A 144179-nucleotide genomic window follows, 5' to 3' on the forward strand; every position below is an offset into this window, starting at 1 on the left:
GCATACAGTATAAATATGTGGACAGGAGTGCATACAAAGAAAACATTTGTACATAAATCTATAATTACTATATATAATAGATTTGGGATTTTCCTACAGATGATGACAAGGATTTTGAGTTAGTAAGGGCGACTATACTACCAACATTTACTGACATTACCTGAAACTAACAGCAACATCTAAAATCCACCTATGTACACTTAAATGCTGAAATCTAGAAGTTGTTGGCACTGATTATACACTTCGCCATATAGTGCACTGCAGAAGTTACCCCAGCCTGCATGCAATTAAAAATCACCGAGAACTTCCCCTTTGTCAGGCTGTAACCCCAAAAAGTTACACCTTTCCAATGACACCAGGTTAAAGTCCAACATGTTTGTTTCAAACACTAGCTTTCGGAGCACTGCTCTGAAAGTTAGTGTTTGAAACAAACATGTTGGACTTTAACCTGGTGTTGTAAGACTTCTTACTGAGTTCACCCCAGTCCACGCCGGCATCTCCACATCTTTTCAATGATGTGTAACTGATTCTTTACCAGCATATTAATTCATGATCCTGCTGAATTATCCCTCTGGCCCTGGAAAACTAATTTTATATATGTGTAATGACATTTTTCCCATTTTGATATAAATTCCAAGATTTATTATATATTTTTCCAGTTTATGTTTTTCAGCTTCTAATTTGTATGCTTCAACCCTTTATTTTGCTCTCTGTAAATTTTGTAAAAAGCGAAGGTCAATCGGTGCATTTTACTTCCTTGTTTGCTGTCTATGGAATATTTCAATGTCATTGGTTACTTATCCTGTTGATAAATTACTGTTGTTGCACAGCTGGCGATCCCCGTGACATAGCAGCAGAATCAAAATGACATCAGGAAAGGTGAAATCCACATCACCCAGATTGTTTGATCTTTGTTGACAGCTTCCTTCATGGCCAGTGGTGAGTGTCGCTTGGTCACAGGCCACAAAATCTGAGCCATTATGTTCTGCCTCTTTGCCTGCGAGGACATCAGCAAATTAGTTTTATCAGTTAACAACTTATTAATTTTTCTTTACATGACGTGGTATTTGCCCTGAAATTAATTGCCCCGGCTTATGGAGATGTTGATCTGCTACTTTTCTTCCCTAGCTAAACATGCCTACATTTCACCCTGTGATAATTTTCTGCCTGGTAGATGGCCTCAAGCAATTCTTCTCACTGTCAACACAGTCTCTTTCCTTTGCATAAGACTCATGGTGTCTCTTTACTAGGGATTGACAATTCCCAAACATGTTTCTGGGTTTTGTCATATGGTGTTTACTCAGATGATAATTCCCATACTGGGTAAATGTTATTTGAAGATTGGATCTGTGGTTTAGTGTCTTGTCTGCAGTTCTTCACCAGCAGTTATGGGATGAGAAATTCTGATACTACAAAGTCAGTGAATAAAGTGTGTATGGCCAAACCATAGTAATTAAGATAGAGTGAAAACTACAGTAAAAGGCAAGCTCCTAGCGTACAGAGGATGTCAACAGGAGAAAGAATGGGCCAGTCAATTTCACATCAGCAAAGACAAAATAACTAGAGAATCTGCTTTAGCGATCTTGGTTGAGAGACAAATATTGAGCAGGACATTTGGAAAATTAACCTGCTCTTCTTCAAATTGTGAAATCCGCGAGGGCAGACAGGACCATGGTTTGACCGCTCTCTTAAAAGAGGGCACCTATGATAGTACTGAACTCCCTAAATACTACACTGATAACGAACGTGGGTTTAAGCTCCCTCCATGTCGATTAATCTCTAATTATACCAAAAACAGTCCAGAGGAGATGGTGCCTCCGAGTACCCATAATGCACGGCGCCAATGAAAGCACTATATTAAATCAGCAGAATGGCCACACATGCCCGGGTGCGCTGAGTTTTTTGAAAGCTACAGTCTGCTGTTTGCTGTACAGCAACAGTGCCCGGAATCCGATGGCCAATGCGGAAATGTTGCAAAAAAAACTACCGGAGTGTCGGAAACCTTTTCTTTTGCATTCCACTGCACAAACCATTGCAAACATCACTGCCGTCAATCAATCGTATTTCTCTAATCAATTGCTGCTTTATATATATCACCTTTAATAAATTACTTTGAGCAAAAGTTTTAGATTCAAGAGGAATTGTTATGCAACTTAGCCCAGATTTGATTTCCTCATTTGACTGAAATGTTTAATATGAAATAAAGCTGGTCTCCAAATCAGGATTCCTCAAAGGCAGATGCCCTCCAGCAATCCCTACACCAGTGGTGCATCCCACTGTGGGGGGGATCTTCTGAAGAACATTGTGCACCATTAGAGTCTGACGTAGCAGAAACCAAGATGGTTGTGATTGTTGGAGGCCAATTATCTCAGTCCCAGGCAAACGCTGCAGAAGATCCTAGACCCAACCAGCTGCTTCCTAAGAACGAGGAGTAGGCAATTCAGCCCCTCGAGCCTGCTCTGCCATTCAATATGATTATGGCTGATCTCATCTCCACTTTCCTGCCCATTCGCCATAACCCTTCAACCCATTATCAAAAATCTATCTCCTCCTCAAATTTACCCAATGTCACGGTAGCCACTGCACTGTGGAATAGTGAGTTCCAAATTCAAAACCCTTTGAGAAAAGTAGTTTCTCCTCATCTTTTTTAATCTATTACCCCTTATTGGTAGCACAGTAGGTAGCACTGTTGCCTCACAGCACCAGGGTCTCAGGTTCGATTCCCGCCTAAGTCACTCTGTGCTGAGTCTGCACGTCCTCCCCGTATCTGCGTGGGTTTCCTCCAGGTGCTCCGGTTTCCTCACACAAGTCCCAAAAGGCATTCTGTTAGCTGAATTGGACATTCTCAATTCTCCCTCTGTGTACCAGAACAGGAGCCAGAATGTCGCGACTTGGAGATTTTCACAGTAACTTAATTGCAGTGTCAATGTAAGCCTACACGTGACAATAAATATTATGAAATTATATCTTAAAACTATAAACTCTCATTGTAGATTGCCCCACAAGAGAAAGCATGCGCTCTACGTCTACTTTGTCGATACTTTTTATCATCATATGTACCTCAATTAGATATCCTCTCATTCTTATAAACTTGAGTATGGGTCTAAACTGCTCAATCTCTCTTCATAAGACAAATCCCTCATCTTAAATCAATCTGGTGAACCGGACATCCGGTGGCAGCTGTTTTATCCCTTGTATCTGAATAAAGTTCATAGTCTTTGGGCCTCACGGTAGCATGGTGGTTAGCATCAATGCTTCACAGCTCCAGGGTCCCAGGTTCGATTCCCGGCTGGGTCACTGTCTGTGTGGAGTCTGCACGTCCTCCCCGTGTGTGCGTGGGTTTCCTCCGGGTGCTCCGGTTTCCTCCCACAGTCCAAAGATGTGCGGGTTAGGTGGATTGGCCATGCTAAATTGCCCGTAGTGTAAGGTTAATGGGATTGTTGGGTTACGGGTATACGGGTTACGTGGGATTAAGTGGGGTGATCATTGCTCGGCACAACATCGAGGGCCGAAGGGCCTGTTCTGTGCTGTACTGTTCTAACTAGTCTTACAGCTGAAGTAAATGCTTTATTGTGTGAGTTTGTTCCCTCTCCAGCACTTATACTAGATGTTACATCTGAGCTGCCTGTCTGTGTGCTGCTCACCAGCTGCCATTCCTGTGAAGAGTGCCCCCCTGGCTTCCTGTCTGTCCATTATATACATCTTTGGTGCTCCCTCTAGTGGTTACTTAGTTGTAGTGTATTTACATTAACCCCTTGTGTATATACAGTGATGCATATCACTATAGCAGCCATGGTGTAAGTGGCCACACACAGGGCTGCTCCAACTCGGAGGCAAAGGTTTCAGTACTTCATACAACATTAGCGGGATAACTCACACGGGAAAAGGTGCAGAGGTTGAAGAGGGTAAAGTACTCCCCAGGATTGTTATGCCATTTAGCTACCAGACCCAGCAAAATTTGGCTAAATATTCGACCAAAAAAATGGAGTGCAGTCGTAGTGGAAGGGGAAAGGTCGGTGCCCGCAGGAAATGCTCAAATGGAGTGACTACTGGCCTTTATCAGGGATGAACTCCGGCAGCAGAGAAGAGAGATGCAAGGGGACTGGGCGAGGGCCATTGAGGATGCAATAGCACCTCTGCGAGTATTAATGGACCGTGCAGAAAAGTGCCTTGAGGCACATGGAGCGAAGCTGTGAGACGTGGAGGTGGTGGTCTCCACTCAAAGTGACTGGATTATATCCTTGGAGGGGGAGGTTGGAGCCCTGGGGAACCTGTGTAAATCGCTGAAGGTGAAGGTGGAGGAGCACAAAAACAGGTCCAGACAGCAGAACCTTCGAATCGTTGGGCTGCCGGAAGACGTGGAGGGGACAAGCGCCACAAAACACGTGAGAAAGGTGTTGGCCGGGCTGGTGGAGCAGTGAGTGCTGGATAAGGTCCCAGAAGTGGATAGGGCACACTTAAGGAAAACGTTAAGAACAAGGGAGCCGCCGCGGGTGGCGATTGTGCGGATGCACATATTTTTGGAGAAGGAAAGGACCGTGCAATGGGGCAGAGAGAAGGGAGACTGCGAATGGGAAGGAAACCTGTTTCGCATATACCTGGATATTGGGACAGAACTGGCGAAGAGGTGCGCAGGCTTCAACAAGGCCAAGGCAGTATTATACCAAAAGAAAATTTGTTTGAGGTTTTATACCCAACGAAACTGTGGGTCACATTTGAAGGCAGGGAAGATTACCTTGAAACGCCAGAAGAGGCGAATGATTTTATCAGAGACTATAACTGGGGGAGATTGAGAGTGCAGGTACCATAGGTTGTCGTCTCCAAGGATGCGGAAAGGCATCCGACCTGGATGAGTGGAGATATTTACTTGAAATTTTGGGTAGGTTTGGATTTGGACCGAAGTTTGTGGCACGCGTGCACTTGTTGTATACAGCTCCAGTGGAACATGCAGTCATGAATAGAACAAGCTAACAAAGCTAACTGCCCATGACCCCCTAAATGGCAGAGACCCCACACGAGGACCTGAACGCGCTGCAAGGTATTCCCGAGCCCGCAGAACGCCGGGACCCATCCAGATCGCAAACATGCCCCCCCCCCCCCCCCCCCCCCCCCAGCAACCCCTCTACCTCAACCAGCACCCGGGACCCTGCCAGACGCGACCTCGGAAAAGGAACAAGCGCCCTGGTCCCCACTAGTGCCCTGGACCCCACCAGATGCAACCACCTACCTTCCACAAGGTCAGACTTCTCCCACCGGATCCCAGGACCATCCAGCCGCAGCCGCCAACCGAGGAAATGAGGGAAAAGCGGCAGTCTGCAGGTTAGACTGAAGCAACGTGGTTTCGAGACCCCTCTCTCCAGCATACTCCTGGTAAATGTCCAAGCAATCGAAAACAAGCTGGATGAACTTAATGCTAGACTTACCTCTCAGGAGGGAAGTAAGAGACTGTTGTGTGCTCTCCTTCACAGAGACATAGCTCACCCCCACCTCACTGGGCTGTGCCATACAACATGAAGGCTTCTCAAATCACCAGACGGATTGCACCGCGTCATCAGGCAAAGCAAAGGGTGGAGGGGTTTGCCTCCTCACAACTCCTCCTGGTGCTTAGACATAGCGACCCTGCCGACCTACTGCTCCCCGGACCTGGAATACCTGACCGTGAAGTGCCGCCCATACTATCTTCCACGTGAGTTCACTTCAGCCATTATCACAGCGGTCTACATCTCACCCCAGACAGAAGCGAGGAAGGCGCTGGGCGAACTGTACAGTTATAAACAACTATGAAACAGAACACCCGGAGGCCTTGCTCATCGTGGCCGGAGACTTCAACAAGGCCAACCTCAAGAGTGTACTGCCAAAATTCCACCAGCACATGTCCTGTCCCACCAGGGGCGACAACACTCTTGACCATTGCTACTCAAAAATCAAGGGCGCCTACCGTTCTATCCCCCGACCAACTACTTTGGGAAATCAGACCATAAGATGGTGCTCCTTCTCCCGGCATAAAGTAGAAACTCAAGCGGGAGAATCCAGCTAAGAAGATCGTGCAGTGCTGGTCCGAGGAAACAGAAGAGCTCTTACGTGACTGCTTAGAGACAGTGAACTGGTCTATATTTAAGAACTCAGCGACCAACTTAAATGAGTATGCCACCACCGTCACAGACTTCATCAGCAAATGTATGGACGACTGCGTGCCAAAGAAAGTAGGTTCCCCAACCGGAAACCATGGCTCAATCGCGAGATTGACTCCCTACTGAAGGACAGGTCTGAGGCGTTCAAGTCAGACAACCCTGGCCTGTACAAAAAATCCAGGTACGACCTCCGCAAAGTCATCTGAGATGCCAAGAGAGAATATCAAACCAAGCTAGAATCACAGACTCTCGGCGGTTGTGGCAAGGACTAAACAACATAACGGGCTACAAAGCGAAGCCGAGCAGTAACTCCGGCAGCAACGCACCCCTTCCTGATGAACTCAATGCATTCTATGCTCGGTTCGAGCAGGTAACCAACAATCCGCTGTCGGGTGCCACAGCAGCCCATAATTCACCCATACCCACCATCACAGCTTCCGAAGTCAGATCGGCTTTCCTGAAAGTGAATACTCGGAGTGCGACGGGTCCGGACGGGATCCCTGATCATGCACTCAGAGGCTGCGTGGACCACCTGGCAGAAGTGTTCGCGGACATCCTTAACCTGTCCCTACTCCACTCCGAGGTCCCCATCTGCTTCAAGAAGACCACCATCATACTGGTGCCAAAGAAGAACCAGGCAACGTGCCTCAACGACTACCGTCCGGTGGCCCTGATGTCAGCCGTAATGAAGTGCTTCGAGAGGTTGGTCATGAAGCGCATCACCTCCATACTCCCAGAACGCCTTGATCAACTGTAATTCGCATACCGCCGCAACCGGTCCACAGCAGACACCATTTCCCTGGCTCTACACTCATCCCTAGACCATCTCGACAACAAGGACTCCTACATCAGACTCCTATTTATTGACTACAGCTCCGTCTTCAACACCATAATCCCAGCCCAGTTCATAAGAAAGCTCCAAAAACTAGGATTTGACTCACCACTCTGCAACTGGATCCTCGACTTTCTGACCCATAGACCACAATCAGTAAGAATGAACAATAACACCTCCTCCACAGGAGTCCTCAATACCGGATCCCCACAAGGCTGCGTACTTAGTCCCCTACTCTACTCCTGTACACACGCGACTGCGTGGCAAAACTTGGTTCCAACTCCATCTACAAGTTTGCTGACAATACGACCATAGTGGGCCGGATCTTGAATAACGATGAGTCAGAATACAGGAGGGACATAGAGAACCTAGTGGAGTGGTGCAGCGACAACAATCTCTCCCTCAATGCCAGCAAAACTAAAGAGCTGGTCATTGACTTCAGGAAGCAAAGTACAGTAGTCCCCCGTTTTACCGCGATACCGCGGTTCGCGATATACGGGGGGGGGGGGGTTATGGACCCCAACTGTCAGCTTCCCTCTCCGGATCAAAGTGAGCCGGCCGCTGAAGTTGACACTGCCTGCTGATTGGAGGGAGATTCAGTGAGAGAGGAGCAGCTCACACAGCGTCCGGAAGTGGATAGTGCAGAGCTACAGCTGCCTCAACCCTGCACAGCAGACAGGTTCTTTAAACCGGTGGCAGTCAGAACATATTTTTGAAAGGCAATCCTTTCCTCCAGTTTGGTGAAACCCACCAGAGTTCCTGGTAAGTTTCTGTGGGTTTCCCTCTGGAATAACTCCCAGCCTCATTCTGTGGCAATCAGAGAGCTCGTTTTAATTAGATCCACGATGGGGGTTTTAAATTTATTTAAAAATCTATGCATGCGCTTCCCATTGTGAGTCTACGGGGGTCTGACCTCTCCCCCCGCCCCCCGTAGACTCACAATGGGAAGCGCATGCATAGATTTTAAAATAAATTTAAAACCCCCATCGTGGATATCCGCGGCTCGGATGCAACGCGGGTGGCTGTCTTGGACCCCAATACCCGCGTTATAACGGGGGACTACTGTACTATACACATCCCTTTCAGCATCAACGGGGCCGAGGTGGAGATGGTTAGCAGCTTCAAATTCATAGAGGTGCACATCTCCAAAAATTTGTCCTGGTCCACCCACGTCGACGCTACCACCAAGAAAGCACAACAGCGCCTATACTTCCTCAGGAAACTAAGGAAATTCGGCATGTCCACATTAACCATTCCCAACTTTTACAGATGCACCATAGAAAGCATCCTATCTGGACTTCCAGTTGCGGCTATGCGGAGCTAAGCCGCACGTTCGGCAGCTCCCGCCAGGAACTGACTTTTGGGCTCTTTTTAGGGCCCCCAGCGGTACTTGATCAACGGTTCCCAACGTGGGAAGGTGTCAGCAGCAGATCCCCAGTGTTCTATGGTCTGGACCAGGAGTAGGGCCAGCAAAATAGCGGTGGCAGCACCTAGGAAAAAGCGGAGGAAGAAAAACAAGATGGTGGCCGGCGGAGGCCTCGAGGAATGGAGGCGGTGGGCGCAGGAGCAGCAGGAGACTCTCCAGCGCTGTTTTCGGCAGCTCAAAGTGGAGCTGCTAGAATCGCTGAAGGCAAATACGGACAAGCTGCTGGAGATGCAGACAGCCCAGGGGGTGGCAATCCGGGAGCTCCGACAACAAGCCTCCGAAAGAGAGGATGAGGCCGTGGCCCTCGCGGTAAAGGTGGAGATGCACGAGGCGCTCCATAAGAAGTGGCAGGAGCGGTTCGAGGAGATGGAGAACCGGTTGAGGCGGAAAAATTTGCGGATCCTGGGCCTCACGGAGGGGCTGGAGGGGTCAGACCTGTGGGCCTAGGTGGTCGTCTTGCTGAACTCGCTGATGGGAGCTGGGTCCTTCCAGGGGCCCCTGGAGCTGGAGGGGGGCCCACAGAATACTGGCCAGGAGGCCCAAGCCAAATGAGCCGCCGTGGGCGGTGCTGTTGCGGTTCCACCGGTTCATTGACCAAGAGTGCGTGCTTAGGTGGGCCAAGAAGGAGCGGAGTAGCAAGTGGGAGAACACGGTGGTGCGGATCTACCAGGACTGGAGTGCGGAGGTGGCCATGCGGAGGGCCGGGTACAACCGGACGAAGGCGGTGCTCCACAGAAAGAGTGTGAAGTTTGGCATGTTACAGCCGGCGCGTCTGTGGGTCACTTTCAAGGACCGGCACTTTTATTTTGAGTCCCCGGAAGAGGCGTGGGCCTTTGTGCAGGCCGAGAAGTTCAACTCTAACTGAGGGTCGGGGGCAGGGGTTTCTTTGTATGTAACTGTGTTAATTTTTGGTGGGGGGGGTTCTCTGTTTTATGCTGGTTGTGTGTTGTTTCTAGGGCGGGTGGGGCGCTGTCGTTTTGCGTGGGTTCGGTGGATGGGCTCGAGTCAGGGGGTAGTCTTGGGGTGTGGGGCGCTGGTGGTGGGGGCCGACAATGGGAGCTACCCTAGAAGAGGCGGGGTCGGGCAGGGTGAAAGCGCGGGCTTTTCTTTGGTTCCCCGCGCTGAGGGTGGATGGGGGCGGGGTCGGTGCTGAGAAGCGAACCTGGTGGGAAAAAGGGTGTCGTTTGAGGCGTCAAAGGAGGTGGCTGACAGTGGCGGGAGGTATGTGATGGTGAGCGGCAAGCTGCAGGGGGAGTGGGTGGTGCTGGTGAATGTCTATGCCCCAAACTGGGACGATGCGGGTTTTATGCGGCGCATGTTGGGCCGCATTCCGGATCTGGAGACGGGGGGGCCTGATATTGGGGGGAGGACTTTAATACAGTGCTGGCCATACAGTACAATGGGGGATCCATTGGATCGATCCATGTCCAGGACGGGCAGGAGGCCCGCACGGCTAAGGTATTGAGGGGGTTTATGGACCAGATGGGAGGGGTGGATCCTTGGAGATTCGCGAGGCCGAGGGCCAGGGAGTATTCATTTTCTCCCACGTGCATAAAGCCTATTCCCGGGTCGATTTTTTTGTTCTGAGCAGGGGGCTGATTTCGAGGGTGGAAGATGCCGAGTATTCGGCCATAGTTATTTCGGATCATGCCCCGCACTGGGTGGTCCTTGAGCTGGGGGAGGAGAGGGACCAGCGCCCGCTCTGGTGCCTGGAGGTGGGGCTGCTGGCGGATGAGGAGGTGGGCGGGCGGGTCCGGGGGTGTATCAAGAGGTACCTGGAGGCCAATGATAATGGGGAGGTCCGGGTGGGTACGGTTTGGGAGGCATTGAAGGCGGTGATTAGAGGGGAGTTGATTTCCATCCGAGCCCATAGGGAGAGAGGAGAGCAAAGAGAGAGCGGGAGAGGCTGGTGGGGGAGATGGTGAGGGTGGACAGGAGATACGCAGAGGCTCCGGAGGAGGGACTGTTGGGGAAGCGACGTAACCTTCAGGCCAAGTTCGACTCACTGACTACCAGAAAGGCGGAAGCTCAGTGGAGGAGAGCACAGGGAGCGGTGTACGAATATGGGGAGAAGGCGAGTAGGATGCTGGCGCTTCAGCTCCGTAAGCAGGACACGGCCAAGGAGATGGGTGGAGTGATGGATAGGGGAGGAAATATGGTGCGAAGGGGGGTAGACATTAACGGGATCTTCAGGGACTTTTATGGGGAATTGTACCGGTCTGAACCCCTGGTGGAGGGGGGGGGGGGGGAATGGGGCGCTTTTTGGACAAGCTGAGATTTCCAAAGGTGGAGGAGGGGCAGGTGGAGGGGCTGGGGGCGCCGATTGAGCTGGAGGAGCTGGTCACTGGGTTAGGCAGCATGCAGTCGGGGAAGGCGCCGGGGCCGGATGGATTTCCTGGTCGAATTTTATAAAATGTACGCAGACTTGCTGGGGCCCCTGTTGCTTAGGACCTTTAACGAGGCAAGGGAGGGGGGGGGCGGGCTTTGCCCCCAACTATGTCACGGGCGCTGATTTCCTTGATCCATAAGCGGGACAAGGACCCCCTGCAGTGTGGATCATATAGGCCGATCTCGCTGTTAAATGTGGATGCCAAGTTGTTGGCGAAGATCTTGGCCACAAGTATAGAGGACTGTGTGCCGGGGGTCATTCATGAGGACCAGACAGGGTTTGTGAAGGGAAGACAGCTGAACACCAAGGCTTCTGAATGTTATAATGATGCCAGCGGTAGAAGGGGAGGCAGAGATAGTGGTGGCATTAGACGCGGAGAAGGTCTTTGATAGGGTTGAGTGGGGATACTTGTGGGAGGTTCTGGAAAGGTTTGGGTTCGGGGAGGGGTTTGTCAGCTGGGTGAGGCTGCTATATGAGGCCCCGATGGCGAGCGTAGCCACGAATAGGAGGCGATCGGAGTACTTTCGGTTGCACCGGGGACGAGACAGGGGTGTCCCCTGTCCCCCTTGCTCTTTGCGTTGGCAATTGAGCCCCTGGCCATGGTGTTGAGGGAGTCGGGGAATTGGAGGGGTCTGGTGCGGGGTGGGGATGAGCACCGAGTGTCACTTTACGCAGATGACTTGTTGCTATATGTGGCGGACTCAGTGGGGGGAATGCCGGAGGCGATGAAGATTCCTAGGGAATTTGGGGGCTTTTCAGGGTACAAGCTCAACCTGGGTAAGAGTGAGTTGTTCGTCGTGCACCCGTGGGATCAGGAGGAGGGGATTGGTAGGCTCCCACTGAAAAGGGAAGGGAGGAGCTTTCGGTACCTGGGAGTCCAGGTGGCTGGGAGCTGGGGGGCCCTCCACAAACTTAACCTCACAAGGCTGGTGGAGCAAATGGAGGAGGAGTTTAAAAGATGGGACATGTTGCCGCTGTCGCTGGCGGGCAGGGTGCAGTCAGTCAAGATGACGGTGCTCCCGAGGTTTTTGTTCCTGTTCCAGTTCCTCCCCATCCTTATCCCAAAAGCCTTTTTTAGGAGGGTCAACAGGAGTATTACGGGATTTGTATGGGCGCATGGGACTCCGAGGGTGAGAAAGGTGTTTTTGGAGCAGGGCAGGGATTGGGGGGGGGGGGGGGGGGGGGCTGGCGCTGCCCAACCTCTGTGGGTACTATTGGGCTGCCAACGCAGCGATGGTGCGTAAGTGGGTAATGGATGGGGAAGGGGCAGCATGGAAGAGGATGGAGATGGCGTCCTGTGTGGACACAAGCCTGGAGACGCTGGTAACGGCGCCGTTGCCGCTCCCTCCAACGAGGTATACCACGAGCCCGGTGGTGGCGGCTACCCTTAAAATTTGGGGGCAATGGAGACGGCATAGGGGGGAGGTGGGGGTCTCGATGGAGTCCCCGATACGGGGGAACCACCGGTTTGTTCCAGGGAGCATTGATGGTGGGTTTCTTAGCTGGCACAGGGTAGGTATTAGGAGGTTGGGGGACCTGTTTGTAGATGGGAGGTTTGCGAGCTTGGGTGAGTTAGAGGGGAAGTTTGGGCTCCCCCCACGGAGCATGTTTAGGTACATGCAGGTTAGGGCGTTTGCCAGGCGGCAAGTAGAGGGGTTCCCTCTGTTGCCCCCACGTGGGGTACGGGACAGGGTGCACTCGGGGGTGTGGGTTGGAGGAGGGAGGATTTCGGACATATACCAGGTAATGCAGGAGGTAGACGAGGCCTCGGTGGAGGAGCTGAAGGGTAAATGGGAAGAGGAGCTGGGTGAGGAGATTGAGGAGGGGACATGGGCGGATGCCCTGGAAAGGGTGAATTCCTCCTCTTCTTGTGCGAGGCTTAGCCTCATACAGTTCAAGGTGGTGCATAGGGCTCATATGACCGGGACGAGGATGAGTAGGTTCTTCGGGGGCGAAGACAGGTGTGCTAGGTGCTCGGGGAGCCCAGCGAACCATGCTCATATGTTCTGGGCATGCCCAGCGCTGGGGGAATTCTGGAAGCGGGTGGCAAGGACGGTGTCAAGGGTGGTAGGATCCAGGGTCGAGCCAGGCTAGGGGCTCGCGATATTTGGTGTAGCAGAGGAGCCGGGAGTGCAGGAGGCGAATGAGGCCGGTGTTCTGGCCTTTGCGTCCCTAGTAGCCCGGCGGAGGATTTTGCTTCAGTGGAAGGATGCGAGGCCCCCAAGCGTGGATGCCTGGATCAATGATATGGCGAGGTTATCAAATTGGAGAGGGTGAAATTTGCCCTGAGGGGATCAGGGGATCAGTACAGGGGTTTTTTAGACGGTGGCAGCCTTTCCTTGACTTCCTGGCAGAATGGTAGGGAAATAGGCCGGCAGCAGCGCAACCCGGGGTGGGGGGGTGGGGGGGGGGGGGGGGGGAGAGGGAGGGAGGGGAGGGGGGGGATTGTTTTGGTGGAGGGTAGAAATGTGTACATGTGTTTGTTGAATATGCCAGGTGCTAAATCTATTCCCGTACCAGCCTCCCCGGACAGGCGCCGGAATGTGGCGACTAGGGGCTTTTCACAGTAACTTCATTGAAGCCTACTCGTGACAATAAGCGATTTTCATTTCGTTGTTAATGTTGTTTTCTTGTTGATATTTCTGTTTTTGATATTTTGTGAAAATCTCAATAAAAATTATTTAAAAAAAAAAGAAAGCATCCTATCTGGCTGCATTGCAGCCTGAAATGGCAACTGCTCGGCCCAGGACCGCAAGAAACTTCAGAGTCGTGAACACAGCCCAGTCCATCACACGAATCTGCCTCCCATCCATTGACTCCATCTACACCTCCCAATGCCTGGGGAAAGCAGGCAGCATAATCAAAGACCACTCCCACCCGGCTGACTCACTGTTCCAACTTCTTCCATCGGGCAGGAGATACAGAAGTCTGAAAACACGCACAAACAGACTCAAAAACAACTTCTTCCTCGCTGTTACCAGACTCCTAAATTACCCTCTTATGGGCTGACCTCATTAACACTACACTTCTGTATGCTTCATCCGATGTCGGTGCTTATGTAGTTACATTGTATACCTGGTGTTGCCCTTTTATGAATTTTCTTTTATTCCCTTTTCTTTCAATGAACTTAATGATCTGCTCGCAGAAAAATACTTTTCACTGTACCTCGGTACACCTGACAATAAACCCAATCCAAGTTCCGGGCTGTACAGAGGTACCAGACAGGGATGGCCACTGTCGCCATTGCTATTTGCACTAGCGATTGAATCCTTGGCGATGTCCCTTACAGGGTCAGCGGAATGGTGAGGGATTGAGGGGGAGTAGAGAACATTGGGTATCGCTATACATGGACGACCGTGACATTGTTGTGTCAGGTCTTAGTGTCAGAATTCAGACCTAGTGCAAGGCTTGAATGCTACGCGCAGATGAGCCAGATCCAGTTTAAGACTGTGCACAGAGTGCACATGATGAGCAGGTTCTTTTGTGGGGTGGCATATGTGTGTGAAAAGTGCGGGCGAGGGCCGGCAAACCACGTGCACATGTTCTAGGGATGTGAGCAGACCACTGGAGGGACAAAGGTTGAAAGTTGGGAAGAGCGAGATATTTCCGGTGAATGTGGCGGGGCTGAAGGCCACCTTCAGGGTGCTACCATTTAAGGTGGCTAGGGAAGGGTTTCGGCATTTAGGAATTCAGGCAAGGGAATAGGCTACGGTGCACAAGTGGAATTTGATAACGTTGGTGGAGGAGATTAATGGGGACTTTAAGAGATGGGACACACTGCATCTGACATTGGCAGGGAGGGAGCAGATCGTAAAAATAAATGTGCCACTAAGCTTCTTGTTTGTTTTCCAGGCCCTCCCAGTCTTTCTCCCGAAGGCTTTCTTTCGGAAATTGGAGGCAATAATCTCAGAGTTTATGTGGGCGGAGAAGGTGCTGAAGGTAAAGAGGGTCCTACTACAGAGGCAGAGACAGAACGGGGGATTGGCACTCCCAAACCTGCTACATTATTACTGGGCAGTAAACGTGGAGAAGATGAGTGGGGGGAGGAAGGAGCAGAGTGAGTTAGGATGGAGTCCTGCAGGGGATACAGCCTTAGAGCCATGGTGACGGCCCCTCTACCGTTTGCCCCAGGGAAGTACACAGAGAGCCCGGTGGGACAATCGATGGTCAAGGTGTGGAATCAACTGAGGAGGCACTTTATATTGGAGGGGTTGTCAGTGTTGGCAGCATTGTGCGGGAACCATAGGTTTAAGCCAGGGGAGATGGATGGGATGCATAGGAGGTGAAAGAGGTTGGGCTGAGGAAGGTAAGGGACTTGACCCTGGAAGGGCAATTTGTGGATTTGGATGAGTTACGGGAGAGGTTCGAGCTGCCAAGGGGGAGCACGTTTAGGTACATACAGGGGTGGAGGGCGTTTTCCAAGTTGCCACAGTATACTCTGCTGGAGCAATTGCTGCTTCCAGATGAGTCCAGAAAGGGTAGGATTTGAGATATGTACCGGTTGCTTGGGGAGTAAAGGGGGGGGGGGGGGGGGGGGGCACAAGTGATGAGGATTAAGTGTAAGTGGGAGGAGGAGATTGGGGGGAAAATAGATTGGGGTCTGTAGTGCAAGGCTTGAATGCTAATACTTCCTACGCGCAGATGAGCCAGATCCAGTTTAAGACTGTGCACAGAGTGCACATGATGAGCAGGTTCTTTTGTGGGGTGGCTTATGTGTGTGAAAAGTGCGGGCGAGGGCCGGCAAACCACGTGCACATGTTCTAGGGATGTGAGAAGCTGGTACGGTACTGGGAAGCGGTGTTTGGGATGTTATACAAAATTATAGGGGTAGAGGTCAGGCCAGCCCCAATGGTGGCGATCTTTGGGGTCTTGGAGGTGCCGGAGCTGGTGTCAGGAAGAGAAGCTGACGTTGTGGCCTTCGCCTCTCTAATTGCCCGGCGGAGGGTTTTGTTAAATTAGAGGGCGGTTACGCCACCGATGGTGGCAACCTGGCTGGGGGAACCGTATGATTTTCAACGATTGGAAAAGATCAAATTTGAGTTAAGAGGGTCGGAGGAGGGGTTCGAGGCACGGTGGGGGTTGTTCATGACAATATTTGAGGAATTGTTCATTCCGGGTGGGGGGAGAGTTAGGAGTAAAACGGGGAAAACTGTACAAACTGTAGGTTGTTGAATATGTTGTGTTTGTCACTGTTCTTGTTTATACATGTTTGTAATAAAATACATTTTTTTTTAAAAATCAATCTGGTGAACCTCCTCTGAACTGCCTCTAATGCAACTACATCCCTGCTCAAATCATGGCACCAAAACTGTACACAGTACTCCAGGTGACGGATCAACAGTGCTTTGTACAGTTGCAGCAACACTTCCCTACTTTTATACTCTATTCTTTTAGTTATAAAGGCCAAAATTCCATTTGCCTTCCTTCGTACCTGCTGCACCTGCATGCTAGTTTTCTGCGATTCATGCACCAGGACACCCAAATCAGGAGCAGAGAATTCCTACAGTGCAGAAGGAAGCCATTCGGCCCATCGAGTCTGCACCAACCCACTGAAAGAACACCCTATCTAGGCCCACTCCCCCGCTGTATCCCCGTAACCCCTCCTCACCTGCACATCTTTGGATAATAAGGGGAACTTTTAGCATGACCAATCTACCTAACCCGCACACCTTTGGGACAGTGGGAGGAAACCCACGTAGACGCGGAGAGAACATGCAAACTCAACAAGACAGTTACCCAAGGCAGGAATTGAACCCGGCTCCCTGGCACTGAGGCAGCAGTGCTAATCACTGCAACCCCAGAAATACCTCTGCACCGAAGCACGCTAAAGCCTCTCTCCATTTAAATAATAAATGGCCTTTCCGTTTCTCTGCCCAAAATAGATAACCTCACACTTATCCATGTTAAACTCCATGTGGTAAATTTTGGCCACTCACCTAATCTATCTATATCCATTTGTAAACTTATTTCCTCATTGCAACTTACTATCCCACCTATTTTAGTGTAATCTGCAAATTTGGCTATAGTACCTTCTATCCCTGCATCCAAGTAATATATTGAAAATAGTTGGGGCCCAAGGACCGAACCCTGTGGCACCCCATTAGTTACATCTTGCCAACAGGGAAAGACCCATTTATCCCAGCTCTCTCCCGTCTGTCGGTTAGCCAGTCTTCTATTCAAGCAAATAAATTACCCCAAATCCCATGTGTGATCTTACCTTGTGTATTAATCTTTTGTGTGGCACCTTGTCAAATGCCTTCTGGAAGTTTAGATATACTACATCTACAGGATCCCCATTATCAGTTTATTATATCGTCAAAGAACTCTAGCAGATTAATGAAACACAATTTACCCTCATTAAATCATGCTGACTCTGATGGGTTGCGTTTTGACTTTCCAAATATCCTGTTATTATTTCCTTAATAATGGAGTCCCACTGTCCGTGTGGAGTTTGCACATTCTCCCCATGTCTGCGTGGGTTTCGCCCCCACAACCCAAAAAATGTGCAGAGTAGGTGGATTGGTCACACTAAATTGCCCCTTAATTGGAAAAAAATAATTGGGTACTCTAAAATTAAATAAATAAATAAAATAATGGAGTCCAACAATTTCCCAACGACAGATGGTAAACGAACTAATCTATCGGTTCCTACATTCTGCCTCTCTCCCTTTTTGAATAAGGGCTTTACTTTAATAATTCAATCAAGGACCTTCCTTCCAACATAAGTCAGATGTGGGGATGTTTGCTAATGATTGTACGAGATTCAGCACCATTTGTGACTCCTTAGACACTGAAGCAGTCCATACACAAATACTGCAAGACCCGGACAATATCCAGGCTTTGGCTGACAAGTGGCAATTAACATTTGTGCCACATAAGTGTCAGGAAATGACCATCTCCAATAAGAGAGAATCAAACCATCGGCCCTTGACATTCAATGACATTACCATCACTGAATCCCCCAATATCAACCTCCTGGGGCTTACCATTTATCAGAAACTGAACTAGCCATATAAATACTGTGGCTACAAGAGCAGGTCAGAGGCTAGGAATCCTGTAGAGAGTATCTCACCTGACTCCCCAAAGCCTGCACACCATCTACAAGGCACAAGTCAGGAGTGTGATGGAATATTCTCCACTTGCATGGATGAGTGCAGCTCCAACAACACTCAAGAAGCTCGACACTATCCAGGACAAACAGCCCATTTGACTGACATCCCTTGCAGAAACATTCACTCCAATTAAGGGGCAATTGAGCACGGCCAATCCACCTACTCTGCACATTTTTGGGTTGTGGGACCGAAACCAATGCAAACACGGGGAGAATGTGCAAACTCCACACGGACAGTGACCCAGAGCTGGGATCGAACCTGGGACCTTGCAGTGAGGCTGCAGTGCTACCCACTGCGCCACCATGCTACCCCACATTCTGGATCTTAACCACTCAGTGCATGAAAATGTTTCTCCTTATGTCTCCATTGTTTCTTTTGCCAATTACCTTAAATCTGTGCCCTCTCTTTCTCAAACTACGTTTATCCCTATCTACTCTGTTCAGAAGATCAGAAATTGGAATTTTCACTGATGATTGCACACATTCACTAATCCTCAGTTACTGAAGCAGACAGCCTATGCCCACATGCAGACTTGGACTGATAAGCAGGGAGTGACATTCATGCCACAGAACTGTCAGACAATGACCATCTCCAACAAGAGACAATCTAACCATCTATACTGGACATTCAGTGGTATTATCTTCACTAAAGCCCCAATTATCAACATCCTGGGAGTTACCATTCAGCCAAACAAATACTGTGGCTACAAGAGCAGGTCATAGGCTGGGAATTGTACGGCAAGTAACTCACCTCCCGACTCCCCAAAGCTTGCCCACCAATTATAAGGTAGAAGTGAGGGGTGCAATCCAGTGCGTTCAACTTTCCTGGATGAGTGCAGTTCCAACAACACTCAAGCAGCTGATATTCAGGGCATCCATTTAAATAATGGCTGGCTGTAAGGAAGCTCCTTTGTTCCAGCTAATCTCCGATTTTAAACAATCTTTCAATCCATTTACCTCCTCCCTTCTCACCGTTCTGGACCCCAAACACTGCTTCCAAATGGATCAATGATTTTCTTGTACTTATTTCAATTTAGCATTTTTAATGTGTTCACTGCTGATGTAGTTTTCTCTTATGATGTGGGGGGGGGGGGGGGACCAAGCGCAGACTGACTGACAGCTTTGCTGAACTCCGCCATTCAGTTCACATGCAGCAACCCAAGCCCCCAGTCGCCTGCCATTCCAATTCTCAACCTTGCTCCCAACTCTGACCGTTCTGTCCTCACCCAACTACAGTGTTCCAATGAAGGTCAACACCAGCTTGAGGGACAGCATTGCATCTTTCAATATGGTACTTTACAGCCTTCCCAATTTTAGGTTGTGACCTCTGCCCCCATTTTCTTCACGTTTCTTTACTGCTTTGTTTTTTTCCCTTTCTTCTCTAGTTCCTTTACTGCGCTTCAGACAGCTGCTACCCTGCCATTTACATCTCCTCCAGAATACATGTTTTGCGTCTTTACTTGTCTCATTCCCTCTACCTTTGGCTTTTGCTCCATAAAATATTTTGTTATTTAAGCCCTCCTGCCCTCCACACTATCACAGACCCTCCCTTTTGTTCTTCTTCCTACCCACTCCCTTCCACTTGTTAAAACATTACATTTTTAGCTTTATCCAGTTCTGATGAAAGGTCACAGGCCTGAAGCCTCAATTCTGTTAATTCTGCCAGACCTGCGGAGTATTTCCAGCATTTTCTGTTTTGATTTCATGTATCCAGCATCCATTTGCTTTTGTTTCAGTTCCCGAATCTGGTTTTGCTGCATCTCATGATTGCTTCCTTCCCCAGCACTTTCCTGTTCTCCCACTTTCTGCTTAAGAACACCCCTTGGGCAGCATCCAGTTCATCAGTTTTACTTTGGAACTGATCTATACACCAGTTCCATTATCCCAGCTCTCACACCTATCAACTTTCTGATTTATCAATATTCTCAGCCTGCAAATCAGATATTGATTTTTTTTAAAAGACTCGCACAGCTGTTTTGTGTCCTCTGACTTATACTCAATATCACGCAGCCTACTCTTACTCATCTCTACCACATCCTCCCTCCCTCTCCAGTTCCTGTTTTAATTTCGTTATTTTCTCTGCTGGCCACAGAATAATCAAGGATTTCCATTCAGACTGTGCTAAATCGCTGGCTTTTAAAGCAGACCAAGCAGGCCAGCAACACGGTTCAATTCCCGTACCAGCCTCCCCGGACAGGCGCCGGAATGTGGCGACTAGGGGCTTTTCACAGTAACTTCATTGAAGCCTATTCGTGACAATAAGCGATTTTCATTTCATTTCATTTAAAATTTGCTTTTATCTTCTGAATCAATTATGTAATTCCGGTATCGCTGAATAAAAAAAGAGACCTTGTTGAAATCTTCCACCTTGCACGTGAGGGCAGACACAAAAATGTCAAATTTCAAATGGAGCAACAATTTTTACTACATGAGGAAAGGGTGCTGATTTGTTGGCAAGTTGACTTTGATTGGCTGAGGCAACGCCGTGAAGAATGCACCAGGAAAATATTGTTCCCCCGAGTTTTAGTTTATTTTAAAAAAGGCACAATGCTTGGACATAATCTGTGGTCGCGAGCGAGACTCCCGGAAGGTATGTGGCCTCCCGGGTGCCAGGGCCAGGGATGTCTCGGATCGTGTCTTCAGGATCCTGAAGGGGGAGGGTGAGCAGCCAGAAGTCGTGGTGCACATTGGTACCAACGACATAGGTAGGAAAAGGGGTGTGGATGTAATAAATAAGTTTAGGGAGTTAGGCTGGAAGTTAAAAGCCAGGGCAGACAGAGTTGTCATCTCTGGTTTGTTGCTGGTGCCACGTGATAGCGAGGCTAGGAATAGGGAGAGAGTGCAGTTGAACACGTGGCTGCAGGAATGGTGTAGGAGGGAGGGCTTCAGGTATTTGGATAATTGGAGCGCATTCTGGGGACGGTGGGACCTGTACAAGCAGGACAGGTTGCATCTGAACCAGAGGGGCACCAATATCCTGGGAGGGAGGTTTTCTAGTACTCTTCGGGAGGGTTCAAACTAATTTGGCAGGGGAATGGGAACCGGATTTGTAGTCCAGCAACTAAGGAAGCCGATATTCAGGACGCCAAAGCACGTAGTGACGCAGTGGGGAAGGTAACACTGACAAAGGAGAGTACTTGCAGGCACGGAGATGGGTTGAAGTGTGTATACTTCAACGCAAGAAGCATCAGGAATAAGGTGGGTGAACTTAAGGCATGGATCGGTACTTGGGACTACGATGTGGTGGCCATCACGAAAACTTGGATAGAAGAGGGGCAGAAATGGTTGTTGGAGGTCCCTGGTTCTAGATGTTTCAACAAGAATAGGGAGGATGGTAAACGAGGTGGGGGGTGGCATTGTTAATTAGAGATAGTATAACAGCTGCAGAAAGGCAGTTCGAGGAGGATCTGCCTACTGAGGTAGTATGGGTTGAAGTCAGAAATAGGAAAGGAGCAGTCACCTTGTTGGGAGTTTTCTATAGGCCCCCCAATAGCAGCAGAGATGTGGAGGAACAGATTGGGAAACAGATTTTGGAAAGGTGCAGAAGTCACAGGGTAGTAGTCATGGGTGACTTCAACTTCCCAAACATTGAGTGGAAACTATTTAGATCAAATAGTTTGGATGGGGTGGTGTTTGTGCAGTGTGTCCAGGAAGCTTTTCTAACACAGTATGTAGATTGTCCGACCAGAGGGGAGGCCGTATTGGATTTGATACTTGGTAATGAACCAGGGCAAGTGATAGATTTGTTAGTGGGGGAGCATTTTGGAGGTAGTGACCAGAATTCTGTGACTTTCATTTTAGTAATGGAGAGGGATAGGTGCGTGCAACAGGGCAAGGTTTATAATTGGGGGAAGGGTAAATACAATGCTGTCAGACAAGCATTGAAGTGCATAAGTTGGGAACATAGGCTGTCAGGGAAGGATACAAGTGAAACGTGGAACTTGTTCAAGGAACAGGTACTACGTGTCTTTGATATGTATGTCCCTGTCAGACAGGGAGAGATGGTCAAGTGAGGGAACCATGGTTGACGAGAGGTTGAATGTCTTGTTAAGAGGAAGGAGACGACTTATGTAAGACTGAGGAAACAAGGTTCAGACAGGGCGCTGGAGGGATACAAGATAGCCAGGAGGGAACTGAAGAAAGGGATTAGGAGAGCTAAGAGAGGGTATGAAAAATCTTTGGCGGGTAGGATCAAGGAAAACCCCAAGGCCTTTTACACATACGTAAGAAATATGAGAACGACTAGAGCGAGGGTAGGTCCGATCAAGGACAGTAGCGGGAGATTGTGTATTGAGTCTGAAGAGATAGGAGAGGTCTTGAACGAGTACTTTTCTTCAGTATTTACAAACGAGAGGGGCCATATTGTTGGAGAGGACAGTGTGAAACAGACTGGTAAGCTCGAGGAGATACTTGTTAGGAAGGAAGATGTGTTGGGCATTTTGAAAAACTTGAGGATAGACAAGTCCCCCGGGCCTGACGGGATATATCCAAGGATTCTCTGGGAAGCAAGAAATGAAATTGCAGAGCCATTGGCAATGATCTTTTTGTCCTCACTGTCAACAGGGGTGGTACCAGGGGATGGGAGAGTGGCGAATGTCGTGCCCCTGTTCGAAAAAGGGAATAGGGATAACCCAGGGAATTACAGGCCAGTTAGTCTTACTTCGGTGGTAGGCAAAGTAATGGCAAAGGTACTGAGGGATAGGATTTCTGAGCATCTGGAATAACACTGCTTGATTAGGGATAGTCAGCGCGGATTTGTGAGGGGTAGGTCTTGCCGTACAAGTCTTATTGAATTATTTGAGGAGGTGACCAAGCATGTGGATGAAGGTAAAGCAGTGGATGTAGTGTACATGGATTTTAGTAAGGCATTTGATACGGTTCCCCATGGTAGGCTTATGCAGAAAGTAAGGAGGCATGGGATAGTGAGAAATTTGGCCAGTTGGATAACGAACTGGCTAACCAATAGAAGTCAGAGAGTGGTGGTGGATGGCAAATATTCAGCCTGGAACCCAGTTACCAGTGGCGTACTGCACGGATCAGTTCTGGGTCCTCTGCTGTTTGTGATTTTCATTAATGACTTGGATGAGGGAGTTGAAGGGTGGGTCAGTAAATTTGCAGATGATACGAAGATTGATGGAGTTGTGGATAGTGAGGAGGGCTGTTGTCGGCTGCAAAGAGACATAGATAGGATGCAGAGCCGGGCTGAAAAGTGGCAGATGGAGTTTAACCCTGACAAGTGTGAGGTTGTCCATTTTGGAAGGACAAATATGAATGCGGAATACAGGGTTAACGGTAGGGTTCTTGGCAATGTGGTGGAGCAGAGAGATCTTGGGGTCTATGTTCATAGATCTTTGAAAGTTGCCACTCAAGTGGATAGAGCTGTGAAGAAGGCCTATGGTGTGCTAGCGTTCATTAGCAGAGGGATTGAATTTAAGAGCCGTGAGGTGATGATGCAGCTGTACAAAACCTTGGTACTGTGCAGTTCTGGTCACCTCATTTTAGGAAGGATGTGGAAGCTTTGGAAAAGGTGCAAAGGAGATTTACCAGGATGTAGCCTGGAATGGAGAGTAGGTCTTACGAGGAAAGGTTGAGGGTGCTAGGCCTTTTCTCATTAGAACGGAGAAGGATGAGGGGCGACTTGATAGAGATTTATAAGATGATCAGGGGAATAGATAGAGTAGACAGTCAGAGACTTTTTCCCTGGGTGGAACAAACCACTACAAAGGGACATAAATTTAAGGTGAATGGTGGAAGATATAGGGGAGGATGTCAGAGGTAGGTTCTTTACCCAGAAAGTAGTGGGGGCATGGAATGCACTGCCTGTGGAAGTAGTTGAGTCGGAAACATTAGGGACCCTCAAGCGGCTATTGGATAGGTACATGGATTATGGTAGAATAATGCAGTGTTGATTAATTTGTTCTTAAGGGCAGCATGGTAGCATTGTGGATAGCACAATTGCTTCACAGCTCCAGGGTCCCCAAGTTCGATTCCGGCTTGGGTCACTGTCTGTGCGGAGTCTGCACATCCTCCCCGTGTGTGCGTGGGTTTCCTCCGGGTGCTCCGGTTTCCTCCCACAGTCCAAAGGTGTGCAGGTTAGGTGGATTAGCCATGATAAATTGCCCTTAGTGTCCAAAATTGCCCTTAGTGTTGGGTGGGGTTACTGGGTTATTGGGATAAGGTGGAGGTGTTGACCTCGGGTTGGGTGCTCTTTCCAAGAGCCGGTGCAGACTCGATGGGCCGAGTGGCCTCCTTCTGCACTGTAAATTCTATGATTAATCTCGGACAACGGTTCGGCACAACATCGTGGGCCGAAGGGCCTGTTCTGGGCTGTATTTTCTATGTTCTATGTTCCTTTTGTCTGTAAAGGACTCCTGCATATGAATATATGTGCAATGGATGCTCGTGAAGAAGTTGGGGTCACTTTTGCATTCTAGGATGATCTTGGAGTACGGTGAGAGTGGCACTCAACACATTATTTCAGAAATAATAGACTTTATTTTCAACAAATATAGTTACTTTCTTGGTCAGTTGAGTGTCTAACACATCAATGAAGATCACCCAGCAAGAACATCCATCAAGATACTGAGGATTATGTAAGAATATATCCCATTTACTGAAGTCCATTGTTGCGGTGCAGGTTGACAAAAGCCAATACTTGTTCATCGTGGTCTTAACATCCAAATAAGGCAGCTAGCTGCTCGACAAATTGAAGTGTTCTGCAACAATGAAATGTTGCCTTTAAAATTGCAGGTAAGTGTGCTTTCAGCTGATCAAGAAAACATGAACATTGGGAAATGCATGGAGCTGGTCACAGAATCACACACCTGGCCTTCCTCTCTCTGTCTGCGTGCAGTGCACAGATGCGTTCACGGAGATGCTAGTTGCACTGTGGGTGTATCAAGTTAGAAGTCCATTGAGCTGTGAGCCAGATAGTCCTTGCGCCCAATGTTGCTGACCTGCTTCGTCTGCATGGCCTCCAGTTTTGGACAGTCTGTGATACGATGGCCCAAACCACCACAAAAGGTGCAGCCTCTTTCACCTGAACAAAGAACAAGAATTACATTAAATAGCAAATACATTTCCACCAGGGCTCATGCAGCCTCAATGTCTACAGTGCCTACACCACAAAGGAGGCGGGGATTTCACTCCTTTGTTGATAGCCTTCTGAAAGCCCAAATAAACCACATCCACTGGCTCCCTCTCATGAACTCCACATCCTCGAATAATTCCTTTTGTAAATCTATGCTGACTCAGTCCGATTCTGCCACTATTTTCCAAGTGCTCCGCTATTAAATCTTTTGTAATGGACTCTCGAATTTTCCCTACTATCGTTATCAGGCTGGCTGGTCTATGATTCCCTGTTTTCTCTCTACCTCATTTTTTAAATAGCAGGGTTACATTAGCTACCCTCCAATCTGTGGAACTATTCCAGAGTTCATAGAGTCCTGGAAGATGACGACCAATGCATCCACTATTTTGAGGGCCACTTCTTGAAGTACTCTGGGCTGTAGATTATCTGGCCCTGGAGATTTATCGGCCTTCAATCCCATCAATTTCCCACTTGCACATGTCTCCTTCGGTTCTCCCTCTCATGAAAACCCTGTGCTCCCTAATATCTCTGATATGTCATTTGTGTCTTCCTTTGTGAAGACAGAACCAAAGTATGTATTTAACTGGTCAGCCAACTCTTTATTCCCCACTATAATTCCCCTATTTCTGATTGTTAGAGACCTTCATTTGTCTTTAACAATCCTTTTCTCTTCCCATACCTATAGAAAATTTTAGTCAGTTTTTATGTGCCCCATAAACCTACACTCGTACTCTATTTTCCCCTTCTTTCTTTTACATTTAGAGTATCCAATTAGTTTTTTCCAATTAAGGGGCAATTTTAGAGTGGCCAATCCACCTACGCTGCACATCTTTGGGTTGTGAGGGTGAAACCCACGCAAACACGGGGAGAATGTGCAAACTCCACACGGACAGTGACCCAGAGCCAGGATCGAACCTGGGACCTCGGCATCGTGAGGCAGCTGTGTTAACCACTGCACCACCGTGCTGCCCTTCTATTTTCCCCTTCTTAATCAATCCCTTGGTCCTAATTTGCTGAATTCTAAACTGCTCCCAACCCTCAGGTCTGTTATTTTTCTGGCTAATTTGTATGCCTCTTCCTTAGATCTAATACTATCTCTAATTTCTCTTGTAAGCCATAGTTTGGCCACCTTTCCCATTTTACTTATGCGCCAAATAGGAATAAACAATTGTTGCTGTTCACCCAATTATCCACTGTCATTCCTTTAAGTAATGTTTCCCAATCCATCATAGCGGCACGGTGACACAGAGGTTAGCACTGCTGCATCACAGCTCCAGGGTCCCGGGTTCAATTCGGGCCTCGGGTCACTGGCTGTGTGGAGTTTGCACTTTCTTCCCGTGTCTGCGTAGGTTTCCTCCGGGTGCTCAGGTTTCCTCCCACAGTCAAAAGATGTGCAGGTTAGATGGATTGGCCAAGCTAAATTGCCCCTTCATGTCCAAAAGATTAGGTGGGGTTACTGGGTTACGCAGACAGGGTGGAGACATGGGCTTAAGTAGGGTGCTCTTTCCAAGGGCTGGCAGTGTAAATTCTATAACCACCTCACCTCATACCATCATAATTTCCTTTATTAAGATTTAGGTTCCCAGTCTTAGCATCAACTATGCCACTCTCCCTCGTTTTAAAAATAAATTTAAAGTACCCATTCATTTTTATCCAATTAAGGAGCAATTTAGCGTGGCCATACCACCTACCCTGCACATCTTTGGGTTGTGGAGGTGAGACCCACGCAGACATGGGGAGAATGTGAAAACTCCACACACACAGTGACCCGATGCCAGGATCGAACCCAGGTCCTCGGTGCCATGAGGTAACAGTGCTAACCACTGCATCACCATGTCACCCTTCACTCTCCACCTTAATGAAGAATTCTATCATATTATGGTCACTCATCTCCAAGGGGCATAGCACAACTAGATTCCCAATTGTTCCTTTCTCATTACACAATAAATTAATATTTTTTATTTGTTCATGGGATGTGAGCATCACTGGCTGGGTGAGCAGTTATTGCCAATCCTTAATTGCCTTTGAAGGACAGATAAGAGTCAGCCACATTGCTCTGGATCTGGAGTTGCATGTAGGCCAGACCAGGACATTAGTGAACCAGATAATCAGCAATGGTTTCATGGTCATCATTAGAATTTCAACTGCAGATTTTATTAGATTAAAATTTCACCATCTGCAGTAGCGGGATTCGAATGTGGGTCCCTAGACAACTAATCCAGTGACAATACCAGTATGCCACCAACCCCCCTTTCTACAGGAGGGAGAGGGAAAAACAAAAGAAACAAGCAACTTTCCATTGCTGCCTTCACTGACAATAACACAAACCAGGCAGTCATCTGTACACCTCACTGTCTGGTGTGTGGAGTGCTGATATCAGGAAGAAATTTAATTTTGAAAAGTTCAGTGACCTTCTCAAGAGTAAAACAATAATGTTACATGTCATCCGGAAATAAGCTGGTCTCAGTACAGCCCAAAGCTGCATCGCCCAAAGCCTAGCCCCTCTTGGAATCTCGCTTTGCACAAAATGACTGCTGTATTTCCCTGACAGACGTGATTGTGGCATGTCACAAGACTTTCTATTCAGCTGGCGCTGCCGAATTTCAGCAATTATTACTGGACGGCTAATATAGCCCTGGTGAGGAGGTGGCTGGTGGGGGATGCACTGGCGTGGGTGCGCATGGAGGCAGCTTCTTGTAAGGGCACAAGTTTGGGGGCATTGGTAACGGCGCCCCTGCCGTTCCACTGGTGCGGTACTCCACCAGTCCGGCGGTGGTGGCGGCCCTGAGAGTCTGGGGGCAGTGGAGGAGGCATGTAGGTGTATTGGTCTCCAATCTGCGATAAACATCGGTTTGCCCGGGGAGGATGGACAGGGGGAGTTCCGAATTTGGCGGAGAGCGGGGATTGAGAGGATGGGGGACTTGTTCTTGGAAGGAAGCTTCCCGAGCTGGAGGAGAAGTTTGCATTGGCTGGGGGAAATGAATTCCAATATTTAAAGATACGGGACTTTCTGCGGAAGCAGGTACCAACCTTCCCACTCCTGCCGCTAAGGGTGGTCTCTAGAGGATGGATAGGAGAGGGGAGTGTCTCGGACATATATAAAGAGCTTATGGGTTCGGAGGAGACGCAGACCGAGGAGCTGAAGCGAAAGTGGGAGGAGCAGCTGGGGGGAGAGATAGAGGATGGTCTATGGGCGGATGCTTTGGGTAGGGTCAATGCTACCGCAACATGTGCCAGGCTCAGCCTGATCCAATTTAAGGTTGTTCACCTGGCTCACATGACAGTGGCCTGGATGAGCAGGTTCTTTGGGGTGAAGGATAGGTGTGCGAAGTGTGCGGGGGTGGGGGGCCAGCGAACCATGTCCACATGTTCTGGTCATATCCAACGCTGAGGGGATTTTGGCAGGGGTTTGCTGACGCCATGTCCACAGTATTAAATATGAGGGTGGCAATGAGTCCGGTGGTGGCGATTCTTGGGCTATCGCAGGACCGGGGAATCCAGGAGGATAAAGAGGCAGATGTTCTGGCCTTTGCTTCCCTGGTAGCCCGGTGGCACATATTGCTGGCACAGAGGGACTCAAAGCCCCCGAATTCGGAGACCTGGCTTTCAGACATGGCAAGCTTCCTCTACCGGGAGAAAATTAAGTTCGCCATGAGAGGGTCTCTGCTGGGGTTCGCCCGGAGATGGCAACCATTCGTCGACTTCCTCGCAGAGAACTAATCGTCAGCAGAAAGGGGGGGGGGGGGGGGGGGGGGGGGGTTAGGTTAGCGTAGGTTAGGGGGGTAAGTAATGGCAAGACCTGTGGGAGAGGGAGGTGGAATTTGCACTATGTTTATATTTTCCTTCTTATGTGTTGATTTTGTTGCTGTTAAAATGCCAAAGAAATACCTCAATAAACCGTTTATTTAAAAAAAAGGACTTTCTATTCAGCTTTCCAAAGTTGGCCATCTGCAAAGAGAAGGGTTAGGCTAAAGGCCATTTACAGCCAACAGGCCAACGTACCTCCAATATCTAGCATAGTCTCATCTCCGGTCTGAAGGACTTGTAGAACAGGTGGGACTTTTTGCTTTGCTTCCAGTAACAGAGCCTTCAGATCCATTAACACCGACTCATCTGTAAGGAAAACATGCTTTAGCAAATCTTGCAAACACTAAAATGCACTGCAACAATTTATTTCTTGTAGTTTACATTTAGAGTATCAAATATAGATACAAGTCTGTCCAACATAACAAGCCTCACAGTAATTGAACACAGCCACAGTACATATACCCACAGATTTTTACATATTTGCACAGCCACTCCTGAAAATGGTTACTCTTGGCCAGGGTACAGCTCCACAGAAACTGCCTGTCATCCAGCAACGTGCATTTTTCACAAGTGATCATTCTTCCCATCAATCTGGATACGAGTGCCTGCAGGCTACATGTTTCTGGCAGACTGGCACCACAACCAAAATTGATTCTGTCCACACCTAGTACTCACACACACATGCACTCTGCAATGTGAGACACGACACAGGGAGTCAAAGTAAAAACCTTTGCCCTCCCAAGCCACGGAAACTCAGCTCAGAGTGGAAATCCAGCGAGAACCACAATTAAATGACGCAAGGACAAAATACACAATTGAGCACTTCATGAGATAAGTTAAGTATCTTCAATGATTTCCAAGAGTTGTGTTCAACCATTAGCTGTATAGCATAGTGGATGTGTTTGTTGTCCAGAGTAACGCTGAAACTCAAGACATTCACAGAAATAGAGATGGGGAACAGGACAAAGGAAACTCCCAATTAACATCACCTTGATTTGTAGTTGTTGCCAAATACAGCTTCTCTAACACTGTTTCAGTTATTAACTAAAAGGCACAGTCACTATAACATCCACTGTAAATTCGAACACCAGTTCTTGCCCCAAACCACAGTCTTCCAGTTCCCAATAATTGTAGTCAGTTCTGAAATGCAGCAAGACCAGGACAGCATTCAGGCTTGAGTTGATAAGTGGCTAGTAACATTCATGCACACAAGTGTCAGGCAATGTGCACCTCCAAAATAGAAAATCTAACCATCTCCTCATGACATTCAATGGCATTACCACTGCTGAATCCTCCACTATCGACATCCTGGAGTTTATCATTGATCAGAAACTGAACTGAACCGGTCACATAAATATGGCGGCTGCAAGATCAGGTCAGAGGCTGGGAATCCTGAGGCGAGTAACTCACCTCCTGACTCTCAAAAGCCTGTCCACCGCCTACAAGGCACAAGTCAGGAGTGTAATGGAATTATCTCCGCTTGCCTGGATGAATGCAGCTCCAACAACATTCAAGGTCACCCAATCTGCTGGATACCATCTAGAACAAAGCAGTCTGCTTGATCAGCATCCCATCCATTAATTTAAACATTCACTCCTCTCCACAACTGATTCCTCAACTATATACAATCTACATCAATGATTTGGATGAAGGGGGTAAATGTATATTTGATGATGACACCAAGGTAAGTAGGAAAGTAAGTTGTCAAGGGGAGACAGAGACTGTGCAAAGGGATATGGATGTGTTAAATGAGTGAGCAAAAATATGGCAGATGGAGAATAATGTGGGAAAATGTAAACTTGTCCACTTTGGCAGGAAGAATAGAAAATGGAGAGATTGCAGAAACTGGTGATACCGAGGGATCTAGTACATGATGGTACATGAATCACATAATGTTAGTATGCAGGTCCAGCAAGGATTAGATAGACAAATGGAATGTTGGTATTTATTGCAAGGGGAATGGAATATAAAAGTAGGGAAGTTTTGCTGTCGCTGTACAGGGTCTTGGTGAAACATATAGAATACTGTGAAGCCAGTGTCCAGTGGCATACCACAGAGATCTGTGCTGGGTCCCTTATTATTTGTCATTTATATAAATGACACAGCTGACTATGCCAGGGGTAGAATCTGTAAGTTTGCAGATGTCACAAAGATTGGCCGGGTAGTTAACAGTTATGTTGAGTGTCTTGGGTTAGAACATAGAACATAGAACAGTACAGCACAGAACAGGCCCTTCGGCCCTCAATGTTGTGCCGAGCCATGATCACCCTACTCAAACCCACGTATCCACCCGATACCCGTAACCCAACAACCCCCCCCCTTAACCTTACTTTTTTTTTTTATTAGGACACTACGGACAATTTAGCATGGCCAATCCACCTAACCCGCACATCTTTGGACTGTGGGAGGAAACCGGAGCACCCGGAGGAAACCCACGCACACAGGGGGAGGATGTGCAGACTCCACACAGACAGTGACCCAGCCGGGAATTGAACCTGGGACCCTGGAGCTGTGAAGCATTTATGCTAACCACCATGCTACCCTGCTTACAGGAAGATATAGACGGGATGGTCAAATGGACAGAAAGGCGGCAGATGGAATTTAACCCTGAAAAGTGAGAGGTGATACACTTTGGAAGGAGTAATTGACAAGTATTCAATGAATGGCCTGACACTGGGAAGTTCCAAGGAACCTTGGTGTGTTTGTCCATAGAACTCTGAAGGCAGAAGGGCAGGTTATTTGGGTGGTGAAAAAGGCATATGGGACATTTCCCTTTATCATTCGAGGCATAGATTACAAAAGCAGGGAGGTCATGTTGGAGTTGTATTGAACTTTGTCGAGGCCACAGCTGGAGTACTGTGTGCAATTCTGGTCTCCACATTATAAGAAGGATGTGATTGCACTGGAAAGGGTGCAGAGGCGATTCACCGGGATGTTGCCTGGGATGGAATATTTAAGTTATGAAGAGAGTTTGGATAGCCTAGGGTTGATTTCGTGGTAGAGGTGGGTGGTCTCACACCTTTAAAAAGTACCTGGATGAGCACTTGGCATATCATTCAAGGCTATGGGCCACATGCTGGCAAATGGGATTAGACAGGCAGGTCATATGTCTTTCATGTGTCGGTGCAGACCCGATGGGCCAACGGTTTTGTGACTGTGTACAGTTTTGGTCTCTTTATTTGGGAAAAAAGATATGTGTTGGAATTCTCCACTTAGAAAATTATGTTCTCCCGTCAGAGATGAATCGTCTCTAATTTGCACTTGCACTGGAAGCGAAAATCCAGAGGCGATTCCCTATCCTATGACATGGAAATTTAAGCATGGAGGAGATTGCGAGGGATTACCTCGGCAATTCCGCAATTGGGCTGCTGTTTTGAGCATATGGCCCAATAGCGAGGTTTGGCGGCTGGGCTCCCTCCGGTAACGCAATTGCTCCCCCTCCCACCACAGTACGTGGGTGACCCGTTCCCGCCCCACGATCCCCCACCAAAGACGCCCCCATAAAAGCCCCGACTTGAGTTCTACCATTACAGAGGCCCCTACTAGAGACCCCCCCCATAAGGGAGGCCCCCATCAGGAAGCCCTCCCATAAGAGAGACCACACACCCTCCCCCCCCAACCAGAGCCTCTCTCCCCATAAGAGAGATCCCCACCAAAGATCTCCCGTAAGAGAGACTCTCACCCCCCTCCGGCATTGAGAGATCCCTGCCTGGAAGCCCCCCATAAGAGCGACCACTGCCTGGAAACCCCCTCCCCCCCCCCATTACAGAGACCCCTACATTTGTGAGGGCCTCTCGTATTGGGGGGATTCCAGAAACCCACCTCAGCATTCACCTGAGGAAAGAGCTGCGCTCCAAAAGGTAATGATTCAAAACAAACCTGTTGGACTCTAACCTGGTGTTGTAAGACTTCTTCCGGTTCCTGTGAAACACAGCGGCAGCAGTGTGTACCATCTGCACAATGCACTGCTGGAACTCACCAAAGCTCCTTCAACGACATCTTCCAACCCTACAACCTCTACCTCATGGAAGTACAGGGGCAGTAGATGTATGGGAACACCAACACCTGTCAGTTCCCCTCCAAGCTACACATCGTCCTGACTTGGAATTACATCACTGTTCCTTCACTGTTGAGGGATCATAATCCTGGAACTCCCTCCATAGCAGCAGTATGGGTGTACATGCATCATATTGACCTCAGCAGCTTAAGAAGGCAGCTCATCACCACCACCTCAAGGACAATTAGGAATGGGCCTTGCCAGAGAAATCCACATTTCATGAATTTTTAAAAAAAAATCTTACCACAAGCCTTGTTGATGAATGTTGTGGCTATCCCTGTTTTCCCTGATCGACCAGTACGTCCAATTCTGTGAACTGAACATAGAGAAAGTGCTGAGATTTAAGGGACTTTCAAAAACAGAATCACGCTGACAGTAGCCAAATTCATCAGCCACACAAAGACCAGGCGTCCTACTGGGCAAGTGAACTGAGCAAAGAAAATTATTTACATGGGTTTGACTTCTCAGGCTGGAATCTAAAGCATTATATTTTGAATTTTACCCATTAATCCAGTGATCGGTTGAGCTGTAGCCCCATGGAGTTGTGCATCAAGCTCTACTTACACTAGTACACACACTGATCTCCAGCAGGACAATTTTCCATTGTCCCTGAACAAAACCAGAGGTGACTGTATTTGATACTGGGTTTGAATAGGAAAAGCATGAAAACAAAGATTTTAAATTCAAGCACAACAAACTTCGAGGATATGAGAAACAAATTGCTGACAGTAAACTGGGTTGAGCAGTTAACGTATAATCATTGAGACTTTGGAAAGTATTTGAGGAAGTAACTCACATAATACAAAACTAGAACACGTGGATAAGCAACCATAAGAGTCAGTTTCAAGCCAAAAGCTTTCTGCTAATACAAGCAAAAAATGAAATTTAGGAGATTCAAAGTGTTATAAATACAAAAAGGGTTAAAAATAAGGTAAGAAGAGATGCAGAAAGTGAATTTTAAGAAAGGGATAGCAAAGCTAACATTGAAGTTTTTATTTTTTTAATTTTTTAAAATAAATTTAGGAGTACCCAATTCATTATTTCCAATTATGGGGCAATATAGCGTGGCCAATCCACCTACCCTGCACATCTTTGGGTTGCGGGAGCGAAACCCACGCAAACACGGGGAGAATGCGCAAACTGCACGGACAGGGACCCAGAGTCGGGATCAAACCTGGGACCTCGGCGCCGTGAGGCAAGAGGGCTAACCCTCTGCGCCACTGTGCTGCCCCACATTGAAGTTTTCATAATTATTAAGAAAAAAGATTAGGTAGTACAAGAGAATCTAAAATTAAGTCAAGGAAAGAACTTACTGATTTTAATGCACGTGTGAAAAATGTTCATGGAGAAAATAATGGGATTTAAGATAGACAAAACCCCAGAACCCAAGAACATAGGAAATGGGAGCACTATTAAATAGGACTGTGGCTGATCATCAACCACAAATCCACTTTCCCACCCATTGTCTAAAAATATCTTTCTCAGCCATCAATATGCTCAAAGATACTCAATGACTCATCACCCATGGTTCTCTTGGATAGAGAATTACAAAGACCATAAGAAGAAATTTCTCATCTTAATCCTAATTCACGCCTTTCCCTGAGATTGTGACTCCATGATCTAGATTTCCCAACCAGGTGAAACAGTCGCATAATGGCTATCCCATTAAGCCATCTTAAGAATTTTATATGTTTTTATGAGATCAGCTTTCATAATTTTAGGAGTTCAGAAGAAGACGCCCATTCTACTCAATCTTCCCTCATTGGACAGCCCTCTAAACACAGGAATCAACCTGGTGAACCTTCATCGCAACTCCTCTCAGGCAAGTATACCCTTCCTATAATAGAGCCAAAACTATATATGATGCTCCATATGTGGTCTCACCAAAGCCCTATATAGTTAGAGCAAGATATCCTTACTCTTGGAACAGTCCAAAGAAGAGTCAAATTCAACTTGAAATGTCAAGTCCGTTTCTCTCAGAGCGGCACGTGGCACAGTGGTTAGCATTGCTGCTTCCAAAGCTGAGGACCCGGGTTCGAATCCCGGCTCTGGGTCACTGTCCATGTGGAGTTTGCACATTCTCCCCGTGTCTGCGTGGGTTTCACCCCCCCACAACCCAAAGATGTGCAGGTTAGGTGGATTGGCCACACTAAAATTGCCCCTTAATTGGAAGACTATTTTTTTTAAAAGTCTGTTTTTCTCTCTCCACAGATGCTGCCAGATCTGAGTTCCCCAGCACTTTCTGTTCTTATTTCAGATTTCATGGGATCATAGAATTCCTACAGTGCAGAAAGAGGCCATTCGGCCCATCGAGAGTCTGTACTGACCCTTGGAAAGAGCACTCTACTTAAGCCCTAGCATGGCCAATCCACCTAACCTGCACATCTCTGGACTGTGGGAGGAAATTGGAGCATCCGGAGGAAACCCATGCAGACATGGGGAGAAAGTGCAAACTCCACACAGACAGTCACCCGAGGCAGGGATTGAATCCGGGTCCCTGCAGCTGTGAGGCAGCAGTGCTAACCACTGTGCTGTCTCGGATGGAATATGGCAGACCGGCAGTACAGCAAGACCGTGTGGCAGGTTCCCCCAGCTAGGTGATCATGTCACATGACCATCACCACTTTTGTCTTTGAGGCAGCAGTACTAACCACTGTGCCACCATTTCAGGCATCCACATTATTTTCCTTTTATTTATATGAATATACTCAGAATTCTCCATATTATACTCCATCTGTGACCTTCTTGTCTGCTCACTTAACCCATCTATAACCCTTTGAAACTATTTGTGTCCTCCTCATTGCTTTCAACCGTTATATCATCAGACTTTAAATTGTTGAGGACCAAGCCTGTGACACTCTGCTAGTTACACCCTATCTTCCTAAAAGTTACTTGTTAATTTCTACTCTTGTTTTAAGACATTAAGCAAATCGTGAATTCATGCCTAAATATTAACCCCAATCCCACGAGTATGACAAACCTCTTGCATGGCAGCTTACTTAATGCCTTCAGAATGTCCAAATATACCACATCCACTTCTTTCCCTATATCCACCCCGCTAGTTATAATTTCAAAATACGGTGACAGACATTTTAAACATGATTTCGCTTTCATAAACTATGTTAACCATATTGTGATTTTCCAACTGCTCTATTACCATTTCCTTACGAACAGATTCGGTCATTTTTCCCTACTTCTGATATCAAGTTTCCTGTTTTCTCTCTCCCTCCATTCTTGAACAGTGGGCTTAGCCTTGATATCTCCTAATCCACATGAGCCTTTCTAGGTTCACAGGGCAGTTCTGGAAGATCAATACATCTCCCCAGCCACCTTTTTTAAAAAGCAAAAGAGACTTGCATTCATGTAGCACCTGTTGTGACTCGCAAGGCCCAAAGCATTTTACAGCCAATTAAGTACTTTTTCCAAGTATATTCATTGTTGTAAGAAAGAGGGCAGCTAATTTGAAAGGGTGTAGTTTTAGACATTATATTAGAATTTGTTTTAAAACTCTAGCTATCCACTAAATGCTGAAGGGGTTTAAATTCTTCTGTTCCATCTGTGCTGACGTTGTTAGCTGGAGGAAACCCCAAGGACACATTGTTCTGGTGATGGGGCCCCAGGAAAGACACAACAAATGGTCATTATCAAGGATGGAAATGAACAATGTGGGATCGTTCACCATTTTGCTCTGGTGGCAGATTGTCTGGAAGTAGACAGAAAGGGAGGCATAATCACAAAGGACTTTGACCAAGAGCCATCCAGACTCGAAACATTAGCTCCCTTCTCTCTCCACTGACACTGTCAGACCTGCTGTGATTTCCAGCATTTTCTGTTTTTGTTTCAGATTCCAGCATCCGCAGTAATTTTCTTTTATCACAAAGAACTGCTAAGTTTTACCTTGGGAAACAAGTATTATAAGTTAGAGGAATCAGGGAGGTTATTGATACCCACAGGGCTGATAGCAAGAAGCCAAATTTAAATATTAGAGGACAACATGCATGTGTCTTTGTATGAATTGGATTTAATTAAGTAGAAGTGTCTATGTTACATAGAATTTACAGTGCAGAAGGAGGCCACTCGGCCCATCGAGTCTGCACCGGCTCTTGGAAAGAGCACCCTAACCGCGGTCAACACTTCCACCCTATCCCCATAACCCAGTAACCCCACCCAACACTAAGGGCAATTTTGGACGCTAAGGGCAATTTAGCATGGCCAATCCACCTAACCTGCACATCTTTGGACTGTGGGAGGAAACCGGAGCACCCGGAGGAAACCCACGCACACACGGGGAGGATGTGCAGACTCCGCACAGACAGTGACCCAAGCCGGGAATCGAACCTGGGACCCTGGAGCTGTGAAGCGATTGTGCTATTCACAATGCTACCGTGCTGGATGCATGATATAAACCAAATTGATATTTGTGATTAGATATAGATAACTGGTAACAACTGATTGGCATATGCTAATTTCGTATAATTAAATCTTGAGTATAACCTCAATGTTATTCTTGAATCAGGGCTCTCCGACATGCCTACTTGGAACATGAGCAGCCTGTGCTATTGCTCGCAATAAAGGCCTCATTTGTAACACCAAGAATCTTTGTCTTGTTTTTTGTGAGTGGGAGAATGAAGTTCACTTGGCTGAATAGCTGTATTTTTCTCCACTACAGACAGCAGTGTGATATGACTGGAAATTTTTTTTTTTGTGACATTGACTGAGGGACACTAACTTCCCTGTTCTTCTTTGGAACAGCGAATTTTCTGTGCCTATGAGAGAGCAGACAAGCCTTGTCATAAAGTTTCACCTGAAGGTGGCTACTCCAACTGTGTTAGCGTGGAAATTTTGCTCACATCTTTAAAAACGGTCCATGGAATTTGTCAGCTTTTACTCCAAATAGCTCACTAATATTAACTGTTTTAAATTCTCCGCTCCCGGGAAAAATCAGGAGGGCCGTCGTGAACTCGGCCGAGTTTCACTGATGGCCTCAGAGGCCGCTCCTCGCCCCCTATTCTCCCCTCCCGCTGGGGCTAGGAGCGGCGCTCTGTAAATCTCGGCCGCGGGGGCGTTGCGCCGAGAATGACGTGGCCGGCGCGCCTAATGACGTCAGCTGCGCATGCGCAGGTTGGCCGGCTCCAACCCGCGCATGCGCGGCTGACGTCATGACGCTGACGGCACGAACCCGCGCATGCGCGGTGGCCGTCTTTCCCCTCAGCCGCCCTGCAAGACGTGGCGGCTTGATCTTGCGGGGCGGCGGAGGGGAAATAATGCGTCCGATTTGGACGCCGGCCCGACGATCGGTGGGCACTGATTGCGGGCCTGTCCCCTCCCGAGCACAATCGTGGTGCTCTTTCCTTTCTAGCCCCAAATGGGCTTCTCACTCCCGTTTCACGACGGCAGCGACCAGGTGTGTTCGCCGCCGTCGTGAAACAACAATGGCAGGCCCCTCGGCCCATCCGGGTCGGAGAACCGCCGTTCGCCGTGAAAAAAGGCGAGCGGCGATTCTTCCGAGCGCGGGGGGGGGGGGGGGGAGAATTTTGTCGGGGGGGGGCCCTCCCGTGATTCTTCCATGCCGCGTGGGGAGCGGAGAATGGCGCCCCTAGTTCCCCACTACTTCTTTGTGCCTCCTGCACTGTGCAGACAGATGCAAAATATTTGCTTAATCGCCTGCCATTTTCTTATTTCCCATTACAGCTTCTCCTGTCTCTGCCTCTAAGGGACACACATTTTCTTTTGCTCATCTCTTCCTTTTTAACCTAGACAAGCTCTTACGATCTGTTTCTACATTTGTAGCTAGTTTACTCTCAGTTTCCATTTTCTTCCTCTACTGACTTCTTACTGGGATGATTGAAACTTTCAGACTGAGCTCGATAGATTTTGTTTGGTCAGACTATCAAGAGATATGGAGCAACGGCAGGAAAATGGCCTCCTTCTCTTCCCAGGGTGCAATTGAACTGTAGATCATTCATCGGTGCGATCAACTCGATCAATACCAGGTACAAAGGAGCCTGTAACTCATGTCCACTGGTGCATCTACCGATTAAGGAACCTTTCTTACCATAATTCTCAATCTCCTCAGGCATATCATAGTTAATAACATGCTGAATATTTGGGAAGTCCAAGCCTTTCGATGCTACATCGGTTGCCACAAGTACATCCTTATTTCCTTCTCGGAACGCCTCAATGGCTTTAGTCCGCTCCTCCTGGTCTGCGAAGAACCAGAACATGAACAAATCATATTAAACTGTTCAATCAGCTGGTATAAAGCTATGCTTTAGAATCCACACATACTAAACAGTAGTACATTTTACCCTACAAAAGCCAAACTCCTTGAACAAGAGCAAAAATATATCAAATCTTGAGCTCTACTGAGTGAGAAAGGAAAGATTTTCACACTCAGAATCAACAACTTTCATTTGTATCATAGAAAAACATTAGGAACAGACAATAAATGCTGTCCAGGCAGAAACACCCACAATCCATGATTTTTTTAAAAATCCCAAACAACATTCAACACTCAGTCACAAATGATTGGTCAAAGAGGTACACTTTTAAGGAGTGTCTTAAAGGAGGAGAGAGGAATAGAGAAAGGAAGAGATTTATGGAGGGCATTGCAGAGCAACGGGCCTCAGTCGCTGAAGACGCAGCCACCAATTATAATAGCAATTAAAATCGGAGATGCTGAATTGGCAAGAATTGGAGGAGTGCAGATACCTTGCATGGTTGTGGGCCTGTAGAAGATTACGGAGGAGGGGTGTGGTCAAGGAGGGATTTGAAACAAAGATGAAAATGTAAAATCTGTGTTGTGTTTAAATCTGGGAGAAAATGTAATTAAGCGAGCACAGGAGTGATGGGTGAACAGAATTTGATGCAAGTTAGGATACAGGTAGCAGGATTCTTTACAACTTAAGTAGAGAGGGTAGATGATGGGAGTCAGGCCAAAAGAGCATGTAATAATCAAGTCAAGAGGTAAACAAAGGCATGGATGAGGGTTTCAGCAGCAGAAAGCTGAGACAGGAGTCGCAATGGGTGATTATACAGAAGTGGAAGTAGGTGGCCTTAGAGATTGAGAGAATATGGGTTTAAAGACCAGCTGTTGCAAACAGTATGGTTCAGACTCGGACAGTGGTCAGGGAGAAGAAAAATAATATAATAAAATGCTTTCCACGAAACCCCAGATAGACGTGTGAATGGAATTTCCAACAATCTTCTGAAGATACAACTGTTCTCGATAGCGTAACTACAATTTTCATAATATAAATGTACATTATTTATTATGTAACTGTACATTATAACATAGTCATCTATAGCACAACTGTACAATATCTACAACCAGGGATGAGGCGTGCCGAAGACAAAAAATTCTGACAAATGTTTATTACGATGTACTAAATAACAGAAGTAGGCCATTCAGCCCCTCCAGCCTGCTCCGCCATTCAATACGATTACGACTAATCTGTCTCTGTTTTGAATTCCACATTCCCATTTATCCTCAAAAACTTTTGATTTCTTTGCCTAACTGGAATCTATTTGCCTCCGACTTGAAAATATTCAAGTACCCCACCTCCACCTGAGACAGAAAATTCCAGAGTGCACACCCGTCTGAGAGAAAACGTTTCTCCTCAACACTGTCCTAAAAGAGCGACCCTTAATTTTAAAACAGTGCCCCTGAGTCCTGGACTCACCCACAAGAGGAAACATTCTTTCCACATCCACCTTGTTGAGACTACCCAGGGTCTTATATACTTCGATCAAGTCACCCCCTCACTCTTCTAAACGCCTGTAGAAACAAGCCCACTCTGTCCAACCACCCCTCATAAGAAAACATGTTAATTCCTCTGAGCCACCTACTACACATTTTGACCCTTCCTTAAATAAGACGACCAAAACTGCACACAGAATTCAAGATGCGATCTCACCAATATCCTGTATAACTGAAGCATAACATAACAATTTTTATGTTCAATTCTTCTCATAATAAAGCATTTCATTAGCCTTAACTACTTGCTGCATCTGCATGCTAACATTTTGTGACTCAAATACAAGAACACCTAGATCGCTATGCACCTCAAAAGTCTGCAGTCATTCTTCCTGTGAGTAATACTCTGCTTTTTTATTCTTCCTGCCAAAGTGAACATCTTCACATTTTCCCAGATTATACTCCATCTGCCAGATTTGTGCCCATGCACTCAACCTATCTATATCCATCTGCAACCTCCTTATGTCCTCTTCACAACATACTTTCCTACCTTTGTGTCATCTGCAAATTTACAGGTCGCTGGCCTAAGTTATTAATAAATATTGTAAAAAGTTGACAGACACCCTAGCACAAACCCCTGCGGGACTCCACTCGGTACATCATGACAATCAGAAAAAGACCTATTTATGCATACTCCCTGAAGAGGGCATTTTTAGGTAGCAGGCATTTTTTTAAAACTCTAGTTCCATTATTTATTGGAGACGTTAAAATCTTCAGTTCTGACTGTGAGAGACAAGCTGCCAATTTGTAAAAATACACCACAAGGACATAACCTGTCAGTGGGGCCAGCTCTAAGGCAGGAACTAGCTAGGTGTAAACTCTCAAGGTCTGTCTAACAATGTGGGACAATCTGCCATTTGTTCTGGCTCCAGGATATCTGCCGATCACAACAGGGAGGGGTGACTGATAGTCACACCAGATATCGGACCACCAATATCAATAATTGAAAAGTAACATACTGCCTTTGTACTGATTGAATAGTTTAATTAAGCATGCAAGAACGGCATGTGGCACAGTGGTTAGCACTGGGACTGCGGCGCTAAGGACCCAGGTTCAAATCCTGACCCTGGGTCACTGTCTGTGTGGAGTTTGTACTCTCCCCATGTCTGCGTGGGTTTCAACCCCACAATCCAAAGATGTGCAGGTTAGGTGGATTGGCCACGCTAAATTGCCCCTTAATTGGAGAAAAAATAATTGGGTACGAAAAGAAAGCATGCGTACCTTTGATTGGTTAATTATTCTCATATACTATGCACGATGTAACCTTAATTGAGTTATGATTGGACATAGATAACCAGTAACAAATGATTGGTATATGCTAATTTATTGTAACTAAATCTCAAAGTATATACAATTCTTGAATCTGTGCTCTCCGGCTTCCCAATGAGGAATGCCACGGGCCCCTGCTATAGCTTGCAATAAAGGCTGAGTTTTAACTCCAAGATGTTTGGTTTCTCGTGAGTGGAAGTGAAGTACACTGAAATCGAATAGCTGTACTTTTCCCCCCAAAACTGTTTTTTTGCCAATCTACTATCCATGCTACTATGTTACCCTCTAAACCATAAGCTTTTATTTTCTACAATAATCTTTGATGTAACACTTTATCAAATGCCTTCTGGAAATCCAAGCACAGTACGTCTAAAGGCTCCCCTATATCCACAGTGCATGTTACTCCCTCAACGGCCAATAAATTGAGTAAACATGATTTCTCTGTCACAAAACCCTGGCTGACTCTTCCCGATTACCTTGGTCTTTTTTCTAAGTGCCCCGCTATAACTTACTTGATACTTGACTAGAATACCTTTCCCACAACAGCTGGCAAGCTAACAAGACGGTAGCTTTCTGTTTTCTGCCAGCCTCCCTTCTTGAATAGCAGGGTTATATTTGGTACTTTTTAGTCTGATGGAACCTTTGCAGAATCTAGGAAGTTCTGGAAGATCAACACTAACGCATCTACTATCACATTAAACACCTCATTTATGACCCGAGGATGAAGTCCATCAGGATCCAGAGACTCGTCACCTGCAACTTCATTAGTTTGCTCAGTACAGCTTCCCTGGTGATTGTAATTTCACCAAGTTCCATTCTCTCCTCCACCATCCAATTAACAGCTATTACTAGAACTTTTAAAAATCTTCTACAGTGAAAACAGAAGCAAAATGTGTTCATTTCATCTGCAATTTCCTCATTATCCACTATTAACTCTCTAGAAGACCAACACTCACTTTATTTAATCTTTTCCTTTTTAAATACCTGCAGAAACACGTGTTATCCGTTTTTATATTTCTAGCTAGCTTCCTCTCATACTCTTAATTTCTTTCTTCGGATTACCCTTTTAGTCATTCCCTGTCGTTCTTTAGACTCTGACCTGTCATTCATCTTTGCACAGTTGTACGCTTTTTCCTTAAGTTTAATGCTTTCCTTAACTTCTTTATTTAACCAAGGGTGGTAGGTCCTCCACTTAGAATTTTTCTTTTATAGGGCAGCACGGTAGCATTGTGGATAGCACAATCGCTTCACAGCTCCAGGGTCCCAGGTTCGATTCTGGCTTGGGTCACTGTCTGTGCGAAGTCTGCACATCCTCCCCGTGTGTGCGGGGTTTCCTTCGGGTGCTCCGGTTTCCTCCCACAGTCCAAAGATGTGCAGGTTAGGTGGATTGGACATGATAAATTGCCCTTAGTATCCAAAATTGCCCTTAGTGTTGGGTGGGGTTACTGGGTTATGGGGATAGGGTGGAGGTGTTAACTTTGGGTAGGGTGCTCTTTCCAGGAGCCGTTGCAGACTCAATGGGCCGAATGGCCTCCTTCTGCACTGTAAATTCTATGATCTATGATAGTAGGAATATACTGAAATATCCCCTGAAATGATTTTATAAATTGCTTCTCTGTTGATCTACCCTAGTATCCCATTTCACTTCAGTTAGCGCAGCTTTCACGTATAATATATTTTTGTTTGTTGTCACTAGGCTTAATCACATAGTAACCCTTAATTACTTTCAAAATACTAGTGTTGGACCCATTCTTCTCCCTTTAAAACTGGATGTAAAATTAAATGATATTGTGGGCGCTGCTGTCTCGAGGTGCCTCTACTCTGAGGTCATTAATTAATTGGGCCTCGTTGGAGACTGTGGCCAAGGAAAGACAGAGGTTGGAAAAAAAATTAAAGGGGAAAAATTCCATTATCCAAAAGTCAGAGTTTTGCCACACGGTGGAAACTTTTCATCCTTGTATAACATACAGCCATAAAAGACCAAACACACACACACATTAAAATATCTAAGAGACTAGAAATCACTTTTATTTCAGTAAGATGTCACTCCCAATCAAGAGTTTTCTTATTTGCAAGTAGGGTGCCGGGGTACAGATGTGAGGACAGACAGTTTGTGTTTGAGCTTACCTTTCCCCCCGTGAATGGCAACAGCCTCCACACCCTTCAAGAGCAGGTATTCATGGATCGCATCTACATCAGCTTTCTTCTCCGCAAATATTAACACCTGAAATGTATATTAAGGTTGGCCACTTATCAAATCTAACACAACGCACAATATTTTAATGAATATATATTTGATAAACATGTCTACTTCCTAAAATTTAAAAAAAACTTGACAAAGTCTTTAATAAAGCTGAAGCTACGTCTACCTGTAAGCCAGAACAAAAGAATGTTTCTGGCAATATCAGAGAAGTTGGAACCGGATCAACTCTGCAGATATGCTCATGACCCCTGTGGCTGCAAGGATCAAAGTAAATTCTACAAAGGCCATCTACAGGAACTTTCATAAACCATAAGTCTACCAGTATGCTAGGATAAAGGACCCTGAAAACTCCTTTGAAATTCTTAATGGCTGGACCATTAACAATCTCCAGAATCCAGACAAAGGAACATACATCCTTTGTCAAAGCCAAAGTGGTGGGAGCCATGTGACTTGATCCCCTACCTGGAAGAATCTGCGACACTGTCTTGTTGTACTGCCAGTCTACCATCTTCCATCCAGCTGACACAGTGGTTAGCACTGCTGCCTCACAGTTCCAGGGACCCCGGTTCAACTCCTGGCTCGGGTGACTGTCGGTGTGGAGTTTGCCCTTTCTCCTCATGTCTGTGTGGGTTTCATCTGGGTACTCCGGTTTCCTCCCACAGTCTAAAGATGTGCAGATTAGGTGGATTGGCCGTGCAAAATTGCTCCTTAGTGTTCAAACGAATAGGTGGGCTTACTGGGTTACGGGGATAGACTGGAGGCGTGGGCTTAATTAGGGTGCTCTTTCCAAGGGCCGATGTAGATCCAACAAGCCGAATGGCCTCCGTCTGCACTGCAAATTCTATGATTCTATGATCTACCAAGCAGCAGCTCAAAACAAGGACTCAGTCCAGATGAATACCTGAACCCACCTACCACCACCCCAATCCATGCTGTTTCTGTTAGAACGTTTGTACCAGTGCCTACAAGATTAATTCATCTCTATGTGCCTATCATGTCATGGAACTCATTGCTATTGGAAAAGTTAATTTTCCAGCATCAGTCTTCAGTCTGCCAACCTCTGTGAAGGAATACACCATTGGAATTTGAGTCTGGACTTACGTGAAACAATCATTTTTTATTCTGTGGTCTTTGCCCTGCAAATTTTTATTTCTCTGTGTCCCCTCTTTTATTGTCCGAGTGAAAATAGGAGGCTACATGGCGACTTTCCTCTTGTGTTAGCGAATAAACTACCCCTCTGAGCTTACCCTATCTTGAGATTGCTATGGGGCTATTCATAGAAATTGGATCACACCAAATCTACGGGGTTGGGAAATACACCATCGTTTATAAAGGGGGGAATTCAAAATTAAAACACCTCTGTTTATGGACAGGGGTTGAAAGGAGAAATCAGGGTTATTTAAATTAAACCCTCTCCTGTCCGTAACATGTAAGATACCAAGCTTGCAGTTGAGTTTCACTGCTTGCAAAGTTCCTCAATTTGGCACTGTTTCTTTGTAATTCTCTGCTAAAAGCAAAAGAGATATTTACTAACCAGAGGCTTTGCATACTCCCTCTGCCATTTTGAGAGAAACGGTAGACTATCGTTTAAGGCATATGTACCGGTCACTATCTGAAACCTTGTCCAGTCCTCTCCCAGAAGGCAATGGTCACAGCTCATATGGGTCAGAACCTTGCACACACAAATGCACATACACATCCATGCACATTTTCACAAACACATGCACATGGGACACAGAAACCATGTGCACACGCATAAACACTGAAGGATCAGATGAACATGTTGTGATGAATGTAAGACATTGTTATATATTATATAATATATTTGTAGCAGTAATGTTATCGAAAACCCTGGTTTAAAATACATAAAGGCAGTGTGTCAACTTAAGCTGTGATTAGAAAGTCGTAAAATTGAGGTAACCATTGCTTCTAACCATTTACTTGTTTACAGAGAGATGGTTGACGGAACATTGTTTCGATTTCTGGCGATTCCCTGGGGTGTAGATAGTTTGAGGGATTGTGTTCAGTCTGAGTTAAGCAGGTCATGGGATAAGTTAGTGGGAGTCAGGTCTGTCTGTAGTTTTGCAGTCTGCTAGATTTTATGTTGAACAGCAGTTTGCCATAGGATTTGAGTCTGACAAGATAGAGGGAAGGAGCAGTGCTCCGAAACCTAGTGATTTAAAACAAACCTGTTGGACCTGGTGTTCTAACACTTCTTACTGTGCTTACCCCAGTCCAATGCCAGCATCTCCACATCAAAGATAGAAGGATTTTCAGGTTATTCCTGAAAGGGTCTCTCTCCAACAGAGAACTCCAAGTAAACCTGATTGGTAACTTTATTTATAAGTGGATTTTTAACTGTGTTGAGTTGCATGTTGGAACTCACACAAAGAAGTACACAAATGCATAAGCGTGCATACAAACATGCACGCGAGTATAAGCTCATATGCATGAACACATGTGCACATAGGAATGCACGTAGACCAGACTAACACATACATTTACACAAACACATGCATTCACATTTTCCATTGTAAAACAACACAAGGGGCTTCAGTCATGTTATGAAACAAAATGTAGGTGTTTGGGTTAAAACTTAACTAATTCAATGGGATACGATACCCACACAAGAGCAATACCCAGAAAGTCCAGGTCCAGGAAGCCGGCAAGTAAAGCTTCGTCAACGGATTTCGAAGCCTCTTAAGGCTCTTCTGCTGAGAAAATGGCGGAGGCTGCTGCCGAAACTCTAGCCATTCCACTGATGGCTGAGATGCTTTCAGGCACCTTGGCAGTGGAATTTCAGAAACAGTGGCGGACTGTCCCTGAGGAGCTCCATAACTCAATAGAAGTGGCCCGAATTCCCATTCAGTCGGCGTCGGCGAAGTCTGATGAGATGGTAAAGGCGCATGATGGAACGTTAAGAGTATGTAGAGGCAGTATCTGGGAGCAAAGCAATCAGATTGTCTCCTTGGAGGCTGAAATGGCAACGTTGGTCAGTGATAATAGAGCACTGAGGGTCAAAGTGGACAATCTGGTGAATCTCCGGGGGGTTTTGGGGGGGGGGGGTGGGGATAGAGAGAGAGAGAGAGAGAGAGAGGAGATCCCAGACAAACATTGTGAGGCTCCATGCGGAGCCAATCAGAAGGAATGAGTCCTGAGGTGGACAAATGACGACCGAGACTACAATTGGGAGGAGCAAGCCAGCAGGCTCTATCAAGATGTGGGTGCGTAACTTGCAAAAAGGCAGGCAGTGTTTAACAAGGCCAAGGCCCCAATGTGCCAGAGGAGGCTGATGCTTTTGTTAAGAAGAATGGGCTGGAGCCGAGTTAATTGTAATTTTATGAGGTCGTTGTATTATTGGTCAGGGCATGTGGTTATGGGAACTTGTTGGGGTTTCTTGCACAAGTTTGTATTTTCTTGTTCTTGTGTGGGATGGGTGTATTTTCTTTGATTATTAAAGTTGGATGTGGGCGGGTTGTCATGGCTATTTATTTGTTTTGACTCCAGGCAGGGGCCATCCTGCCAGCTGAGGAGGTAGCCAACGGGAACAAAGTAGTGGGGGTAACTGCAACTCATTATTTTATTGTAATTTTAGATAATGAGTTTAGGGTTTTTGTTTAGTTTAGTGTTAGAGATAGTTGAGGGAGGAGCTAGGGTTTTTTTTTGTCATTTGGCTGTTTGATTGGTCATTTAGGTATGGCGTCGTGGGGAGGCGGTGATGCGGATGGGGAGTAAAGCTCCCTCTGCACTTTCCCATCAGACAATCCAAAGACAGATACAACATAGGATAGATGTATCGTCTCATCAAACACTCTTCGGACAGGTAAAGCACAGGTTGGACACTGAACACCATGGATCAGCAAGATACTTCTCACATTACTGAGAGATGACCAACAGTTCTCAAAGGAGACATTGGGCATGAACTAACGAGAAAAAAACAGTGTGCGTTCTGGATTAACGGGGTCCTTCTCGGCGCTTGTAGATGCCAATATCTAACGACACTCTGGGGTGTTAGGGTGCCTCAGCGGGGAACGCCCCGTTGAGGCAGCGCTCAGTCATATTCCCTGCACTGAGGAGCACCACTTGTCAATGCAGGAAGAAATCGGGGTGTCATTTGTAAATGCCGCCCTGATCTTTCAACCCACTGATGTGACCCCAGTAACCCCCCCCCCCACGCACCCATTGGGGGTCCTCGGACCCCGGGCACCCCACCTCATATAGGCAAGGCACCCCCTGGCCCAATCCACGGCACAGGCAAAATGCTCCCAAGGCACCTTTGCACTGCCAGCCTGGCAGTGCCCCTGTCGGCCTGGCAGTGCCACCTAACACCCTGGTGGTGCCGAGCTAGCACCTGGATGGCACTGCCATGGTGCCAGGTTGGCAGTGCCCAGATGGCATCAGCAGTCCCAGGGTACCACCCTGCCTAGAGGCCACTCACCTGGGGGCTCCAACCGCATGGAAGACCCCCTTCAAGTGCCGTTCTGCCTGGTCTGTTTGTGGGGACCAGCGCTAAACGGCACCCGGCTGGGGTCTCCTCGGCGAGGCCATTAGATCCCGGGTAGCAGTTAGAACCGGTTTCAGCAAAGTTAAGCGAGTGTTCGATCTCATGAGGCGCAACAACCATTGGGTATCCTGGAAGAGGCCTCGCGCGGGATGTACCGCGTCCAATCCCGATTTCGCCGGGAGGCAGCCGGTAATATCGCGTCCATTGTGTGTGGTGCTACAATGTCCGTCAATTATTGGGTGTAATATCTCATCACACTAAGAGGCAAAACAATGAAACTGGACTAGACTGAAGTGAAGTCCTTTACCGGAGGTGGAGTCTTCTGCAGACATTCCAGCAAGTACACCATCTTAGCTTCTTCCTTCACGTATTCCACCTCCTAAACATAAGAGGACATTCACATTTCATTCATGTTGATCAGCACTAATTCTCTGAAGGAAGGGGTAACATGTTGGAATTTAAAGTTCTCAGCATGAACATGAAACCAGCCAACTCATTCATAATCTGAGCCTCACCATCAACTTGAAAAGGAGAAACAGTTAACACTGACCTGTACTACATACAACATTTCAGGACGACTAGTTACTTAAAGAATTCACATACAACACCATAAATCCTTTGAACAGTCTCTTGGAGTGAATGCGAGTAATCACAATGGCTTCCAGGGAGATATACAGCTTTGAAACAAATGATTAGCCCGAGGTAAGAAATGGAACAGGGTCACCATCAGGAACTGGTTACAGAGCCACAGCGTGAAAGGATGCATATAACTATACTGATTCTGGTTCAGCTCAGTGGGCTAGATAATTGGCTCCCTTGAGGAGGCCGCCATATGCGGGTTTAATACCCACACCAGCTGAGGGTTATAATAATAATAATGGCAGCACTGGTGGCGCAGTGGTTAGCACTGCCGCCTCATGGCGCCGAGGTCCCAAGTTCGATCCCGACTCTGGCTCACTGTCCATGTGGAGTTTGCACATTCGCCCCGTGTTTGCGTGGGTTTCACCCCCACAAACCAAAGCTGTGCAAAGTACGTGGATTGGCCAAGCTAAATTGCCTCTTAATTGGAAAAAATGAATTGGATACTCTCAATTTATTTTTATTAATAATAATAATAATCTTTATTGTCACAAGTCGACTTACATTGCAATGAAGTTACTGTGAAAAGCCCCTAGTCACCACATTCCGGCACCTGTTCGGGTACACAGGGGGAGAATTTAGAATGTCCAAATTACCTACAGCACTTCTTTCGGAGGAAACTGGAGCACTGGAAACTCACACAGATACGAGGAGAACGTGCAGACTCCGCATAGACAGTGATCCAGCCGGGAATCGAACTTGGGATCCTGGTGCTGTGAAGCCACAGTGCTAATCACTGTGCTACCGTGCTGCCTGGGGTTTCCTGCTTGCTGTGTATAAAGGCTTATTGCACTCTGATTTTGTCCCACAAAAGTCCCGAATGACGTGCTTGTTAGGTGAATTGGATATTCTGAATTCTCCCCGTGTACTCGAACAGGTGCCGTAGTGTGGCGAGTAGGGGATTTTCACAATAACTTCATTGCAGTGTTAATGTAAGCCCACCTGTAACATTAATAAAGATTATATTTGAGGAAATGACCAGAGAAAGACATGGTCTTTAAAAACAATGACCTATGGCAGGCATAGTCATAGACATAGGATGGATTTTCAGAAAAAGATGGCTGAGGAATGACCAGACATTACAATCATAGGATAAAAGCAAATTACTGCGGATGCTGGAATCTGAAACGAAAGGGAAAATGCTGGAAAATCTCAGCAAGTCTGGCTTCCGGTTAGGCACACTACAGCCTTCCGGCCTGAACATCGAATTCAACAACTTCAGATGATCAGCCCCACATCGACCCATTTGTTTTCCTTTCATTTTAACTGTCTTTTACCATTTCTTTCTTTCTTAATATACATTTAATTTCCCCCCCCCCCCCCCCCAATCTTATCCACCTTTCCTGCACCTTTCTCCTCTTTGCTTCCCCCTTCCCTACCCCCCACACCTACAGTTCATCCTCTGATGTTAGTTTCCCTGCTGTTTGACCTTTCACATCTTTTGTCCTCTCTGGGGATTGCCATTAACACTCTTTCCCCTTGGTTTCTGTGGCCATTAGCACCCAGTTTCCCTGGGTTTCTGTGGCTATGACTCATCTTTCATTCTCACTCCACAGTATAAATATTTCCCACTCTCTCTGTCTGTTAGCTTTGACAGTCATCGGACTCGAAACGTTAGCTCTTTTCTCTCCCTACAGATGCTGCCAGACTTGCTGAGATTTCCCAGCATTTTCCCTTTCATTACAATCATAGGGTATAGCAAGTAGAGGGCAGGGAAGAAAGAAATTAAAAAAGACAAAGATGATGGGACTCGGGGGAGGAGAGAGGATGAGCATGCAGGATCTTGGAGGACGAAAGGGTCAGGGGAGCAATGCATCAGACAATGAAGAGCGTGCAGGCAGGGGAAGGTAATGGGACAACGGAAAATGTGAGATGGAGAGGGAAAGGATGTGGAAAGGACAAGAGAGAATGAATGAAAGAAAAAAGAATGGAAAAGAAAAATGTAGTTGCTCTTATTTTGTAAAAGAATGCAATAAGCCAATTTATACACAGCAAACAGATATTTGACAATCTATTACAGTGATGTTGAGTGCGGAATAAAGTTTGGCCTGGACTCCTCTTTGAAATAGTCCTATCGGAACTTTCATGGTCACCTTAGAGAAGATAGCCCTTGAGAATGCAGCATTCCCTGATACTCGGAGTGGCAGTCTAGGCTTTGTGCTCAAGTCTCTGGAATGTACCTTCTGACTCAAGAGTGAGTATAAAATAACATGGAATTGCACTTCCTCCACTAAGTCACAACTAAGGCTCGATAAATATACTTTTTTTTTTCAAGATACTGTGGGACAAAAACAGGTGGACTTTCTGGAATGAAAACAAAAAATACTGGAAACACTCAGCAATAAGGCAGCATCTATGGAGATAAAAACAGAGTTAACATTTCAAGTCAAGGAACTTTAAGCAGATTCTGAATATTTCCAGCATTTTCTGTTTTTATTTTGGATTTACAGCTTCTGCAGTATTCTACTTTAGGGACTCTGGAACTTTCTTTGCACAGTACATGTACAATTTGGAGTTATGCAGAAGGCAATAAGGGGCTACGTTAGTGTTGGTAAAATCAAAAAGTTTCAGATGGAGCTCTAAACAAAGCGATTTTCTAATCTGACGTTGAAAAATTCCTTTGAAGCCCTCCTCTTTACACAGGTTAACTATATCACACAGTATCTAGATGAATTTTACTCTTTCCATCTCACCTGGATCACATCGAGGCTGGCAGCTCCTGCTCGGCCCACATTAATGGTGATGGGCTTCACCAGGGCACTCTTGGCAAAGTTCTGAATCTTTTTCGGCATGGTGGCACTGAAAAGTAGAGTTTGGCGTTGGCCCTGTGGGAAGGTGTAAAGTGACATGAACATGAGCCTAAAAAAGCATCAGACTGGACAAATCCCTCCTACGGAGACAAATGGAAAGTCAAAGCTTTCCATTTCTGGCCACAGTTCGGAACTCTCCTCCTGTTTCAACTGAATATCAACATCTCCTTGCGGGGGTGTGCCTTGTAATTGAGCAGCAAATGGCCCTTATCCATTATTGTTAGGGCCGTAAGGCCCTTTTTGGGAAGACAAAGGAGAGGTATCCCCTCTAATTTCCTCTTTCCCAGCCAAAAGATGACTATCCTGGACTAGGTCATTAAATCTCACTCACATAACCATTCTGGTAGGGGAACAACAGAGGTCAGGACTAGAAGCAATACCCAAGCAATGGCAGGGATGAGGAGGAGCGCACGCCCTGGGTAATGGAAGACATAATAACTGAGAAGGATAATAATTAGAGATGCCATTCCTGATGACTAATGAAAGCATCAAGTGAGAAGAGCCGGGTCAAATACTGGGCAGCACGGTAGCACAAGTGGATAGCACTGTGGCTTCACAGCGCCAGGGTCCCAGGTTCGATTCCTCACTGGGTCACTGTCTGTGCGGAGTCTGCACATTCTCCCCGTGTGCGCATGGGTTTCCCCCGGGTGCTCCGGTTTACTCCCACAGTCCAAATACGTGCAGCTTAGGTGGATTGGCCATGGTAAATTACCCTTAGTGACCGAAAAGGTTAGGTGGGGTTATTGGGTTACGGTGGAAGTGAGCGCTTAAGTGGGTCGGTGCAGACTCGATGGGCCGAATGGCTTTCTTCTGCACTGTATGTTCTATGCTATGGTTCCCTCATCCAGTCAAATATTCTGCCGACACCATCCACCTAGACTCAGTCAACAGTTGTCCAGAAAACTGTAACCAGCATTAGAGAGTGTAGGGCGAAAGGAGGGGAGAGCAAACAAAGGGAAATGGTGGTGCGGACAGAAACAATACAGTCTGGTCTGGACATACGTCACTGACACCGGGGGAGGAGTGAGGAACAGACTAGGGATTTTGAAGAGCTGGGAGGGTAGGTATAACTCAGTGCACCTGGTTTGAATCCAACTACAATGTTTACAGGTTCTGCCTGTCCACTTCATTAAGCCAGACACTTCACCTGAACTAATCTCAGTGCCGCAGCTATCCTTCACAAAGATAAAGATAGTCAGAGAAATGGTCACCTTAAAGTAGGAGAAGATGGTGCGAATGTCTTCCTCAAAACCCATGTCAATCATCCTGTCTGCTTCATCCAATGCCAGATACCTACAGATGTCCAAACCAACCATTTTTTTCTGTAGAAGATCCATCAGACGACCAGGAGTGGCGACCATCATGTGCACACCTCTGCAGAGTGACAGAGGATTGGCTTTTAATCATTACATCTGTAGATATTTGTACTGAAACATTTGTTCTTCCAATGGACAAAATCAAAGTCAGCTTCCTGCAACTATCCCTGCAGGAAGTGTATTTGGTCCTAAACGCGAGATAGGTGATATCCCCGATGCAATCAATTTCACTCTTGCCCAGAATCACTAGCTGAGACTGAGGATCCCTCACCCTCTTACCCCAACCAACATAGGCAGCAGCTTTGATGAAAACACAGGGGATAATTTATTTGAAAAGTCCTACAAAACTCCTTTGCCTTTGAATTAGTAATACCAAGCCAAGTTACAATCAAGGAGGCCATTCAGCCCACTGGGGCTGTACCAGCGAGAGCAATTTTTCCCTGCTTCAATTATTTATTATATTTATCCTGATGCAATAGTCCTGGTGCATCCGCTCCATGACAAATCATTCCAGCCAAAACAACCCTCCATGTAAAGACCTCCCTCGCGACTCCAATAGTGACAACCTTAAATTGACGATTCCACATCACTGACCTCGCAAACAAAGGAAATTAACTCTCCCGCTGTCAAGAAACAGAGGTAGTTTTAAGTGGACTATATTCGTATTGTTAAATATACGGGCGGCGGGGTGGCACAGTGGTTAGCACTGCTGCCTCACAGCTCCAGGGTCCCAGGTTCAATTCCCGCCTCGGGTGACTGTTTGTGTGGAGTTTACACTTTCGCCCCGTGTGTGCGTGGGTTTCCTCCGGGTGCTCCGATTTTCTCCCACAGTCCAAAGACGTGCAGGTTAGGTGGATTGGCCATGCTAAATTGCCCGAGTGTCCAAAAGGTTAGGTGGGTTATGCGGATCGGGTCGAGGTGTAGTGTGCTCTTTACAAGGGCCGATGCGGACACGATGGACCGACTGGCCTCCTTCTGCACTGTAAATTCTATGATTCTATGATTAGAAATAAGATATAGATTTAAGTGGGTTTAAATTAGAGTTTTTGTGTAGGAAGGGTAAAACTCTAGTTAGATTAATGTTAAACAAAGGTGTTAGCACGTATGCGGGTTTTGGTTTCAAATCAATCGGTGTTTCTATTCTGCTGAGAGAGAGTTTATGATGGGAAAAGTAAACATGTGTTTGGAGAAAGAATGAGATGGTGCTTCGCAACCAGGGACCACTTTCAGATCAAAGACCTTTTGAGATTTAGTGTTTCATTGGATTCCAGCAGTTGGAGATAGGAAGCTAGAGAGGGAACAGCTATCAACTCTGCTAGAAGTAGAAAAGTTATACAATGAAATAACGGTAAAGCCAGACATCTGAAGCAATTGTAAGTTTGGAATCCTTATTTCTAGCCTTTGGAAACAATAGTATTCAATTGGGCACTGAGTATCAGAGTTTTGCTTGGACCTCTGGAAGCTTGGGCAATTCAAAACAGAGGAATACTGACGGGAGAGTTGGCAAACCTGGAGGTTGATCCTTGCTAAAACATCTGAGAAAAAGCCTTGTTTGAAAGGACAGATGGAAAAACTGGAGGTGAATCCTTGATGAAAACAGCTGAGGGAAAGCATTGTTTGAAAGAAGATTTTAAAGAATGTCTTTTTGAGAGCGGAGTTTGGAAACACTCGCATGACAATCATCTGGGGGAAATTTGAAGAGAAACCCACAGAAGACGGATTGAGTGGCATCTGCCACTGGGTTTGTCTGACCACAGGTAGCCTATTGGGTTACAGGGACTGTGTGTTTATTGAGAACATTATAGCATAAGATACATCACGTAACTTGTATTATCCTTGAAATCTGGGTACAGTTGTGAAGATATGGGGGTAAAGGAATATTGTATTATAGTCAAACATTTCACGTTTATTAAATTTTTTTGTTGTTAAAAGCTAATTGGCAGCCCTGATACTCTGTACTCAACGTTTTTTTTTAAAATTAAACGTTACTGTCTTTTTAGCCAGGTTTCTATTCTAGGATCTACTCGTACTGTTTTTTTAAATATAAATTTAGAGTACCCAATTCATGTTTTCCAATTAATGGGCAATTTAGCGTGGCCAATCCACCTATCCTACACATCATTGGATTGTGAGGGTGAACCCACGCACTGGGAGAATGAGCAAACTCGGACAGTGATCCAGCGCTGGGATCGAACTTGGCACCTCGGGTCCATGAAACGGCGGTGCTGACCACTGCGCCACCGTGCTGCCCCCGTCCAATTATTTTTATTTATCTTTTTATAAATTTAGAGTACCCAATTTATTTTTTCCAATTGAGGGGCAATTTAGTGTGGCCAATCCACCAACGCCACATATCTTTGGGTTGTTGGGGGCGAAACCCACGCAAACACGGGGAGAATGTGCAAACTCCACACAGACAGTGACCCAGAGCCGGGATCGAACCTGGTAGCTCAGCATCGTGAGGCGGCAATGCTAACCACTCCGCCACCATGCTGCCCACCCCCGCCCAGTTATAACATCAACTGAGATCGCAACACTACTCATTCTATCAACGCCCTTCATCATTTAAAAAACCTCCCTCATCTAAATTGACTCTTATCCATTACTGCTCTAATGGAAACAGTTCTAGCATCTCAAGTATTTCCACATAACTGTTGGTTCCCAACTCTGGCATTATCCTGATGAATGTACACTCTCTCTGGACTTAATGTCGTGTTTATAAGGTGACACCCAAAACCATACACAATACTCTCAATGTGCCCTCATCAATCTTTTCTACATCTTGATCCATGTTTTGACTCTAGCACCCAATTACTCTATTAAAAGCTCCAAAATTCCACGACCATTTTTGATTGAAATGATTTGGTTGAAATGCTATTATCCTCATAATTATTTTGGGCTGACTTCCGGTGGCGGCTATGAGGGAGTAGGTCGCACATTTGGTGGTTCCCGTTTCGGTTGGACTTTTGGACCTTTTCCCCGACTTTTTTGCGCTTTTGAGCACAGAACTGGAAAGCAATAGTACTCAGACACAGGACCCATAGAGAATTATATGGACCTAAGAAGCCGGAGGGACCGTAAAAGGCAGAAGAAGTGGTCGAGTAAGGGCACAGTGGAGGCTGTGAGAGAGACCAGCATGGCTGGTGTTCACAGCAAGGAGCTGACAGCCCAGAATGGAGCAGCTGCTGCAGGCTAAGCAGGAGGGCTTTTTGGCTTTGAAGCGTGACAACTTGGAGCCGCTTCAGAAGTCGATTGATCGGATGGGAAAAAGGCTGGATGATCAGGCTGAGAAGCTCCAGCAGTTGGAGAAGTCAGTGGAGGAGCAGGCTGACTTTCAAATGGTGGCGGATGTGGAGATTCGGAGGCTGAGGGACCAGCAAAAAGTGCTTCTGGAAAGGCTGGAGGACCTGGACAACAGATCACGCCGGCAGAACATGAGAATCGTGGGCCTCCCGGAGGGGGCAGAGGGGCTAGACGCTGCCGCATTTGTGGAGGGTATGTTTCAGAAGTTGCAGAGGAACGAGGTGTTCCTGCGCCCACTGGTGGTGGACAGGGCACACAGAGTGCAGGTGAGGCAGCCGCGACAAGGGGGTCCCCCATGAGCGATGGCGGTACGCTTTCACAGGTACCTAGACAAGGTGCTGCAATGGGCAAAGAGCACACAAACCTGTATTTGGGACAATACCACCCTGTGTGTACCAAGATTTGAGCGCGGAGGTGGCCAGGAGGGGAGGCTACGGGCAGGTGAAGGAAATACTATATAAAAACAAGGTGAAATTCGGGTTGCTTTTTCCGGCGCGACTGTGGGTTACGTATAAGTGTCAGCACCACTATTTCAAGGAACCCGAAGAGGCGATGGACTTCGTTAAGAAGCAAGGGCTGGCCCTGAGCTGAGGACATTTGGACTCATGTTAGAGCTTTTAAGTATATGTGGTGCCTATCCCGTTTTGGGATGTATCTTTTTTTCTTCTTGTTTTTGCATGGTTTTCCTGAATGTTTCCTGTTTGGGCTCTTTGCTTAGTTAGAGTTTGGCTGGGGGGGAATTAATAAAAAAAGTTAAAAGGGTTGGGTTCAAATGGATGCTTCAGGGGAACTTTGTGCTTTTTTTTGTGTCTGCATGACTAAGCCTCTTATTTCTTATCGCTTTTTTTTCTTGTTTAACTTGAATTGTGCTATTGTAGGGGTTGTTTATGACTTGTATAGAGTGTTTGCTTAAGTAGGGCTGATCTGGGGAAGTGGTGTGGGGGGGGGGGGGGGGGTGACTGGGAACAATGGATGGGAGACGGGCTGGTGCCGAGGCTGGGAGCCCCAGGCTAGCTGAGTGCAGCTAGTCAACGGAAGCCGAGGAGGTCATGGATGGAGCCGGCCAGGAGGCGGGCCAGAGGAAGCACGACACATGGCTGGGGGGCTGACCAAGGAAAGGGGATGGCTGATCGGCATGGGGGGGGGTGCGAAGTGCCCCCAACCAGGCTGATCACCTAGAATGTTAGAGGGTTAAACAGGCCAGTGAAGAGGGCGCGTGTGTTTGCGCATCTGCGAGTTCTGAAGGCGGACATAGTCATGCTGCAGGAGACGCACCTGAAAGTGGCAGACCAGGTTAGGTTAAGGAAGGGCTGGGTCAGTCAGGTCTTTCATTCGGGGCTTGATTCTAAGACGAGGGGGGTTGCGATCCTGATTAATAAACGGGTACAATTTGAGGCGTGGATGGGTGTGGCAGGTTCGTTATGGTGAGGGGTAAGCTCGAAGGGGTGAGAATAGTCCTGGTCAGTGTGTATGCCCCTAATTGGGACGATGTGGATTTTATGAAGAGGATGCTAGGGAAGATTCCCGACTTGGACTCGCGTAAGTTGATCATGGGCAGGGACTTTTTTTTTTTATAAATTTAGATTAGCCAATTATTTTTTTCCAATTAAGGGGCAATTTAGCGTGGCCAATCCACCTACTTTGCACATCTTTGGGTTGTGGGGGTGAAACCCACGCAAACACGGGGAGAACGTGCAAACTCCACACGGACAGTGACCCAGAGCCGGGATCGAACCTGGGACCTCAGCGCCGTGAGGCGGTTGTGCTAACCACTAGGCCACCGTGCTGCCCATGGGCAGGGACTTTAATACAGTCCTGGACCCGAGCCTGGACTGGTCATGCTCAAGAACGGGCAGGTTGCCAGCGATGATAAAGGAACCGAGAGGGTTCATGGAGCAAATGGGGGGAGCAGATCCGTGGAGATTTAACCAGCCGACGGTGAGGGAGTTCTCGTATTTCTCTAACATCCACAAGGTGTATTCCCGAATTGACTACTTTGTGCTGCGTAGGGACCTGCTGGCCAGAATGGTGGGGGCAGAATATTCGCCAATTGCCATATCGGACCATGCTCCGCACTGGGTAGACCTGCAATTTTGTAAGGACAGCTTTCAGCGCCCACCATGGAGGCTGGAAGCTGGACTACTCGCGGACAAGGCGGTGTGTGGGAGGCTGAGGAAATGCATGCAGAATTACCTGCAGGTGAATGATACTGGAGAAGTCTCGGCAGCGGTGCTCTGGGAGGCACTGAAGGCAGTGGTGAGAGGGGAGCTAATTTCAATCCGGGCGTACAGGGACAGGACGGAGAGGGCAAAGACGGACCGACCGATTAAGAAAATTCTACGGACAGACAGGAGTTACGCGGAATCCCCGAGGCCAGAGTTACTCAGGAAACGACAGAGGCTGCAGGCCGAGTTTGGTGTGCTGACTACAGGCAAGACTGTAGAGCAGCTTAGAAAGGTAAAAGGCGCGATTTATAAGCATGGGGAGAAGGTTAGTAGAATGCTCGCGCAGCAACTGAGGAAGAGGGAAGTGGCTAGGACAAAAGGGAGGGTAGTGGATGGGGAAGGTAATCTAGTGGGTGATCCAGCAGGGCTGAACAAGGTCTTTAGGGACTTTTATAGGAAGCTGTACACTTCGGAACCACCCACGGGTCCGGGGGAGATAAGGTGATTCCTGGACGGACTGACCTTCCCAAGAGTGGGGAGGGGGTTGGTGGACGGACTGGGGGACCCTGGTCCGGATCAAAGAGGTATTGGGGGCCCTGAAGGTCATGCAGTCGGGTAAAGCCCTGGGGCCGGACGGGTATCCAGTGGAGTTTTACAAAACAATTGCTGGAATAGTGGGGCCGGTGCTGGTCAGGGTCTTTAACGAGGCAAGAGACAGAGGGAGTTTACCCCCGGCGATGTCGTAGGCCACCATCTTGCTCATTCTGAAACAGGATAAGGACCCGGAGGCCTGTAGGTCATACAGGCCGATCTCCTTGATCAACATAGACGCCAAGTTACTGGCCAAGATTTTGGCGACCAGAATTGAGGACTGTGTAATTGTGGAGGACCAAACCAGGTTTGTAAAGGGGAGGCAGCTGGTGGCCAACATAAGAAGGCTGCGCAACGTGATTATGATGCCCCCGGAGAGTAGGGAGGTAGAGATAGTGGTAGCCATGGATGCTGAAAAGGCTTTTGACCGGGTCGAGTGGGATTATCTGTGGGAGGTACTAGTACGGTTTGGTTCGGGGCGGGGTTCAACGACTGGGTTAGGCTATTGTATCAGGCCCCGGAGGCGAGTGTAAGGACGAACAGGACGACATCGGACTACTTTAGACTGCACCGTGGGACAAGACAGGGCTGCCCTCTCTCCCCACTGCTGTTTGCGCTGGCAATAGCGCCGCTGGCAATTGCACTGAGAGCTTCTAGGGGCTGGAGAGGGCTGGTCCGGGGGAGAAGTGGAACATAGAGTCTCGTTATACACGGATGATCTGCTGTCATATGTATCGGAACCAATGGTGGGGATGGACGGTATTATGGCAACCCTGAGGGAATTTGCCGGTTCTCCGGATACAAACTGAACATGGCTAAGAGAGTTATTTGTAATTCAGGCGAGGGGGCAGGAGAGTAGGCTGAAGGGGTTGCTGTTCAGGCTAGTGGGGGAGAGTTTCCGATATTTGGAGATTCAGGTGGCACGGGACTGGGGCAGGTTGCATAAGCTCAACCTGTCCCGACTGGTGGAACGAGCGAGGGAGGAGGTCCGGAGGTGGGATGCACTCCCGCTGTCATTGGCGGGGAGGGTGCACTGTTAAGATGAAGATTCTCCCGCGGTTCTTGTATGTTTTTCAGTGTCTCCCCATCTTTATCCCGCGGTCCTTCTTTAAGAGGCTGAATAAAATTATCCTGGGATTTGTATGGGTGAAGAGGGTGATGCTTGAAATGAGCAGAGGAGGTGAGGAGCTGGCATTGCTGAACTTCAGCAACTATTACTGGGCGGCCAACATAGCGATGATAAGGAAATGGATGGTGGGTGCGGGGTCGATTTGGGAGCGGATGGAGGCTGTTTCGTGCAGGGGCACTAGCTTAGCAGCCCTGGTCACGGTGCCTCTGCCGCTTCCGCAGGCACAGTACTCCACCAACCTGATAGTGGTGACGGCTCTTCGCATCTGGGGCCAATGGAGGAGTCATGTAGGGGAGGTAAGAGCATTGGTGTGGACCCCAATCTGCGGCAATCGCCGATTTGCCCCGGGGAACATGGATCAGGGTTATCGACTGTGGAGGAGGGTGGGGATTGTGAGGATGGGGGATCTGTTCCTGGAAGGGAACTTTCCGAGCATGAGGGCGCTGGAGGAGAAGTTTGGGCTGGTGAGAGGGAACAACTTTAGATACTTGCAGGTGAGGGATTTTGTACCTAGGCTGGTGCCGTCCTTCCCACGCCTCCCGTGGGTGAGGGTAGAGTTTCAGACGTCTACACGGAGCTAATGAGAGCTGAGGATAGGCAGACCGAGGATCTGAAGCTTAAGTGGGAGAAGGATCACGGGGAGGAGCTGGAGGACGGTATTTGGGCAGAAGCTCTGAACAGAGTAAACACGACCGCAACATGCGCCAGGCTCAGTCTGATCCAGTTTAAGGTCATGCACCGGGCCCACATGACGGTGGCCTGGATGAGCAGATTCTTCGGGCTGGAGGACAAATGTGCTAGATGCGCCGGAGGGCCGGCTAACCATGTACACATGTTCTGGTCGTGCCTAAAACTCAGGGGGTATTGGCAGGGATTCGCAGATGTCATGTCCCGGGTATTGAAAACCGGGGTGGTAATGAGCCCGGAGGTGGCAATCTTTCGGGTTTCGGAGGACCCAGGAGTCCAGGAAGAGAGAGAGGCCGACGTTTTGGCCTTTGCTTCCCTGGTAGCCCAGCGACGAATACTGTTAGCAAGGAGGGACTCAAAGCCCCCGAGGGCTGAGGTATGGCTATCGGACATGGCAAGCTTTCTTGGCCTAGAGAAAGTCAAGTTCACCTTCAGAGGTTCACCCGAAGGTGGCAGCCATTTATTGACTTCTTCGCAGAGGTGTAAGCTTCAGCAGGCGGCGAGGGTACAGTAGAGTAGAGATGGGGGATATTGAGGCAGATTCCTGCGTGAACAGAGCCGTGGTTTGCACTATGTTTATTTTGTCATTTGTGTCTTGACTTTTATTGTTGGCCCAAGATGTCACCAATCCTCCACGATTTTCAGTCTCTTTACATTCAATCTATACTCCCATTATTCAGTTTTTCCCTTCCAGAAGATACTTTTCCGAACACTCCGGCATTGTTTGCAACATGTTTATTACACTCATTCATGGCCTTGAAAATTAACAAAATTCACACTATACTGAAGTGTTCAGAAAGGAAAGGACAGCAAATATAGAGAAACAAAAATATTCTCCTTCAACTGTGATTGAGAATTTCTGAGTAAGAGCAGAGAAGGTTGCCCAATCTTCTGGCCAATATTCATTCCCTCAACTAACATCACTGAAAACATGTTATCTAGCCATTTATCTCAGTGCTCTCTGTGGGATCCTGCTGTGTGCAAATTAGCTGCCAGGTTTCCCTTGGAGGCAGTTTACAAAATACATAGCTGAGTTCCACTGTGGAACTCTTTCACAGGGATCTATCAATTTACCTTTCCACATCGGTTCACAGTGGAGAATGGCCATGGGTCACAAGGCAGTTATCCAGTGATGTTCTCTTTCTGTGAGGGCAGGAACAAAGGGCAATTCAAATTCTGCACGTACCGTTTGACAACCTCCATTTGCTCCTTGATGGACATGCCACCAATGCAGAGTGCGCAGCGAAGCTGGGGAAAGCCATCCTCTTCTAGCAGGCGGCAGTAATAGTCGATAATCCCGTGGGTCTGTCTTGCCAATTCTCTCTGAATGGAAAGGAAGACAATGTTTTCTTCAGCCCATACACACGCACAAGTAACATTTGTATCACAATATCTCTAGTCACAAAAAAATACAGCAATTTCACATCAGTAATGTCAGTATAAACACTGCTGAGCAACACAAAATTACAATCATGTGTGCTGATCTTCACAGCCCAGGCTGCTGTGGGAAGGTGCAAACCATGAGATGGATTCACTGTCAACACAGATGAGACCTGTGAGGCCTTTGGCTCTGGTTTGAATTTAAGCTGCACCTAATGGAGACAGAAGTCTCTTCTTTCAATTGCTGTGCAGGTTCTCATTCAGCTCTTGGTGGTGATGGTCATTGTTTAACCATCCTCAAGCCAGTAGTTTCACTTACAATGGCTGATATGGAAAACAAACAAATATCACACAAAGAACCGGAGTGCTGGCTACAGTTGAAACTAATATGTAATATTGAAGTGAATCACACTGCCCTGGGAGTCTTTGATGAGAGAGAATAGAGGGAGCTTTACATCGCATCTAACCTAGTGCTGTATCTGCCCTGGGAGATTTGATAGATCAGTTTTAAAGGAGCTTTACTCCATATCTAACCCCGTGCTATACCTGTACTGGAGTTTTTGATGGGACGATGTTGAAAGAGCTTTACGCCATATCTAACCCTTTGCTCTATCTGCCCAGGGATATTTGAAGGGGACCAGTGTAGAGAGAGTGTTACTCTGTATCTAACCCATGTTGTACCTTCCCTGGGAGCATTTGATGGGCCAGTGTACAGTGGCAAGTTCCTGGGGGGTTTTGACAGTGTGGATGTGAAAAGGATGTTTCCTCTTGTGGAAGAATCTAGGACTCGGGATCACAGTTTAAAATAAGGGGTCGCTTATTTAAGACAGAGATGAGGAGAAATTTATTCTGGCAGCAGGCTATGAGTATTTGGAACTCTTCTTCAAAAGGCAGTGAAAGCAGAGTCTTTGAATATTTTTAAGGCAAAGGTAGAAAGATTCATAAACATAGAAAATTAGAGGAGTGGATCATTTGGTTTTTCGAGCCTGCTCCACCATTCCATATGATCATGGCTGATCCTCCATCTCAACGCCATACTCCATGGTGTATTTAGTGTGCAGAAAACAATCTATTTCCTTTTTAATATATTCAGTGACTTGGTCTCCACAGCCTTCTGTAATAGGGAATTCCGCAGGTTCACCACCCTCTCAGTGAAGAAATTTCTCCTCATTTCAGACCTAAATGGACACCTCCATGTCCTGAGGCTGTGATCCCTTGTCTGGACCCCCAGCCAGGGGAAACATCATCCCTGCATCCAGTCTGCCCAGCTCTGTCAGAATTTTATATGTTTCAATGAGATCTCCTCTCATCCTTCCAAACACCAGCAAATACAGGCCTCATCTTTCCTCATGCGACAATCCTGCCATCAGACTGGTGAACTTTCGCTGCAGTCCCTCTGTGGCAAGTATATCCTTTCTTAGGCAAGGAGACCAAAACTGCTCACAATACTCCAGGGTTTGGTCTCACCAAGGCCCCGGACAGCTGCAGAGAGACATTCTTGCTCCTATACTCAAATCCCCTTGCACTGAAGGCCAACATACCATTTGCCTTCTTAACTGCTTGGTACACCATGTAAAAGTAAAAATGGGAAAATGTGTCATTTGAAACGTGGAAGTCTGGCAATACCTGACATAAGAGCACATGAGAAAATGTAGGGAAAAATCTGGGGTTAACAGAAGCTGGAAAAGAAGGGTTTGAAATGCAGCTAGCCTTTATCAGACAGGCGTTAAGAAAACAGCTTGTGACTATTCAAGCTGTAAAACTGACGTATGTCTTTTAGGTCACAGCAGATTGAACTTTTAGTTATATGGAAAAAAACAATATTTTGCACCTTCTTTGAAGTTAATTATTTTAGTAAGCAGCTAAAAAAGAATTGCTAGGATCTTCAGTTGAATTTGGTGACACATGTTTAGGTGTGAAATTGTGCTGACACCAGGTGAATATGGGAAGCTGGAGACAACGGGAACACACATTAGCCCCAAATCGGAGTCAGAGTTATGAGCTGGGGCACTATTTGGTAATAAAGCAACTTTGGAAATGACAGAAACCAGATGTAACACCCCTCTGGGATCAAAGCACTTTTGAACATCACAAGGGAAACAATGTAATCAAAAGTTCGATGAGCTGAAGTCATGCTCAATATGAATACATAGTCGTGTTAGAAATAATTCAGATTAACGGTAACTTATACAATCAAGAGTAAAATAAAGTTACTTTGCAATAATGCCATATAAACTTAATAACTGCTAGAAGGGGGAATATAAACCCTAAAAAAGGGGCCAGCCAGCAGAGTCAGCTCTCAAAGCTCGGTCATGGGAAGAATAGAACATAGAAACCGAGCAGAACAGTGAATCCATCTGAGGAAGACCAAAAGCTAAAGAGAGATTGTCAAGGTGGACCTGAAGGTCTTGTCAACCAACCAAGAGAATCCAGAAGCAAGATCTTTTTATTTTTCTGTAAAGACAGTGATTGCATCTTTTAAAAGAAAAAATATAATCATAAAATAACTTAAAGTTTTAGCCTGAAACAGTAGTTATTACAAAGTCTACTTTACTTACTTAGCAATGCAGGACCCAGGATCGATGCTGCTAAATGGTAAGTAGATAAAATTCTTCTGTGAAGATATGGGTGATACCGGGGGATAACTTGAAAATATAGTTTGACCCAAATAGCACCCACTGAAGTCTGCATAGGAGTTAGGGAGTGAGAATCCATCCCTGTTCACCATTTAGAATGTCTTATTGACCCTTTTTGGTATAGGGGGAATTCTAAGAATAGTGGTGAGATTTTTACTTCAACCTGCACACTTGCTTTCAGCGACTGGTGTACAAGGACACCCAGGTCGGTTTGTACATCAACCAATCTATCACCATTTAAATAATATTCTGCCATTCTGTATTTTCTACCGATATGGATATCTTCACACTTATCACATTATAATGCATCTGCCATCTGCCCATTCACTCAACTGGTCCGAATCGCCTTGAAACCCCTTCACATCCTCCTTACCACTCACAATCCTACCTAATTTTATATCATCAACAAACTTGGTTTAAGAATAGCTGGGGCCCCAAGAACTGATCCCTGTGGTACCCCACAAATCACCACCTGCCATTCTGAAAAAGTGTTCCTACTTTCTTGTTTCCTGTCTGCTAACCAATCCTGAATCCTAACCAATATTACCCACAATCGCATGAGCACTAATTTTGCACAATAACCTTTTATGTAGGATTCTATGAAAGTTTTCTGAAACTCCAAATATATCACATCCACAGGTTTTCCCTTATCTATTTTGCCACTTATGGCCTCAAAAACGTCCTCTCATGTTTATTAAACATGATTTCCTTTCATGAATCCATGTTGATTTTGTCTAATATTAATAGTTTCTAAGTGTCCTACTGTTTACAATAAAAATTCCCTGCTACTGATAAGGGTTAGAATATGGAGGTTAGGTTACAATCATAGCAGCCATGATCATACTGAATGGCGGAGCGGGCACAAGGGGCAAAGTGGCCTACTCCTGCTCCGAATTTGTATGTGCAGTTTTGCTCACTATAGTATAAAGGAAAACAAAGGAGCACTGGAGAAAGTACTAAAGAGACTTACAAGAACTCAAAAAGGTATAGCTATCAACAGAGACTGAGCATGCTTTTGGAGAAGAGAAGACTGAGAGGAGACATAAGAACATAGGAGACGGAAGAGGCTATTTGGCCCTTCTAGCCTGTTTGACCACTCAAGAAGAACATGGCAAATCTAGTTGTGGCCTCAGCTCCACTTTCCTGTCTGTCCCCCATAACCATTGACTCCCGTGAATGACAAAAATCGGTCAAAATCTGTTTAAATAAATTCAAACACCCAGTCTCCACTGGTTTCAGAAGAAAATGTCACACACCAATTTGGGAGAAGACGTTTCTCCTAATTTCTGTCTTAAAAGTGAGACCTCTTGTTTTTAAACTGTGTTCTTGGAGGTCATGTGATGTGAGCACCAGGAGCGGCTGCATTTTCACAAGCATTGGCTTTGCTCATCTTGGAATAATTTATTTTATCCTGGTGCACATTCCGTATGTGTCTTTCCTTGAGATACATGTCTTGTGCTATGTCCCTGGAGGATCCTGATTGGTGTTTTGCGAAGAGGATAAATTGAAAAAAAATCCTTGTTTGACTGCAACAGTCGAAGTGGGCAGGGGTGGGCCCAGCTTACAGTGGTGCTTTTGTTGGTGAGTGGGCTTGTGCTTCAGTGGTGCTGTGTGTCATTGCGAATGGCCGCCATTGAGAATGTTGGTGGTGCAGGTCTTTAGAGCTCCCTTTTAAGATTTGCAAGCTAACCTAGGGAGAATGGTGGAGGCGCATGAGAGAGTTCTTCCATTCGGAAGCACTTTCCCTGATAAGGGCCTGCCTTCAAGATGCTGAGATCCTTTTATCTAGTCTTTTAGCTGATGAATTTGGGTGGGCAAGATGTGTCTCTGAGCCCGGTCCCTGGCGAGAAGTGGGAGGCAAGTTCCCGATTGAGTTTGAAGTTTGGCTGCTGTGCTTTATTAATCTTGATTTGGAGGCCGGGTGCATCAGGTTCGACGGAGAACAGAGTACCTGACCTTCAAGCCTGGGATCGGATGCCCCCCCCCCCCACCCATATTATCCCACCTTCGATATTCGTCGTGAGAGGTTGGTGGTTGCCGAGCAGGTTGAGGCATTCCCAGCCGGGGCTTCGTCTGTGGGCTACTTGGGTGCCAGCATAGTGGAGGTGAAGGTGCTTCATTCGTTGGAATGCTTGAGAGATCCTGAGAAGTATTCCTTTATCTGTCTTGGTGACGGCCTTCTCGAGCAACATAAATGGTGTCATTATCCTGCAATTCTTCAGTAATCCTCGACGTTAATTCCTTGTGATTACTTTGCTGTTTATTGTTGCCTATTCTGCAAGGACATGCGAGATGTGAACATGAGAATGAGTGTCGTCTGTTATCCTGTTCTGGCAAAAGTCATATTGAGTCAATGATGTGAAATGTGATCTGTGCACAGTTTTACTCCCTTTTGTTATTATATGTTATAATCCTTGTGGTTATGGGAGGGAGGGGTGCTTTTTTGACACCCCGTATCTCGTTTATAGTGAAAATGAGTGGAGCCAGGGAGGGGTGATGGGTGGATGATGGTGGTGGTGTCAAGTGATCGGATTTGTTAAATCCTCACTGAGATTGAGGATAGCCCCCCCAGTTACAGCTAACTGCATCAAGTTTTTATTTTGTCTTTTTGTTATTTTGGACTTAAAAATCCGTGCCTTTCTTCTTCGATAGCAGAGGACTGGATTCCTTGTGATTCTTCCTTGAGGTTGGAGTTTTCCCTCTGGGTCCCTTTTTTTATATTTACAGCTACTAAAATGGGAGGATACTTGCGGTGCACGTTGAGCCAGGTTTGGTTGATCCTTGGTTGATCTGTTAAAGAGTGAGATTGTTCTTAGTATTCTTTCTGAGGTTTCTTCGGCATAGATGGTGGCGGTGCACTGCCCTGAATGTGGTTGGAGAGATGCGAGTCTGACCGGGGTGTGGATGTCGGGGTGTACTGGAGGTCCTGGGGTTACTGATTCCTGTGTGTCAGGAGGTGCTAGGCTAGGCTAGATCTGGTGCTGTGGCTGATATCCTGTTGTCCCCTGGAGCTTGGAATGTCCCTTCTTGAAGATGTCTATTATGGATGTCTTAAGAGTTTGGATATTGCTTCCTCAGTGCGCCGAGACCTAGGATTGAGCAGAGTCCTATATTTTGGTTGACAACCTTTTAACCCCCCTGTGGGGTGGGCCGCCTTCTTGGTTGAACAAGCAGCTTGTTCTCTCTCTTCCTCTTTGTTGGATGGTTGGCAGGAGTCAGGGAAATAAGGAACCAGTTGTGTCCTGACCCTTTGTTATCCTGTAGCTTACTTTTGGTAAGTCTAGCTCCTTTTCCTCTTTGGAAGGCCCTGAAGGCTTGATCGTAATCCAAACATGTTGTTGCTGTCCTCTCTGTACTAATGTATGGAATGATGTTGCTTCTGTACTGGCCCCGATATTCGGGTCACGTTGCATTGTGTGGCATATGTAACTTCCCTTTAGATCTAGGGTTTTCCCATATTTTCTTTGTTTTGTGTTCTTTTTTAAAGGTGGGTGTGAAGAATCCCTGATTGGCTCCTGCATGGGCGCACACGGGGTTAGTATCCGAGGAAATTAAGTTGTGGTGTGTCATTGGTGCCTTTGGTACTGCTGGAGTTGAGGGAGATATGTATTGGTGTGTCTCCAAACATGGCATTGAAAGTTTATCCTGAATTCTCGTGGTAATTGCAAGCAAACGCATCGTGGACCATTTTACCATGTTTTCTTGGCTTCATCATGTTTCTCCAGTGGGGCTTATAGAGACATCTAGCTATATCTAATAATTGTATCAAGCCAGTTATAAAGTTGCTCTTGCTCCCCTCTGTATTCATGTATGTTGAGCTGTTTTGCTCCTTGCTTACTGCGCTGTATTTATTTTGTACTTTTGTTGCACTGTTTGCAAACTATGTCCCCCTAGCATTAGTCCCCCTCCAAAAGAGGAAACATGCTCCGGATATCCACCCTATCAAGTACCCTGTGGATCTTATATATTACAATAAAATTATCCCTTGTTCTTCTAATCTCCAATGGGTATAATCCCTCCTTCATCCCAGGAATTAGTCCAGTGAACCTTTTCTGAACTGCTTCTAAAGCAATGGTATATTTTTAAAAATAGAGACCAAAACTGCACACAGTATTCCAGGTGTGGTCTCAGCAAGACCCTGTACAGATGTAGTAACATTTTCCTCCCTTTATATTCAATTCCGCTTGTATTAAACGGCAAAATCCAATTTGCCTTCCTAATCACTTGCTGTACCTATACTAACATTTGTTACAATACCCTGGATTAGTTCAGTCAATTCCAGCCAACTTAACCCAGAGTCGCAACACAATTGAAATTTGTCTTTGGTTGCCCAATAACTCCAGTAACCAGCATTGTCAATTTAAACACAATCAACTTTTATTATTTTTTTTTAAAATTCCAATTAAGGGGCAATTTAGTGTGACCAATCCACCTACCCTGCACATCTTTGGGTGATCTGCTTCAGATGGACGTCTTCCAGTTAGATTTTCCTTCAGTTTGGGCCTCTAGTTGGATGGTTCGGCTTTCCGTCTGCAATAGTTTTCACTGCAGATTCATTAGGGGCTCGGGACATCTCTGCGGACTCAGAAATAGTTGTGAGAGAGAGAAAAACACACAACCTCTCCTCTCAACATCCAGGAGCTTTCTCCTGCTGGGTCCTCTGAAAACTCCCAACTAGCAGAACCCAATCATTGCCTGTTGCCAGGCAGGATATGGTCCTTGGCCAATCCATTGGCAAACAGCCAACCAATGGAACTAAATCCCTCCGATCCCTCCGGTGCCACAAAGTCCGAGTTCTTCTGATCAAAAGCTATAACTTCATAGCAGAGTATACTATTTGGTAACTTATCAGTTCTGAACTTCCCCTGCTCGACTTAAAGATCCATGGATCAAAAATGATTTTTAAAAAAATTTAAAGTACCCAATTATTTTTCTCTAATAAAGGGGCAATTTAGCGTGACCTATCCACCTGACCTGCACATCTTTGGGTTGTCGGGGCGAAACCCACGCAGACATGGGGAGAATGTGCAAACTCCACACGGACAGTGACCCGGGGCCAAGATCGGACCCGGGTCCTCGGCGCCATGAGGCAGCAGTGCTAACCACTGCGCCACCCACCGATGGATCAAAAATGATAACAACAAAATAAAAGAAATAAGGGAATCAACAGGAAGGGCCCTTTCGCTTTATATGATTCATGTACCAGGCCACCTGGATCCCTCCATATCGCAGAGTTCTGTAATCTCTCTCCATTTAAAAAAGAAAATTTTTATTGAAATTGTTTGAAAAATATATATCAACAAAACAATACAATAATAACACTAACAATAATAATAATAAACATCCCCCGGCACCCGTAACAACGCATATAACAAACCCCCCACCCCCCCCAACCCCAGTAACCAACAGAATAAATTAACAATAAGCAAATTAACTTAAAACGCTATCCCCCTAAACCACCCCCCCCTCCCCGGGTTGCTGCTACTGTTTATCGTTGAGCCAGAAAGCCGAGGAAAGGCTGCCACCTCCTAAAGAACCCTTGTATCGACCCCCTCAGGGCGAACTTGACCCTTTCCAACTTAATGAATCCCGCCATGTCATTAATCCAGGTCTCCACACTCGGAGGTCTCGCATCTTTCCACTGCAGCAAGATGCTCCGCCGGGCTACTAGGGATGCAAAGGCCAAGACATCGGCCTCTTTCGCCTCCTGCACTCCCGGCTCCGCTCCAACCACAAATATCACGAGTCCCCAGCCTGGCTTGACCCTGGATCCCACCACCCTCGACACCGTCCTCGCCACCCCCTTCCAGAACTCCTCCAGTGCCGGGTATGCCCAGAACATATGGGCATGGTTCGCTGGACTCCCCAAACACCTGACGCACCTGTCTTCGCCCCCAAAGAACCTACTCATCCTAGATCCGGACATGTGTGCCCGGTGCAGCACCTTGAACTGGATGAGACTAAGCCTCGCACATGAAGAGGAGGAGTTCACCCTCTCCAGGGCGTCCGCCTATGTCCCCTCCTCAATCTGCTCCCCCAGCTCCACCTCCACCGTAGCCTTCAGCTCCTCTACCGACGCCTCCCCCACCTCCTGCATTACCTGATAGATGTCAGACACTTTCCCATCCCCGACCCACACCCCCGAAAGCACCCCGCGGGGGCAGCGAAGGGAACCCCCTCCACCTGTCGCCTAGCAAACGCCTTGACCTGAAGGTACCTGAACATATTCCTCGGGGGGAGCTCAAACTTCTCCTCCAGTTCACCAAGGCTCGCGAACCTCACGTCAATAAACAGGTCTCCCAACTTCCTAATGCCCGCTCTGTGCCACCCCAGGAACCCGCCATCCATGTTCCCTGGGACAAACCGGTGGTTCCCACACAGCGGGGCCTCCACTGAGCCCCCCACTTCCCCCCTGTGTCGCCTCCACTGCCCCCAAATTTTGAGGGTGGCCGCCACCACCGGGCACGTGATGTACCTCGTTGGAGGGAGCGGCAGCGGCGCCGTTACCAGTGCTTTCAGGCTCGTGCCTCCGCAGGACGCCATCTCCATCCTTTTCCATGCTGCCCCCTCCCCCTCCATTACCCACTTGCGTACCATCGAGATATTAGCCGCCCAATAGTACCCAGAGAGTTTGGGCAGCGACAGCCCCCCTCCATCTCTGCCCCGCTCCAAAAAGACCCTCCTTACCCTCGAAGTCCCATGCGCCCAAACAAATCCCAGAATGCTGCTGTTCACCCTCCTAAAAAAGGCCCCCGGAACGAAAATGGGGAGGCACTGAAACAAAAACAAAAACCTCGGGAGCACCGTCATTTTAACGGACTGTACTCTACCCTCCAACGACAATGGCAGCATGTCCCACCGTTTAAATTCCTCCTCCATCTGCTCCACCAGCCTAGTAAAATTGAGCTTGTGCAGAGTCCCCCAGCTCCTAGCCACCTGAATCCCCAGGTACCTAAAACTCCTCACTGCCCTCTTTAGCGGGAGCCTACCAATCCCCTCCTCCTGATCTCCCGGGTGCACGACAAACAGCTCACTCTTGCCCAGGTTCAATTTATATCCCGAGAAACTCCCGAACTCAGTAAGAATCTCCATCACCTCCGGCATTCGCCCCACCGGGTCTGCTACATACAACAGCAAGTCGTCTGCATACAGCGACACTCGGTGCTTCCCCCCCCCCCCAACCCTCGCACCAAACCCCCCCACCTCCTCGACTCCCTGAGAGCCATGGCAAGAGGCTCTATTGCCGGCGCAAAAAGCAAGGGGGACAGGGGGCACCCCTGCCTTGTCCCACGGTGGAGCCTGAAGTACTCGGACCTCCTCCCAATTGTCGCTAACTCGCCATCGGGGCCTCGTACAGCAACCTCATCCATTTAATCCCCACCCCAAACCCGAACCTTTCCAACACCTCCCACAAGTACCCCCACTCAACCCTGTCAAAGGCATTCTCCGCATCCAATGCCACCACAATCTCCGCCTCTCCTTCTGCTCATCTCTCTCCATTTAAACAGCATGCCGCTTTTCTATTCTTCCTCCCAAAGTGGACAAGTTATATTTTACCACGTTATGCTTCATCTGTCAGATTTTTGCGCACTCGCTTAGCCTGTCTATATTCCTTTGCAGATTCTCTACCTCCTCTTTATAACTTACTTCCCTCCCCATTTTGGTGTTGCTGGCAAATTTAGCGGCCATATATTCACCCCCTTCATCCAAGTCATTCATATAGATCGTAAATAGTCGAGGAACCAGCCCTGATACCTGTGGCAATCATTAGTTACAGTTTGCTAATCCAAATAAGACACACTTATCCCTATTCACTGCTTCTTGTTAGCCAACTAATCCTTTATCATGCTAATACCCTGCACCATGTGTTCTTGTCTTGTTTAGTAAGCTTTGATCCTCATCAAATGCGGTTTAGAAATCCAAGTATACCACATTTACCAGTTACCTGTTATCACCTTGAATGTTATTTTATCAAAAACTTAGTTCTAAACACGAAGACCTGCTGAGAGCTTGAAAAGCATGAATGGGTTGGATAGGATAAAAGGGAGAGAATGTTTCCACTTGTGGAGAATCCAAAATAAGGGAGCATAGTTACAAGATAGTCCCAAATAAGTCCAGTACAGAATTAAGGAGTAATTTATTTACGTAGAGAGTGGTTAGAATATACAACCTACCACGAAAGGAAGATGTTGAGGCAAATCGGTCTGAGTACATGAGAAAAAAGATAAACGGAAATGCTGAGCTGAGGGAGACAGAAGGGAAGGAGACCCTCGCAGTGTTATAAATACCAACGCAGATTAGTTGGGCTCAACAGCCTATTTATATGCAGTATATTCTATGTAATTCTGTGCAGTCAGCCCCGACTCCTTCCACACATTCACTGTCCTTCGCATAGAGAAGTTACTTCTAAATTCATCTCATTTCTGGTCATATACTCCTGGTGACAATGTTAAATATATCCCATTGTGAACTAACCTCCATTTAACAATCCTCCAAAAAAATTCCCAGTAGAGGAGTTAAGGTGCTCTCAGGAAGAGCAGAGCGGTACTTACAGATGGACAAATGATGAGGCCATAGGGACCTTCTCTTTTGGAAAACGGCAGCCTTTTCTCCTGCTCCTGGCAGAACATGATCATTGGCAAAGTGAATACTAGTGTCTTGCCAGAGCCAGTGAATGCAATCCCAATCATATCCCTGCCGGCCAAGCTGAAACAGAGAGGCAGGTATGAGAACATCCAACACTGCAGAGCAAGGGAACTCCAGGACAATTGCAGCATTCATTATGCCAGCCAAGACCATGGCAATATCCTTGCAATTGACCCTTTACTAATCACAAATAACACCCTATAGCCAGTATTGTTCATTAGACACCCCTGAGTACCTCAGAGAACTGATTACCACCATAAGCATTAAGCACAAAAGCTAACAAAAGTACAGAAGGCAAGGTGGGTTTTGTTACATGCTTACCCTGTATTCCAAACAGCAGAGGGTTGGTCTCACACAGCGTACAGAGAATATGACTGAGATCATATGCTGACAAAACAACATATAAGTGTGCAGAATTTTATATCTTCAAATACTAATTATTTTGCTTTTAATTTACATATCACATACTGAAATTAGGCATTGGTCAGTGCCCTCTACATCGAATATTTATGAATGCTTTCTAAGAGGAGCTGCTGGAGTGCACTCAGGATCTGCCTCCAGTATCTATCCCAAGACTGTGGAAGCATTAACAATTAAAACATTTACCAAGATAGCTCACTTCATCACTGAGCAGACTCCCAATAGAAGACTCCCTCTGCTGAGGTTTACAGGTTCAGAACCAAGTTAACAGCATAAATTTAACTTTCCAATCCAGTACCTTCACTCAGATGACATCATGTATACAGTACTAGCAAATGACCAGCAATAATACAAAATACAGTAGGGGCTCCAATGTTCCATCTGCTGGAATCCCTTGGATCTGAATAGGTGTCTAGTGTGTGGCAAATGCAGGATTTTAGACATATTTTTCATAGAATTATAGAATTTACAGGATTATAAACATTTGGAAATTTAAGGGTTAATAACTTGGGTTAGAATGTGTTTGACTGCTGCAGTCATGTTTTAAAATAATCTTGTTTTGAAAGACCAGAAAGCTTTTAGGAACCAGAGGTGAAGTAAAAAGCCTGGGCTAATGCACTGTTGTTTGATTAGGGAGAATCCCTGGGAAGTTAATATGTTTTCGACCTGGAGAGTTAATTTGTTTCGGCTTGGGGAGACAATGTCATTGCTGGGTGGAGCTAAGGCATTCAGACATTTGGAGAAAGCTTTTGAGTTGAGTTCTGATCTGGCTCACCGTTAGATCACAAGTAAAATATTTTGCTCTCACTGTAGGATACTTTAAAAAGATTAGTAGTATTTAAAGCAGCGCAGACTTATCTAAGGGCAAGGGGGAAGCTGAAACAAACCAGTTGAAACACTGTTTTGAAGACATGCAGCCAAGCAGGGGTTCTAACATGAGCCAAATCTGTACTGGAAAGCAAGTATTGTTTTGTGCCATTGGATGTAGGATGGATTGAAAGCTGTGTGTTTTCTTTTCTATCTTGTTGTTTAATTGTGAATAGAGATAGTAATTAAGGGTATTGTATTTACTGTATTCAGTAGTATTGTTTAAGAGGTCATTGTAAGCTATTTTTGGGTGTGTTAAAAAGTTTAATAATGTATTAACAATAATAATAAAATCCCTATTTCTTCGTGCAATCATTCCTGGAGATCAGTATTCTTTCCGCACAATCTTACAAGATAAACTAAAATATTGGGGTTTCGATCCAGTATCCTAGCCACAGTTGGGGTCTGGCCCGGGATCGTAATAGGTGTAAAATTCCAGTACTCACACAGTTGGAATTCCTTGGATCTGAATAGGCGTTGGATGCAATATCCCCTTCTTCTTCAAGCCTTTCAAAATTGCTGCAAAGAAAGGAGCGAAAATTTTACCATGAATACACAGTTGGCATGCAGGAGATGTCATAGTTAGGATCACACATTCCCTGATTCATAGCTGGGAGCTACAGGAGTGTCACTGCATCACTGCAAATGAAATTTGGTGCAGAGATGGAAGAAATTATACATTTTGGTTCGAAGAACAGTGAGAGACAATATAAACTAAAGGGTTCAATTCCAAAGAAGCTGCAGGAACAAAAGGACCTGGGGATATTTGTGCACAAATCATTGGAGAGTGTCAGGGCACATTGAGGTTAAAAAAGTATACAGGGGGCAGCACGGTGTCACAGTGGTTAGCATTGCTGCCTCGCGGCACTGAGGTCCCAGGTTCGATCCTGGCTCTGGGTCACTGTCCATGTGGAGTTTGCACATTCTCCCCGTGTTTGCACGGGTTTTTCCCCCACAACCCAAAGATGTGCAGGGTAGCTGGATTGGCTACTCTAAATTGCCCCTTAATTGGAAAAAGTGAATTGGTACGCTAAATTTATTTTAAAACAGGTATACAGGATTTTATGCTTTATAAAGAAAGCCATGGAGCAAGGAAGTTACTCTGGGGAAGCACAGTGGTTAGCAGTGGCGTTTCACAGCCAGGGTCCCAGGTTCGATTCCCGGCTTGGGTCACTGCCTGTGCGGAGTCTGCATGTTCTCCCAGTGTCTGCGTGGGTTTCCTCTGGGTGCTCCGGTTTCCTCCCACAAGTCCCGAATTACAGCTGTTAGGTAAATTGGACATTCTGAATTCTCCTCTGTGTACCCGAACAGGCCTGGAGTGTCGCAACTAGGGGCTTTTCACAGTAACTTCATTGGAGTGTGAATGTAAGCCGACTTGTGACACGAATAAAGGTTATCATTATGTTGAATCTTTACAAAACACTGCTGCAGACTTAAATGGAATATTGTGTCCAATTCTGGGCATGTTAGGAAGGATGTAAAGGTTTTAGAAAGTGTGCAGAAAAGATTGGTACCAGTGATGAGAGACTTTAGTTACGTGGATAGATTGGAAAAGCAGGAGTTTTTCTCCTTAGAGAAAGTTACGGTGAGATTTAATAGAGGTGTTCAAAACTGTGAGGGGTCTTGACAGAGTAGATTGAGAGAAAAACTGTTCCCATTGGTGGAAGGGTCAAGAACCAGAGGACCTCGATTTAAAGTGATTGGCAAAAGCAAGGCAGCATGAGGAAAAATCTTTTGTATGCAGTTAGTGGTTAGGATCTGAGAGTGTGGTGGTGGCAGATTCAATTGTGGCTTTCAAAACAATTGGATAAGCACCTCAAAGGAAAAGACTGCATAGCCACAGGTCAGGGGAGTGGGACGAGCTAAATTGCTCTTGCCGATGGTCAGCATAGGCTTGATTAGTTGAATGGCCAGCTTCTGTGCTATGACCATTCAATAAAAAGTTCAATTTTTAAAAATTTCTTAACAATACAATGTGTGCATCTGCCCAACAGATCTCCAGTACCTCAGCACACATTTCAAAACACATTGAACGTTTTTTCAAACTTCACTTATTGGTTTTTACAAAAAGGTCCATCGCAAAATACAGACAAAGGAAAGGTCAAAAGAAAAGGGGATGAAAAAAAAGGGGCGAAAAAAAAGAGGAATAGACAGAATTATTTAGCCCAGAGGAAATACGGTAGGTTGTTAAAATAACAAATAAAAGGATTAATTTAATTTAATTTAATTTAATTTAATTTAATTTAATTAATTTAATTTAATAGCACGGTGGCTCAGTGGGTTAGCCCTGTAGCCTCACGGCGCCGAGGTCCCAGGTTCGATCCTGGCTCTGGGTCACTGTCCGTGTAGAGTTTGCACATTCTCCCCGTGTTTGCGTGGGTTTCGCCCCCACAACCCAAAGATGTGCAGGCTAGGTGGATTGGCCACGCTAAATTGCCCCTTAATTGGAAAAAATGAATTGGGTACTCTAAATTTTTTTTTAAATTTAATAATTTAATTTAATTTAATTTAATAATCTTTATTGTCACAAGTAGGCTTACATTACACTGCAATGAAGTTACTGTGAAAAGCCCCTAGTTACCACATTCCAGCGCCTGTTCATGTACACTGAGGAAGAATTCAGAATGTCCAATTCACCTAACAGCAGGTCTTCCGGGACTTGTGGGAGGAAACCGGAGCACCCGGAGGAAACCCACACAGACACAGGAGAACGTGCCGACTCCACATTAGACAGTGACCCAAGCCGGGAATCGAACCTGGCACCATGGAGCTGTGAAGCCACCCACTGTGCTACCGTGCCGCCCCTGTAAAGAAAGTTGCAAGGGCAGCTTTTTGAGTAACGATATGAATGCGTGAAACAGAGACCTTTAAAATGGGATTAGCATTTAAACAAAGATCAATTGTACTGTCAGGAGATAGAGAAGGAAAGGGGAACTACAGGGAGAAGCAACGGGGGAGGGGTGGGGAGAATAGGAGGGAGGGAACAGAACGCCCTGAACGAAAGAGGGGAATGCCAGGGAGGGGCCAGGGAGAGGGGGAGTGGAGGAAGGGAGGAGAAAACACCAAAACCGAGCCTACATACATAAGAACCGCACATGCTATAAATATTGAACGTAAAGTTTTACTATGTATAATTGAAAATGCCAATTAAAATATATTTTTTAAAAGGTTTATGATGGTCAGCGGATCTTTGGCAAGCACGATGGTGGTATTGATAAACGTCTACCGCGTAGGTTGGATGTATTGCTGCCAACAGATAGGGGGTTTTGTGGGCACATAGTTATCGCCATTGATTGTTACATTAGGGTCAACAAAAATCAGTCTGTCTCACCATCCCGTGTGGGAAGCCCTTAAAGCAGTTATCAGAGGGAAAAGAATCTCCTGCAAGGTACAGACGGATAGGGCAGCTAGGATGAAGCAGCAGAGGCATGTGGATGTTATCCTTGAGGTAGACTATCAGTATTCGCATGACCCTATCGTGGAGTTGCTGGCAAGCAGGAAGAAGCTGCAGATGCAGTTAGATCTGCTGTCCAGGGGCAAGGAGGTAAGATAGCTGCGGTGTTCGAGGGGAGTATTTTATGATTATGGGGAGCAGGCCAGGCATAGTTTGGCCCACGAGCTGAGGTAGCAGACAGCTTTCCGGGAGATCGTACAGGTTAGGGATTCGAGCAGCAGTTTGGTCTCCGCACTGGACAAAGTGAATGCGGCTTTTGAAGCATTCTTCAAGATTCTTTAGAGGTCGCAGCACCCGGAGGAGATTTCGCACAGATTGAGGTTCTAGGATGGGTTAGCCTTTCCGGTGGCTGATGGAGAGAGTTGGAGGCCCCATTAAGCCCGGAGATACTAAAAGGTATTGGATTGATGCAAACCAGCAAAGCACCCGGACCTGATGGGTTTCCCATCGAGTTTTATAAGATGTTTGCGGATCAACTGATTCCATTGATGGTGGACATGTTTGATGAATCCTTGTCCCGGGGGTTTCAGCCCGCCACACTTTTGCAGGTCTCTATTTCTCTTATATTAAAGAAGGATAAGGAGCCCATGGGTCATATTGGCACATATCCTTATTGAATGCCGACATCAAATTACTTGCTAGTGTTGGCTTTGCGTTTAGAGCCCCGTTTTCAGGAGGTGATTGATTAAAAGCAAATTATTGCAAATGCTGACTCTGAAACCAAAAAAGAAAATGCTGGAAAATCTCAGCAGGTCTGACAACATCTGTAAGGAGAGAAAAGAGCTAACGTTCCGCGTCCAGTTGACCCTTTGTCAAAGCCAGTCTTTGCAGTTTTGACAATGGGTCATCTGGACTGGAGACATTAGCTTTTTATGTAGTGTATTGTAGCCCTTTTTTTCTTTTAATTAATAAATGTTCTTTATTATTTGTTCACACAACACGCAGCACAGTGGTTAGCACTGCTGCCGCACGACGCCAGGGTCCCAGGTTCGATCCCGGCTCTGGGTCACTGTCCGTGTGGAGTTTGCACATTCTCCCCGTGTTTGCGTGAGTTCAACCCCCACAACACAAAGATGTGCAGAGTAGGTGGATTGGCCATGCTAAATTGCCCCATAATTGGAAAAAATGAATTGGGTACTCTAAATTTATTTTTTTTAATTAATTGTTCACACAGTGACTGGACTATTACTCCCTGGTTCCCGTATTTTTCCTCACAGTATACACGGCACAAAGAACCCGTGTTCCAAGTTACCCTTCTGAGTTTTGGGATACTCTCGCGTTCAACAGCAGCGGGGTTTTTAATGCTATATGTGAGGAGACAAATGGAATATTTTTACAACATAGAACATAACAGCGCAGTACAGGCCCTTCGGCCCTCGATGTTGCACCAACCTGTGAAACCCCTCTAAACCCCATCTACACTATTCCCTTATCGTCCATATGCCTATCCAATGACCATTTGAATGCCATTAGTGTTGGCGAGTCCACTACTGTTGCAGGCAGGACATTCCACGCCCTTACTACTCTTTGAGTAAAGAACCTACCTCTAACATCTGTCCTATATCTATCTCCCCTCAGTTTAAAGCTATGTCCCCTCGTGCTAGCCATCACCATCCAAGGTAAAAGGCTCTCAATGTCCACCCTATCTAATCCTCTGATCATCTTGTATGCCTCAATTAAGTCACCTCTTAACCTTCTTCTAACGAAAGCAGCCTCAAGTCCTTCAGCCTTTCCTCATAAGATCTTCCCTCCATACCAGGCAACATCCTTGTAAATCTCCTCTGTACCCTTTCCAATGCTTACACAACCTTCCTGTAATGCGACGACCAGAACTGCACGCAATACTCCAAATGCGGCCTGACCAGAGTTTTGTACAACTGCAACATGACCTCATGGCTCCGAAACTCAATTCCCCTACCAATAAAAGCAAACACACCGTATGCCTTCTTAACAACCCTCTCAACCTGGGTGGCAACTTTCAGGGATCTATGGACATGGACACCGAGATCTCTCTGCTCGACCACACTACCAAGAATCTTACCATTAGCCCAGTACTCTGTCTTCCTATTATCCCTTCCAAATGAATCACCTCACACTTTTCTGCATTAAACTCCATTTGCCACCTGTCAGCCCAGCTCTGCAGCTTATCTATGTCCCTCTGTAACTTGTAACATCCTTCTGCACTGTCCACAACTCCACCGACTTTAGTGTCATCTGCAAATTTACTCACCCATCCTTCTACGCCCTCCTCCAGGTCATTTATAAAATGACAAACAGCAGCGGTCCCAAAACAGATCCTTGTGGTACACCACTAGTAACTGGACACCAGTCTGAACATTTCCCATCAACCACCACCCTTTGTTTTCTATCAGCTAGCCAATTTCTGATCCAAACTGCTAAATCACTCTGAATCCCATGCCTCTGTATTTTCTGCAATAGCCTACCGTGGGGAACCTTATCAAACGCTTTACTGAAATCCATATACACCACATCAACTGCTTTACCCTCATCCACCTGTTTGGTCACCTTCTCGAAGAACTCAATAAGGTTTGTAAGGCACGACCTACCCTTCACAAAACCATGTTGACATTCTCTAATCAAATTATTCCTTTCTAGATGATTATACATCCTATCTCTTATAAACCTTTCCAAGACTTTTCCCACAACAGAAGTAAGGCTCACTGGTCTATAGTTACCGGGGTTATCTCTACTCCCCTTCTTGAACAAGGGGACAACATTTGCTATCCTCCAGTCTTCTGGCACTATTCCTGTAGACAAAGATGATTTAAAGATCAAAGCCAAAGGCTCAGCAATCTCCTCCCTAGCTTCCCAGAGAATCCTAGGATAAATCCCTTCCGGCCCAGGGGACTTATCTATTTTCACACTTTCCAGAATCGCTAACACCTCCTCCTTATGAATCTCAAGCCCTTGTAGTCTAGTAGCCTGTATCTCAGTATTCTCCTCGACAACATTGTCTTTTTCCTGTGTGAATACGGACAAAAAATACTCATTTAGCACCTCTCCTATCTCTTCGGACTCCACGCACAACTTCCCACTACTGTCCTTGACTGGCCCTACTCTTACCCTAGTCATTCTTTTATTCCTGACATATCTATAGAAAGCTTTAGGGTTATCCTTGATCCTACCTGCCAAAGACTTCTCATGTCCTCTCCTGGCTCTTCTTAGGGCTCTCTTTAGAGCCTTCCTAGTTAACTTGTAACTCTCAAGTGCCCTAACTGAACCATCACGTCTCATCTTTACATAAGCCTCCTTCTTCTGGCATCTGGATAGAAATTGTCCCATTGGGCAGACGCAGCATGGGTTCATAAAGGGCAGGTCATGCCTAACTAATTTAGTGGAATTTTTTGAGGACATTACCAGTGCAGTAGATAACGGGGAGCCGATGGATGTGGTATATCTGGATTTCCGAAAGCCTTTGACAAGGTGCCACACAAAAGGTTGCTGCATAAGATAAAGATGCATGGCATTAAGGGTAAAGTAGTAGCATGGATAGAGGATTGGTTAATTAATAGAAAGCAAAGAGTGGGGATTAATGGGTGTTTCTCTGGTTGGCAATCAGTAGCTGTGGTGTCCCTCAGGGATCCGTGTTGGGCCCACAATTGTTCACAATTTACATAGATGATTTGGAGTTGGGGACCAAGGGCAATGTGTCCAAGTTTGCAGATGACACTAAGATGAGTGGTAAAGCAAAAAGTGCAGAGAATACTGGAAGTCTGCAGAGGGATTTGGATAGGTTAAGTGAATGGGCTAGGGTCTGGCAGATGGAATACAATGTTGACAAATGTGAGGTTATCCATTTTGGTAGGAATAACAGCAAACGGGATTATTATTTAAACGATAAAATATAAAGCATGCCGCTGTGCAGATGAGACTTGGGTGTGCTAGTGCATGAGTCACAGAAGGTTGGTTTACAGGTGCAACAGGTGATTAAGAAGGCAAATGGAATTTTGTCCTTCATTGCTAGAGGGATGGAGTTTAAGACTAGGGAGGTTATGTTGCAATTGTATAAGGTGTTAGTGAGGCCACACCTGGAGTATTGTGTTCAGTTTTGGTCTCCTTACTTGAGAAAGGACGTAGTGGCACTGGAGGGTGTGCAGAGGAGATTCACTAGGTTAATCCCAGAGCTGAAGGGGTTGGATTATGAGGAGGTTGAGTAGACTGGGACTGTACTCGTTGGAATTTAGAAGGATGAGGGGGGATCTTATAGAAACATTTAAAATTATGAAGGGAATAGATAGGATAGATGCAGGCAGGTTGTTTCCACTGGCGGGTGAAAGCAGAACTAGGGGACATAGCCTCAAAATAAGGGGAAGTAGATTTAGGACTGAGTTTAGGAGGAACTTCTTCACCCAAAGGGTTGTGAATCTATGGAATTCCTTGCCCAGTGATGCAGTTGAGGCTCCTTCATTACATGTTTTTAAGGTAAAGATAGATAGTTTTTTGAAGAATAAAGGGATTAAGGGTTATGGTGTTCGGGCCGGAAAGTGGAGCTGAGTCCACAAAAGATCAGCCATGATCTCATTGAATGGCGGAGCAGGGCTCGAGGGGCCAGATGGCCTACTCCTGGTTCTTATGTTCTTCCTCTTGACAAGTGTTTCATCTGCTTTAGTAAACCATGGTTCCCTCGCTCGACCACTTCCTCCCTGCCTAACAGGTACATACTTATCAAGGACACGCTGTAGCTGTTCCTTGAACATGCTCCACATTTCTATTGTGCCCATCCCCTGCAGTTTTCCTCTCTAGCCGATGCATCCTAAGTCTTGCCTCATCGCATCATAATTGCCTTTCCCCCAGATATGACTCTTGCCTTGCGGTATATACCTATCCCTTTCCATCACTAAAGTAAACGTAATCAAATTGAGGTCACTATCACCAAAGTGCTCACCTACCTCCAAATCTGACACCTGTCCTGGTTCATTTCCCAGTACCAAATCCAATACGGCCTCGCCTCTCGTTGGCCTATCTACATACTGCATCAGGAAACCCCTCCTGCACACCATTGGACAAAAACGGACCCATCTAAAGTACTCGAACTATAGTGTTTCCTGTCAATATTTGGAAAGTTAAAGTCCCCCATAACAACTACCCTGTTATTTTCGCTCCTACCCAGAATCATCTTTGCAATCCTTTCCTCTACATCTCTGGAACTTTTCGGAGGCCTATAGAAAACTCCCAACAGGGTGACCTCTCCTTTCCTGTTTCTTAACTCAGCTCATACTACCTCAGTATTCGAGTCCTCATTAAATGTCTTCTCAGCCACAGTAATACTGTCCTTGACTAACAATGCCACCCCTCCCCCTCTCTTACCACCTCCCCTGACCTTACTGAAATATCTAAACCGCGGCACCTGCAACAACCATTCCTCGCCCTGCTCTATCCATGTCTCCGAAATGGCCACAACATCGAAGTCCCAGGTACCAACCCATGCTGCAAGCTCACCCACCTTATTCAGGATGCTCCTGGCATTGAGGTAGACGCACTTTAGACCACCTTCCTTCCTGCCGGTACACTCCTGCAACTTTGAAACCTTACTCATGACCTCACTACTCTCAACTTCTTGTGTACTGGAGCTACAATTCAGGTTCCCAATTCCCTGCTGAACTAGTTTAACCCTCCCGAAGAGCATTAGCAAACCTCGTCCCCAGGATATTAGTACAACCCCTCTGGTTCAGGTGTTAGACCATCCGTTTGTAGAGGTCCCACTACCCCAGAATGAGCCCCATTTTTCCAGGAATCTGAAACCTCCCTCCTGCACCATCCCTGCAGCCACGTGTTCAACTGCTCTCGACTCGCTAGCACGTGGCACGCGGTAACAACCCAGAGATATAACTCTGTTTGTCCTGGATCTAAGTTTCACCCTAGCTCCTGAATTCCTGCCTTACATCCCTATCCCTTTTCCTACCTATGTCGTTGGTATCTATGTGGACCACGACTTGGGGCTGCTCCCCCCCCCTTAAGGATCCGAAAACACGATCCGAGACATCGCGGACCCTGGCACCTGGGAGGCAACACACCAACCGCGAGTCTCTCTCGTTCCCACATAATCTCCTATCTATCCCCCTAACTATGAGGTCTCCAATCACTAATGTTTCTTCTCCTCTCCCCCCTTCCCTTCTGAGCAACAGGGACAGACCTCTGTTCCAGAGACCTGTACCCCATGGCTGACCCCTGGTAAGTCCCCCCTCCCCCCCCCCCAAACAGTATCCAAATCGGTATACATGTTACTAAGGGCATCCCTGTTCAAACTGCTTCCCCCCAGCCCCTCTCACCATCACCCATCTATCTTTATTCTTTGGCGTACCTCCCTGAAGCTTCTATCTATGACCACCTCTGCCTCCCGAATGAATCGTTAGGAATCAAAATTGCAGCACCCTGTGATTTAGAGTGAAATTTGGAATGGAAGGCCTGTTCCACCCATCCTTCCTGAGTCTGAAATGATCGAAAGCAGGCATTGTCAAACTCGGGGGCGCGACCCGCATTTGGGTCGTGGGTGGGTGTTGGGAGGGCCGCGGAGCTGTCTGTTGCGGCGCTCCCGATCGCACAAATCTGCGCGCAATAGCCGCAGCAGCCAACTGTTAATAACGCCGGCTGCAAGCGGCCTTTAAATGGCCGCGAACATGTAAAAAAAAATGCGGCCGCACTGCGCATGCATGCCAGATCATTGGCCGCAAGCGCAAAACTATGCGCATGCGCCCCGATGATTGGGCACGCATGCGCAGTGCGGCCACTTTTTTTCTAAACAGTCGCAGCTTTTTGTTTTACAAGTCCGGGGGGGTTATTAATTTTATTCATTTATTTTATTCATTTAATTTTTATTTTTTTTATTTATTTTAATCATTTTTTTTTTATAAGTTCGGGGGGGGTCTATTTGATAAAATTTTACAGGAGAAACATTCAGAACTTTGGAGATTCCATACTTTCCGACACCGGAAGTGTTCCCCTTCATCCAACAGGTTCCATTGGAGGAGCTTGTACGAGGGCCAAAGAAACCCAAAACCATTTCCTCCATTTTTCTCCGCAGCAACAAGGTAAGAGAAAATGGTGGGTTGCGCAGGACAGCCGGCGGTGGGTTGCGAAGGAGTAGCGATGGTAAAAATGGGTCCCCGAAAAAAAGTTTGAAGAACACAGATCTAAAGTACGCAACTGGGTCTCTTGAAGAAAAACAAACTTATAAAGCATTTTTTTCTGTGCTTTTCAAAGTGGACAATTGGTGAGCTGACAGAATATCTCCAGTTGGTCACCTGATGCCTTTCAGCAGTTTCAAAAGTAACAATGGCTACTTGGGACGGGTGTGTCTGCGACAGGCAACTTCAACAAAACAGCCAGTTTGGTCTCCTTCTCTGAGGAAGAATGTTCTTGCTCTTGAGGGAGTGCAGCGAAGGTTTACCAGACTGATTCCAGGGATGGTGGGACTGTCATATGAGGAGAGATTGATTAGGTTGGGATTGTTCTCCCTGGAGTTCAGAAGAATGAGGGGGGGATCTCATAGAGACTTATAAAATTCTAACAGGACTAGACAGGGCAGATGCAGAAAAGATGTTACCAATGATGGGTGTGTCCAGAACCAGGGGTCACTGCCTGAGGATTCAGGGAAAACCATTTCAGACAGAGATAAGGAGACACTTCTTCACACAGAGTGGTGAGCCTGTGGAATTCATTCCCACAGGAAGTAGTTGATGCCAAAACTTTGAATATATTCAAGAGGCGGTTGGATATAGCACTTGGGGAGAAAGCAACTTGAGTTGGTTTGATCAGCCATGTCGTGATGAATGTGCGGAGCCGGCTCGAAGGCCAAAAGGCCTCCTCCTGCTCCTATCTTCTATGTATCTATTTTTTTAAATTTAGATTACCAATTATTTTTTCCTAATCAAGGTGCAATTTAGCGTGGCCAATCCACTTCCTCTGCACATTTTTAGGTTGTGGGGGCAAATCCATGCAGACACGGGGAAAAGGTGCAAATTCCACACGGCCAGTGACCCAGGGCCGGATTCGAACCTGGGACCCACCTCAGCGCCTGAGGCAGCTTTGCTAACCACTATGCCACCGTGCTGCCCTTCTTCTATGTATCTATGTATCAACCTGCCAACTGCTGGAACCTTCGAACTCGGGCCTCCAGACAAACTTACTCTATGTGCCTTCTCCCGTTGTGGAAGTTTCACTCTGGAAAGACGGAGCATTCCACAATCAGTCAACCTCCCCTCGGAAGGAACATTATCGTTAACTTCTGATTCTGAACTCTGGACACATGTAAAGCCCAATCTAGTATTTTATTGTGTAGCCATCTAAGATGGCCACCTGCAAAGGACCATGGGAATTATGTCCAACCCAGGACTCAGGCAGATACACAGCCTATGTGTATCTAAAACACAGGTAACCAGACCTGACCAAAACCCCCGCTCGTTTACATTTTAATGGCCCATTTTCCCAGGACAATAGAACTCCAATCAAGCAACCAGTACAGCCGCAGACTGATTGGTGCCACTCCCCTTACTCAGAAAGCACAACTGCCAAGGTCAATAACTGCTAAGGACCCGCCCAGCTACCAAGCTATCCTTTATTGGCCAAAATCGAAGAGTGATCAGAGCCCTGTCGAACTATTAGGTCCAAGGTTAAGGACCGCTCCAAAGAGCGCAAAATCCCAGGGGGATAAAAGAGAGCGCAGCCAAGTATTCTGTCTCTCTTGGGTCCGGCCTGTGCCTAACCCATTTGCAGCAGGAACAGCCAGCTAAGTTCAAGACCAACGATCGCTACCTGACTGATGAGCCCAGCAGAGACAGAGCCACTTTCTTCGAACCGGCCAAGTGAAATCCAGATAAAGGCCTTTATTCATTTGCACAGTGCCGGTCACCCTGAAGTTAAGTATAGGTTATTGTAGCTGATAAGTGTAGTTTAACTCGTAGCAGATACTGTGTTTGCATTTCGAGATAACTCTTGTGTATGTAAATAAACCATCTTTTGAACTAACTAACTGGTTGTGTGGTCATTTGATCGATATACGGGAAAGGCTTGCGGTTCACCGAGATAAATAAATAGAGCAACAATTGTGGTCACCCAACACCTTTCTGTTTGTGGACAAGTAGACAGTGAGGACATCCGGTCAGTGTAAATTGACCCCTCTCCTGTAGATGACACAGTCTTCAACCTCTTCAGGTGAGAAAACATGTTACTACCTTTTACAGGGTAATTCAGCCCTTTTACGTTCTAACAGACAAAATTTATACAAACTTTGGACACGTGAGATACAACATTCTTATGTGGCATTACACAAAAAATAAGTGACAAACTGACACTATCAACTTAAAGAGCAGTCATAAAAAGCAAAAACAAAGGACAGAAAAATAAACAAAAACACAGAAAAGTCCCCAAAGCCGGCCTTTCCCTCACCCCACTTATAAAGCTAGGTGTGAACATAGCCACCTTCAGGATAACCCAAAAGAACTTGGTTCAAAACCCCACCCAGAGCAAAATGAAGCACAAATATAATCCCCATATAACGTGCAGACTCCGCACAGTGACCCAAGCCGGGAATCAAGCCTGGGACCCTGGAGCTGTGAAGCAACTGTGCTAACCACTGTGCTACCGTCCCTCCCTAATACCGTGATGCACTTTTGAATCCAAGTGTGAGCTTCCACCGACATTCCGGCATGGTGAACGTTTCAGTCTCTAGCTATTTTTTCTCTCTCTCCCCATACATTACGCATCTCAAAGCCCATCACCAGGGCAACGCATAGGCCTTGTACCCCAGTGGAGAGGCTGAATAAAATATTCCTGAGAGCCCAATTCCCTTTCATCTTCGAACAAAATGGACAGTTGAAAACAAATATGCTCATTACCCAACATTCTCAACACTTTTATGGGACTTTTGAGACTGAAAGTCGACACAATATCAGCACACAGGCTGCTGCCATTCTCACCAAGCGTAAACACTTTGCAGCATTTCTCAGTAAAACAATCTGGGCCTCTGTTAATTACGAACAATCAAACAGGCAAATTTCAGAACAGGCCACATGACAACCTTAATTAAACCCTCAATTAAACACAGTCCCAAAGCATAACAATGTTATCAACTTTATAACTGTAATAGTCTGTATATTTGTATATGTCATTTGTACATGAGCTGCATTACAACCGTGACTACACTACAAGTACTTAATTTTCTGCAGAATTACAAAACATGCTGAGATCATCAAAGTCCTTGTTCCCCACCTCAGGCTCAGCCCCTATCCAATGCCCCAACTCAGGTTCGACACCTACTTGCCCGCAGCAAGGGCCTGGAGACTTTGCCCATCCCCACCCCGGTGCTCCACCCACCCTTCTGCCAGCATCCAAGCCCTGTGCCCCATCCCATATGTTTCAATCCCTCTTGCCTGCTGGAAACTTCATTTCCTTGAAATGTTTGACGGGACACGGCAAGCCCTCTCCCTCCACAAGGATGTGGTATTTCCTCCGCACACGCTCATTGCGAGCTTCGGGCATGCTGCGTATATATCGCGGTGGATTCCAGCTGCAAGGAAACACCCACATTAGTGGTTACACAGTTTCAGTTGGGCAATTTCATCATCCAAACTCTCACTCCCTCACAAAAATGCAATGATGTGTGTCTGCTTTGCGTCTGCCTTCACTGCAGTGGATCCAAAAACATTCCAGAAATAATTGTGAATCGGTGGTGAAAGAGCGGGAGGAACTTAAAACAATTACAATCATCAGGGACAGAGTACTAATAAAATTATTGGAACGAAAAGCAGACAAGACCCTGATGGACTTTGTCCTAGAGTCCTTAAAAGAAGTGGCTGCTCTCTTAAAAAAGGTATTAGAAAGCAGGAAACTACAAAGCTCTTCTCTATTTTTCAATCTGATGTGACCTTTCCAGAATCCAGGGAATTTTGGAAAATTAAACCAAATGCATCGACCATTTCTGTAGCCACTTCATTGGGAAATTCTCAAAGCAATCAAATAGTCAACATGGTTTTGTGAAAAGGAAATCATAGAATCCCTGCAGTGCAGAAGGAAGCCATTCAGTCCACTGGGTCTGCACTGATCACTCCGCCCTATACCCGTAATCCCATACCTAACCTGCACATCCCTGGACACTAAGGGGCCATTTATCATGGCCAATTCACCTAATCTGCACAGTCTTGGAGTGTGGGGAGGAACTGAGAGCACCCGGAGAAAATCCACACAAAGAATGGAGAATGTGACATGACTTCAGGCCGGATTGAACCCAGATCCCTGCGCTGGTGAGGCAGCAGTGCTATCCACTGTGCCACCCATGTTTAACTAATTTAGTGGAGTTCTTTGACGAGGCAACAAGCAATGTGGATGAAAGGGAATCTGTGGATGTAATGTACTTAGAAGCATTTGATAAGGCATTTGATAAGGTGCCACAAACAAAGGTTACTCCGTAAAATAAGAGCTCATGGTCCATGGGTAACATATTAGCATGGAGAGAGGATTGTTAATCAACAGGAAACTGAGAGTCATCTTAAATTAGACATTTCGGTTGACAAGCTGTTATGAGTGGAGTGCCACAGGGATCATCAACTGGGAACTCCTATTTAGAAATTATGTCAATAACTTGGAGGGACCCAATGTATGCCTGCCAAATTTGCTGACAGGCACAAAGAAAGATAGGAAAGCAAATTATAAAGAGAACATAGGAGTCTGCAAAGGGCCATTAGTTTAGTGAGTGGGCAAAAATCTAGCAGATGGAGTGTAATGTGTAAAAAGATGAACTTGTCCATTTCGGCACCAAGAATAGAAAAGTTAAATAGACAGAGTTACAGAACTCTGAGGAACAGAGGGATCTAGGTGTCTTGATACATAAATCATTAGTATGCAGGCAGAGCAAGTGGTTTCAAAGGCAAAGTTGAATATATATCTGGGAATACATTCCTGCCGTTATGCATCACGTGATGTATAGTGACGTCAGGCAGCGTGTTTGCGTGGTTTTTGAGCAGATCAACATCTTGATGTATGACCCTTAATAAACCTCTCATTGTTTTAACAGGAATCCAGAGCATGGGCAACTCCATACTTTTCCCTTTGTGGCAACAAAGAAATATAACAGGAGAGAAAACTGGCAATGAGGATTGAGGCAGAAAAATCGCTGAAAAGATGATTTTGTCGACTAACTGTGGGATGGCATTGGGACCAACAAAAGATCCTTGGAACCAGACTTCCGCCTCTGCACAGACCACTATTCCTCCAAAAAGGTTCAAAATACTAAGGCAAAAAGGAAAATATTTCCTTGTTGCTTGTTCAAGGGATTTTGTACGCCATACTTTCCAACACAGATGGGAGAAATGGAGACCCAAGGAGATGGCATCCAAAAACAGTGGGGAAAACGGGCACCATGGACACATTTGATGAGAATTATGAAACGTAGAATTCTATCAGGAAGATTCCAATTGTTTTAATAGCAAATCAGACACCGGAGATCCTAAAGGTCGCAACATTTCTCCGTTCAGTTGGCCGTAAAACATTTAGGTGTTACAGAATCTTGTTCAACCCGCTAAACCAGGAGATAGATCCTACAGTGAATTAAGATATTAGAGGCACATTTCTCTCCTTAACTGTTATTGTTTGCAGAAAGGTTCAGTTCTACTTCCGTAGTCTGGAAGATTAAACATTGTAGTTTTCCAGCGTCTTTAAGAAAATTAGCTAGATATTGTGAATTTAGTACACCACTTGATGATACTCTTCGAGACAGGTTGGTTTGTGGACTCCACAGTGAAGCTATCCAGAGAAAGCTGCTTACTGCAAGTGATTTAACTGAAAAAACTGCTGTGGGAATTGCCATCTCTATGAAGATCCACAAAATCGATACCTCAAGGAACAAGGCTGCAACGGTGCGAACATGTCACTGTTGTACACAGGATGGATACTCAGTGGGGGAATGCTGGAATAAAACAAATGTATGCAACAACTGCGGCAAGAAGGCCACATTGCCACGGCATGTCGGGTTCAGTAAATGTCTTCTACAACCAAGAAGGTGCAAGAAGAAGGCAGGACAGCCAAACAATCTAGTTGTGTCTACAAATTAGTGAATGAAGCTCAAGATCACCTTAAAGAAAAACAAAACCGAGCTACTGCAAAAGCTAAAGCTGAATGATTTTGCCAATGCAGGACGGTCAACAACGTTTTCGGACATATCCAAAACTTGAAGGTCATGAAATTAAAATACAAATTTATATGGGGCAGCAGTATCGTTGATGCCTGCGACAATTTATCATTAAAAGCTAAAGCATCTGTCTTTAAAACTGTCAAATGTGATCCCAAGGACGTACAGTGAAGAGGTTGTACCATTAAAAGGATACTTTATGGTGAAAGTAGAAACAAATTCACAGACAGTGAAGTTGCCTCTTCATATTGTACTGTGTATTTGACAGGGTATGGTTGCCTAAGATTAGGCTTAACTGGGAAAATGGTTGATCAATTAGTGGATTCAAAGAAGTACGAGAAGGAGTTCGAAGATTTGCTCGGTTCTGTGACTGGCAACAGTACCCTCCAGAAACATGTCCCTGAACCTCTCTAATGCCTACTCTCCCATGCCCTAGACAGCATAAACCTATGGTGCCTGCAAATCAGAGCCAGCAGTGATATGGAACCCAGTTTAAAGTGCTGCCTAAACGGATTCCAAATTCTCAAAGTGGCTATCACCACCAGGCTTGTAGAGAGTCTAGCAGGGTAAAACAGGAGTGGGGCAGTAACCAGGGCCCTCAGACCCAACCCTATGCACAAAACCTCTTTCATCCATCCCAGATCCTTGAACTACCCTGCACCTTATCAATATTTGCCGTTCAGTAATAACATAACAGATTAGGTAGTCCCAACTGCCCATCCTTTACAGAAAAGTCCTACGAACCTGAGGAGTCTTACCACCCAAACAAAAGCAGATATCAACTTGTTAACCCTGGAAAAGAAAGCCTTGGAAAAAAGACTGGGAGACTCTGGAACAAAAACTCAAACCTTGTGAGAATAGTAATCTTCACCGTCTGTACCTTTCCCGCCAAGGTCAGTGGGAGGGGCATCCCACCTTTTCAAATCAGCCTACACCCCATCCACTAATTAGAAAAGTTAAGTTTTGGAGTGAGGCCCAGCCTGGGCCCCGGTACCAGATACCGGAAGCTAGTCCTGGCCAGACAAAATAGTAACCTCCCCAGATCAGCTGTTCTCCCGGGGTGTTCGCCGGAAAATATCCGATCTTGCCTAGATTCAGCTTGAACCTGAAAGGAGCCAAACATCCTGAGCAACTGCAAGATCCCCCAACATTGGGAGAGTGGGTCCCTGATATGTAGTACAAATCGTCCACATAAGAAGACCTTATGCTCCCCCCCCCCCCCCCATGCTCTAACCCCTCCATCTGTTAGATGACATAAACGCAACGGCTTGCGGCTCGATTGCTATGGCAAACAAAAACGGAGACAGCGGGCACACCTGTTCAGTCGGAAATAACCCGAGCTCAGGCATTAGTAACGTACACTCGCAGTGGGAGCCCTGTACAAAAGCCTAATCCATTAAATAAATTTTGGCCTGAAGCCAAACCGCCCCAGGATCTAAAAGAGAGGGTGCCCCCACTCAACTTATTGAATGCTTCTCCGCATCCATTGAAATAATTACCTCTGGCTCGGTCCCTATGGAGGGTGACAATACAACATTGAAGAATTCCTAATATTGGCTGACAACTGCTGACCGTGAACAAATCCGTCTGCTCCTCCAAAATCACCCCAGGTAGGCAGGGCTCCAAACGCATTGCCAATGCCTTAAACAACTTAGCGTTTAACAACAAATGAAGCCGAAATGAGCCACATTCCATAGGATCCTTGTCCTTCTTCAACATCAAGAGTCGCTGCTTGCGCCAGCATGGCCAGCAACACCCCCGGGACATGGAATCATTAAACATATCCAGCATAAGAGGGACCAACTCACAGGCAAACGTTTTGTAAAATTCAATGGGGAACCCATCTGGACCGGTGCTTTGCCCGCCTGCATTAACCAGGTACAGCTCATGATCTCCTCTGGCCCTATCGGCGTCTCCAGCTCCTGCCTTCTTTCCTGCTCCACCTCCAGAAAGTTCAACCCATCCAAAAATTGTTTCATTGATGAAACCTCCTCCGGGGGCTCTGACTCATACAACCCACATTAGAATGCCTCAACCACCTCATTAGTCTTCTCTGCGGCAGAAACCACCTCATTAGTCTTCTCTGCGGCAGAAACCTAACCTACACTGTCTCTCGGGAGGCAGGCTGCTGTCTCAGCTGGTGAGCCGACAGACAGGACTGGGTCACAGCTGGCTCACGGCCTTACCCATTCTCAGCAACGTCAAATCCATTTGCAATTTCTTTCTTTCCGCCAATAACTCCGGTGTCGGGGCGATTGAGTATGGCACCACCTCACGAATGGAGTCCACCCAGCCTCTGCCTCTCCATTTTATCCTATTTATCCCTATGCGCTTTATAAGAAGATACTATCTCCCCATCTAATAACCACCTTCAGGGCTTCCCAGAGCATGGAAGGCGAGACTGCCTCATTCCTGTTGAACTCAATGTACTCCCCAATGGCAGAGGCTACACGCTCACAAAAACTCTTTTGTCTGTGAGCAACACCGTGTCCAGTCTCCACAGAAGTCGCTGAGAGCTGCCCGACTCCAACATCAGGTCCACAAAATGAGGATCATGATCCAATATAATCACCGACCCCCCCCCCCCCCCTCAACACACACCACACACATACACAACCCAGTGGTAAGCATATCCACCTCGTGAGGCACCCAACCTGCACAAGCTCCAGCACAGCCAAGATGGCCTCCAGTTCCCCCATCAGCCAGCCCAACGACAAAGGAACCGTCCCCACCCCAACCTGAAACCAAAGAAACCGCCAACAAAAGCTCCCCTCCCCTTCCCTGTCACCAACCCAAACAGAGCAGAACAAAAAGCTCATTACCTTAAAAAATCAAAAAAAAACAACCAATGGTAAGAAACTGCCGACATCTTTCCTTCTCTGCTCTCGTTAACTAACTATACTGCTTGCAGGGTGCACCCGCACAGGGTAGAAATCAATGTCAACTAAACAGTACATCAACAATCAAAATCCCGTCCATACCAAACAAAATAATGCAGAAAAAATGGAGGAAAATCAATATCCACACCCCTCCTCCAAAAAAACCCCCAACAGTACAACGTACAAACCCCAACTTGGCCCAGAAAAAAACACCCAATAAGACCTGTCACAATCCCAAGCCCCCACAAAAATCCCACAAAAAATACAAATACAGATGAACTTAACAATGAACAAACAGACTCCATAGTCTTTAAGCTTTTTATTTCAACCCCGTCCGTGCTTCTTGACAAACTAATTCACATCCTCCGGCTCATCGCAGTAATAGACTCTTGACCGTGAAAGTCACCCGAAGAGCCGGGTCACATCACACCAAACCTCACCTTGTTCTTGCACAGCGCCTTGGCTTTATTAAACGCCACATGCCTTCTCATCAGCTCTGCCCCAACATCTTGGCCCTCCCGTCTACAGTCCCGAGGGTCCTTCACCCACCTCAGGACCCGTTTCTTATCAAGGTATTGAGGAAATCTGACTATGATCACCCATGGTGGCTCCCCAGATCTGGTCTTCTGTCTCAGCGACCGATGGACCGGGTCCAACTCAGGAGTTCAACCCCTCCCCAGAAATTTCTGAACATCTTGGACATATAGTCCATGGGGTTTGAGCCCTCCAGGACCTCCGGCGGCCCAACATTCATACGTTTTGGTATCTGGGGCAATTCTCCAGATCGTCAACCATGGCACGCTACACTCCTCAGCCAACCATGCCATCTCTGCCTCTAGGAAGACAATCCGATCATTATGGTCAGAGAGTGCCACCTCCATCTTCTTTATCTGTCGCCACTTGTACCTCTATCTGCTGATCCATCTTGTCCATGGCCACCCAAATTGGGGCCGAAGCTCACTCTGTTGCCTTCTCCATATCATCAGCAACCGCCTGCTACTACTTCTTCTATTCATCGGTCAAGAAGCTAACCAACGTCTCAGTCGACCACTGAGGGCCAATGACACAACAGAAGCCTCCGCCATGTCGTCGTCCCCCCCCCCCCCCCCCCCCCAACCCGAGGCTCGAGGGACGGGTCTGACGACAAACCCTTGCCCAACTTTCTGCCTTGTGTTATATTTGCCGGACATTACTCGTACAAGGAGATCTTATTCCATCAAATAACACTAATTCCCTCCAAGAATTGCCCATAAACCAGACTAAAAGGGCCAGAAACAATGTACCCTGTCGGGGGCCACCACGTGTGTAATTGCTCACCGCATAGCCACTCCCAGAAGTTCACGGTTTGATTTATTAACTCCACCTGATACCTCAGAGATTGTCAAATGACAAGGACAAATTGCAAGGAGGGAGAAAATCCTCTAAAAAAGCAAGTATTCAAACCAAGGAGAGAGTGTTAGCTAGGAGCTACACAACAAACAAGAAATGGGTACCAGCTATGATCCTGGCAAAGACAGGTCCAATATCATACACCAAATAGGCGGATGATCAAGAGTTTGACGATATCATGCTGACCAGTTACTTGCTGCACAAAGCAAGTTCACAGAAACTTCTCAAGAGGTTCTACCTCTGGAAGATCGAGAGAGCTATACTTTGGACAGAGACCAGAGACAGTGACGAGTTCAAATTCTGTTTCTTTGGACTTTCCAATGCCTTTAGTGACAGATGCTGAAAGTACTATCTACAGAAAGGAATGAGGTTGCAAGTAGCCATGTTCAAGAACACTGAATTCCACCAAAAAGCAATAGACGTCCACCACAGAGACTGTCTTACTGAATTGTATACACGTATAGAAATAATGTATATGGGGATGTATTGTATAAATAGTAATTGTTGTCATTGCACTAATTAAGTGTTATGTACCTTGGAATAGATTCCTGCTGATTATGCATCATATGATGTGTAGTGACGTCAGCAGAGTGTTTGCAAGGGTACGCCCCTCTCATTGTGTTTTAACAAGAATCCAGAAAGTGAGCACTTCCATACCTTTTCTCTTTGCGGCAACAAAGAAATATAACACAAATGAAATTTGACATTTATTGCAAGGGGAATGGAATATATAAAGAGGAATGTTTTAACCAGATGGTGGTTGGAGATCACATCTGCAGTGCTATGTACAGTTTTTGGTCTCCTTATTTAAAAATTGATATAAATGCCTCAGAAGCAGTTCTGAGAAGATTCACTTGACTGATACCTGGGATGGGGTTGTTATCTTAGGTGGAAAGTATCGACAGGCTGGGCCTGTATTCATTGGAGTTTAGAAGAATGACAGGCGATCTTATTGAAACATAGAAGACCTGGAGGAGACTTGATAGGTTGGGTGCTGAAAGGATGTCTCCCTATGCGAAGAGACGACAACTTGGGGATACAGTGGGCCCCAAAATTGGGAGATTAAATTATCTTTTCTCCTCGGAGCGTCTGAAATCTTTGGAACTCTCTCTACTCTGGAGACAGCTGGAGGCACGTTAAAGAATATTTTTAAGGCTGAATTAGATAGGTTCTTGACTAACAAGGGAGTCAAAGGTTAACGGGGATAGGCGAATGTGGAGTTGAGCAACAATCCGATCAGCCATGATGTTATTAAATGGCAGAGTAGGCTCGAGGAGCTGAATGGCCTACTCTTGCTCCTAATTCGCATGTTCATGAGCAACTATTCAATTTATCAGTTTACTAGGGATAGTTTGAAACACTCACAAACTATTTAAAGCTCTGAGGACAATAATGTGTTGTAAAGCCATACAACAATGAACGTTCACAGCATAAAAGGTTCTGTGTTAGGAATATAAAACATCTGCATCAATTTCTCCCCATAGCTTGATATATTCCTCTCCTTTAAATGTGATTCCAATTTTCATTTTAGAGTTGCAGTAACATCTTATTTTTTATAATGCCTTTAGAAAAGAAAAACAAACATCTCAAGATATTTCATTAACAGATGCTGAATCAAGGAATAGTAAGAAGTTTTACAACACCAGGTTAAAGTCCAACAGGTTTGTTTGGAATCACTAGCTTTCGGAGCACAGCGCCGTCATCAGGTAAGTGAAGAGGTGGGTTCCACAAACACATATATAGACAAAGTCAATAATGCAAGATGATACTTTGACTGCAGGTCTTCACAGGTAATTAAGACTTTACAGGTCCAGACAGTGCGACTGGAGAGAGGGCTAATCACAAGTTAAAGAAGTGTGAATTGTCTCAAGCCAGGACGGTTGGTAGGATTTCGCAAGCCCAGGCCAGATGGTTGGGGGTGAATGCAGTGAGACATGAATCCAAGGTCCCAGTTGAGGTCGCACTCATGCGTGCAGAACTTGGCTATCAGTTTCTGCTCGGCGATTCTGCGTTGTCGGGCATCCTGAAGGCCGCCTTGGAGACCCACAGCGAAGATCACTGAAACGACTACATAATGACATCAATAAGTTCCATCCCACCATCAGACTCACCATGGACTACTCTCCAAAATCGGTTGCATTCTTGGACACACACATCTCCATCAAGGACAATCACCTCAGCATTTCACTTTACCGCAAGCCCACGCAACACCTCATGATGCTCCACTTATCCAGCTTCCATCCTCAACACATTAAAGAAGCCGTCCCCAATGGACAAGCCCACTGTATACACAGGATCTGCTCAAACGAGGAGGAATGTAACAGACATCTACAGACACTGAAAGACACCCTCGTACGAACGGGATATGGCGCTCGACTCATCGATCGACATTTCCAACGCGCCACAACAAAACAAACGCACCAACCTCCTCAGAAGACAAACATGGGACACAACCGAAAGAGTACCCTTCGTCGTCCAGTACTTCCCCGAAGCGGAGAAAGTGCGACATTTTCTTCGCAGCCTTCAACACATTATCGATGAAGCCGAACATCTTGCCAAGACCATCCACACTACTTGCCTTCAAACAACCGCGAAACCTCAACAAACCATTGTTGCAGCAAACTACCCAGCCTTCAGGAGAAACGGCGACCACAACACCACACAACCCTGCCATAGCAACTTCTGCAAGACGTGCCAGATCATTGACATGGTTACCACCATTACAAGTGAGAATGCCACCCACCAGAAATGCGGTACATACTTGTGCTACTACTCGCCAACGTTGTCTACCTCATGCGCTGGAGGAAAGGATGTCCCGAGGCGTGGTACATGGCAAGACCATGAAGATGCTGCAACAATGGATGAACGGACATTGCGCGACAATCACCAGGCAGGAATGTTCCCTTCCAGTCAGGGAACACTTCAGCAGTCAAGAGCATTTAGCCCCCGATCTTTGGGTAAGCGTTCTCCAAGGCGGCCTACAGGATGCGCGACAAGGCAGAATCATCAAGCAGAAACTGATAGCCAAGTTCCGCGCGCATGGGTACGGCCTCAACTGGGACCTTGGGTTCATGTCTCACTACATTCACCCCCCCACTATCAAGTCTGGGCCTGTGAAATCCTACCAACCGTCGTGGCTTGAGACAATTCACATCACTTTAACCTGTGATTCGCCCTCTCTCCAGTCGCAAAGTCTGGATCCGTAAAGACTTAATTACCTGTAAAGACTCGCATTCAAAGTATCATCTTGCATCATTGACTTTGTCCATCTATATGTGTGTTTGTGGAACCTACTTCTTCACTCACCTGATGGAGGAGTTGTGCTCTGAAAGCAAGTGATTCCAAACAAACCTGTCGGTCTTTAATTTGGTGTTGTAAGACTTCTTACTGTGCCCACCCCAGTCCATCTCCGAATCAAGGAAGGATTTTTGGTGTTGCTACTCTTTATTAACTACTAAAACTATTTTCACGTGTACAGCAAAGGGTACAGGCTTGGAGCTGTCTCCATGCTTAGGTCTACATGTGCCTCTGCTCAACAGCACACTGACTGGTGCAACTTACTCCCTGTGGACAGTGTCATCTAGTTGCATTTTCAGTATTCCAACAACACGGGGCACATACATTCATGTTAACATAGGGCGAGTGGATGGACTGCAGCAATTGTGTCAAGTCCTGTCCTTGGTTTGACAGCAAAGTGCTGCAACTGGGACAACTGAATACTGCCCACATAGGGGTGGAGTGGGAGTGCCCACATGGATGAGGTGTAGGACATACACACTCAGGAAGGCAGGGACCAAACCAATGGAGTGGGGATTAACCCATCGAGGTGGTGGTTAGTGGGCAGCGCTGCAGGGATTTAGCGAGCTGGGGTGGGCATAGGGGACCTGCTGAATAGGGTGGGGGCTGAGAGACCAACTGGGGTAGGAGCAAAGCAGCAGAGGTAGTTTGCAACAAGTGCCCTCTGAAACATATTGGCAGCACTTTCTGAAAATCCATGTGCACACTGACTGCACTCCCAGTAAATTTGTCAAACTGGCTTTTCTTTTAAATCATTTTTGCTGGTCTTCATCATCTGATGTTGACTATTATGATTTGTCTCCGAGGGCAGCACGGTGGCACAGCGGTTAGCACTGCTGCCTAAGGCGCTGGGGACCCTGGTTCGAATCCAGGCCCTGAGTCACTGTCTGTGTGGAGTTTGTCCGTGTCTGTGTGGGTTTCACCCCCACAACCCAACGATGTGCAGGGTAGGTGGATTGGCCATGCTAAATTGCCCCTTAATTGGAAAATAATAATTAGGTACTCCAAATTTATTTATTTTTTAAATGATTTGTCTCCGCTCTTTGTTTAGTGGCACAGTCTCCTCATGGTTTATAATCACATCAATCTTACTTCCACAATTTCAATATATTCTATTTATAATTTAAACAGTAGTTTGCACTGGAACTTCAACATTTTCTTAAATCTTTGACAACACAGGAAATACGGAATAATTAAATCGGGAAGCTAACCTGGTTTTGATTGGGTCATCATAGGTTATGCCTTTCGCCATTTCCTTCACAGACATCAGAGCTACAAAAGAAATCAAAGCAATGTTTGACCACAGCTTGCCAATGTCTTACTCTCAGCAGTATGAGCCCATGATTTGCTCTGGTAGGATTATAACAAGGATTGTTTTTCTTTTAATCAATGGTCGCCAAGCGAGCTCTCCAGAAATCAAAGTATAGGAATGGCTGTGAATGTTCAGTATATTCACAGTAACTGGACTGAGCAGAGGTGGGAAAAATCTGCCTGCAATGCAGGATGGCAAAAGAACCAACAGGCAGCTTGCCCTCCTTGCAGGGAAGGCAATGGACGATTTATAAGAAACGTTCAAAGTTTTAATAGACTAGCCAGGGAGAAATAAACTCGCAGGTAGAAGGCGCAGTAAGCAGGGGACACAGATTTATTATTTAAAATAAATTTAGAGTACCCAATTCTTTCCTTTTCCAATTAAGGAACAATTTAGTATGGCCATCTACCTACCTGCATATCTTTGGGTTGTCCTCAGCGCTGTGAGACAGCAGTGCTAACCACTGCGCCACCATGCCGCCCAGGGGACACAGATTTAAGGAAATTGGCAAAAGAATCAAAGATAAGAGGAGTAGAAATGTCTTTACACTTAGTTATAATCTGGAATACACTGCCTTAAAAGGACGATGGAAGTGGATTCCAAAATAATTTGCGAAAGAGAACCGTATATAAATTTGGAAACAAAAATTTGCAGGGCTATAGGGAGAGAGCAGGGGAGGGAGACTAACTGGATAGTTCTTTAAAATATTTGGCATGGGCATGATGGGCTGAATAGCATCCTCATGTGCGACATGATTATATGACTCCACACACAGCAATATCTCGGAGGCCTTGGCCAAGCAACTTGGCAGTGAACGAAGCCAGTATCAGCATCACTGTCACTGGTAGGAAGAACATGGAGAGATGAAAACAAAATAAAGGATGCAATTCTAAAGAAGCAGACAGATCTCGGTGTATACCTGCATAGATCATTGAAGGTGGCGAGAGCAGTTAATAAAGCATACAATATTTTGGGTTTCATCAAGAGGGGCATAGAGTACAAGAGCAAGGAGGTTATGCTGAACTTATCCAAGACACTCGTTAGATCTCAGCTGGAATACTATGTTCAGCTCTGGGCGTCACACGTTAAAAAGGATGCGAACATATTGGACAGAGTGCAGGAGAGATTCACGAAAATGGTTCCATGGATAGGAAACTTCAGCCAAGGTGGCATCGTGGTTAACACTGCTGTCTCACAGCACCAGGGACCTGGGTTCAATTCCAGCCTTGAGTGACTGTCTGTGGAGTTTGCACATTCTCCTTTTATCTGCGTGGTTTCCTCCCACAATCCAAAAATGGGCAGATTAGGTGGATTTGTCATGCTAAATTCAATAACAATAATCTTTATTATTGTCACATTAGGTTCACATTAAGACTGCAATGAAGTTACTGTGAAAAGCCTCTAGTTGCCACATTTCGGCGTCTGTTCGGGTACACGGAGGGAGAATTCAGAATGTCCAATTCACTTAACAGCACGTCTTTCTGGACTTGTGGGAGGAAACTGGAGCACACGGAGGAAACCCAGGCTTAGACAGGGAGAACGTGCCGACTCCGCACAGACAGTGACCCAAGCCGGGAATCAAACCAGGGACCCTGGTGCTGTAAAGCAACAGTGTTAACCACTGTGCTACCATGCCGTTTCTACTTAGTGTCCAAAGATGTGCAGGTTAGGTGGATTGGTCATGTATAATGCGCGGGGTTATGGGGATAGGGCAGGGGAATGGACATAAGCAGAGTGTTCTTTCGGAGAGTCGGTGCAGACTCGATGGGCCGAACGTCCTCCTTCTACACTGTAGGGATTCTATGAATTCTGTTCTAAAATAGATTAAAGAAGTTGGGACTGTTCTTCTGGGAGAGAAGAACACTAAGAGGAGATTCAACTGAGGTGTTCAAAATCAGGGGGGTGGAGCTGGACAGAGTGGATACAGAGAACTGTTTCTGCTTGTGGAAGGATTGAGAACGAGACGGCACAGATTTAAAGTAAAAATAAAAAATGCTGGATAAACTCAGCAGATCTGGCTGCATCTGTGGAGAGGATCAGAGTTAACCGTTTCAGATCTAAATGATCCTTCCACAGAACTCTGTGTGATTCAAGCCAGAGAATATGGACACCTCACTGGGCTCTCCATTCTTCTGACTGATGATCTGTCAGTCACATGCAGTCTGGCCTCACTGGAATTGCTGGGCATCATGGTGTCAGTGAGGTGAGCTTCAAGGGAATCCAAAGATCTTTAGTTTTCTATTCTGTTGAAACATAGTGGAATGGAGGGCAGAATTTAAATAAAGAGATATGGAGGGTAAGGTGGGAGGAGAGAGAGAGAGCTGAGAATGGGTATTTCAAATGGAAGGAAGGTGGTGTAGATTATAAACTGCAGCACACAGACCAACTATGCTGTGCATTCAATGTAATATTCTCTAGCTAATAGTTACAACAGTTAAACTGACCTCTGCCTTCAGCAACACTTTCCAGAATTTTCTCCTCTTCTTTCAGACGCTTTTCTTTAGCAGATTCTTTACGTGCTGCAAAACGCAAATCAAAATGTGAGCACCCAGTAACAAATCCAGATTAAAAGTCAGGGACATGAGCATAATACTGAATTGAACAGTCAGCCTGATATGATCCAAATCAAAGCCCCCCCACTCCACCCTGTATTACACGGACAATTGCAAACTGCCCTGCATCGCATAGCAAGTGTCGCACTGCTCAGTATCCCATGGCGAGTATCCCACACAATGCCACATATCCCAACCTGGTTCAAGTTTCCCAAATCCCTGTGTCAGGCTGACCCCATCCCACACTGAGTGTTGAACCAACCCCAATTTCATGGCGAGACTTGGTCTGAGGGCCCACAATCACTCAATGAATGTCAGTCTGCTCCATATCCCACACAATGTCAGACTGCCCAAAACCCCACACTGAACGTCAGACTGCTCCATATCCCACACCGAATATCAGACAGCTCCATATCGCACACCGAATATCAGACAGCTCCATATCCCACACCGAATATCAGACAGCTCCATATCGCACACCGAATATCAGACAGCTCCATATCTCACACCGAATATCAGACAGCTCCATATCGCACACCGAATATCAGACAGCTCCATATCACACACTGAGTGTCTGACTGCTCCATATCCCACACCGAATATCAGACAGCTCCATATCGCACACCGAATATCAAACAGCTCCATATCCCACACCGAATATCAGACAGCTCCATATCCCACACTGAGTGTCTGACTGCTCCATATCCCACACCGAATATCAGACAGCTCCATATCCCACACAATGTCAGACTGCCCAAAACCCCACACTGAGTGTGACTGCTCCATATCCCACACCGAATATCAGACAGCTCCATATCCCACACCGAATATCAGACAGCTCCATATCCCACACCGAATATCAGACAGCTCCATATCGCACACTGAGTGTCTGACTGCTCCATATCCCACACCGAATATCAGACAGCTCCATATCCCACACAATGTCAGACTGCCCAAAGCCCCACACTGAGTGTGACTGCTCCATATCCCACACCGAATATCAGACAGCTCCATATCCCACACCGAATATCAGACAGCTCCATATCCCACACCGAATATCAGACAGCTCCATATCGCACACTGAGTGTCTGACTGCTCCATATCCCACACCGAATATCAGACAGCTCCATATCCCACACCGAATATCAAACAGCTCCATATCCCACACCGAATATCAGACAGCTCCATATCCCACACCGGATATCAGACAGCTCCATATCGCACACTGAGTGTCTGACTGCTCCATATCCCACACAATGTCAGTCTGCTCCATATCCCACACAATGTCAGACTGCCCAAAACCCCACACTGAATGTCTGACTGCTCCATATCCCACACCGAATATCAGACAGCTCCATATCCCACACCGAATATCAGACAGCTCCATATTGCACACGGAATGTCAGACAGCTCCATATCCCACACCGAATCTGACAGCTCCATATCCCACACCGAATATGACAGCTCCATATCGCACATCGAGTGTCTGACAGCTCCATATCCCACACCGAATATCAGACAGCTCCATATCCCACACAATGTCAGTCTGCTCCATATCCCACACAATGTCAGACTGCCCAAAACCCCACACTGAGTGTGACTGCTCCATATCCCACACCGAATATCAGACAGCTCCATATCCCACACCGAATATCAGACAGCTCCATATCGCACACTGAGTGTCTGACTGCTCCATATCCCACACCGAATATCAGACAGCTCCATATCCCACACAATGTCAGACTGCCCAAAGCCCCACACTGAGTGTGATTGCTCCATATCCCACACCGAATATCAGACAGCTCCATATCGCACACTGAGTGTGATTGCTCCATATCCCACACCGAATATCAGACAGCTCCATATCGCAAACTGAGTGTTTGACTGCTCCATATCCCACACCGAATATCAGACAGCTCCATATCCCACACCGAATATCAGACAGCTCCATATTGCACACTGAATGTCAGACAGCTCCATATCCCACACCGAATATCAGACAGCTCCATATCCCACACCAAATATCAGACAGCTCTATATCCCACACCGAATGTCAGACAGCTCCATATCCCACACTGAATGTCAGACAGCTCCATATCCCACACCGAATATCAGACAGCTCCATATCCCACACCGAATATCAGACAGCTCCATATCACACACTGAGTGTCTGACTGCTCCATATCCCACACCGAATATCAGACAGCTCCATATCCCACACCCAATATCAGACAGCTCTATATCCCACACCGAATGTCAGACAGCTCCATATCCCACACCGAATATCAGACAGCTCCATATCCCACACCCAATATCAGACAGCTCCATATCGCACACCGAATATCAGACAGCTCCATATCCCACACCGAATATCAGACAGCTCCATATCTCACACCGAATATCAGACAGCTCCATATCCCACACCAAATATCAAACAGCTCCATATCCCACACCGAATATCAGGCAGCTCCATATCGCACACTGAGTGCCGGACTTTTCTATATCCAACATGGAGTGGAGAATCGTACATTTCTGCATCACATTTTGTCAAAGGGCTACTTTGATTGGACAGTCCTCAATGTTGAGTCATTTACTGAATCAAAGCTAGCCCCTCCCTCTGACAGAATAGCCTGTTCCCGAACTCTGCCTGACATGGTTACAGAAATGCTGCACCTTCCGCCTTCTCCTTCAGCTGCTGGTGTTGGTCTAACAGGCTGATATTGGACCGTGGCCCCAGGGGACCATCCCCATCATCCTCTCGGAGGTCGCTGTCACTGTCCTGATCATCATCCAAGGCAACTTTCCTGCGTATCCGCACCAGCTTCTCCATCTGGTCACACAAAGAAAACAATCAGTTTCCAAGCAGCAGCAATGATTCAGAGTTAAACCATCGCATGATCTTGTTACAGGCGTTATTTTACCAGCATTCATTTCAGATGCACACATTATTAGGCCCACACTGTGGCCTTCAAAATCCAGTCTGAAAAAAACAACACTTACTGAACACTTGGGGAACATGCAGTGACAGTCAAAGCACCGGCTCTTTAAAATATCTAAGTTTCACTCGATACACCACACACTGAACCAAACCCAAGAATACAACAAAGTAAGAAATAGGTGCATGAAAAAAAATCATATAGTGAAATGAAATAAAATTCGCTTATTTTCACAAGTAGGCTTCAAATGAAGTTACTGTGAAAAGCCCCTAGTTGCCACATTCCGGCGTCTGCTCAGGCAGGCTGGTACGGGAATTGAACCGTACTGCTGGCCTGCCTTAGTCTGCTTTAAAAGCCAGCTCTTTAGCCCTGCGCTAAACCAGTCCCTTTAGATATCATCCCTTTACATTTGAATATACTCAACAACTGAGCATCTAACACCCACTGGGGTAGAGAATTCCAAAAATTCACAATCCTTTGAGTGAAGAAATTTCTCCTGGATATCAGTCCTAAATGATCGCTCCCCTTATCCCAAGGCTGCGCCCCCATTTTCTAGATTCCCCGGCCAGGGGACATAACCTGGGGGATAGGGGGCGGAGGCCACCCATCTGGAGCTTGTTATAGATTATATATAAAAGCCGGCCCAAAGCAGGGCCTGGTATGGTTAGTTCTCCCAGCAAGGACAGGAGTGGGAGCAAGTTACAGCCGTGAACAGAAAATTGTGATTGTATATAGTTAAATAACTCTCTGTTCTGCTACCGCTGGCTTCCTCAAGTTGCTAAAGTATCAAAACAATCAGAACCATGTGATCGTAGCATAGAGTCAAGCTTAGTGAAAGCATTCTGCTCAAACTCAACAAACATAAGTCCAGTCAACACTCACCAGCTGTTGCTTCCTCTGCTGAACAGGAACATATGGAACGTAGTCCTCGTCTTCCTCCTCATCATCCGAGAGTGTGCGCTGTAATACAAGATCGCACTTTACTGTACAGAACACACAATTACTGCTGCACCAGAAAATGGCAGCAATGAAGTCTCATGAGGGGTGGGATAAGACTATTACTTCTGTTTCACCTGAACTGTGAGGGACACTCAACAGTCAGGTAAGGCTCTGGGTACGGACAGGTTCCCGATAGAATTTTACAAGAAATTTGCGGGTCAGCTTATCCCATTGTTGTTAGATATGCTTAATGATTCCTTGTCCCAGGGGGTATTGCCAGCTACATTATCGCAGGCATCGATCTCTTTGATTTTGACAGAAGGTGAGGATCCGACCAAGTCCTATTTCACTATTAAACAGCTAAACTGTTGCCAAAAGGTTTGGCAAGGTGCTTGGAGCTCTGCCTTCTGCGGGTGATTTCGGAGGAACAGACTGGATTTAAGGGCAGGCAGCTTTCTGCCAACGTACAACTGTTTAATATTATTTTGTCCGGGGCAGCACAGTGGCACAGTGGTTAACCCTGCTGCCTCACGGCGCCAAGTTCCCAGGTTTGATCCCGGCTCTGGGTCACTGTCCGTCTGGAGTTTACACATTCTCCCCGTGTCTGCGTGGGTTTCACCCCCAATTCAATTTAAGGTGGTGCATAGGATGCATCTGACTAGGGCGCGGATGAGTGTTTTTTTTTCCACGAATAGAAGGTAAGTACGAGCGTTGTTCACAAGGTCTGGTGAATCACACAGACATGTTCTGGTTATGTCCTAAATGTGTGAGCTTTTGGGTCTCCTTCGTCAACACCATGTCAGGGATTCTTGGGATTGAGTTGGAGCCTTGCCCGCTTGTGGCTATTTTTGGGGTCCCAGACTCTCCGGAGCTGCAGACGGAGGCTCGCCTCCCCTACTTAATAACCCAAAGGCATCAGGGTGTCGGACCAGCCGGAGTTGGAAACGGATGTAGAGGCAGATGTTGTAGCTTTCGCCTCATTAATTCAAAGGCATGTTCTGCTTGGGTGGAGGACTCCGGTTCCACCACTTCTCGAAAGTCATTCGTCGTGAGTGACCTGATGGAGTTTATATACTTAGAGAAGGTCAAGTATATCATGAGGGGGTCGGCAGAAGCGTTCTACTCAAGGTGGCAACCTTTCATTTCCTTTTTCAGGGAGTTGGTCACCATCAGATGTTAGGGAAGTTGGGGGATGTTGTCTGGTTTCGATTTGTTTACTTTTTGAGCAGTGTAGGGAGGGTACGTTTGGGATTGTATTTGTTTTGTGTTTCTACGTGTTATAATGAAACTTTTTTTTTTAATAAACAATTTTATTGAGGTAGTTTTTGGCTTTGTAAATAGTTACAGACATCAACATCAACAGAAAGAAAGCAAAAAAGGCAAAAATGTGCAAACATCCACGTACATTCAATACTTCAATCGTAACATACTGCACAAGCCCGCTCCTCTCCCACCGGTACTACCCGCCATTTTATCCGTCCTACTCTACTCTTCCCCCCCCCCCCCCCCCCCCCCCCCCCGCCTGCTGACGCTCACTCTCCTGCAAAGAAGTCAATAAATGGTTGCCACCTCCGGGCGAAGCCCTGTACAGATCCGCTCAGGGCGAACTTAATTTTTTCCATACCCAGGAAACTCGACATGTCCGCAAGCCAGAACTCAGTCTTCGGGGGCTTTGAGTCCCTCCACGCCAATAGTATTCGTTGCCGGGCAATCAGGGAAGCAAAGGCCAAAACATCGGCCTCTTTCTCCCCCTGGTCTTCCGAAACCCCAAAAATTGCCACCCCTGGACCCATCGCCACCCTTGTTTTTAGCACCCGGGACATGACGCCCGCAAATCCCTCCCAGTACCCCCTAAGCTTAGGGCATGCCCAAAACATGTGAAAGTGGTTCGCTGGTCCTCCCGCGCACCTAGCGCATTTGTCCTCTATCCCAAAGAATTTGCTCATCCGAACCACCGTCATGTGGGCCCGGTGAATGACCTTAAATTGAATCAGCCCGAGCCTGGCACATGTCGCGGTCGAATTTACCCTACTCAGGGCCTCTGCCCACAGCCCATCCTCCATTTCCCCGTCTAGCTCCTCCTCCCATTTAAGTTTCAGTTCCTCCGTCTGGGACCCCTCCTCCCTCATGAGCACCTTATAAATATCAGAGACTCTACCCTCCCCTTCTTCCCTCCTAGAGACTATTCTGTCTTGGATCCCCATTGGCGGGAGGCGTGGGAAAGATGGGACCTGTCTACGAACAAAGTCCCGCAATTGTAGGTACCTAAAATCATTTCCCCTTACCAGCCCAAATTTCTCCTCCAAGCTCCTCAAACTCGCAAAGCTCCCTTCCAGGAACATATCGCCCACCCTTCCCACCCCCACCCGCCGCCATGCTCGAAACCCCCGATCCATACCCCCGGGGGCAAACCGATGGTTGTCGCAGATTGGCGCCCAAACCGATGCCCCCGTCTCCCCTACATGCCTCCTCCACTGGCCCCATATCCGCAGGGTCGCCACCACTACCAGGCTGGTGGAGTACCTGGCCGGCGGCAGCGGTAGAGGAGCCATGACCAGGGCTGCCAAGCAAAGCCAGCCCTCCCTCGCTGCGGTTCCTCTCCAGCATCGCCTTCTTCACCCGCGGGGATTTTCCCGCCCAGACAAAGCTCATGATCATCCTGTTAACTCTTTTGAAGAAGGACTGTGGGACAAAGATCAGGAGGCACTGAAAAACAAACAGAAATCTAGGGAGGATTGTCATCTTTACAGTCTGCACCCTCCCTGCCAGCGAGAGTGCATCCCATCTCCGAAACTCTCCCTTCATTTGCTCCACCACCCTGGCCAAATTTAACTTGTGCAGCCTGCCCCAGTCTCGTGCCACCTGGATTCCCAAATACTGGAAATTTTCCTCAACCAGCCTAAACGGTAACCCTCTCAATCTGTTCTCCTGGCCCCTTGCCTGCACCACAAAAATTTCACTCTTGGCCATATTTAATGTGTACCCTGAGAACCAGCCGAACTTCCTCAACATTCCCAGTATACTTCCCATCCCGGCCACTGGGTCCGACACGTACAGGAGCAGGTCGTCTGCGGAAAGGGAGACCCTATGTTCTACTCCGCCCCTTTCCATCCCTCTGCGGCTCTCAGCGCAATCACCAGCGGCTCTATGGCCAGCGCAAACAGCAGCGGGGAGAGCGGGCAGCCCTGTCTGGTCCCTCGGTACAGCCTAAAGTACTCCGACACTTCTCTGTTAGTCCTGACGCTGGCCCTCGGGGCCTGATATAATAATTTGATCCAATCCACCAGTCCCTCCCCAAACCCAAACCGTCCGAGCACCTCCCATAGATAGTCTCACGCCACCTGGTCAAAGGCCTTCTCGGCGTCCATCGCCACCACTACCTCCACCTCCCTGCCCGCCGGGGGCATCATTATCACATTAAGTAATCTTCTCAGGTTGGCCGCCAGCTGCCTACCTTTCACGAACCCAGTTTGGTCCTCCCCGGTACGCAGTCCTCCATTCGAACCGCCAGTACCTTTGCCAGGAGCTTGGCGTCAACATTAATCAGGGAGATTGGCCTGTCGGACCCGCACGCCTCCGGGTCTTTACCCAGCTTCAATATCAGTGATATAGTGGCTTGCGACATTGGCGGCGGCAGGGTCCCTCTGTCCCTTGCCTCGTTGAAAACCCTCGCCAAGACCGGGCCCACCAGCTCAGAGAACTTCCTATAGAACTCTACTGGGTATCCATCCGGCCCCGGGGACTTGCCCGACTGCATGGCCTTTAGGCCCCCCAATACCTCCTCTACTCTAATCGGGGCCCCCAGCTCATCCACTCACCCCCCCACCTACTGTTGGGAATGTTAACCCGTCCAGAAACCTTTTCATCTCCTCCGGTTCTTCCGGCAGCTCCGAAGTATACAGCTTGCGATAGAAGTCCCATAATACCTTATTCAATCCTGCCGGGTCCTCCACTTTGCGCCCCTCCCCATCCATCACTCTACTTATTTCCCTGGCCGCCTCCCTCTTCCTAAGTTGCTGCGCTAACAGTCTGCTAGCCTTTTCCCCATGCTCGTACACCACGCCCCTCGCCTTCCTAAACTGTTCCACGGTCCTACTCGTGGATAGTGCCCCCAGTTCTGCCTGTAGTCTCTGCCTCTCCCTGAGTAAAACCTCCCCCGGGGACTCCGCGTGCTCTTCATCTATCCCACCCATTTCCCTGACCAATCTATCCATCTCTGCCCTGTCTGCCTTGGCTCTGTGGGCCCCAATTGAAATCAGCTCCCCCCGCACTACTGCCTTTAGCGCCTCCCACAGGGTCGCCGCTGAGACCTCCCCCGTGTCATTCACCTGCAGGTAATTTTGCATACACCTCCGAAGCCTCTCACAGATCCCCTCCTCCGACAGCAGTCCCACGTCTATTCTCCATTGTGGGCGTTGGTAGCTCGCCCCCCCCCCCCGATCTGCAGGTCTACCCAGTGCGGGGCATGGTCTGAGGTAGTAATTGCCGAATATTCCGTGTTCTTTACCTCCCCTATACAATCCCTGCTTAGTACGAAGAAATCTATCCTAGAATATACTTTATGGACGTGCGAGTAAAACGAGTAGCCCCTTCTTGTCGGCTGTCTGACTCTCCAGGGGTCCACTGCCCCCATTTGCTCCATAAACCCTTTCAGCTCCCTTGCCATTGCTGGGAGTCTACCCGTTCTGGGACACAACCGATCCAAAGCCGGGTCAAGGACCATGTTAAAGATCCCCCCCCCCCCCCATTATTAGCCTGCGAGAGTCCAGGTCCGGGATCTTCCCCAGCACTCTTTTAATGAAGTCCACGTCATCCCAGTTCGGGGCATATATATTCACCAGCACCACTCTTCCCCCCCTCCAGTCTGCCCCGTATCATCAGGTATCTGCCCCCCCTGTCTGTGGCTATGCCCCCCGCCTCAAATTGCACCCGCTTGTTGATCATGATTGCCACCCCCCTGGACTTCGAGTCCAAGTCCGAGTGGAAGACCTGGTTAATCCAGCCCTTCCTTAGCCTGGTCTGGTCAGACACTTTCAGATGTGTCTCCTGCAACATAATTACGTCCGTCCTCAGAGCCCGCAAGTGCGCGAACACCCACGCCCTCTTAACCGGCCCATTCAGTCCCCTGACGTTCCAGGTGATCAGCCTGGTCGGGGGGCACAACCCAACCCAACCCAACCCCACCCACCCCAAACGCTGGTCAGCCATAGACTTTCTCGGGCCAGCCCCCAGCCCGTGCGTCGCGCCATTCCTGGCCCGATCGTTGGCTGCCTCCACCCTCGACCTCCTTACCAGTGCCTAATTCAAGTCCCTCCCACGTCAGCAGGACAATCACCCCCCCCCCCCCCAACAACATCCCCCGATACCCCCACCCCTGCCATCCACTGGCTGTGATCCCCCCCCCCCCCCCACCTGACTCCCTTTACGAGCCAATCTGCTAGCCCGGTGGCTCAACACTCCGGCGCCTTCCTGTCTCATTCCCATTGTTTCCCCGTCCTCCTCCTCACTCCCCGGCGCCCCATCCCCCTCTCCAACCCACTGGAGCAAACTCACTGGCACAGGAAGGCATGGACATCAACAAAACAAAAAAAACAACAACAAAAAACCCCCCAACCCAAGTCCTTCGCCCCACCTTGCTGACTGGCCCCCCTTCGTTACCGTGCCGGTTCCAGTGTCCTCCGCGAGCTGCACAAAAAGTACAAATCCGCCCAAAAAGGAAAAAACAGAAAAAAGAGGAAAAAACAACAACATAAGAGAAAAAACAAACAAAACAAAAAAAAACCCAAACCAATGTCCATGAATAAAGGAAAGAGTCCCAAATGTTCCGCTTGGCACCTTTGGCCCAGCAAACCGTTGACCAGCAGTCCAGGCCCATTCGGCGTACCTTCCTACGGTTGTCCTCGGGCCCTAATTCACGTTCGTGTGGTCTCTTTTCGGGACCAGCCCCTGATCCCTCGCAAAGTCCATCGCTTCTTCAGGCTCGGAGAAGTAGTGGTGCTGACCCTGATGCGTGACCCATAAACGAGCTGGGAACAGCAGACCAAACTTCACGTGCTTCTTGAACAGCACCTCCTTGACATTCTTAAAGGCTGATCGCTGCCGAGCCACCTCCTGGCTTAGGTTCTGGTAAATGCGGAGGACACTGTTGTTCCACGCGCTGCTCCTGGCGCTCTGCCCACCGCAGCACCTGCTCCTTGTCCACGAACCTGTGAAACCTAATCACCATCCAGCGGGGGGGGGGGTCCGCCAGGCCGCCCCTGCCTCGCCTGCACTCTGTATGCCCCCTCCAGCTCCGGCGGTCACGGAAAGGCTTCGGCCCCCATCAGCTGCATCAATAGGTCTGCTACAAACGCTGCGGCATCAGCTCCCTCCGGGAGGCCGACCATCCTCAGGTTGTTCCTGCGGCTCTATTCTCCAGCTCCTCCACTCTATCTAGCAGTCTTCTCTGTCGCTCCTTCCGCCCGTCAACTTCTAGCGCCGCAACCGTCTGCGCATCCGCCTGCTCCTAAACGCCTCTCCCAGCTCCTTAACTTTAACATCTTAGGGCAGCACGGTAGCATGGTGGTTAGCATAAATGCTTTACAGCTCCAGGGTCCCAGGTTCGATTCCCGGCTGGGTCACTGTCTGTGCGGAGTCTGCACGTCCTCCCCGTGTGTGCGTGGGTTTCCTCCGGGTGCTCCGGTTTCCTCCCACAGTCCAAAGATGTGCGGGTTAGGTGGATTGGACATGCTAAATTGCCCGTAGTGTCCTAAAAAGTAAGGTTAAGGGGGGGGGTTGTTGGGTTACGGGTATAGGGTGGATACATGGGTTTGGGTAGGGTGATCATTGCTCGGCACAACATCGAGAGCTGAAGGGCCTGTTCTGTGCTGTACTGTTCTATGTTCTATCTTGTGCATCCAGCCTCTGGTTCAGCTGATCCACCGCTCTCTGGATTTGGTCCAAGCTGTCCCGCTTCAGCGCTTCAAAACTGGACTTCATTACCTGGAGCATGTTATCCAGCGCCTGCTGGATTGCTGAGTCCAGGGTCCGTGTGTCCACCATCTTAGGTTCCAGGTAAGTTTCTTCAGGTCCTTGTCTCTGTCCCCTTTTCTCTCTTTTCTTCTGCCTCCTGGACTCCCGCTGTTCCATGTGCCGCAGCCTGCTCCTCAGCACTTTCACTGCCGCCTTCCTTCAGGTCCGTGGTCCCGCTATCGCGGGGAATCAGCCCCTAAACGCCCGCCAGAGTGAGAGCCCGCCGAATGCGCGGCTCACTCGGACATCGCCGCCACCGGAAGTCCATAATGAAACATTTTTTCAATCAAAATATATATTTTTAAAGATCTGAAGGTCAGGATCAATGGACCAGGATTCAACCATTCAGCTCTTCAAGTCTATTCCACCACTTAATCAGAGCATTATGATCTGTACATCAATTCAATTTACCATTTCTCTCTCCATAGCCCTTCATATCTTTCCTGACAAAAAATTACCAACATCGGCCATGAAAATTCCAACTGCATCTACATAGCCTTTTCCAGAGTTCAACTACTCTTTGGGTAACAGATATGTGTCCGTATTTCACTTTTTAACGGCCTATTCTAATTTTAAGGTTATGCCCCCTTGTTCTGCACTTCCCCAACCAGAAAAATGTTTCTTTCCATCCAGCGGTTCCACCTCAGATAAAATATCTGCGCTAAGTCTCTGCTCCAAAGTGTCATAAAAATTCTTTAGATTGGTGGTCAAGTAAACAATTTAAGACTGAGACTAATAGCATATTGGTAGGCCAGGGCGTGGAAGATTATGGAACCAAGGATTGTTGTTCGAAATGTGATAGAAGAATCAGACATGATCTCATTGAATGGTCAGTAATGGAATGGGCTGAATGGTCGGTCTCCTTCTGTTCTAGAGCAACAATAAGTTCCCACAAACAAAAAATAAAATTTGTAACATGTTTTACATATGTAACATTAAATAAATTATATATTTGTGTACAATGTCAGTTGCCATTCAGCGAGTAGCAATCTTGCTACTGAATAAGAAAGTCACTGGTTCAGGTCCCGTTCTACTGTCTGGAACATAAAACCTAGACTGAAAGTCTCCATGACCACCAAGGGAGTGACGCACTGTCTGAGGGTCAGTACTGAGGGAGTGATGCAGTCGGACAGTACCGAATGAGCGGCACACTGCTGGCAGGTCAGTACCGAAAAACCATAGTACTATTGGCGGGTCAGTACAAACAGAGAGTCGCTCTGTCGGCAGGTCAGTACCAAGAGAACGCCGCGCTGTCAGAGAGTCTGTACCGAGAGTGCCGCGCTGTCAGAGGGTCAGTACTGAGTGAGCGCCGCACTGTTGGAGGGTCGGTACAGAGGGAGCACTGCACTGCCAGCAGGTCAGTACAGAGAGAGCACCGCATTGTCGGCAGATCAGTACCGAGGGAGCGTGACACTATGGAGGGTCAGTACCAAGGGAGTCCTGCACTGTCGGAGGGTCAGAACCGAGGGAGTGCTGCACTGTCGGAGGGTCAGAACTGAGGGAGTGCTGCACTGTCGGAGGGTCAGTACCGAGGGAGAGCCGCACTTTCAGCGGGTCAGTACCTAGGGAGCGCCGCACTGTCGGAGGGTCAGTACCGAGGGAGTGCTGCACTGTCGGAGGGTCAGTACCTAGGGAGTGCCGCACTGTCGGAGGGTCAGTACCTAGGGAGTGCCGCACTGTCGGAGGGTCAGTACCGAGGGGGTGCTGCACTGTCGGAGGTTCAGTACCAAGGGAGAGCCGCACCGTCAGCGGGTCAGTACCTAGGGAGCACTGCACTGTCAGAGGGTCAGTACCTAGGGAGCGCCACACTGTCAGAGGGTCAGTACCGAGGGAGCGGCGCACTGTCGGAAGGTCACTACTGAGGGAGCGCCGCACTGTCGGAGGTTCAGTACCGAGGGAGTGCTGCACTGTCGGAGGTTCAATACCGAGGGAGTGTTGCACTGTCGGAGGGTCAGTACCCAGGGAGTGCTGCACTGTCAGAGGTTCAGTACCGAGGGAGTGCTGCACTGTCAGAGGTTCAGTACCGAGGGAGTGCTGCACTGTCGGAGGTTCAGTACCGAGGGAGTGCTGCACTGTCGGAGGGTCGGTACCGAGGGAGTGCTGCACTGTCGGAGGGTCAGTACCGAGGGAGTGCTGCACTGTCGGAGGGTCGGTACCGAGGGAGTGCTGCACTGTCGGAGGGTCAGTACCGAGGGAGTGCTGCACTGTCGGAGGGTCGGTACCGAGGGAGTGCTGCACTGTGGGAGGGTCGGTACCAAGGGAGTGCTGCACTGTCGGAGGGTCAGTACCGAGGGAGTGCTGCACTGTATAAAACTACGGTTCTCTCTCCTTTCACTGCCATGGTTTCAGTGAAGAGCAGAAACGTTTTCCCCTGGTGTTCTGACCAGAAGTTACCACTCAACAAGCACCACGGTCAAATTGTCTGGGTTACATTATACTGTTGTCAATGGGATTTTGCTGTCACATTTCCTACATTTTAGAAACACTTGATCAGCTGTGAAGCGTTTTGCGAGATCCTGAGGTGGTGAAAGGTGCTGTGTAAATGCAGTCTCTCTCCCAAGCCCGCTCTGAATTGTTTTACCTTCACGCTTTCGCGCTCCCTCTCTCCGCTCTCGGGCTCCATTATTGTCGGCTACAGAATGTCCGCTCCGTCCACCCTCCGGCTCCGGGCTGCAGCGCTTCCGGTCCGTCCACCCTCCGGCTCCGGGCGGCAGCGCTTCCGGTCCGTCCACCCTCCGGCTCCGGGCGGCAGCGCTTCCGGTCCATCCACCCTCCGGCTCCGGGCGGCAGCGCTTCCGGTCCATCCACCCTCTGGCTTCGGGTGGCAGCGCCTCCGGTCCGTCCGCCCGGCTCCGGGCGCCGTTTCCAATTCGACTAGTGGTTCTGGGCGGTTTTTTTTCCGCAGAAAGACCGAGGCCTCGAGTAAGGTCGGGTTGTGAGGTCCTAGGAACCTGCTACCCAGCACTGGCTCAGGAAACAGGTTATAGGAAATATATTTCAAAAGCATGAGGTGGAAGGAAAGGAATGGATTGTGGAATGTGATGAATGGTATCAGTAACTGCTGTAACTGTACTTTGCCTTTAATACATTGGCCCTTTAAGACCGGGCTTGGAACCCTGGGGGACTCCGCCTCTGGCTCCGCCCCCAGTAAACAGTATATAAGGTGATGCTCACTGGGCAGCATGCTGTGAGCACACTTCTCGGCAGCTGTCTGGTCCTCTGGTAATCAAAGCCTTTTGAATCACCAATCTTCTCTCCTGTGTCGTAATTGAGGGTATCTCAATTTAATTACCAGACACATCAAGATGGACAGCGCTCTAAAGCCGGAGAAACTCAACCTAGACGCTTGGCCGCCGGAGGCCCCAGAAATTTTTAAATATTGGTTCCGGTGTTTTGAGGACTATCTTGACTCCTCAGAGACTGAAGTCGACAGCGCTCGCAAGCTGAGATTACCACATGCCCGGGTGGGCCACCAACTCTTCTCCATTATCGAGGACGCTACGACCTACGAAACTGCCATCGATATACTAAAGAAACGCTTCGTAAAGCCGATTAACGAGGTACACGGCAGACATTTGCTCTCGACCTGCAGCCAGCTCTCCGGGGAAACTATAGACGAATACGTGGAGAGACTCACTGCGCTCGCGAGGAACTGCAATTATAAAGCAGTGACGGCAGAAGCCCACATGAACTTGCATATTCGTAATGCCTTTGTGTCCGGTATCAGGTCCTCGTACATCCGGCAGCGGCTCCTAGAAGACGGGGCAAAGGATCTCCAAGGCACGGTAACGCTCGCCTCTTTAGAAACGGCCCACTGTAACCCCCGTACATACTCCGCGGACCTTGCAAACCCCTCTCTATCCCCTCCAGACTCGACCACACTACAGGCATGTGCCGCGCGGCGATCCGCTCACTCCAGGGGTTCCCCATGCTATTTCTATGGGCAAGGCCAGCACCCACGTCAGCATTGCCTGGCTCGCTCCGTGATCTGCAACGACTGTGGGAAGAAGGGGCACTTTGCTAAAGTATGCCTGGCTGTGCCCAAAGGCCGCAAACAAAAGCCTCACCAAGCCTAGAAATCAAGCTCCCGGCCTCACAGGCCCCACAACGCGGCCGCTTGGCGGCCGGACACGCCTACGTCCGACGTGTCATCGACCTCGTGCGAGTCATGGGGTGGCCATCTTCGAATCCCGACATGTGCGACCGACGGCGGCGGCCATTTTGTGACTCTAGGCGGCCATTTTGTGAGTCCGACTTTATCGAGGACTCTGACTACCCGCAACTAGGAGCGATCACGCTCGATCAATCGCGGCCAAAGCACCTGCGGAACTCAATGATGCGGGTACAAATCAACGGCCAAGACACTCCCTGCTTATTCGACTCCGGGAGCACGGAGAGCTTTATTCATCCAGACACGGTAAGGCGCTGCCCTCTGCGCACCCACCCCGCTTCCCAAACTATCGCCCTCGCTTCAGGGTCCCATTCGGTCCAAATCACGGGGTATTGTGTCGCGGACCTCGCGATTCAAGGCGCTGAATACACCCGTTTTAAACTCTACATCCTCCCTCACCTCTGCGCCCCCCTGCTGCTCGGTCTGGACTTTCAGTGCAGCCACCAGAGCCTGACACTGAAGTTTGGCGGACCCCTGCTCCCACTCACGGTTTGCAGCCTGGCGACACTCAAAGTTGCGCCACCCCCCCCTCTTCGCGAACTTCAGTCCCGACTGTAAGCCCGTCGCCACCAGGAGTCGGCGGTACAGTGCCCAAGACATGACTTTTAACAAGTCAGAGGTTCAGCGGCTACTAAAAGAGGGCATAGAGGGCAGCAACAACCCTTGGAGGGCTCAAGTATTGGTAGTCCGCTCCGGGGAAAAGCAACGAATGGTAGTGGATTATAGCCAGACCATAAACCGCTTTACGCAACTCGATGCATACCCACTTCCCAGCATAGCGGAAATGGTTACTCAAATCGCCCAGTATCGTGTATTCTCCACGGTCGACCTAAAATCGGCCTATCATCAACTCCCTATCCGCCCAGAGGACCGCCCCTACACGGCTTTCGAAGCAGCCGGTCGGCTGTTTCACTTTCTCAGGGTCCCTTTTGGTGTCACAAACGGAGTCTCCATTTTCCAGAGGGCGATGGATCAAATGGTGGACCAGTATGGCTTACGGGCTACCTTCCCGTACTTGGACAATGTCACCATCTGCGGCCATGACCAGCAGGACCACGACGCTAACCTGAGGAAGTTCTTCCAGACTGCCCGGGCCCTCAATCTCACATATAACAAAGAGAAATGCGTGTTCCACACAACCCGGCTAGCCATCCTCGGCTACGTCGTGGAAAACGGGGTCCTAGGCCCAGACCCCGATCGCATGCGTCCCCTTAAGGAGCTCCCCCTCCCCGGTAGCCTCAAGGCACTCAAACGGTGCTTGGGGCTTTTCTCCTATTACGCACAGTGTCCCCAGATATGCGGACAAAGCCCGACCACTCATTAAGACCACGGTTTTTCCCCTGACGGCTAAGGCCCAGTCGGCTTTCAGCCGTATCAAAGCCGACATCATCAAGGCCGCCATGCACGCGGTGGACGAAGCCATTCCCTTCCAGGTAGAAAGCGACGCATCAGACGTCGCCCTGGCTGCTACCCTCAACCAGGCGGGCAGGCCAGTAGCGTTCTTCTCCCGAACCCTCACCGCTTTCGGAAATGCGGCCCTCTGCAGTCGAGAAGGAGGCACAAGCCATAGTGGAGGCCGTGCGGCACTGGAGGCACTACCTAGCCGGTAGGAGTTTCACCCTCATCACCGACCAACGGTCGGTTGCCTTTATGTTCGATAACACACAACGGGGCAAAATAAAGAATGACAAAATTCTGAGGTGGAGGATATAGCTCTCCACCTATACGTACGATATTGAATATCGCCCAGGGAAAATGGGAGGAGGAGCTGGGTGAGGAGAATGAGGAGGGGACGTGGGCAGATGCCCTAGAAAGGGTGAACTCCTCCTCTTCGTGTGTGAGGCTTGGCCTCGTACAGTTTAAGGTACTGCATAGGGCTCATATGACCGGGACAAGGATGAGCCATTTTTTTGGGACCGAGGACAGGTGTATTAGGTGCTCAGGGAGCCCAGCAAACCATGTCCACATGTTCTTGGCATGCCCAGCGCTGGGGGAATTTTGGAAGGGTGTAGCAAGGACGGTATCAAGGGTGGTAGGATCCAGGGTCAATCCAGGCTGGGGACTCTCAATATTTGGGGTTGCAGTGGAGCCGGGAGTGCAGGAGGCGAAAGAGGCCGGTGTTCTGGCCTTTGCGTCCCTAGTAGCCCGGCGTGGGATACTTCTTCAGTGGAAGGATGCGAGGCCCCCAAGCGTGGAGGCCTGGGTCAACGATATGGCGGGGTTTATTATATTGGAGAGGGTGAAATTTGCCCGAAGGGGGTCAGTGCGTTTTCAGGAGATGGCAACCATTCCTGGATCTCCTGCCAGAACGGTAAAAACAAAAAGTCTGCAGCAGCAGCAACCGGGGGGGGGGAGGAGGGTTGTCTCTTTGTTTTTGTTTTGGGTTGAATATCTGTTTTTTGCCAATGACGGGCGTTTAATTTATTGTTTATCTTTTGTATTTGGGGGGGGGGTTCTGTTTTTTTTTGTTCTTAGAATTTTCTGTTATTGTTTTCGTTTTTGTTGAAATTTGAATAAAAATTATATATATTTTTTTAATCGCCCGGGGAAGTTCATCGAGCCCTGTCCAGATGCCCAGATGCCCTGTCCCGCGGCACGTGCGCCAATGCGCAAGAAGACCGCCTGAGAGCCATCCATGATGACCTCTACCACCCGGGGGTCACCCGGCTTGCCCATTTCATCAAGTCCCGCAACCTACCTTACTCCACAGAGGAGGGAAAGGCCATGACTAAGGCATGCCAGATCTGTGCAGAGTGCAAACCACACTTCTATCGACCAGAGGGCTCGCCTGAAAAAGGCCTCTGGACCCTTTGAGCGACTAAGTGTGGACTTCAAAGGTTCCCTCCCGTCCAACAACCGCAACATCTATTTCCTCACCGTTATCGATGAGTTCTTCCGCTTCCCTTTTGCGGTCCCCTGTCCTGATATAACCTCGGCCTCTGTGATCAAGGCACTGCACAGCATCTTCACACTGTTTGGTTTCCCCGCTTATATCCACAGCGACCGAGGTACACCGTTCATGAGCGATGAGCTGCGTCGATATCTGCTCAGCAAGGGCATCGCCTCGGGCAGAACGACGAGCTATAACCCGCGGGGAAACGGGCAGGTGGAGAGGGAGAACGCGACGGTTTGGAAGGCTGTCCTCCTAGCCCTACAGTCAAGGAGTCTCCCAATCGCCCGCTGGCAGGAGGTCCTACCCGATGCCCTACATTCCATTAGGTCGCTCCTCTGTATGGCCACGAACGAGACCCCTCACAATCGTTTGTTTGTCTTCCCCAGGAAGTCTACCTCTGGGGTCTTGCTTCCACGCTGGCTGACGACTCCGGGACCAGTCCCATTCCAGAGACACGTGAGGAGCCATAAAACAGATCCGATAGTCGAGAGGGTCCAATTGCTACACGCAAACCCTCAATACGCCTACGTCGAGCACCCTGATGGCAGACAGGACACCGTCTCCCTGCGAGACCTGGCACCCGCTGACTTCCCCACCGACCCCCCCCCCCCCCCCCCCCTCCTCCCACCGACACTTCCCTCCCCGCACCAACTGCCGACCCCGACAGCGCCCCCCCCCCCCCCCCCCCCATAGCGCCCCCTGCCTCCCAGCTGGCGCCGGCATCAATCACCCTAGTCACCCCGGATAACCCCCCCCCCCGCTCCAAAGCGGGCAACGGCTCAGTCAACCGTGCTCCCGTATATACCATCACCGAAACCAACCGTATCCACGGCACCACCACCGGAGCGGAGAAGGTCAGCACAGATGGTCAGACCACCCAAAAGACTGAACTTATAACTCCACTTTCACCCCCGACGGACTATGTGTTTTTTTTAAAACAGGGGGTGAATGTGATGAATGGTATCAGTAACTGCTGTAACTGTACTTTGCCTTTAATACATTGGCCCTTTAAGACCGGGCTTAACACTGGGGGACTCCGCCTCTGGCTCCGCCTCCAGGAAACGGTATATAAGGTGATGCTCACTGGGCAGCATGCTGTGACCACACTTCTCGGCAGCTATCCGGTTCTCTGGTAATTAAAGCCTTTGAATTACCAATCTTCTCTCCCGTGTCGTAATTGAGGGTATCTCATGGAATAAGAAGGAAATTGTTTTCCACTTGAGTGAAAATAATCTGAGCAAAGTCACAAATTCCATCCAATGTGATCAAGATTAACTATCCTTTCTCCTCCTTCTCGATCTGTCTTTGACCTGGTTGACCACACCATCCTCCTCCAACTCCTTTCCAATGTGGTCCATTTGGATGGACTGCCTTTGCCTGATTCCACCCCTTTCATCTCCTGGACAGAGAATCACTTCTCTTCCCACCCTGCATCCTGGTGTCCCCCAAGGGTATATCAAAGAACAATACAGCACAGGAACAGGCCCTCCAAGCCTGCGCCAACCATCTGCCTAAACTAAAACCGTCTGCACTTATGGAGTCCGTATCCTTCCATTCCCACCCTATTTTTAAAAATATTTTTATTTTCCATTTTCACATTTTCTCCCAAATTTACACCCACCGACAATGAACAGTAAGAAGTAACGAATACAATGTCAATCCCCATATCAACAACAACAATTCCATCCTCCCACCAAACCCCCAAACAGAAGCCCGCATGTTAACATAAACAAATATCAAAACGGAATCAGGAATCACCCATGGTCTCCATTAACACAGACAGTCATCTCCCCCAACCGCCGCCCCCCCCCCCCCCCCCCCCCCCCCGGGTGTTCGAAGTAATCCAATTCTTGAAAGTGCATAATAAATAACGCCCATGAATTGTAGAACCCCTCCATCCTTCCCCTCAGTTCAAACGTAACCTTCTCAAGAGTTAAGAATTCCAGCAGGTTCCCCCGCCACGCCAGGGCACAGGATGAACAGGTTGATCTCCACCCCAACAGGATCTGCCTTCTGGCGATCAATGAGGCGAAGGCTACAACATCTTCCTCCGCACCTGTTTCCAACCCTCGGCTGGTCCGACACCCCGAATATGGCCTCCTGGGGGCCCGGGTCCAGTTTCACGTGCGCCACTTTTGAGATTACCCTCAAAACCTCCTTCCAGTAATCCTCCAGCTTTGGACAGGACCAAAATATATGAATGTGATTTGCGAGGTTCTACCCCCTCAAAGAGCTGGCTCATCCTCGCCCTTGTGAGGTGTGCTCTATATATTGACTTCAGCTGTATCATCCCAACATCACGCATGAGGTGGAGGCGTTCACTCTCCAGAGCACCTCACACCAGAACCCCTCCTCCATACCCTCTCCCAACTCATCCTCCCACTTTGCCTTGATCCCTTCCAGCAGTATCTTCTCTTCCAAAATAGCCCCGTAACTGCCAACACTACCCCCTTCTCCAGTCCCCCTGTCGTCAGCACCTCCTCCAGCAATGCGGAGGTCGGGTCCACCGGGAAGCTCTGTATCTCCTTCCTGGCAAAATCTCGAATGCGTGTATCTAAACATTCCCCCCTGCTCCAGCCCATACTTCGCTCCCAGCTCCTTCAATCCTGCAAACCGACCCCCAAGAAACAAATCTTTTTGTGTCTTAATCCCCTTCTCCCATTTCGAAAATTTCCATCCCACTTCTCTGGCTCAAATCTGTGGTTGCCCCAAATCGGCATTTCCCTTGACCCTGCCTCCAAATTCTCAATGAAGCTATTATTACCGGACACCCTGAGTATTTCCCCAGGGCCATAGGGAGCGGCGGTGTTGCTTGTGCTTTCAATCCCGACCTCAAACACAATCTCTTCTCCATTCTGACCCACCTGGAACCAACCCCTCTGACCCAGCTCCGCACCTTTTCCACATTCGCATATAATACATCAGGTTCGGGAGACCCAAACCTCCTGCCCGCCTTCCCCTCTGTAGCAGCACCTTTCTAACTCTGCCACCTTTCCTCCCCATATGAACAATGCAATTATTCCTTCAATCTCTCTTAAATTGCCTTTGGCAGGAAAATTGGCAGGCATTAGGAAATAAACAGAAACCGCGGCAACACGTTCATTTTAACCGCCTGTGCCCGACCCCCCAGTGACCGAGGGAGACCATCCCACCTTGCCAGATCAGCTTTCACCCTCCCCACCAAACTAGAAATGTTGTACCTACGGAGCCCCCCCCCCCCCCCCCAATCCCGAGCAACCTGCACTCCCAGGTATCTAAAGTGAGTCCCTGCCCTACGGAATGGCAACCTCCCTCCCCTGCCCCCACCCCCGGCCGAGACGCCACAAAATACTCACTCTTGTCTAGATTTCATTTGTTCCCACCCTATTCATATATTTGTCTAGATATCCCTTAAATGCCACTATCGTACCTGGTCCCATCACAGCACGTTCTGTGTAAAATAAATTGCCTCGCACATGTGTTCCAAACTTTTCCCCATGCACTTTAAACCTACGTCCCCTAGTACTTGACGCTCCTACCCTAGGAAAGAGCATCTGACTATCCACTCTGTCCATGCCACTCATAATCTTGTAGATCTCTATCAGGTCACCTCCCAACCTCCGTCGTTCCAGTGAGAACAGACCGAGTTTATCTAGCCACACCTCATAGCTAATGCCATGAGGGGGAGGGGGGAGGAGGGGGGAGGAGGGGGGGGGAGGAGGGGAGGGGGGGAGGGGGGGAGGGGGGAGGGGGGGGAGGAGGGGGAGGGGGGAGGGGGGGGGAGGAGGGGGGGGGGGGGGAGAGGGGAGAGGGGAGGGAGGGGGGGAGGAGGGGAGGGGGGGGGAGAGGGGGGGAGGGGGGAGGGGGGGAGGAGGGGAGGGGGGGAGGGGGGGAGAGGGGGGGAGGGGGGGGAGGGGGGAGGGGGGGAGGGGGAGGGGGAGGGAGGGAGGGGGGAGAGGGGGGGGGGAGGGGGGGGGGGAGGGGGGGGGAGGGAGGGGGAGGGGGGGGGGGAGTAGGGGGAGAGGGAGGGGGAGGGGGGAGGGAGGGGGGGAGAGGGGGGAGAGGGGGGGAGGGGGGAGGAGAGGGGGGAGGGGGGAGGGGGGGGGAGAGGAGGGGGGAGGGGGAAAGGGAGGGGGGGAGGGGGGGGAGGGAGGAGAAGGGGAGGGGGGAGGGGGGAGGGGGGGGGGGGGAGGGGAGGGGAGGGGGGGGGAGATGGGAGGGGGATGAGAAGGGCGAGAGATGGGGGAGGGAAGGGGAGAGATGGGGGAGGGGGGAGGGAGACGTTGGAGGGAGGGGGGGTGGACGCGAGGAGGGGGGAGAGATGGGGGAGGGGGGATGAGGAGGGAGGGGGAGAGGAAAGAGATGGGGAGGGGGGAGAAGAAAGAGATAGGAGGGGAGGGGAGAGAAGGAGGGAGGGAGAGGAGGGGGGAGGGGAGAGGAGGGGGAGGGAGAGGAGGGGGGGATGAGGGGAGGGAGAGATGGGGGAGAGGGGCGAGAGGGGGGAGAGGAAAGAGATGGGGGAGGGGGGAGAGGAGGGAGGGGGAGAGGAAAGAGATGGGGGATGGGGGGAGAAGAAAGAGATGGGGGAGGGGAGAGGGGGGGAGGGGAGAAGGGAGGGAGGGAGGGAGAGGAGGAGGGGGGAGAGGAGGGAGGAGAGGTGGCGGAGAGATGGGGGAGGGGGGAGAGGAGGGAGGGGGAGAGGAAGACGATGGGGGGGGAGAAGAAACGAGAAGCGATGGAGCGGGAGATGCGGGGAGGGGGCGGAGGAGAGAGGGGGGGGAGGGAGCGGGGGAGGAGGGGGAAGGGAGAGGGGGGGGGAGGGGGAGAAGGGGGAGGGAGGGAGAGGAGGGGGGAGGGAGGAGAGGAGGGAGAAGGGGGAGGGAGGGCAAGAGGAGGGGGGAGGGGGAGGGAGAGGAGGGGGGAGGGAGGGAGAGGAGGGGGGAGGGAGGGAGAGGAGGGGGGAGGGGAGAGGGAGGGATGAGGACGGGGCGAGGGGAGGGAGAGGGGGAGAGGAGGCGGGAGGGGAGAGGGAGGGAGAGGAGGGGGGAGGGGAGAGGGAGGGAGAGGAGGGGGGGGAGGAGGGAGAGGAGGGGGGAGGGAGGGAGAGGAGGGGGGAGGGAGGGGGGGGGAGGGGAGAGGGAGGGAGAGGAGGGGGGAGGGGAGGGGAGAAGGGAGGGGAGAAGGGAGGGAGGGGAGGGGAGAAGGGAGGGAGGGAGGGGAGGGGGGGAGGGGAGGGGAGAGAGGGGGGAGGGGATAGGGAGAGGGGGAGGGGAGGGGGGGAGGGGAGGGGAGGGGAGAGAGGGAGAGGGGGGGGAGGGGAGAGGGGACGAGAGGGCGGGGGGGAGGGGGCGGGGGGGAGGGGAGAGAGGGGGGAGGGGAGAGAAGGGGGGAGAGGAGAGAGGGAGGAGTGGGGAGAGGAGGGGAGGGGGAGAGGAGTAGGGAGAAGGGGAGGAGAGAGAGGGGAGGGGGAGAGGAGAGAGAGGGGAGGGGGGAGAGGAGAGAGAGGGGAGGGGGAGAGGAGAGAGAGGGGAGGGGAGAGAGGAGGGGAGGGGAGAGAGGGGAGGGGGGAGGGGAGAGAGGAGAGGGGGGCGGGGCGAGAGGAGAGGAGGGGGGGGCGAGGGGAGAGGAGAGGGGTAGGGGGGAGAGGAGAGGGGGGGAGGGGGAGGGTAGAGGAGAGGGGGGAGGGGGGAGAGGAGAGGTGGGGGAGAGTGGAGGGAGGAGGAGGAGAGTGGAGGAGAGTGGAGGAGGGGGAGGAGAGTGGAGGCGGGGAGGGGGAGAGGGTAGGGAGGAGTGGGGGAGGGGGCGAGGGTAGGGAGGAGGGGGGCGAGAGGTAGGGAGGAGGGGGACGAGGGTTAGGGAGGAGGGGGCGAGGGTGGGAGGGGAGAGGGAGGGGGGGAGAGAGGAGGGGGGGGAGGGGGAAGGAGGGGGGAGGGGGGGAGAGAGGGGGGGAGGGGGAGGAGGGGGAGGGGGGGAGAGGAGGGGGGAGGGGAGAGGAGGGGAGGGGGGAGGGGAGAGGAGGGGAGGGGGAGAGGAGGGGGAGAGGGAGAGGGGAGGGGGGAAAGGAGGGGGAAAGGAGAGGGGAGGGGAAGGGAGGGGAGAGAGGAAAGGGGAGAGGAGAGGGGAGGGGGAAGGGAGGAAAGGGGAGAGGGGAGGAGTAGGAGGAGAGGGCGAAGAGGGGAGGGGAGGGGGTAGAGAGGAGAGGAGAGGGGGGGAAGGGGGAGATGAGGAGAGAGGGGAGGGGGAACGGGGGGTGAGGAGAAGGGGGAGAGGAGAGGGGAGGGGGAAGGGAGGGAAGGTGGGGGAGAGGGGAGGGGAAGGGAGGGAAGGTGGGGGAGAGGGGAGGGGGAAGGTGGGGGAGAGGGGAGGGGAAGGGAGGGAAGATGGGGGAGAGGGAAGGGAGGGAAGGTGGGGGAGAGGAATGGGGAGAGGGGGGAGAGGGGAATTGGGAGAGGAGGGGGGGGGGGAGGAAAGGGGAGAGGGGGAGGGGAGGGGGAGAGGAGATGGGTGGGGAGGGAGGTTATTCTGTTAGTATTGTTTTGTTGTTTATATTTTGTGAAAACCTTAATAAAAAAAAAAATTTTAAAAGAAGATCTCGCTGCCAGTCAGTACTCGCAAGAGTTCTACGATATCCTTGGCCCCCTTTCTGTTCCTTGTCTAAATTCTGTCTTTAAGTCTTTTGAGCGACCTCAGCATCGAGCACACAACTTTAAAAAAATTCTCACAACAAGCTTCTCTCCGTCAAATTCAGCTTCACTCACAATCTTGTAAATTCAGGTTGAAAAGCAATGCATTTTTGATGTGGAGATGCCGGCGTTGGACTGGGGTGAGCACAGTAAGAAGTCTTACAACACCAGCTTAAAGTCCAACATGTTTGTTTCAAACACTAGCTTTCGGAGCACTGATCCTTCCTCAGGTGAATGAAGAGGTATGTTCCAGAAACATATATGTAGACAAATTCAAAGATGCAAGACAATGCTTAGAATGCGAGCATTTGCAGGTAATTAAGTCTTTACAGATCTAGAGATAGGGGTAACCCCAGGTTAAAGAGGTGTGAATTGTCTCAAGCCGGGACAGTTGGTAGGATTTTGCAAGCCCTAGGCCAGATGGTGGGGGATGAATGTAATGCGACATAAATCCCAGGTTCCGGTTGAGGCCGTACTCAAGTGTGCGGAACTTGGTTATAAGTTTCTGCTCAGCGATTCTGCGTTGTTGCACGTCCTGAAGGCCGCCTTGGAGAACGCTTACCCGGAGATCAGAGGCTGAATGCCCTTGACTGCTAAAGTGTTCACCGACTGGAAGGGAACATTCCTGCCTGCCGATTGTCACGCAATGTCTGTTCATCCATTGTCGCAGCATCTTCATTATCTCGCCAATGTACCACGCTTCGGGACATCCTTTCCTGCAGCGTATGAGGTAGACAACGTTGGCAGAGTCACACGAGTATGTACCGCGTACCTGGTGGGTGGTGTTCTCGCGTGTAATGGTGGTATTCGTGTCAATGATCTGGCACGTCTTGCAGAGATTGCCATGGCAGGGTTGTGTGGTGTCGTGGTCGCTGTTCTGAAGGCTGGGTAGTTTGCTGCAAACAATGGTTTGTTTGAGGTTGCGCGGTTGTTTGAAGGCAAGTAGTGGGGATAACCTTGGCAAGATGTTCATATTCATCGATGACGTGTTGAAGGCTGCGAAGAAGATGTCGTAGTTTCTCCGCTCCGGGAAAGTACTGGACAACGAAGAGTACTCTTGTCAGTTGTGTCCTGTGTTTGTCTTCTGAGGAGGTCGGTGCGGTTATTTGCTGTGGCGCGTTGGAACTGTCGATCGATGAGTCGAGCGCCATATCCCGTTTGTACAAGGGCATCTTTCAGCGTCTGTAGATGTCTGTTACGCTCCTCCTCCTCGTCTGGGCAGATCCTGTGTATACGGAGGGCTTGTCCATTGGGGATTGCTTCTTTAATATGTTTAGGATGGAAGCTGGAGAAGTGGAGCATTGTGAGGTTATCCGTGGGCTTGCGGTAAAGCGAAGTGCTGAGGTGACCGTCCTTGATGGAGATGAGTGTGTCCAAGAATGCAACTAATTCTGGAGAGTAGTCCATGGTGAGTCTGATGGTGGGATGGAATTTATTGATGTCATTGTGTAGCCGTTTCAGTGATTCTTCGCCGTGGAAAAAAAGGAAAAAAATGTCATTGATGTATCTGGTGTATAACGTCGGTTGAAGATCCTGTGCGGTGAGGCGGTCTTTTCAAACTTGTGCATGAAGATATTGGCATATTGAGGTGCGAATTTGGTCCTCATGGCTGTTCCATGTGTCTGGATGAAGAACTTTTTGTCGAAGGTGAAGACGTTGTGATCCAGAATGAAGCGGATGAGTTGCAGAATTGCATCTGAGATTAGCAGTTGTAGGTGTTGAGGACTGAGGCTGTTGCAGCAATGCCGTCGTCATGGGGGATGCTGGTGTAGAGTGCCGAGACGTCCATTGTGACGAGGAATGTTCCTTGTTCAACTGGTCAATAGGTACTGAGTTTCTGTAGGAAGTCCGTTGTGTCGCGACAGAAGCTGGGCGTTCCTTGTTTGATGGGTTTCAAGATGCCCTCAATGTAGCCAGAGAGGTTCTCACACAGGGTCCCATTGCCTGAAACGATAGGACGGCCTGGTGTGTTGGCCTTGTGTATTTTTGGGAGGCAGTAGAGATCTCCAACGCGGGGAGTACGTGGGATGAGAGCACGTCGGGTGCTCTCTGCTGAGGACTTGGATCCAAGGTCTTGATCAGTCTCTTGAGTTGGCAGGTATGCTCCTTGGTCGGATCTGCGGGTAACTGTCTGTAGTGTTCCTGGTTGTTGAATTGTCAGTACACGTCTTTGCAGTAGTCCGTTCTGTTCAGTATGACGGTGGCCCTTACTTCGTCTGCTTGTTTGATGACGATGTTGCGGTCGGTCTTGAGAGCGTGGATGGCGTTGCGTTGTGCTTGGGTGACATTCGGGACTGTCTTGTGAATGCGACTGACGAATCCGGCATTGACGCGACTCCTGACGGCTTGAGCATACATGTCGAGTCTAGGGCAGCGGCCTTCCGGAGGGGTCCAATTCGACTCTTTCCTCTTCGGTTGCCGCACCACAAATCTCTCGGTCTGCTGTTCCGGTTCATTGGTCGTCTCCTTGGGTTCGCTGTCGGCCTCTTGTGGTCTGTGGAAGAACTCCTGGAGCCTCATTCACCTGATGAATTCCTCCGTGTCTGCTGCGAGACTGATGGGGTCCATTTTGGTGGTGGTTCAGAAATTGAGCCCTCTGCTGAGGACTTCGATTTCGTCTGGTTGAAGGGTGTAGTCCGACAAGTTGACAATAGATTTCCCCGTATTGTTTTCTACTGTGGTACCGGGGGAGGCTTGTTTACTGCTGGTGGTGATGCTGAGTTTCTCAAGCTTCCTGTTCCGGACTTCCGGTTGCGGTGATGCGGAGCTAAGCCGCACGTTCGGTAGCTCCTGCTTTTTTCGGTCTTTTGGGCTCTTTTAAGGGCCCGTAGCAGTGCTGCTTGGACTTTTCCCCATGTGGGAACACTCTCTACGAATCTCCGCCGGTAGATGGCCTGGACTAGCAGCGGAGCGGTCAAAAAATCGGCTTTGGAGCAGAGAAAGGTGCGAGGCAGAAGAAGCAAGATGGCGGCGGGTGGGGAAGCAGCAGTAGCGTGGCAGCAGTGGGCACGAGAGCAGCAGGAGCTGCTTTAGCGCTCCTTTAAAGAGCTGAAGGCAGAGATTCTGGAGCCGTTTAAGGCCTCCATGGACAAGAGTATGGCGACCCAGACGGCTCAGGGTGCGGAGATCCGAGAGCTTTGGCAAAAGGCCTCGGAGGGCGAAGACGAACTCCTGGGCCTGGCAGTGAAGGTGGAGTCTCACGAGGCGCTCCATAAGAAGTGGTCAGTGAGGATGGAGGAGATGGAGAACCGGGCCCGTCGGAAGAACCCGCGGATCCTTGTGCTCCCAGAGGGGATGGAAGTTTCGGATTTGGGGGCCTATGTGGCCATGATGCTGAACGCGCTAATGGGTGCGAGGTCGTTCCAGGGACCTTTGGAGCTGGAGGGTGCCCATCGGGTGCTGCTGAGGAAACCCAGGCCAAACGAGTCGCCTCGGGCGGTGTTGGTCCGTTTTCACCGTTTTGTCGACCGTGAGTGTGTGCTGCGTTGGGCGAAGAAGGAGAGGAGTAACAAGTGGGAGAATGCGGAGGTCAGGATATACCAGGACTGGAGTGCGGAGGTGGCGAAGAGAAGGGCTGGCTTTAACCGGGCGAAGGCAGTGCTCCACAAGAAGGGGGTCAAGTTTGGCTTGTTACAGCCGGCACGCCTGTTAGTCACGTATAAAGATCGCCAGCTATATTTTGACTCCCCGGAGGAAGCCTGGACTTTTGTTCAGGCAGAGAAGCTGGACTTGAACTGAGGGCTGGGGAATGGGTATCCTTTCACTTTATCGGTTCTATTGGATGATCTGTTTTTGCTGTTCTGCTTTTTTTTTCGGCTTGTTTGGGACTGTTATCTGTTTATTTGGGTGTTTTGTCTGTATTTTGTTCACTGGTTGAGAGTTTGGGTGGGGTTCGCGGTCCTGTTGGGTCATGTGCCCGTCTTTTCCCGTGTTTTGGGGGGGGGCGGGGCTTGGGATGGAAGCACGTGCTTTTATCCCACGCTGGAGGAGCGGTGGGTGGAGCCGGCACTGGGGAGGTGGTTGTGTTGCACTTGGGGGGGGGGGGGGTCATTGGGGGTGGCGGGAGCAGCCGGGGTCAGCAGGAGTCGGCTGACTTACGGAAGTACAATGGAAGGGGTTATGCAGCTAGGGGGGCCCTAGCTTTGGGGGGGGGGGGGCTACCGGGTTGCTGCTGGAATGGCCAAGACAGAGCTGGAGCATGTAGAGGAGGTCAGGATGGGGGTCTGTCGCTGTGGGGAACGGGCTGAGCGGGGGGGGGGGGGGGCACGTGGCGGATTGCGGAAGGGTGATGGCTAGCTGACAGGTGAGGGGGCAGGCGGTCCCCTGATCCGGCTGATCACCTGGAATGTGAGGGGACTGAATGGGCCGGTCAAACAGGCCCGAGTGTTTGCGCACCTGAAGGGGCTGAAGGCGGATGTGGCCATGCTTCAGGAGACGCACCTGAAGGTGGCGGGTCAGGTTAGATTGAGGAAGGGATGGGTGAGCCAAGTGTTTCATTCGGGGCTGGATGCAAAAATCGGGGGGGTGGCGATTCTGGTGGGGAAGAGGGTGTCGTTTGAGGCGTCGAAAGTGGTGGTAGACAGTGGCGGGAGGTATGTGATGGTGAGCGGCAGGCTGCAGGGGGAGCGGGTGGTGCTGGTTAATGTATACGCCCCGAATTGGGACGATGCGGTTTCATGCGGCGCACGTTGGGCCGGATTCCAGATTTGGAGGCGGGGGGTCTGATAATGGGGGTGATTTCAACACGGAGCTGGATCTGCCACTGGATCGATCCAGTTCCAGGACGGATAGGAGGCCGGCGGCGGCTAAGGTGCTGAGGGGGTTTATGGACCAGATGGGAGGGGTGGATCCATGGAGGTTTGCGAGGCCGAGGGCCAGGGAATTTTCATACTTCTCCCATGTGCATAAGGCCTATTCCCGGAACGACTTCTTCGTTATGAGTAGGGCACTGATTGCGAGGGTGGAGGATGCTGAGAATTCGGCGATCGCCATTTCCGACCATGCCCCGCACTGGGTGGACCTCGGACTGGGGGAGGAGAGAGACCAGCGCCCGCTTTGGCGCTTGGAGGTGGGGCTGCTGGCGGATGAGGAGGTGGGGGGACGGGTTCGAGGATGCATTGAGAGGTACCTGGAGGCCAATGACAATGGGGAGGTCCGAGTGGGGACAGTCTGGGAGGCGCTGAAGGTGGTGGTTAGGGGGTAGTTGATCTCCATTCGAGCCCACAGGGAGAGAAGGGAGCAGAGAGAGAGGGAGAGATTGGTAGGGGAGATGGTGAGGGTGGACAGGAGATATGCGGAGACCCCGGAAGAGGGATTGCTGAGGGAGCGGTGTAGTCTCCAGGCTGAGTTCGACTTGTTGACCACCAGAAAGGCGGAAGCTCAATGGAGGAAGGCACAGGGTGCGGTGTATGAATATGGGGAGAAGGCGAGGAGGATGCTGGCGCACCAGCTCCGTAAGCTGGATGCGGCTAGGGAGATTGGGGGAGTGAAGGATCAGGGAGAAAATATGGAGCGAAGCGGGGTAGACATTAATGGGGTCTTCAGGGACCTTTATGAGAAACTGTATCGGTCCGAACCCCCAGCGGAGGAGGGGGAGATGGGGCGCTTTTTGGACAGGCTGAGATTCCCGAGGGTGGAGGAGGGATAGGTGGAGGGACTGGGGGCGCCGGTTGAGCTGGAGGAGCTGAGCAAAGGGATAGGGAGCATGCAGTCGGGGAAGGCGCCAGGGCCGGATGGGTTCCCGGCTGAATTTTACAAGAAGTATGCAGACCTGTTGGGTCCCCTGTTGGTTAGGACTTTTAACGAGGCACGGGAAGGGGGGGCTTTGGCCCCGAATATGTCTCGGGCGCTGATCTCCCTGATTCTTAAGCGGGACAAGGATCCCCTGCAGTGTGGGTCATACAGGCCGATCTCACTTTTGAATGTGAACGCCAAGCTGTTGGCAAAGATCTTGGCCGTGAGGATAGAGGACTGTGTGCCGCAGGTTATCCACGAAGATCAAACGGGGTTTGTGAAGGGGAGGCAGCTGAACACCAACATAAGGAGGCTCTTGAATGTTATAATGATGCCGGCAGTAGAAGGGGAGACGGAGATAGTGGTGGCGCTGGACACGGAGATGGCCTTTGATAGGGTTGAGTGGGGATACTTGTGAGAGGTGCTGGAAAGGTTCGGGTTTGGGGAGGGGTTTGTTAGTTGGGTGAGGCTGTTGTGTGAGGCCCTGATGGCGAGCGTGGCCACGAATAGGAGGAGGTCGGAATTTTTTCGGCTATTCCGAGGGATGAGGCAGAGGTGTCCTTTGTCCCCTCTGCTCTTTGCGCTGGCAATTGAACCCCTGGCTATGGCGCTGAGGGAGTCGGGGAGTTGGAGGGGGCTGGTCCAGGGTGGGGAGGAGTACCGAGTGTCGCTCTATGCAGATGACCTATTGTTGTATGTGGCGGACCCGGTGGGGGGAATGCCGGAGGTGATGGGGATTCTCCGGGAATTTGGGGATTTCTCAGGATACAAGCTCAACTTGGGGAAGAGCGAGCTGTTTGTGGTACACCCAGGGGATCAGGAGGGGGGAATTGGCAGGCTTCCACCAAAAAGGGCGGAGAGGAGCTTCAGGGGGTTCAGGTGGCCAGGAGTTGGGGGGCCTTGCATAAGCTTAATCTCAAGAAGTTGGTGGAGCAAATGGAGGAGGAGTTTAAGAGGTGGGACATGTTACCGCTGTCTCTGGCGGGTAGGGTACAGTCAGTCAAAATGACGGTGCTCCCGAGGTTTCTGTTCCTGTTCCAGTGCCTCCCCATCCTTATCCCGAAGGCCTTTTTCAGGCGGGTTAATAAGAGCATTACGGGGTTTGTGTGGGCACACGGGACCCCGAGGGTGAGAAGGGTGTTATTGGAGCGGGGCAGGGGGGGGCTGGCGCTGCCCAACCTCTGTGGGTGCTACTGGGCTGCCAATGCAGCAATGGTGCGTAAATGGGTGATGGAGGGGGAGGGGGCAGCATGGAAGAGGATGGAGATGGCGTCCTGTGTGGGCACTAGCCTAGAGGCGCTGATAACGGCGCCGCTGCCGCTCCCTCCAACGAGGTATATCGCAAACCCGGTGGTGGCGGCTACCCTCAAAATTTGGGGGCAATGGAGACGGCACAGGGGGGAGTGGGGGCCTTGATGGGGACCCCGATACGGGGCAACCACCGGTTTGTCACAGGGAGAATTGATGGCGAGTTCCTGAGTTGGCACAGGGCAGGTATCAGGAGGTTGAGGGACCTGTTTGTAGACGGGAAGTTTGCGAGCCTGGGTGCGCTGGAGGGAAAGTTCGGGCTCCCCCCGGTGAGCGCCTTCAGGTACATGCAGGTAAGGGCGTTTGTCAGGCGGCAGGTGGCGGAGTTTCCTCTGCTGCCGCCGTGTGGGATCCAGGACAGGGTGCTCTCAGAGGTGTGGGTTGGAGAGGGGAGGATCTCGGCAGTGTACCAGGTGATGCAGGATGAAGTGGTAGGATCCAGGGTCAATCCGGGCTGGGGGCTCGCAATTTTTGGGGTTGCAGTAGAGCCGGGACTGCAGGAGGCGAAAGAGGCTGGTGTTCTGGCCTTTGCGTCCCTAGTAGCCCGGCGGAGGATTATTCTTCAGTGGAAGGATGTGAGGCCCCCAAGCGTGGAGGCCTGGGTCAACGATAGGGAGAGCAGGGGGGTTGTTTCGTTGTTTTGGACCGGAGGGACGGGCATAGTTGCTCTATGCTAATGGTGGCCGTTGATCTATTTCTTTCTCTACGTATACACGGGGGGGGGTTTGTTGAAGGGGCAGGCGTGAGTTTTGTGCAAATGGCGGGTATTAATTTACCTCTTCCTTTGTGTAGGGGGGGGGTACTGTTTTTTTCTTTTTTCTGTTCTTTGTAAAAAAAAAATTTACTTTTTGTTGTTGATATTTTATGAAAATTTTGAATAAAAATTATTTTTTTACAAAAAGCTTCCTGTTCCTGATGTGCATATAGGTGGCATAGTATCGTTGTCTTATCTGTTTGGCGGTGTTCCGCAGCTGGTCTGCTGCGTCCTGAGCGCAAGTTGAGAATACAGCCTCTGTCTTGGTTGCGGCGTCTGCTGTCAAGCTGGTGTACGAGGTGGTTGAGGAGTGTGAGAGACATGCGATGGCAGAGTCTCTCAGTGTAGTCTGTGTTGTAGGTCGACTTGAGTGGGTCTGTGATCTGTAGCCCTTTCGGGATCTTGTCTGCTTTCTTGCATCTTTGTAGAAACCTAATGTCAGTATCTATATGCGCGATCTTCCTGGAGATCCTCTCCACTTTGAGCCGGCAGTTTGCGGTGTCGATGGTAGCCATGATGTGGAGATGCCGGCGTTGGACTGGGCTGAGCACAGTAAGGAGTCTTACAAAGGGCTACAGATCACAAACCCACTCAAGTCGACCTACAACACAGACTACGCTGAGAGACTCTGCCGTCGCATGTCTCTCACAGTCCTCAACCACCTCGTACACCAGCTCTACAGACCCATGGCCAAATGGCATCCTTCTGTACTGTAGGGATTCAATGATCAGATGTTGGGGCTGCATTACTAACTGCACCTTTTCAGTGGCCCTACCATCTCAATCCCAGTTTCCTTGCGACATAATTGTCATTGTTAAATCACTATTGTTTCAGATTATTAAAGATACTGGAGCTAGTCCTATGCAATTTGGCCAATGGTTCCTAACCACTGTTAACGAAGGTGCTGCTCTGGTAGAACACGTTTTGATGGGCCTCGGAGGTGTGAAAAGTCAGGGGAGGGGACCGTTACTGGGTGAGGTGTTTTTGAGAGGAAGTGGATGGGAGGATTCTGGGAGGAGAAGGAGGGAGGGGCTTGATGGTAATAATGGGATGGGGCGGGCCAAGCCCAGTGGGCAGGGCCCGGAGTTATGATGATGGTGGATAGGAGAGGGGGGGTGAGAGACCCCCAGTTAGGATAGGTAAGTGGAATGTGAGGGGTTTGTTGGAGGGAGATTTTCAGGGTCATCTCAGGGGTAGTACTCATGACCCTGCAACTAGGGCCTCTAGAAGCCAACTCCGGCGGCAGGTGGGTGCGGGGGAAGATGTTAGCCTTCGCCTCGCTGATTGCCCGGAGGCAGGTCCTGTTGGGGTGGAGGTTAGCTTCTCCATCATGTGACACGGCTTGGCGGGGGGAGGGGAACCTACTTGAATTTCTTTGACTCTCGGGAAGGTGAAGTCTCAGCTGAAGGGGGTGAAGGAAGGGTTTCACAATTCATGGAGGCTGTTTATTGTGCACTTCCGATAATTGGTTGCCATTGAACATTAGGGGAGGGGGGGTCAGCAGTATTGGTGTCTTTGGTTACACTGTTTGGGAGTAGCAAAGTGGTTAGCACTGTTGCTTCACAGTGCCAGGGTACGTGGTTCGATTCCCGGCTTGGGTCACTGTTTGTGTGGAGTCTGTACGCTCTCCCTGTGTCTGCGTGGGTTTCCTCCAGGTGCTCCGGTTTCCTCCCACAAGTCCAGAAAGACATGCTTGTTAGGTAATTTGGACATTCTGAATTCTCCCTCTGTGTACCGAACAGGTGCCGGAATGTGGCGACTAGGGGATTTTCACAGTAACTTCATTGCAGTGTTAATGTAAGCCTACTTGTGACAATAACGATTATTATTATAATTACGGATTGATTGTTAATTTGTGTTTTTTACCTGGAATGTACGGATGGATGTTTTGGTCTGTATATTGAGCGGGGTGCAGTTTATGTGAAGGAGACTGTTATTGTATTTGTTTTTCTTTGTTTTTTCTTTGGTTGTTTATTGATGAAAATGTTGAAAATGAGGAGAATAAAAAGATTTTTTTTTAACTGGAAGTGTTGCTCAGTAACAAAGAGACATGAAGAGAAAAATGACAAAAACACATAAAAACCGAGATGCAAAAGCATGAAAAACATGCAGGCATCTCTCAGAAACAAGAGAGAAAGAATGAAAAGTTCCAACACGAGTCCAAGAATCCTCAGCTCGGGACCAGCCCTTGCCTCCTCGGGTTCCTCGAAATAATGGTGCTGGCCCTCGTGCGTAACCCACAGTCGCGCCGGATAGAGCAGCCCAAATTTCACCTGTTTCTTATATAGAAGGGGTCGAAGAGATTCAAGACGTCATTCCGGGGGCTAGGGTAGTGGATAGCGGAGAGATCACGCCAGTTGTCAGGGATGTCAGTCAGTTCCGGGAGGCTCTCATCATAGTCAAGTGCGAGGTTGAAACCTCTGACTATGGGCGGAGTCGAGGGATAGGTGTCGTCATGAGGGGGGGAAGGTTGGAGTGGCCGTTGGGTTGAATCGTCAATGGGCAGCGTGTCATCATCTCCCATTGCCAAGGTTAAGTGGTGGGTGTGGCTTTGTTGTGATCCGTAGACTTCGAGTTGGTTGATGTGGAACCAACCAGTCTTACCGTTAGGGTACGCTATTTTGTACACAGCTCTGGCTGTTTTGGACATCTGCCAGACACACTTTTTTATGGGGTTGAAGGAGAGGTTATGAGAGTTCATGAAATCTATACCAAGGATGTGTACTGCGGTTGGGGGTACATTGACTAAAACAACAGGGTGTTTAGTGGTTAGATTTCCTATCTGGACGGGTATGGGGGCTGTGATGTATCCCTCTTGCATGTGGGCTGTGAATCCACTGAGTGTAATGGTATCTGTGGTTGGCCAGGTGTTTTTTAGAACAGGTTTGAGGAGTTTAGTGTGGTTCAGGACCCTCCTGTGTCCCAGAGAAATCTTCTACATGTGCCCGGACAGTGCCTGACTACCGGTCGTCCAACATTATCCCAACGCGTGTTGAGTCTGTAAGGGGAGAGGGGGTGTCCCTGTCAAGGGGGAATCTCTACCGGGTGGGAGGGGGTCTCTTTCATGGGGCAGGGGGTCTCTAGGTGGGGAGGGGAGTCTGTGGGGAGTCCGTCAGGTGAGGGGGAGTCTGTGGGGGGGGGGGGGGGGGGGGGGGGGCGCTGTCAGGGGAGGGAGTGTCTGTGGGGGGGGGGGAGTCTGTCAAGAGAGGGGGAGTTTGGCAGGGGAGGGGAGCCTGTCAGGGGAGGGGAGTCTGTCAGGGGGTGTCTGTCTCGGGGGGGGGGGGGGATGTCTGTCGTCAGGGGGGAGTCTGACAGACGTAGGGATGTCCCTGTCTAGGGGAAGTCTTTGCCGGGTGGGACGGGGGGAGTCTCTTTCAGGGGGGAGGGGTCCCTAGGTGGGGAGGGGAGTCTGTTAGGGGAGGGGGAGTCTGTCAAGGGTGGGGGAGTCTTTCGAGGGTGAGTCTGTCAGGGGAGGGGACTCTCTCGGGGTGAGTCTGTTCAGGGGAGCAGGAGTCTGTGGGGGTTATTCTGTGGGGTGGGTCTGTCAGGGGAGGGGGAGTCTGTCAGGAGGGGAGTCTGTCAGGGGAGGTCAGTCTAAGGGGAGTGGGAGTCTGCCTGACAGGGGAGGGGCAGTCTAGGGGGAGGGGGATTCTGTCTGTCAGGGAGGGGCAGTCTAGGGGGAGGGGGAGTCTGTCTGTCAGGGGAGGGGCAGTCTAGGGAGAGGGGGAGTCTGTCTGTCAGGGGAGGGGCAGTCTAGGGGGAGGGGGAGTCTGTGTCAGGGGAGGGGGAGTCTGTCAGGGCAGGAGCAGTCTAAGGGGAGGGGGAGTCTGTCAGGGGGAGGTGCAAGTGTGTAAGGGGGAGTCTGTCGGAGAAAGGAGTTGGTCGGAGGGGAGGTAGAGTCTCTGTCGGGTGGAGGAGGCGTCTTAGAGAGAAAGGGGAGGGGGATGTCTCGGGAAGTGGAGTCTCAGTGGAGTCTGTCAATGTGGAGGAGGGGTCTCTGTTGAGGGGAGGGGGGAATCTGTCAGGAGGGAGGGAGGAGTCTGTCTGGGGTAGGGGGAGTGTCGGAGAGAGGGTGGTCTGCCAAGGGAGAGGTACTGCAGGGGGGAGGGGGAGTCTGTCAGGGGTAGTGTCTGTCGGGGTGGAGGGGCTGGGTCAGGGGGGCACTGCAAGGGGGGAGGGGGAGTCTGTCAGAGGGAGTGTGTCGGGGTGGAGGGGCTGGGTCAGGGGGGTACTGCAGTGGGGTGGGAGGGGTATTTGTTGAAGTGATAGTCTCTGTGCCTTTGGAAGAGGCAGTCTTTAGGACCCTGCAGCAGTGAGTGATGGGGCAATGCCAGCTGCTGTGTGAATTGTCTCGGTCTCTGGACAGTGCCGAGCTCTGTGTGTGAGGCCGGCCTCGACTGACGATGGTGTCGTCCAGGACAGTCACAATCGTAACTCTCTCTGTGGCTTTGGGTTTATTCTTTGTCTTCATGGGGACCATCAAACTGACGCCAAGGCTGAGCAGAGAAGCCTACAGCGAGATGGTAAGCAGCAGTGGGTGGGCAGGTGTCTAACAGGCACACACAGCAGCAGCAGTAATGAACACTGAGCAGCAGCATCTGAATTAGACACAGGGCCTGGATCAAGCAGATTGCAGAAACCACTTCACCATGGAGTACAGCAAAACAGAAGGCAGGCAGGAGATTAGAAATGGGAGCCGCCACTCTCCAGCACCTCACAATAAGTCTGGTCCTTTTACAAAAGGAACTATTCATTTCTGATAGGCAGGGAACACACATTGAACACTCACTAAAATACACACACACCAACATCTTGCATTTATACTGCCTCTTATATGTAATAAAAGCTCCCAATTGGTTCCTAACAGGAGAATTTTAAAGAATAATTTGATACTGAGGCACATATTGGGTCAGATGAGGAAAAGCTTGATCCAAGAATGAGGTTTTAATGAGCTAAAGAAGAGAAGCAAGGTAGTGGGAGGGAATTCTGGAGTTCAGGGCCCAGGCAGCTGAAGGGAACGATTACGATCAGCACTGCATAAGAAGCCAGAATAAGAGGAGCACTGATATCGCGGAGGGTTGTGAGGCTGGGGTAGATTACAGAGATAGTCAGGGGTGAGACCATGGAGAGATTTGAACACGAGCAACAGAATTTCAAAATTGAAGCCTCTCTGAACCTGAGAGCGAGCACAGGGGGAATGGGGCTTGCTGCGATTTTGCACACAGAGTTATGGATGAGCTCCAGCTTATGGAGTGTTGAATTTGGAAGAACAGCCAGGAGTGTGTTGGAATAGTCGGGTCCAGAGGCAACAAAGACTTGAATGAGGGTTTCAGCAGATGAGCGAAGGCAGTGAAGGGGGTTGGTTGACGTTACAAAGGTGGAAATAGGCCTTATTAGTGCAAATATGTGATTGAGATGGTATCACTGGCCAGAGAATAAGACTAATATCAGCCTACTCAATATTTAAGTGGGTGTGATCAGCGTACAACACTGAAACTAATGACATGGTTCCAGATGATGTCACCAAGAGGCAGCAGGCAGATCGGAAATAGTAGGAGCAAAAGGATAAATCCTTGGGGGACACCACATGTAATGTTTCAGGTGGGATTGGTGATGTGACCATCAATTCACTCGGAACACGATTGGAAGTAAACTGTGGTTTTAATAGTCTTACAACTGAGCCTGCCTGCGACCAGAAGAACTGAGGGCAGGCTCAAACAGCTGCAACACTTTATACTTCCGGTAGTGGGAGGGGCCATGGGCGGAGCCATGGGCAGAGCCGAGGGTGGAGCCCTGTACAAGCTCCTCATCTCCCCCTATGGGCAGAGCCGCGCAACGGCTCACAGACAGAGCCCACAAGGACACAATACCATACAATACAATACAGTGTGAATTACATTCACCACAATTGGTAAGAATGGAACCAGACAAGAGCAGTCCCACCCAGAGGGATGTCAGTGCAGAGGTACTGGAGGAGGTGGTATGGTCAATCATGTCAAAGGCAGCAGATTGGCCAAGAAGAACACGGAGGGAAAGTTTACCATTGTGACAGGCACAGAGGACATCATCTTGACTTTGATAAGAGCTGTTTTGTCACTGTGGCAGGGGAGAAACCTGATTGTAGGGATTCAAACATGGAGTACTGAGAAAGATGGGAACAGATTTACGAGGAGACTACTTATTTAAGGAGATTGGAAAGGAAAGGGAGGCTAGAGATGGTAGTTTTCACTGAAGGACTAGTCAAGGGCGAGTTATTTATGGAGAGGGGTGATGAGGACTGATTTGAAGGAGAACAGGTTAAACCTTTGGGGAAAAAAACATTGCTAACAATCAACAATATCATTCACAAGATTTACTCCCCTCTTTCACATGATGTGGGTGTCGCTGGATAGACCATCATTTGTTGCCCATCCCTAACTGTCCTTGAGAAAGTGGTGATGAGCTGCCTTCTGAGCCACTCATGAATTATTTTGTTACTAAGATCGAGACAACCCAATCAGTTGCCTCTGCCACATACCCGCTTCCCCCCCACCCCCGGCTTCCCCGAGCCCATTGCACCAAATTCCCCCTGGATCCCAGCTCTGATCTCATGTCTCTCTCTCTCGATTCTCTCCTATCTCCCCTCATGCTCTCCTGGAGATTATCTTGTTCCCTTCATCCTGATGCCACTAAACTGCTGATTATCCTGTCTCCCTGTGCAATGTCTACACAGAATGACAATTCCCAGCTGGCCTAGAATGAGCGGCTCCCATCGTCGCACTTTCTGAGCAGTCTGAGGAAAAAGAACCAGTGGGCGAGACGGGGAGAATTTTTATTTTACAGCGAGTTGTTGTGATGTGAAACACACTGCCCGGAAGGGGGTGGGTGTAGAGTCAGTAGTAAGTTTCCAAAGGCAATTGGGAGAAATACTTCGAACAGAAAAAAATTGGACGACTGTGGGGAGAGAGTGAGATTGGATCACCTTAAAAAGAGCCAGCACAGGCATGATGGGCCGAGTGGCCTCCTTCTGGGCTGTAACATTCTCCAAAACCTCCCGCAAAACTGCACTGAGATTTTATGACCAATCTAATGGCATTTTTTTAAAAATCACTTTAATTGCAGAAACGAGCATATAAGGAATATGCCAAGGCACTCCCGGTGTTAAAGAAAATGGGCATCACGTCAGTCCTGCTGCGGAAGCTGATTGGTACGTTAGAGCTGGCGTGCGGTATCGTGATGACACTGGTACCCGGGAGGCCCAAGGATGTGGCCAACTTCACACTGCTCCTGGTCATGCTGGCTGTGCTCTTCTTCCACCAGCTGGTGGGTGACCCACTCAAACGCTATGCGCACGCACTGGTCTTCGGGATACTGCTCACCTGCCGGCTGCTAATCATAAGGCAGGGGGATGACAAGGAGATGGCTCTGAGAGTCACAGTGAGGGAAGGGCAGGCCGGGGGAGACACAAAGACTGAGACAGAACAGGAGCAAGGAAAACTTAAAACCTCCTAAAGCCAGCTCACACAGGCCGGAATGGAGCTCGGGGCACCAGTCACCACACACAGTCTAAAAGGATTTTTGTACCACACGTCGCCACTCAGCTGGAAATCGCTGGAAATGAATAACTAACAATCCGTGAAGATCTGGTGGCAGGGAATTTCAGAGAGCTGACAGGAAGCTCCATCAAGACTGACAACAATTTCTCACCATGCCATTCACTAATCATCAGTGCCATCCTCTCCCCATGTGTACCACTCTGTGTTTTGCACTAATGATAGACATATCAAACAAAGAGGATCATCCAACGCTCAGACAGAGACACCAAATTCATCTCACAGAGGGAGGGAGCGAGGGTTGGAGGGAAGAAACGAGGTTTGGAGGGAAGGAGCGGGGAATGGAGGCAAGGAATGAGGGACGGAGGGAGGGAAGGACATCCTCACTGACTAAAGAAAGAACCACCATCAGTGGTTCACTGCTTGAACCACCTCTTTGAACAGGGCTCCCAAATGTGAGATGCCCTCTGGAAGTTTCATTTGACAGTGAAATGGGACCAAACTTATCCCACAGCTGGACTTTTTCACCTTTTCCTTCTTTTACACCAAGAAAGTTCAGGGCGGCAACCATTGCTGCTAAAGAAATCACCACATCTATGTGTGAGACATGAACTGAGCTCATTGAGACCAACAGGTTAGTGAGTGGCAGCAGAGCAGTGGTAATGCGCAGCCTAGTGTATAGAGTTAGAGGGATAGTGTCTGCCTATACTCATCCCACGGGCATTGAGACACTGAAGACGGGCTTAGAGCCTTGGGGTGTAAATCTTGGAGCGGAAACAACTTCATGGAAGGTGTTAGAATTCCTGGTACATTCTCCCCTTCCTGCATTATATCCCTCTCCCCTTAACCTCTCCCCCTCCCCATCATACCTCCCCCATTAAATCTCCCCCTCCCCATCACGTCTCTCCCCATCACCTCTTCCCCATCCACTATATCTCTCCCTCCCCCTGTCAACATTATCCCTCCCCATCACCCCTTCCCCATCACTTCTCCACCACCCGTCACATCTTCCCCTCCCCCATCACCTCTCCCCCTCCCCATCACCTCTCCCC

The 144179-nt window shown here is 48.6% G+C and overlaps 2 protein-coding genes across 2 annotated transcripts; one reads left to right on the top strand and one right to left on the bottom strand.

Moving 5' to 3' along the window:
- Positions 1-24361: 24361 nt before the first annotated feature.
- Positions 24362-116809, bottom strand: LOC119953109 (probable ATP-dependent RNA helicase DDX41). Its single transcript, XM_038776959.1, has 17 exons — positions 116656-116809; positions 107007-107084; positions 105862-106018; positions 103081-103155; positions 100536-100596; positions 89007-89143; positions 75611-75683; positions 73784-73937; positions 62402-62538; positions 53236-53398; positions 51908-52039; positions 48883-48954; positions 43996-44092; positions 38899-39048; positions 33088-33159; positions 28982-29092; positions 24362-24928 (listed from the first exon to the last, which is right to left on the bottom strand). Exons 1-17 carry the CDS (start codon positions 116695-116697, stop codon positions 24792-24794), a joined length of 1848 nt encoding a protein of 615 aa, XP_038632887.1. The 5' UTR covers positions 116698-116809; the 3' UTR covers positions 24362-24791.
- Positions 116810-139905: 23096 nt separating this feature from the next.
- tmem35 (transmembrane protein 35) lies at positions 139906-144110 on the top strand. The gene is made up of 2 exons (XM_038778248.1): positions 139906-140118; positions 142697-144110. The coding sequence occupies exons 1-2, from the start codon at positions 139999-140001 to the stop codon at positions 143084-143086; spliced, it is 510 nt and encodes a 169-aa protein (XP_038634176.1). The 5' UTR covers positions 139906-139998; the 3' UTR covers positions 143087-144110.
- The last annotated feature ends 69 nt before the right edge of the window (positions 144111-144179 follow it).

Source organism: Scyliorhinus canicula, chromosome 18, assembly GCF_902713615.1.
Source record: "Scyliorhinus canicula chromosome 18, sScyCan1.1, whole genome shotgun sequence".
Classification (NCBI taxonomy): domain Eukaryota; kingdom Metazoa; phylum Chordata; class Chondrichthyes; order Carcharhiniformes; family Scyliorhinidae; genus Scyliorhinus; species Scyliorhinus canicula.

Excerpts from the sequence above, each read along its gene's own strand:
- LOC119953109 (XM_038776959.1), bottom strand. The coding sequence starts at position 116,697 with ATGGAGCCCGAGAGCGGAGAGAGGGAGCGCGAAAGCGTGAAG. Across the intron at positions 103,156-105,861 it reads GCTGAAGGAGAAGGCGGAAG|CACGTAAAGAATCTGCTAAA; the intron begins GTGCAGCATTTC and ends TGCGTTTTGCAG. Across the intron at positions 52,040-53,235 it reads CCATCTTCTCCTACTTTAAG|GGCCAACGCCAAACTCTACT; the intron begins GTGACCATTTCT and ends ACCTTCCCACAG.
- tmem35 (XM_038778248.1), top strand. The coding sequence starts at position 139,999 with ATGGTGTCGTCCAGGACAGTCACAATCGTAACTCTCTCTGTGGCTTTG. Across the intron at positions 140,119-142,696 it reads GAGAAGCCTACAGCGAGATG|AAACGAGCATATAAGGAATA; the intron begins GTAAGCAGCAGT and ends CTTTAATTGCAG.